Genomic DNA, 144,179 nt, shown 5'->3' with positions numbered 1-144,179 from the left:
TTTAAGTTTTAGACATTTATCAACAAATAGGGTAATTTAGATGGTTAAAATGTCAAAAAACGGTAAAATATTACCTTAAACGATAATGTTATGTCAGGGTTTTGTCATGTTCAGAACTGTGTTGTTAATTCTGCCTCTTGGGGTTTTTCCCCAACAGGAAGTCGATTAAGAATTGTGGGTAAAATTAAATGTTATTTTTAGAGTCAGCAGCAGGCCAACGTAATGGGGGTTTAAAAGCATACAGTCAAACTTCGATGTTTCGAAGTTCAAGGGACTAATAGAAAAACTTTGAAACAACGGGACTTCGAATTATTCATGGTTGACAATAGATCGATGTTTTCTTGATAATTACCATATCTGTTAACGTTACATGTCCTCAGTGTCTTCGTGTTGATCGTCGCCTGTTAGGCTCACATCGAAAAGTTTAGTTAATTTATACCTCAAACACAACAAAATAAAAATTCTTTTCATTAATTATACCTAAGCATTTTATTAATTAAACAAAATATGTATCGGTTACAAAACACTTATATCGCGTTTAACAGATAAAGCAAAAGAAGTACAATGCACACTTACGGTTAGGCTTCAGTGATCACCACGGGCTGTTTTACTATGGAGCAGCGCCATAGTAAAATGTCTACCCGCCACGGTAAAATCATGTAGCGCCATAGTAAAAAAAATCTGCCCCGCCGATCTTCGTATTCAAAACTCTGTTAACCCGTGGTGAGCCCCAGATACCGCCGACTGTGTAGTGTTTTACTGACTGCACAGGTAAGAGCTTGAGGCCAGTTTATTACCTGTTCACACGCCAGGGCGACTTTTGACACTTCATTCAATGACCCTGACGTCCAATACCCCGACGAATTAACCGATGTAATTATATCAATCATGCCAATATTAATTGATCAGGCCACGGACCGCGTGTTTGTGTTTTGACAGCGGTTGATCTGTGTCGAATAAAGGCTTAAATGACTTCGACAATTAAAGTCAAACGCATATATGACCCCGATGACTTTGTAACACACGTGACATGGATGTTGCGTTTGCAAAACGAAAGTAACATGGACTGTAGAACAAAAAGACCGTTGATGATAATTTCATTCTGTAATCATGAAGCGGCAACTAAAGCAGCAGTCTATTGAATCATTTTTCGAGAATTCGCCGAAACGATAGAAGGCTTAGCCCGGTCTGTTCACCGACAAAGTCAAAACACAGATCGTTATTTTTACCGACTGAATGAAGAAAAATATTCATGGCTAAAGTACGACGAAGATGAAGGTAAGTTATTTAGGTGTCAAATGGTTACTAAAATGTATTTTGTATGATATAAATCTCTTACATGTCATAATATAATATAAATTTTTTTAATCATTTTTTTTTAAAATGTTATTGGCTAGTTTGTATGACTGATTTATAGGCGTATATTTAATGTAAAAAAAATTAGATAGATCTAATAGATGTCTACTTGATATTTGATAAAAATGTATTATTTCCAAATTTCACATTAGTGACTAATATATACTGACTTTGTTTAATCACAAAACCAAAAATTAAAATTAATTCTTTTTCAATATTTTCAGTGATTAGGTGAAAGTATTTATCTAGAGTGAAAGTTTCATGTTTAAACATTTTATTAATTTATTTTTATTAACTTTGAATGTTTCATTTGATTTGTAGGCATGTTTTGTAAGCAGTCTGCTTACAAAACTTAGCAGACTTATGGACAGAGATCAGAAAAAGAAATATCACTATCGCCACATTGTTTGATCCTGATGACAATTAAGTGTGAAGTTGTGCTGTAAGAAAAAGGACAATTTGTGTGTGAAAATGACTGACAATTGTGACATTGGAAATCATATTATATTAGTGCTGTGACATTACATATTGCTATTGTGTTTAGTGTGATATCATAGTGCTTATTATTTTAAGAAATTTGAGCTTTGGAAGTGTATCAGTAACATTTAATTAGTAATCTGAAAGAGAGATAGAGAGAGACCATGAGTTTGAGAAAGTCTGAGTTGGTAAAGAGAATGAAGAACGAGCAATGTATTAATTTAAGGATGTACAAATATGGATGAGTCAGAGATTGGTAAATGCTGAATGCTGTATTTATTTTTCTTACATATTGAATAAATAATTTCATATTACCATGATTAAAATAGTTTATCATTATTTCTGAAAACAATTTCTAAGAGGATTTTACTAACGACTGCACAACAAATCATCTCCCTAAAAATGAAAAGGGACATAACTCATGTAAACAAATTATCTCCCTTTAATTAATTAATATTGGTCTTGCGGCGCGCTGGGAAAATGATCCCGCAGCTTCCTCCATAGTAAAATCTGAAGCCATGGTGATCCCTGGGCTTTTCTGCTAAAGACACGTGCGTTTACGTTATGTGCATATAAAATACGGAATGCCGATCGGTTGGAGAATGCATGATTGAATGACAAATAATCGATTTACTTGGATATTTATGTATAAGTTTGAAATGTGACACTTTGAATATGATTGAAGCCATCACTAATTGTTTGTGTTTAAAATTGGTCCGGTTGTTTTACAGTTCCGTAAAATTTACTCACCGACCGCTGATTTCAATGGCGGCGGAGATTATCAGAGGCGACTACCGAAATGTTTTACCGGAGTGATTAAATGTCATGGCTTCTAAATACACCTTTTATCTATCAATTTGGTCTGATTATTAATTAACCCCATGACCGGGAGTGACAACACACGCTATCGTTATCCCTATTGTCAGTCAGGGCATTTGGGGGAGAGGTGTGAAATCTTGCCGCAGGGGTCACGACAAACACCTGTCCAGTGGTCAGTAGGCCTACAGGTAAATTTTTTGTTCGAATCATGAGATGTCAATTACCTATAATATCATAGCGAACGGGTCATGAAAAAAGTTCGATACATCGAAAACTTCGATTTATAAAAATTAGAATCATACATTTCGTTAGTAGTGTTATATAGTGAGAAAATTCGGGACCAAGCAAAAAGTTCGATACAGCGAGAAATTTGAATCAACGAAGTTCGAATCATCGAGGTTTGACTGTAATTACGCTACTAGACAATTAAACTTTTTCTTCTGGGATGTAAAATCTTCGAAGCAGAAACCAAAACAATAGGTTTTGACCTGGGTCTGACATTGCTACAGATCGATTGATATCACCGCTTACTGTATGTGGCGAATCCTAAGTGAAGGGTTCGCCACGGGGAAATGTGACAACACCAGTACAAATGTGAGTTATTAAAAAAAACAGTAGCGAGCAGTAAAAGGACAGACGCCCGACATTAGCTTATAATTCCTTTTCAGGTAAGGATTAGAACTGGTTAATAAAAAACATTACATTGGATTTCGTGTTATTTTATCAGTGACTGCCAGTGTCAAGTTCGTATACATTTATACCACAGGAAATGACCTAAATAAATTCGGTTTCTCCGATCTGTTCTTTGGCAATTGAAAATAATATGGAATATTTTAAACTTCATAGCGAACATAAGAATGTCTCTATGATAAACATAAATTATTTTAGCTGTAATTGTCGGCGAGTCCTTAGATCGTATGTCAAATTAGGAACACGAGGATGAAACAGGGATGTATGACCCCCGATTTGAGGTGCTACGATTGTACTGTGTCGCGAATAAGAAAAATCTTTTTAAGGTTTTATTATTTTAATACATGTATTTTTGTACAATTAGTAATAGTAATCTGACAATTTGACATCAGTAAAAGCACAAACAAAAACACCGTTTATTAACAAAAATAACACAAATATTTTCATCCAAAATCGACCCAAGACTTGACAACCATTACGGACCAAATCTAAGATGGCGATGTGCATTTCGGCTTATTGCATAAGTCGGTTAATCGGGTAAAAAGTCCCCGCAAATAGGCAACCCAATTAAGCGGAATGCACTGTATATAGGGTATGGCCCATATTAATTGATCCTGAGAGATTGAGAAATTGAAAATTAAATCCAAGTCGGGATTAATTATTAGATATTTTCATATTGATGCGAATAATTGATACAAATTTTGTGTTACAGTTGTTTCTTGCTGACCATGCACTCTGATAGTATAGAGGGTATCTATGACACCCTCAAACAGTGTGCCCTCATATCCAAGTCTGCGGGAGGCATTGGGCTCAATGTTCACAATATCCGTGGCACGGGAAGCTACATTGCTGGGGTGAGTATGTAAGCATGTCTTGGGCACAAGAAATGATTAAATCACTACCCGCAAGGTTTGTCAAGCTAATTGAATTGAAGAAAGAACTTTTAAGAAGAAGAAAATTTCAATACAGAGCTGTTTTGAAAAGTGTTTCCAAAAGTCATTGACAGCCCAGAAGAATATTGAACATCAATCAAAAACTCATTCAAATTTTAATCAAATTCCAACCATTGTAATTTAAAAATGTAATATATAGATATATGTATTTAAACTTCGGTCTTTGAGAGTTATAAAAGGCAGTTAATTATTTTTTATGTTAGTCATCAGGATCTGAAATTGAAGGGAGAGTAGACTGAATGTTTTCATTTTACCAAAGATTTACTGATAAAAGTGATGGTTTACAGAAATAAAACTGAGGATTTACGAACACTTTCAGTAATTTCACATTAACTGCTTATTCATAATCCTTGTCATTGATCAATTTATTTATTTTTTCTCGACTAAGTTTTGATTATTTTAGATCATCAGCTCACCATTGCTGATGACTAACATCATTAATTTGTTGGGTTTCTATTTTATAGACAAATGGAATTTCCAATGGCTTGCTTCCTATGTTACGGGTGTACAACAATACTGCCAGATATGTCGACCAGGGCGGCAACAAGGTAGGAAGTGAAAGGGGCTGAGTTGTCCACTTAGTTCAGCATCATCTTATCGGAACAAATAGTTATACAGAGCAACCCGCTTATTTGCATACCCCTTTTTCCACGACAAAATATGCAAATAACCAGAATATTCGTATAGGCGGAGTTGGGTTTTTGCCCCTCTTATACATTTTGTAGATCGTCAGGTCGGTACTCAAAATGGGCGCTTTATGATTGTTTACGTTATTTGCATTAAAAATATATTTAAAAAAAAAACAACATTATTTAAAATATAAGAGTAAATACGAAATACATGGGTTGTTATTCTTTGTAAATGTACAAATATTTGCATACACTTCATCGTTTACTACTTGTCACTCCGAGTCTCTGGGTCCGATACTATTGGTCATACGCGCGTGGGTTGGCACTACGATGTACAATGTCATCGTTTCAATTAACATTCATTATCGTCTCGAGATGCGTTGTGTTCCTGCTATGAGTATATTAGTTGTTTGATCATAGATGATGAACTGCTGAAGCAATAGACTGTCTTAAATGACCGTGACATGTTATTGTCGTTTGGGTTTGTTTTGGAAAATGGCGCACACACAAAGAGTTGTCGTTCATTACACATATGCCCCCACAATGCAACGCGCCTAGTAAACAATAATGGCGATCGCAACCTGCCTCAGCGAGTGTTTAAGTGCACAGAACACAGGTTTGGATCGATGCTATAATAAATAAACAAATCTCATCAAAAGATGAGGCATATAAATATTTTATTCAGTAATTCTTCTGCACATTGCTGCTGATATGGTCTGAATAATAACTTAATGTCGATATCGATGCATCGAACGTAACCTGTAATGACGAAGTGTGAACCAATGATAAGATAACGTTGTACATCGTGTCGAATCAATATGTAAGTTAAAACACATTTCATAAAACTTTTATTACGGGAAAATCACAAAAATACCCTAAAATCAATTGAAATTTTTCGATTTTTTGGAATTTTTATATGCATATAAGCGGGAGTCGGTGTTTTAGTCGATGCAAATACACGGGATTAAAATACAAAGATAAAGAAGGAAAAAATCGGGACCTGAGAATTTTATGCAAATAAGCGGGATATTCAAATAACCGATATGCAAATAAGTGGGCTCCTCTGTATATCTGTTGATGGGACTTCTAATTACAGGCATCCTTATATACCTTGAAAAGAAATGTTTTTGTGTGAAGAGAATTAATTGTAAATTGCATTTGAATTCCAAAAAAAGTTCCTCCTTTATAATTTACAATTTTTGAGAAAAGTTTCAAAGCAGTGATCAGTTTCAAAACTGCGTATGTATGATCCCTCATTTATCCTCTTCCATGCAATTGTCTTAACAGAGAGAAGTTTTCTGAGATACCTACATGTTTGAATATTTAAACAGAGACCTGGAGCTTTTGCTATTTACCTGGAGCCTTGGCATTGTGATATGTTTGACTTTTTGGACTGTAAAAAGAATACAGGGAAGGAAGAAAATCGAGCCCGTGACCTGTTTTACGCACTCTGGATACCAGACTTGTTCATGGAGAGAGTACAGGACAATAAAGATTGGACTCTGATGTGTCCTGCTGAGTGTCCAGGTCTCGCTGATTGTTGGGGGGACGAGTTTGTGGAGCTATACACCAAGTAAGAGCGTTTGCTTCGTAGACAAATGCACGTTGCTACGTTTGCATTATATATTTAGGGCTATTCCAGAATTAAAGTGGGGAGCATTTACACAAAATACCCACCATACATACAATTAAAATGTATCTTTTATATGTATGCAAATTTCGAATGATCTTGCTGGTCGCTGATTTTTTAAAAAAGAAATGGTACATTGGTATGCATTATAGATAATTAATCGATGCAAGTCTCCAGGGATCACCCTAGGCTTTGATATTATGATATTTTCCCGAAATGTCAGGCTTCATTTCTCAAAATAGTATTAAAAATTAAATGCACCTTATATGTAGATTGCATGAAAATTAAGACTCGTATTATATCATTCACAATCAACTTGCACTGGACATCATCATAGCTAAATTCCAGTGACCATCTGTGTCTTAATTGGCATAGTCACTCGGATGCTTGATTGTTAAATGTCTCGGATCTGATTGTCAAATGTCTATCAGATTAAAACACAATGGTGATCTAGATCTCGATATGAGGGACGAGTGCCTCATGAGAACCACTTGTCCCTGAACTAGAATCACTCATCCCTGTCTTAAAATTTTCAATTAAAAAAAAAACGCGCACAAAACCTGTGTAAATGTTTTCAAAAAATGTTTTGATCATTACTAGTTGTATTTATACAATTTGAACTGCAGTTTTGTGAACATTTTATAAAAAAAAAACGAGCCAGTATATTGTTCACTTCGCCATGGCCGAACAGGAACTAACAAGTCCGTTCTAAAAATTGCAAACTTTTTCTCCGGATTTTGTTTTAAATAAAGTTCAATCATGTATTCGCCTGTGATACTTTCTGATATTAGGTATTAGAATATACAAAAACGGGATACAAAAGTGTTCAGCAGTGTGACTTGCTTGTGTTTAAATATTGTCATTCTGAGTGTCATTAAACATTGTCGTAATTGCTATGATATCGGGTCCGGATTTATTTCCGTCATTTACCTGTATTAGTCTCGCCCTTCTTGACCACATAAATGCATCAGTATCACATTGACGCTTCTGCAGAGCAATCGCGGAGAGAGGGTCACTGCTCGATGAAACTTACTTTAAATATGATTTAATTGTAGTTTGTTTAGAAAATTCTATAGAATTCATGGAATAAACGGCAAAGACGATATGTATAGACATGATTTATTTATTATTTTTCTTTTGAAATTTACTTGTCACCAGGGACGAGTGCAGCGAAAGATCCAGGGCGCGGGATCGTTAAAATCCCCCAAAATTTACATTTGCCCATCAATATCAATATGTATCAATGTAACGCTGGTGCAAGATGTGTTTAATAAACTTTTTTAATTTTTTTTTTATTTGTTATTGCCAAGTGTTAGTGTACCAAATAATTTGTATTGAGAAGCTATTAAGAGCAATTATTTAATTTAAAGCTCTGTACTTACCCACTCTAATTAGTAACCTTAAAACTTCATATAACATGGAGAGATACTTAGCAAAAAAATGTGACAAGGAAGCTACTTTTATTGAGGATTTCAGTGCTTACCATTCAGCTTTTAGAAAATAAATATAACCATTACATTAAGGTAGTGTCTTTCATTATGAAATAGATTTCAATTTACCAACGTAATTAATTTTTATATTTTTTCAATTTGCTTGTGTTTTTGTTGGACTCGTTTCTTTTCCATTTAAATGTTTTTATTAGCAATAGTCAGTTATTTTTTTGTCACCCTTTCAGAAATTGCCTTTGCTTTCGTCGGAAATCTCGTTCCCTCTTCTCTTCTTCCTTTTATGTTTCCCTTCTCTCTTATCTTTGTATTTCCTTTTCAAAACCAGCTTCTACTTTTTATCCAAACTATCCCCCAATCCCATTTTTAGGTCACCTGAGACAAAGTCTCAAGTGACCTATTCTAATCCCCTTTTGTCCGTCGTCGTGCGTCCGTAAACAATTTACATTTTCGACTTCTTCTCCAAAACCCACCAACCAATGAAATTTAGCAGGAAGCTTCTATGGCTAAAGGTCAACCAAAATTGTGAATTATATGGTCCCCACCCCCAAGGGGCCTGAGGGGAGGGGCTAAAAAGGTTCAAATTGACTAAAACTTCAAAAAACTTCTTCTCTACTCTCAGATATAGTGGAATCAAACACTCTTCATAGATGGAAAGGTCTTAAGGTGCTTTACCAAAATTGTGAATTTCTTGACCCAGGGGTCTCAGGTTTTCCCCTGGGGAGGGGGTAAACTTTACTATAGTTTATATAGGGAAATCATATTTTTGACTATAATTTGTTGGGAGTTCTATTGGAATTCATTCTAACTTGGTTGACATTATCAGTATGGGATAACAGATTGATGGTATACACATTTTGGCCTTGACTGACCCCCAGGGGCTAATGGGCGGGGCTAAAAAGGGTCAAATTAACAAAAACTTCAAAAATCTTCTTCTTTACTCTCAGATATGATGGAATCAAACACTCTTGATAGATGGAAGGGTCTTAAGGTGCTTTACCAAAATTGTGAATTTCTTGACCCAGGGGTCTCAGGTTATCCCCTGGGGAGGGGGTAAACTTTACTATAGTTTATATAGGGAAATCATATTTTTGACTATTATTTGTTTGATTTGTATTGGAATTCATTCTTATTTGGTTAACATTATCAGCTTTGGATGGCAGTTTGATGGTATGCACATGTTGTCGCTGACTGACCCCAGGGGCTGATGGGCGGGGCAAAAAAAGGTCAAATAGACTGAAATTTCAAAGATCTTCTTCTCAAGACCTAATTAAGACAGAATCAAATACTCTTCATAGGTGGAAGGGTCTTATAGTGATTTACTAGTGTAATGAACTTCATGACCCAGGAGTCACAAGTTTGCCCCTGGGGAGGGTGTAGATTTTACTATAGTTTATATAGGAAAATCACATTTTTGACTATTATTTGTTTGGTTTCTATCGGAATTCATTCTAACTTTGTTAACATTATCAGCATTGGATGACAGCTTAATGGTATACACCTGTTGGCCCTGACTGACCCCTAGGGGCTGATGGGTGGGTTCAAAAAGGGTCAATTAAATTAACTGAAATATTTCAAATCTTAGGTGACAGTTAAGGCCCATGGGCCTCTTGTTCAATTAGCTCCAGGCAATGTATTCATTGGTTGATTGTTTTTTTTTTAATTCTACATACACTATACTGCCCAATAATTAAGAATGTAATAGTAGATTATAGTAGATTTAAAATACACCAAAAATGTAGGAGTATTCATAAAAATTGATTACATGTACATAATTAAGAGAGTATTGATGTATATGTTTGTCTGGAACTAAAAAAAAAAAAAAAAAAAAATTAATGGAAATGATGCAATCAGTCAATTCTTAAAATGTAATAGTACTTTGTGTCATTCATGTAAAGAAGTAATAAACTTGAAAACATCAAATTTCAAAATTTTAACTTTTACCATCAGGCTAATCAAGAGCCACTCTCTTTTTCAATTTGATGGGGGCATGCCCTACGTTACACAATTTTCTGTATCCATCACTGCGAGTGCACGGCGACATTCACTCGTCCCAAGCCAAATTTTACTCGTCCAGGACGAGTGATTTTTTCGCACCCTACATATTAAAGAGAAAAGACTTGCGTAGTTTACTTATCAACATGCTACTCCTATAACATAAGAGGCCGCTGGTCGGCTCTTTTTCTATCGGATATTATTTTGCCGACTGCGACCTCTTATTTCCGAAGCACTAATTCTTTGATGCAGTTTCCGCCCGAAATCCGGGCGGAACGAAATATGCTAAAAAAAAACACTTAAGTGGTTGACAGGTCATTACAACGATGTCTACGTATCATGTATGCAATATATATCCCATATATGTCACAGACACAAATATACAGTATAATACGGTGTAGAACACACAAAATACATGCCCATGTCGTTGTAGCACTTTTCTAGTCGTTTTTAAAAATGGCTGCCTAAAGGTTGATACAAAATAGTTTTGGTTATTTCAAATGGAACGAAATGATATGGACTTTGTTGTATTCCGCTTGTAGGACATAGGTTGTAATCCATTTTTGTATTAACCGGCAAATCACGTGGTATTTCTACTATCACTAACGGCAGTATTGTCTGCTTGCGCTCTGCTCCGCTTCGGAAGAAGAAAACTTCATAATATGTGTTTGTTACGAAATTATTCTCATTTAATCATTGGATTATGGAAAGAAATATATATTGGACACCGTTGATCATTTAAATGTAAGTTGACACGCTATATCTTTTCAGTAAACGAACTTTGAAAATTTCATCGTCAGCATCGGGAAAATCAGCTATGGGCAGTTAGAGGTTACACGGCGCCTGTCAAAAGTATCTCGCCGTGTAAAACCTCTAACATTGTTGGAGTAATCAACATGCATGCATTTGAATAAAAACCTAATGGTGCCTCGTCCTCCGTGCGTAAACTTTTCTCATTTCAAACTTATTCTCAAGTTATACCAGTGGGCCACCGTTCTAACTTACTTGAAATGATCCTGGGTTAGTCGGTCCTCACCAAATGGTGTTATTTTTGGGACAGTCTGAAATCCGAGATGGCTATGTGCACCATGTCGGTCATCTTGAAAAACACGCTTTAAAATCATTTTAGAAATAGAAAGATCTTACTTGTCCCAGGCAAGTGTACATACATTTTTGGCTTGCCCGAACTCAAATTTTGGTTGCCCGGGACGTCGGGCAAATGAATTTTTACACCCCTGATGCGTACATGAAGTATCAGCTGCCATTTCTACCTTGCATTCACTTTGGACTGTTTTTTTTATTTCATGGAAACACAGTCCTACAAATTCACTTTCCATAAATCCTGAAACCTTCTTTTTCTTGAAATTTTTATTTTTTTTTCAGTTCCTCTTTAGAATAATAATCATATGTTCGTCTCTTGTTTTAGCAGTATTTTATCAGACATGCATTGTAACTTGATCAGCGTCAATGCAGTGCTTGATTAACTCAAAAAGCATTGCGACAGTAATTCAAACATATTGGTGATACTGATTGCATCTTTTGGAAAGTTATCTGATGCTTATGGATTGTTTTAATGGGGTTCGGAATTGAGTTACTATTAACCCTTTCGCTGCTAAAGCGGCTGAAACCGCCCGTGTCCGTATTGGACTAAACCGCCCTAAACCGCCAGTGTTACCTGTGTGTGTTTTGCCTGCAGATTACTCACGTCCCCTTTACTTTCACTTTTAAGTCTCGCGAGATCTCGCTAGAGCACTACTTCCTGTTTATGCAGACAACATGGCTGCTGGCTATACGATGCATATCAGGTTAAAATTACGACCGTAAGCAAAATTTTGACAGAAAAAACGTAAGTGTCATAAAATGGCGGATCTAATGAAGTCAATTGATAAGTTTGTTCACTTTAGTAACATATTTTTTTCACGGATTTAATGAGAAATACTTCAGAAAAACTATCAGAAACATCAAAAGGACACGGGATGATATTGATGATGAATCCAGCATAGATTTTTTCAGATAACGATCACGAAACATCGGTAGAGGACGACGATCCATTCTGACAAAATTTTGAATTTTGAATGGGATGTTGACCTATTTGTGAATATTTTATCGGACTTCGCCGAATATACAGTGGCAATTTATCACTTGCAAATGGATGAAAAACACAGATTTCTTTTTCAAAAGTTAATTCCAGCTAAATATTTGGACATTAATGCTACTGAAACGAACAGGTAAGTTGATAGAATTGACCTGATAAAAAATGGCGGCCGTAATATATGACGAGGATTGTGCTTTCAATATCGTTGTGTGAAAACGTGATCTACCATGATTGAGCTGCATACGGGACTTGGAACAAATGGTCTTTGTGTGTAAATGATTCTCAGACTAATTTAAATCGCCAATAATAAAAAAAAAAACATTAATAATATGTTTTTGAACCATATTTTGACATATTTACCTGTTGTTACCTGTGCTCGTTTGCACCTGTGATTTGGTTTACAGAGCAACCCGCTTATTTGCATAGCCCTTTTTCCATGACAAAATATGCAAATAACCGGAGTATTCGTATAGGCGGAGTTGGGTTTTTGCCCCTCTTATACACTATGTAGATCGTCAGGTAGGTACTCAAAACGGGCGCTATATGATTGTTTACGTTATTTGCATTAAAAACATATTTTAAAAAAAACATTATTTAAAATATAAGAGTAAATACGAAATAAATGGGTTGTTATTCTATGTAAATGTACAAATATTTGCATATACATTTGTACTTCATCGTTTACTACTTGTCACTCCGAGTCTGTGGGTCCGAAATCGGTCATACACGCGTGGGTTGGCACTACGATGTACAATGTGATCGTTTCAATTAACATTCATTATCGTCTTGAGATGTGTTTTGTTCCTGCTATGAGTATATTAGTTGTTTGATCATAGATGATGAACTGCTTAAGCAATAGACTGTCTTAAATGACCGTGAGATGTGCATTGTCGTTTGGGTTTGTTTTGGAAAATGGCGCACACACACAAAGAGTTGTCGTTCCTTACACATATGCCCCCACAATGCAACGCGCCTAGTAAACAATCATGGCGATCGCAACCTGCCTCAGCGAGTGTTCAAGTGCACAGAACACAGGTTTGGATCGATGCTATAATAAATAAACAAATCTCATCAAAAGATAAGACATATCAATATTTTATTCAGTAATTCTTCTTCACAATGCTACTGATATGGTCTGGATAATAACTTAATGTCGATATCGATGCATCGAACATAACCTGTTTTGACGAAGTGGGAACCAATGATTAGATAACGTTGTACATCGTGTCGAATCAATATGTAAGTTAAAAACAATTTTCATAAAACTTTTTTTACGGGAAAATCACAAAAATACCCTAAAATCAATTAAAATTTTTCAATTTTTTGGAATTTTTATATGCATATAAGCGGGAGTCGGTGTTTTAGTCGATGCAAATACACGGGATTAAAATACAAAGATAAAGAAGAAGAAAATCGGGACCTCAGAATTTTATGCAAATAAGCGGGATATTCAAATAACCGATATGCAAATAAGTGGGCTCCTCTGTATTACCAATTTTTATGGACTGTTATTTGGAAATAAAGTACTACCTGTAATAATAAGTGTAAGAGTTTTTACCTTAGAAGGACCCAAAACTTAATCAATACCAAATTCATGCTTGAAATTAAAAGCAGTTTTATTCCATAGTTTACCTGTGTGATTTACCTGTATTACCTGGGGTAAGACTTGAATCAAGTTTTGGAATTTTTGCTCTAGTTGGTTGTTGGTTGTTAATAAGTGTCAAAACTATATTTGATGCAGTAAAAACACACACAGGGACATTGTTATTCAATATTTTTATAATTTTCACCTTAATTACCATTTTTACCTGATCATATTACCTATAAATGATAACATAGGACCATAATGAATACATATTCTGAAGGGTAAAGGTACCAACCATTGCCACTCAAACTTTCATCAAAATCTATCAACAAATGACAAAGTTATCCTCAATAGAAAAAAACTTTCCAAAGAAGTCAAATTAGTCTCAATTAATTCAAATTATCCATATGCCTATATGGTAAGTAATGTGGCAACGAGAGGGTTAACTTGATTCAGTTACTTCCGTTTGTTGGGGCACACAATTCACACAAGTTTTTGCTTATTATTACTGTGAATATTGAATAAATATTGATTTCAGAATGGAAACAAACAACACAAAGACAGATTCGTTACTTCTGTTGGACAAGTGATTTATGGCTTTCACTTGAAAGACAGCAATTTAGTCTGGTACCGTAATTGGACAAGCGTTAATGTCAAGTCCTGGAAAGGGATACATCTTTAAAAGCATTCACCTGTTTACAATGTACTTTCATGATTTTATTTTCACAGATACGAAAAAGAGGGAAAGGGACGTAAGACAATAAAAGCTCAGCAGTTGTGGTATGCCATCATCGAGTCTCAGACCGAGACGGGTACACCATACATGTTGTACAAGGACAGTTGTAATCGGAAGTCTAATCAACAGAACCTCGGCACCATCAAGTGTAGTAACCTCTGTACAGAGATCGTAGAGTACAGCAGTCCTGACGAGGTCAGACATCTTTTAGCTACTGTAAATCTTGATGTGTCAAATAAAGAGAATGCATGCATTCAAAATTTTAAGTATCTGGTTATGGCACATAGAAGTTTGCAAACAATTTTATTCAAGTTCAGAGAGCATGTATGCTCACTTTCAAATATTGAATTTGTTTCAGAATCCTTAAGAAAAACAGATTATTTGGCATCTTGTTATTGAGGGCTATTCCAGAATTAATATCTGTGGGATAGGTGGGAGGCATCTGTTTTAGCCAACCATCATCAGACTGTGGGGTATTCCAGTCGCCCTGGAATATTTCTGAAACTTCATGTGTAGGCTACCCTTGGTCACTACTACTAGTTGGACCTATTCAATTTTGATCAGAAAAACAAAATGGTTGACAGGTGGCCATCTTGGATTTTAAAAACTGAAGTTTGTTATTACTATTTGTTGAAAAGTACTGTAAGAAGAAAGAAGTGAAAACTAGAGAGATCAGTCTGACATAGAGCCAATAAAGATAATTCAATGGTGGGTGACAAGATCCCTCTGGGATCTCTTTGTTAGAATTTCATGGGTGATGGGGTAAATACCTATTTTTATTTCTAGTATTTCTTATAATTTATGAATATGATTTATTATTTGATGGTGGTGAGGGTGTCCCACCACCTTCCAAATAGATAATTTTGGAACAGCCATTTATATAGATTAAGACTTTAACTGCCACTGGATCTGTACTTTTGAGATCTTTGCCCCCGATATAGTTTCATGAACAAGGCTGAATTTCAAACCTGTTAACACAGGGCTTTTTGGGGCCATTAATGGACCCCGTTCCAAATTGAAATTCTTTCATATCTAAGCCAAATTCCCAAAATTTGCAGTTTACTACTGAAAAAATCTTTCCCTATTCACCAATTTTATTCAAAAAAATGAGTCAAAAATATCCTTTCCCAAACCAATGAGAAAAAGCCCTGAATTATATATCCAAATAATGATTAATTCTGATCTTGATATTTTTTTCTGTCAGGTTGCTGTGTGTAACTTAGCATCCATTGCTCTCAACATGTACGTACTACCAGACAAGACGTTTGACTTTGCCAAGCTCAAGGAGGTCACAAAGGTTATTGTAAGGAATCTCAACAAAATCATCGACATCAACTTTTATCCTGTGGAGGAGGTAAGATTGGCTGTACTTTATGCTGTGTTGTATTGTACTAATTAACCGATGAATTATTCTCAGTATGTGGTAGGGGTGGGGACAATGCCTTTTGCATTGTGTCAGTCCGGCCTTTCAGCTGTTCTTCATCTAATAATTTTGTCCAGGCTGTCTCCTACACAACCTGTCACTTGAACTTTATACTTTTTGTATGGCTTCACATTGGTGAGGTGTTGAGTCATGTACCAAAAGTAGGTTACTCTGACCTTTGACCTACATCAAGAATTCCTCAATTTATTCACATATAATACCGCCAAATGCCATTTAGAATAATTGTATGCAATAGATCTGTTAACCATACAGTGTGTCCCCGAATTGTCATGTTAAAGTTGTTTTAAAATAATTCAATTTTGTTTGTAACACTTTTTCAGTGTTTATTCTTTCTGTAATCAAATCTTTACCATGTCTATCAAATTTTGATGACATTGTGCACAAATGACTTGCTTCTCAGAAAAATACATTAGTTTTGCAACTTTGTTAGATTTTCAGATGAACGTCCATCGGCCTGCTATCTTATACAACCATTGTTGACCATGAGGTTCTTTGATATTGGAGATCCAAACAGCATGCTTTAAATTGAAATTGCTACTCTGCTGGATATTTCTCTTACTAAAAAAAGTAAAGGCTGAAGTAGTAGTGTTATAAAATAATGATATAATTATTATGTAACCATTTTTGTAGGCGAGACGATCCAACTTTCGTCACCGACCAATTGGTATTGGAGTGCAGGGCCTCGCGGATGCCTTTATCCTGATGAGGTTCCCTTTTGAAAGCCCACAGGCACAAGAACTCAACAAGCAAATCTTTGAGACCATCTACTTCGGTGCTCTGGAAGCAAGCTGTGAGCTGGCAGAAAAGTTAGGAGCGTATGAAACATATGAGGGGTGTCCTGTCAGCAAAGGGGTAAGGCAAAGTACCAAAGAGCTGCTGTTAGACAATAACTGCCATGTTGTTTAAAAAAAATTATCAGTTGAATAATTTCAAATGGCCGATGGGTGCCAGCAGATTTTGCATAATTGTCTTACGACATCAGTCACTTTCCTTAAGATTAAGGAGTATGAATATGACATTTTCACAAGGGGAATGTTGGCTATAGAAGGGAGCTGTAGTATTCTTGACCCAAGAAAATGGAGGAACTTATAGTGAATAATGGTTGATTTTGTTATTTTAGATTTTACAACAGGACATGTGGGGCGTGAAGGCAACTCTACATGACTGGGATGGTCTCCGTGCCAAGATTGCCAAGTAAGTCCTTCACATACGTCTATTGTTGTGTTGTATCGAAAAACCAATGGACATTTGTAATACTGACTGTTCATCCATCCATCTCATTCTGTCTGTCAAAAATTGGTTAAAGTTTTTGAACCAGTTTCTTCTCGGGCCTACATTTCATATAGTATAGTTTAAGTATCTTCTTGTGGGTGCTTATTTCGTTGGTATAAATTCATTTTGTGAAAATATTTTTTAGGCCCCCTTGCATTCTAGATCATTTAGAAATTGTTGGATTTATTTTTCCTTTGAAGACATGGTGTACGGAACAGTCTGTTACTAGCACCCATGCCAACTGCCTCCACAGCCCAGATCCTAGGGAACAATGAGTCCATTGAAGCCTACACCAGTAACATATACACCCGGAGGGTCCTGTCCGGGGAGTTCCAGGTATTTCCAAATTTCATACTTACACAATTATTTTAGTGGCCATGAAGGCGCCTTACAGGTTTATAACTGGTCGCAAATGGTGAATAAGGCGCCATGACCACTAAAATAGGCGCCACTTTGAGCCCGGCTTTATTATGTTTAGAAATCTTCAGCCAGGAAAATTTATGCACTCTTTATCATTTGGTGTGCTGCTGTTTCTGAAAGATTTTTCAAATATGAACAATACTGATTATACTGTTATAAAAGTCCAGCATTTTATTATGATTTTGTTATCCTTAGGTTGTGAACCAACATCTTCTGAGGGATCTGACTGAAAAGGGACTGTGGAATGATGATATGAAGAACAAACTAATTGCAAATGGAGGTTCAATACAGGTACAAAAGTGTAATGAGATAGATCTGTAATAATTTGCAGAGAGCACATGATTTCAACTGATTGTTTGCAAAAAATGGGACATGTGTTTCTGTGAACTTCTAAATCAGGATTTTCCCAACTATTTGTTGCTATTTTCTGCTCAGTTATGTATGTTATATTCCCAGTGTGAACTTTCCTATAATTTTCTTAACAGAGTATCGAGGAAATCCCTGACGACATCAAACAGTTGTACAAGACAGTGTGGGAGATTTCGCAGAAGACTGTACTCAAGATGGCTGCAGACAGAGGGGCATTTATTGACCAGTCACAATCACTTAATGTCCATATCGCAGAACCAAACTACGGAAAACTCACCAGCATGCACTTCTACGCTTGGAAACTAGTGAGTGAAATCCTACACAATGAGTTCAGTTAAGATTTCTACTGAAAATAGGATTTACATTAGATATAATTTATTGTTATTGTTGGGAGGTAGTTAACTACATACCAACAATTATTACCCCATTCCCAATTCATTTACACCTATTTTTTCCCAAAAAGGAATTCCTGTTAACATTTCTTATTTTGTCCATAGATTAAATCTATTGAAAAACACTGAAAAACATGGCAAATATTGCACAAAATAGATCATAAAAAAGAGTCAAGGGTCAAAATTTGTGTGAGCCATCATGTGTACAGCTAGTATTTTCACTGCATTATAAAACTTGTAAGCCTGACATGGAAGAATTATTGGCATGTAAATTTTTCATTTGATTTTCATGCAAAATTTCCCCAATTCTGTTGAATGCATTTCCCCAAAATAATTGAAGTAAAACACTGCAAAATTAATTGAGACTAGGCAACAGACTTTATTGGTCACAAAGAAGAATTGGTAGGTAACCTCGGAAAGTAATGGCAAGATCTTAATTTATCAATGTTGGCTGGATGTAACCTCAGAAAGTAATGGCAATACCTTAATTTATCAATGTTGGCTGGATGTAACCTCAGAAAGTAATGGCAATACCTTAATTTATCAATGTTGGCTGGCCTTTTCAGGGTGTGAAGTTAAATTTATGCCCCGCCATGAAATGGGGGAGGGGGGCATATAGTGTTACCCATGGCTGTCCCGTCCGGATGCAATTAAACTAGCTAATTTCGATAAATGCTGATCCAATCCTTAACAAACTTCGTTTTGTGGTGTGAAGTGGTAGCGGGGCATTATATCTAAGACATTTTCTAATTTACTCTTAACATCACTTGACACCGTGCCTTTGCCATAAAAACCTGTTTTCTTGACAAGTTTTTTTTGTCTATGAATATAATATCTATAATCAGTAGAAATGTCCGATTTTTAGCTCGTCTCTTCGAAGAAGAGTGAGAGCTTATGTCGTCACTCCGGCGTCGGCGTTGGTTTTCCTAATGTTAAATTTTTGGTGCAAGTGTTGAAAGGTATAGTAATTTATGGTAATATGGTCTCTGGGGGTCAAACTATCCCCTGCCGGAGTTAAACAACAAGATTTTTTGGAAAAAAAACAGTTTTTTGAAAATTTTTGGACTTAAAAAATTTTTGCGTTAAGTTTTTGGTGCAAGTGTTGAAAGGTATTAACCCTTTGCCACATGTAAGCGCCTCTGGACGCCTTTACCCCTTGCCACATGTAAGCGCTTCTCGACGCCTCTGCATTATCTCCATGTAAGCGCTTCTCGTCGCCTCTACGTTATCTCAATGTAAGCGCCGCTCGACGCCATGCCGGTTCGGTAAACTTAGACATGGAAAATCCCGTGATTGAGAGCGACACCTATCTGCAAATCCCTGATACTATTTTAAGAAGATATCAATGCATCAACCAATCAGATTTGTACACGTCATTCATACGGAAGTTTTTGAATAAATTAACCTAGAAAGTGTGAGTCATGAGTGTAGAAAAGTGTGACAACAACGAGGCGTGATGGCGGCTGTGGCTACGATTTTGCGCGACATTTTTGACGACGATGATGATAATTTAGAGTTCGATAGCTTTGGACCTGAATACATTGAGTCAGATATTGATCTTAACGGTGTTCTAAATGAACTGTCAACAGATAACGAGTCTGAAAATGAGGACGAACGGCGACTAGTTGTACCGCCGCCATTAGGTAATGTTGACCGAGATTTTTCGCCGATCACAGTAAATGATTTTGTTAGGGAAACGGGGCCAGTACTTCCAGAAACTTTTGATGTTGATACTGCAAGTCCCATTGATTATTTCTACCTTTTCTTCAATGAGAATCAGTTTCCACCATTGCTCGACACACTAATAACTACGCTCGCCGGCATTTGAAAAACGAAGGTAGATTTGACCCAAAATGGTCGGATACACATTCCTTCGTCGCGACATCGGATATAAAATATTCTAGGCTTAAGCCTGAACTGTTGAAATATTCTTGTGAAAACTTTGAAAATTCAGTTTGTTTCATTTGGGAGTTAATGTTGAATCATTTCATGTACAGGAATTCAATGAATTATAAATTACATTGTCAAAATATTTTGAAATTTTTCTGTTCTGTTTGTATACAGCTGATTTCGTGGTTATGTGTTGTTGGTTTTATAAAGAAAATAGCACAGAATTGAAATTTAAGAAATTCTGAACATAATTGTAACTTACTAAAAATGTCTAAAACAACTATTTCACTTTCAAAATTAGATTTAGAAAAATTAATCAAAACAAAGCTTAATTTCTCAAAAGCTGCCATTGAGATGGTGTATGTATATTTCAGTCAGCGCAATAATGTTGCATTGCAACAATGTATCTTTGCACTATTGGCACAGAGTGCTGAAGTGTTATAACCTGCATGTGGCAAAGGGTTAATACATCACTTTATAATTGTACTAGGGTGCTGATAATTGGTAATAGACTCCCTCTTGGGTTAAACTATCCCCTGCCGGTGTTAAACTAAAAAAATAATTTGGGAAAAAACCAGAATTTTCAAATTTTTGGACTTAGAATATTTCTGCGTTAAGTTTTTGGTGCAAGTGTTAAGAGGTTTTAATACATCACTTTATAATTGTACTAGGGTGCTGATATTTGGCAATAGAGTCCCTATGGAGTAAGACAATCCCTTCCTGGAGTAAAACCTGTGGGGGTTAAACTATCCCTTGCCGGAGTTAACTGAAAATTTTTTTGGGGAAAAAACATTTTTAAAAAAAATTTGTGCAAATGTTGAAAGCTATTTAACACATCACTTTATGATTGTACTAGGGTGGTGATATTTGGTAAAAGAGTCCCTATGGAGTTACACTATCCCTTCTTGGGGTGAAACTGAAAATAAAACAATGTGAAAATGCTCACAATAGACAATTTATACCGTTCCACATTTTTCAAGGGAGACAACTCTCATTAGGATAATATTTTGACAAAAAATTGAAGAAATATGTCCAAAAGCAATTACATTTGTATTCAATATATTCTTTTAATCTACAACAGCATAGCTTGTCTCCCGAATGTTTGTCAATAAATAATTTATATATATATATAAATTGGTATGGTTTTGAAAATTGCATGAATTCACAAAACATAATCTGATCAAGTAAACAATATAAATATTATTAATGCAATTTGCAAAACCATTCCAATTAATATATTTTAATTATTTATTGACAAACATTTGTGAGACGAGCTATGCTGTTCTCCAACAGCTCTTGTTTCGGATAGGACTAATATCACTGCCTTTTTCGTTCTATAGGGACTTAAGACAGGCATGTATTACCTGCGTACCAAGGCAGCTGCCTCAGCTATCCAGTTTACTGTGGACAAAACAAAGCTGGCACAAAAATCAGAAGCCGGCGAGGAACAAGTGAATGACAAGATGGCTGCCATGGTGTGTTCCCTCCAGAATAAGGAAGATTGCATGATGTGTGGCTCCTAGATAGGGAATGAGAAGGAACTAAAATAATGTGGATTATGTTCAGTTTAACTGAATGCAAACATCATATGCTTATATACTGGTGTTTACCAAACTGCAATCAACTTATCCACAAGACAGTGCTTTTGAATATTTTTTTTATTTTTTTAGTTATTTAAAAATAGTATGATAAATGTTTTAACATCTTCGTAAACATCAAGTCAAATTATAATCCTCAAAAATTGATCAAATCAAGTGATACAGCTGACTAAATTGTCAACAATTAAGATATATTGAGTTTCTTTTAACTTAATTGATCATGGTAATATATTGAAATTGATAATGCAGAGAGATTTTTAGTGTGTTCCATAACTACCAGTCTGTGTTCTAAAACCTTAAATGATATTATATATCATTTTTGTCAGGTTACCATTCTTGTGTATACATTTCTATGATTTGTTAACATGTTTGTTATTTTTGTATTATTTGTATAATATTTATGTCCAATATAAAATGCAGAAACCTTATTGTTGTCTTTTGTGTGATGTTTTTGCTTTTAATGATAGAATAAAGACAAGCAATTTTGTCTATCTGTATCTATCCATCTCGCTTATCAGCCCTGGAGATGTCCTGTCAAGGTCTTATCAGCCTGGGAGATGTCCTGTCAAGGTCTTATCCAATTTTTCAACTAAGGGGCACTCTCTAAAAACATTTCTGAATTACAATTATTGAAGCACAATGACGGGCATTTATGTTTCCCCGAGATCCAACAAAATAAAATAATTGAAATTTAAAGTAAATTCAATAGATAATAAATGCAGTTAAAACTTAAAAACACAAGTTATTATAGATTTTTTAGGTCATCTGACCCGAAGTGGCATTCAGCTTTGAATTGCCTCAAATGGTCCTGACTAATTGTTGTTATTTTTCGTGTTGGTCCGCAATCCAAGATGGCAGCCATCTTGAAAAACGGATTTTAAACTTCTCCAGTTCCACTGGTGCCATTGAACTGGAAATTTGTGAGGATGTTAAAGAAGGGGAGCCAACAAAGAGTTGTTATTTTTCAACCTCATAAAAACTTTGACAGCAGCCATTTTGGTTTTCGTGAACACCTTTTCAAACTAATTCTAGAGTTCCACCAGTGAGATTCAGCTCAAACTCGGCTTCATTGATCCTAAGATGGTCCCGACCAAATGTGGTTGTTTTTCTGGTCGGTCCAAAATCCACGATGACCGCCATTGCTAACAGTGCCACTATACTTCCTACTGAGTATGTATACTACAACAGTACAAGGGTCTTTAGAGTCGGATGACCGTTAAGGCTCTTGTTAGTCTTGTGTTAAGATTAAACACTTGATCATCAGTGATAGGCTATCATTAGCGGAATGTCAATTTTCATTTTTTGTCTTGCTTGTTATGTAGTCACAAAGCAAAACAAGGATGTTACTTTTATGATGACAGCGTCAACATTTCACTTTTGAGTTGTTTTTTTTTATTAGATCCACATTTCAAAAAGTTAGTCCTACTCTGACCAAACTTTGTATACAGTTAGATCACATAGTGGACATCTCAACACACCTTTCACGGATTATCATGTAGAATTTTGGTCCATTGACTGGAAATTAGGGATGTTGGATATCTTGAAGTTTTGTTTAGCTCAGCTTCCCAAAAGTATCCATGTCATTTAAACCAAAAGCATTTTAGTATTGACATCTCAACATACCCTACAGATCACATGCATTTTTAGGTCACCTGAGACCAAGTCTCAAGTGACCTATTCTAATAGCCTTTTGTCCCTCGTCGTCCGTCCGTAAACAATTAACATTTTCGACTTCTCCAAAACCCCTAAACCAAATTCAATGACATTTGGCAGGAAGCTTCTATGGCTAAAGGTCTACCAAAATTGTGAATTATATGGTCCCCACCCCCCAGGGGCCTGAGGAGCGGAGCTAAAAAGGGTCAAATTGACTAAAACTTCAAAAACCTTCTTTAATCTCAGATATGGTGAAATCAAGCACTCTTTATAGATGGAAGGGTCTTAAGATGCTTTACCAAAATTGTTAATTTCATGACCCTGGGGTCTCGCGTTTGCCCCTTGGGAGGGGGTAAACTTTACTATAGTTTATATAGGGAAATCACATTTTTGACTTTTATTTGTTGGATTTGTAATGGAATTTATTTTAATTTGGTTAACATTATCAGCATGGGATGCCAGTTTGATGGCATGCACATGTTGGCCCTGACTGACCCCTAGGGGCTGATGGGCGGGGCCAAAAAGGGTCAATTAAATTAACTGAAATATTTCAAATCTCTGGTGACCATTAAGGCCCATGGGCCTCATGCTATTCATTGCTGTTTTTGGGTTGTTTTTGAGAAATTGATATCAAATATTAATTGCTTCTCCAATTAGTTTACAAATTGGAATGAATTCTTTCCTATATCAATAATTATCCTCTCACTTTTCAGAAAGCGATTTTTGGGTAAAAAGGACATGTCTGATTTAATTGTTTTTCAGTGCATCATTATTTATAAATGGATACAGAGTGCTTCCATAATTATTGGTTGTTCTTGGAAAAAATACTGAAATTTTAGCGAATTTGGAGTTTTCTTAAAATTTCCTTGCGAAATGCTCTATGCGAAATTTGTAATGCATAATTGAACCAAAAGGGATACGTTGTAAACAAAGCGACCATTGTTTGCTTCAAAGTGGATAATTTCCGTCTTTAAGGTCTAGAAAGCATTTCGCATAAAACAATTAGCATGTATCATTTCACATTTAACATTAAACATTTCACATTTAGCCAAAATCCTTATTGCAAAATGTTGTTTTGTGAAATACCTTACGGTTAGCCTAGTACTTTGAAAAAAGTTGAATACTCTCCCGCTGCTTATTACCAACTGTCTTTTAGCTTTGAAGAAAACAGTGGGTGTAAATTTGTTTCTTGTATTATTATCTTCAATTCATCGTCGGATACCCATGTTTGATTGCACTACAGAATACACTACACTTATCACATTGGTGATATCCGACGATGTCCTCAATTACAAATGAACATTTATCCTCATTAACAACGTTTGATATGTAGTATAAAGGAAAGAAATCAAAAGAATAACTCAAGCTTTTACCATCTCGCGTTAAACAATTGGCATTTAGCAGTGAACATTTCGCATAAAGCATTTCACATTTAGCATGTTTTATCGGCTTTCATTGGTAATCGAGCTTAGATGGGACACCCCTCCCTTGTTACAGTGCTTGTGTATGTTGGGGCGGGGTTTATCGCCTGTTATCAGTATAGGTAATTTTGAAGTTGAGTCTCCTGGTAGTAGAAGATGGTTAATATATCTAATCAATAAAGAACAAGAAGTGTGGTTAAGTGCCAAATGACTCGACAACACGGAAAGGGGCATGTAATAATGTTTCTGGGAAGGAAACTTGTCTGGTATTCTATATATAGAGGTTACACAATGAGTGGTTGTTGGATATGGAATTACTTTATATTTCACACGAGTAAGTTATTTTTTAAAAGTTACAGAAGACACGAGCTTTAGCGAGTGTCTTTTGTATCTTTTACAAAAACAACTTACAAGTTTGGAATGAATTCCATATCCAAAAATCACGAGTCGTGTGACCTTTTTCTGTCACAATATTATTGGCTTGAGGGAAGCGTCGCTAAATCTTATTTCGCGAATGTAAATAAGGTGTACAGGTGACGGCCGGGACCCGGTGATGTGACGTCATTCGATTGTTGATTGCAGCCCGAGTTGGTTCGAATTCGTGACCAATCAAAAGACCGGAAGGTTATAAGCTCACCGGTTACAAATAACCGAGAGCTAATGCTGTACCCCTGGCGCTGGCGTCCGCGTCAGCGTCCCACCCCACTTTAAAGTTTTTGGAAAGCTTATAAGTCCAAAAATATACACCTCACACCTAATTTACTTTATACATTCATTAGAGGTCTGGGAGTGATGCTATAGCAAAATCATGCAGAAAAAACTGTGATTTTTTCCGCATTTTACCATTTTGTGGACTTAACTTTTTTGGCACCAAAACTCACTTCGGTAAAGTTTTGGGAGCAAGTCCAAAAGTATGCACCTCACACCCTTCTAATTCAGTTTATACATTCATTAGCGGTCCAGGAGTGATGTTATAGCAATTTGCGGGGGTTTTTTTTTTTGGGGGGGGGGGGGGCATTTTACCATTTTGTGGACTTAATGTTTTTGGCACCTAAACCTGCTTTAAAGATTTTTGGGTAAGTTTTGAAAAGCGTGGAAGCCCACACCCTTCTTATTTGGTTTTTACATCCATTAGAGGTCTAGGAGCGATATTATGTGACGTACAATTTCAAAATGACATGCTTATACATACATAAAAAATGCATAGTGTGATTGCTGCCGCCGGTGAGATTTCGAAATCATTGATAGCACTTGTATTCCACTAGTGTAACATTTAAGCATTGAATGTTACCAAATGGTAGTATACAGTCGATATGAATACAGTTTGGTTGATGGATAAATAGAATGTCGCCCGTTTCATGCAGATTCTCCGATAACAGCAGAAAACGTCGATTCCCGCACTTTTTATATCAATATCAATTTTTCAATATTTTTCATTATAATTTAGTTTTTAACATAAAAGATGTGATAAAAAGAAAATTGAATGGTTTCCCGTTGACTAAAACATACATTTCACTCGTATGACAGAACATTTCTATATTTTTCACTTGTGATTCGCACTCATGAAAATATCGATAATGTGTTATACTGGTGAAATATGTTTCATTCAACGGGAAAAATCGTATATTTTCACTGCTCATCGCTGCAGTAAAAACATCAGTTTTATTTGTTTGATAAATTTCTTTGTTGCATTTTTGCCAGTGAAATATAGAAATTTATTGCATGTTTTGCCAGTGAAATATAGAAAATCAAACTAATAAATTTTATACTTCCATTGCAGCTATGAGCTGTGAAAATATAAGTTTTCCGTTTTGGACCAATCAGAGCTAACATTTGTATTGACCTCATTGAAACTTCGCACTCGTGAAAATATCGATATTCTGTCAAACTCGTGAAATATGTTATATCAAACGGGAAACCAAATATATAGAGGATATTGAATGGTTTCCTATTTAATATAACATTTTTCAAGAGTATGACAGAATATCGATATTTTCACGAGTGAAAAATATCGAAATAATCTGTCATTCGAGTGAAATATATGTTATATTAAACGGGAAACCATTCAATTTTCTTTATTGCATTTATATACTAAAAAACAAAATTAAAAACATCGTAAAAATTAAAAGTGCGGGAATCTTGGATCTCTTGTTATTGATACATTTCAGAAAGTTCGTAGATCTTTCTTAGAGGCCATATGTTGTTTGCCCATGTTACAAGAAGATTTGGAGGAGGATTTCAAGGTAAAATTACAGAAGAGATAGATCTTTCATAAGACCGATAAAGATCATTTAATTGTTGGCGCAAGAATCCCTCTGAGATCTGTTTTAAAGATAGGTGTATCTAATATGTCGGCGGTACTTGTAACACCTGATGTCCTAACGCGATCATCTTTTTATTGACTTTAAGTAAAGAAAAAACTATAAAAGTTTATCAATTAGAGAAGTATTTATTTAGATTTCAATGTAGTATACACAGTCACATGCGTTATAATTTTCCATAAAAGGACATTTCTCAACTTCCAATTTCCTTCTATTCAATTGCGGTATAAATTCTTAAAACCAACGTTACAAAATGTCACCAAGACGATTCTCCTCAAATATCTAGAAGAATTGTCAAATTGATTTATGTTAACCTATTTCTGCTATAAAAAAAAACACGCTAAGCTGAAAGAAATATTTGAAATCTAAACAACTCTGGCCTTCTGAAATAACGGTCACGGACAATGATTATACATTTTCCTGCATTTCTTTTGTGAAATTGATATCAATAATAGACTTTTTACAATTTCATCCAATACATACATATATATGTGTGTGTATTTGTATTTTGCGTTTGGATGAACCTCGCAAAATTTACTTCATTGTAGTAAAACATTGAAATGTAAAATTAGTCAGGAAATATTTAAAATGTGATGTAACTACCTCGTGTGTTTGTAATTGCGATGTAACTACCTCCTGTGTTTGTAAGTGTGATGTAACTACCTCGTGTGTTTGTAAGTGTGATGTAACTACCTCGTGTGTTTGTAAGTGTGATGTAACTACCTCGTGTGTTTGTAAGTGTGATGTAACTACCTCGTGTGTTTGTAAGTGTGATGTAACTACCTCGTGTGTTTGTAAGTGTGATGTAACTACCTCGTGTGTTTGTAAGTGTGATGTAACTACCTCGTGTGTTTGTAAGTGTGATGTAACTACCTCGTGTGTTTGTAAGTGTGATGTAACTACCTCCTGTGTTTGTAAGTGTGATGTAACTACCTCGTGTGTTTGTAAGTGTGATGTAACTACCTCGTGTGTTTGTAAGTGTGATGTAACTACCTCGTGTGTTTGTAAGTGTGATGTAACTACCTCGTGTGTTTGTAAGTGTGATGTAACTACCTCGTGTGTTTGTAAGTGTGATGTAACTACCTCGTGTGTTTGTAAGTGTGATGTAACTACCTCCTGTGTTTGTAAGTGTGATGTAACTACCTCCTGTGTTTGTAAGTGTGATGTAACTACCTCCTGTGTTTGTAAGTGTGATGTAACTACCTCGTGTGTTTGTAAGTGTGATATAACTACCTCGTGTGTTTGTAAGTGTGATGTAACTATCTCGTGTATTTGTAAGTGTGATGTAACTACCTCCTGTGTTTGTAAGTGTGATATAACTACCTCGTGTGTTTGTAAGTGTGATATAACTACCTCGTGTATTTGTAAGTGTGATGTAACTATCTCGTGTATTTGTAAGTGTGATGTAACTACCTCGTGTGTTTGTAAGTGTGATATAACTACCTCCTGTGTTTGTAAGTGTGATATAACTACCTCCTGTGTTTGTAAGTGTGATGTAACTACCTCCTGTGTTTGTAAGTGTGATGTAACTACCTCGTGTGTTTGTAAGTACGATGTAACTACCTCGTGTGTTTGTAAGTGTGATATAACTACCTCGTGTGTTTGTAAGTGTGATGTAACTACCTCCTGTGTTTGTAAGTGTGATGTAACTACCTCGTGTGTTTGTAAGTGTGATATAACTACCTCCTGTGTTTGTAAGTGTGATGTAACTATCTCGTGTGTTTGTAAGTGTACGATGTAACTACCTCCTGTGTATGTAAGTGTGATGTAACTACCTCGTGTGTTTGTAAGTGTGATGTAACTACCTCCTGTGTTTGTAAGTACGATGTAACTACCTCCTGTGTATGTAAGTATGATGTAACTATCTCCTGTGTTTGTAAGTGTGATGTAACTACCTCCTGTGTTTGTAAGTGTGATGTAACTACCTCGTGGTTTGTAAGTGTGATGTAACTACCTCGTGTGTTTGTAAGTGCGATGTAACTATCTCCTGTGTTTGTAAGTGTGATGTAACTACCTCGTGTGTTTGTAAGTGTGATGTAACTACCTCCTGTGTTTGTAAGTGTGATGTAACTACCTCCTGTGTTTGTAAGTACGATGTAACTACCTCCTGTGTTGTAAGTATGATGTAACTATCTCCTGTGTTTGTAAGTGTGATGTAACTACCTCGTGTGTTTGTAAGTGTGATGTAACTACCTCGTGTGTTTGTAAGTGTGATGTAACTACCTCGTGTGTATGTAAGTGTGATGTAACTACCTCGTGTGTTTGTAAGTGTGATGTAACTATCTCCTGTGTTTGTAAGTGTGATGTAACTACCTCCTGTGTTTGTAAGTGTGATGTAACTATCTCCTGTGTTTGTAAGTGTGATGTAACTACCTCGTGTGTTTGTAAGTGTGATGTAACTACCTCGTGTGTTTGTAAGTGTGATGTAACTATCTCGTGTGTTTGTAAGTGTGATGTAACTACCTCGTGTGTTTGTAAGTGTGATGTAACTACCTCGTGTGTTTGTAAGTGTGATGTAACTACCTCCTGTGTTTGTAAGTGTGATGTAACTATCTCGTGTGTTTGTAAGTGTGATGTAACTATCTCGTGTGTTTGTAAGTGTGATGTAACTACCTCGTGTGTTTGTAAGTGTGATGTAACTACCTCGTGTGTTTGTAAGTGTGATGTAACTACCTCGTGTGTATGTAAGTGTGATGTAACTACCTCGTGTGTTTGTAAGTGTGATGTAACTATCTCCTGTGTTTGTAAGTGTGATGTAACTACCTCCTGTGTTTGTAAGTGTGATGTAACTATCTCCTGTGTTTGTAAGTGTGATGTAACTATCTCCTGTGTTTGTAAGTGTGATGTAACTACCTCCTGTGTATGTAAGTGTGATGTAACTATCTCGTGTATTTGTAAATGTGATATAACTACCTCGTGTGTTTGTAAGTGTGATGTAACTACCTCTTGTGTTTGTAAGTGTGATGTAACTACCTCCTGTATTTGTAAGTGCGATGTAACTATCTCCTGTATATGTAAGTGTGATGTAACTACCTCCTGTGTTTGTAAGTGTGATGTAACTACCTCGTGTGTTTGTAAGTGTGATGTAACTATCTCGTGTGTTTGTAAGTGTGATGTAACTACCTCCTGTGTATGTAAGTGTGATGTAACTATCTCGTGTATTTGTAAGTGTGATGTAACTACCTCGTGTGTTTGTAAGTGTGATGTAACTACCTCGTGTGTTTGTAAGTGTGATGTAACTACCTCGTGTGTTTGTAAGTGTGATGTAACTATCTCGTGTGTTTGTAAGTGTGATGTAACTACCTCGTGTGTATGTAAGTGTGATGTAACTACCTCGTGTGTTTGTAAGTGTGATGTAACTACCTCCTGTGTTTGTAAGTGCGATGTAACTACCTCGTGTGTTTGTAAGTGTGATGTAACTACCTCGTGTGTTTGTAAGTGTGATGTAACTACCTCCTGTGTATGTAAGTGTGATGTAACTACCTCCGTGTGTTTGTAAGTGTGATGTAACTACCTCGTGTGTTTGTAAGTGTGATGTAACTACCTCCTGTGTTTGTAAGTGTGATGTAACTACCTCGTGTGTTTGTAAGTGTGATGTAACTACCTCCTGTGTTTGTAAGTGTGATGTAACTACACTTTGTGTTTGTAAGTGCAATGTAACTATCTCCTGTGTTTGTAAGTGTGATGTAACTACCTCGTGTGTTTGTAAGTGTGATATAACTACCTCCTGTGTATTGTAAGTGTGATGTAACTACCTCCTGTGTTTGTAAGTGTGATGTAACTACCTCGTGTGTTTGTAAGTGTGATGTAACTACCTCCTGTGTTTGTAAGTGTGATGTAACTACCTCGTGTGTTTGTAAGTGTGATGTAACTACCTCGTGTGTTTGTAAGTGTGATGTAACTACCTCGTGTTTGTAGTGTAGTAACTACCTCGTGTGTATGTAAGTGATGTAACTACCTCGTGTGTTTGTAAGTGTGATGTAACTACCTCGTGTGTTTGTAAGTGTGATGTAACTACCTCCTGTGTTTGTAAGTGTGATGTAACTACCTCGTGTGTTTGTAAGTGTGATGTAACTACCTCGTGTGTTTGTAAGTGTGATGTAACTACCTCGTGTGTTTGTAATTGCGATGTAACTATCTCCTGTGTATGTAAGTGTGATGTAACTACCTCGTGTGTTTGTAAGTAGTGATGTAACTACCTCCTGTGTTTGTAAGTGTGATGTAACTATCTCGTGTGTATGTAAGTGTGATGTAACTACCTCGTGTGTTTGTAAGTGCGATGTAACTACATCGTGTGTTTGTAAGTACGATGTAACTACCTCGTGTGTTTGTAAGTACGATGTAACTATACCTCGTGTGTTTGTAAGTGTGATGTAACTATCTCGTGTGTTTGTATTTGCGATGTAACTATCTCCTGTGTATGTAAGTGTGATGTAACTACCTCGTGTGTTTGTAAGTGTGATGTAACTACCTCGTGTGTTTGTAAGTGTGATGTAACTACCTCGTGGTTTGTAAGTGTGATGTAACTACCTCGCGTGTTTGTAAGTGTGATGTAACTACCTCCTGTATTTGTAAGTGTGATGTAACTACCTCCTGTATTTGTAAGTGTGATGTAACTACCTCCTGTATTTGTAAGTGTGATGTAACTACCTCCTGTATTTGTAAGTGTGATGTAACTACCTCCTGTATTTGTAAGTGTGATGTAACTACCTCCTGTGTTTGTAAGTGTGATGTAACTACCTCGTGTGTTTGTAAGTGTGATGTAACTACCTCGCGTGTTTGTAAGTGTGATGTAACTACCTCGTGGTTTGTAAGTGTGATGTAACTACCTCGTGTGTTTGTAAGTACGATGTAACTACCTCGTGTGTTTGTAAGTGTGATGTAACTACCTCATGTGTATGTAAGTGTGGTGTAACTACCTCCTGTGTTTGTAAGTGTGATGTAACTACCTCCTGTGTTTGTAAGTGTGATGTAACTACACTTTGTGGTTGTAAGTGCGATGTAACTACCTCGTAGTGTTTGTAAGTGTGATGTAACTACCTCGTGTGTTTGTAAGTGTGATGTAACTACCTCGTGAGTTTGTAAGAGCGATGTAACTACCTCGTGTGTATGTAAGTGTGATGTAACTACCTCCTGTGTTTGTAAGTGTGATGTAACTACCTCGTGTGTTTGTAAGTGTGATGTAACTACCTCGTGTGTTTGTAAGTGTGATGTAACTATCTCGTGTGTTTGTAAGTGTGATGTAACTATCTCGTGTATTTGTAAGTGTGATATAACTACCTCCTGTGTTTGTAAGTGTGATGTAACTATCTCGTGTATTTGTAAGTGTGATATAACTACCTCGTGTGTTTGTAAGTACGATGTAACTACCTCCTGTGTTTGTAAGTGTGATGTAACTATCTCGTGTGTTTGTAAGTGTGATGTAACTACCTCCTGTGTATGTAAGTGTGATGTAACTACCTCGTGGTTTGTAAGTGTGATGTAACTACCTCGTGTGTTTGTAAGTACGATGTAACTACCTCGTGTGTTTGTAAGTGTGATGTAACTACCTCGTGTGTATGTAAGTGTGATGTAACTACCTCCTGTGTTTGTAAGTGTGATGTAACTACCTCCTGTGTTTGTAAGTACGATGTAACTACACTTTGTGTTTGTAAGTGCGATGTAACTACCTCGTAGTTTGTAAGTGTGATGTAACTACCTCGTGTGTTTGTAAGTGTGATGTAACTACCTCGTGAGTTTGTAAGAGCGATGTAACTACCTCGTGTGTATGTAAGTGTGATGTAACTACCACGTGTGTTTGTAAGTGTGATGTAACTACCTCGTGTGTTTGTAAGTGTGATGTAACTACCTCGTGTGTTTGTAAGTGTGATGTAACTATCTCGTGTGTTTGTAAGTGTGATGTAACTATCTCGTGTATTTGTAAGTGTGATATAACTACCTCCTGTGTTTGTAAGTGTGATGTAACTATCTCGTGTATTTGTAAGTGTGATATAACTACCTCGTGTGTTTGTAAGTACGATGTAACTACCTCCTGTGTTTGTAAGTGTGATGTAACTATCTCGTGTGTTTGTAAGTGTGATGTAACTACCTCCTGTGTATGTAAGTGTGATGTAACTATCTCGTGTGTTTGTAAGTGTGATGTAACTATCTCGTGTATTTGTAAGTGTGATATAACTACCTCCTGTGTTTGTAAGTGTGATGTAACTATCTCGTGTGTTTGTAAGTGTGATGTAACTACCTCCTGTGTATGTAAGTGTGATGTAACTACCTCCTGTGTATGTAAGTGTGATGTAACTACCTCCTGTGTATGTAAGTGCGATGTAACTACCTCCTGTGTATGTAAGTGTGATGTAACTATCTCGTGTGTTTGTAAGTGTGATGTAACTACCTCGTGTGTTTGTAAGTGTGATGTAACTACCTCCTGTGTTTGTAAGTGTGATGTAACTATCTCGTGTGTCTGTAAGTGCGATGTAACTACCTCGTGTGTATGTAAGTATGATGTAACTACCTCCTGTGCTTGTAAGTACGATGTAACTACCTCCTGTGTATGTAAGTGTGATGTAACTACCTCGTGTGTTTGTAAGTGTGATGTAACTACCTCCAGTGTTTGCAAGTGTGATGTAACTACCTCGTGTGTTTGTAAGTACGATGTAACTATCTCCTGTGTTTGTAAGTGTGATGTAACTATCTCGTGTGTTTGTAAGTGTGATGTAACTACCTCGTGTGTTTGTAAGTGTGATGTAACTATCTCCTGTGTTTGTAAGTGTGATGTAACTATCTCCTGTGTTTGTAAGTACGATGTAACTACCTCCTGTGTTTGTAAATGCGATGTAACTACCTCGTGTGTTTGTAAGTGCAAGGTAACTATCTCCTGTGTTTGTAAGTGTGATGTAACTACCTCCTGTGTATGTAAGTGTGATGTAACTACCTCGTGGTTTGTAAGTGTGATGTAACTACCTCCTGTGTTTGTGTGATGTAACTACCTCCTGTGTATGTAAGTGTGATCTAACTACCTCGTGGTTTGTAAGTGTGATGTAACTATTTCCTGTGTTTGTAAGTACGATGTAACTATCTCCTGTGTTTGTAAATGCGATGTAACTACCTCGTGTGTTTGTAAGTGTGATGTAACTACCTCGTGTGTTTGTAAGTACGATGTAACTACCTCCTGTGTATGTAAGTGTGATGTAACTACCTCGTGGTTTGTAAGTGTGATGTAACTATTTCCTGTGTTTGTAAGTACGATGTAATTATCTCCTGTGTTTGTAAAGTGCGATGTAACTACCTCGTGTGTTTGTAAGTGTGATGTAACTACCTCGTGTGTTTGTAAGTACGATGTAACTACCTCGTGTGTATGTAAGTGTGATGTAACTACCTCGTGTGTTTGTAAGTACGATGTAACTACCTCGTGTGTATGTAAGTGTGATGTAACTACCTCGTGTGTATGTAAGTACGATGTAACTACCTCGTGTGTATGTAAGTGTGATGTAACTACCTCGTGTGTATGTAAGTACGATGTAACTACCTCGTGTGTTTGTAAGTGCGATGTAACTACCTCGTGTGTTTGTAAGTGTGATGTAACTACCTCGTGTGTATGTAAGTACGATGTAACTACCTCGTGTGTATGTAAGTGTGATGTAACTACCTCGTGTGTATGTAAGTGTGATGTAACTACCTCGTGTGTTTGTAAGTGCGATGTAACTACCTCGTGTGTTTGTAAGTGTGATGTAACTACCTCGTGTGTTTGTAAGTACGATGTAACTACCTCGTGTGTTTGTAAGTGCGATGTAACTACCTCCTGTGTTTGTAAATGTGATGTAACTACCTCGTGTGTTTGTAAGTACGATGTAACTACCTCGTGTGTTTGTAAGTGCGATGTAACTACCTCGTGTGTTTGTAAGTGTGATGTAACTACCTCGTGTGTTTGTATGTTTGATGTAACTACCTCCCGTGTTTGGGATGACTAGAAACTAGAAAAACTTACCTCTCTTTGTTTTATATTGTGAATGGCTTAACCTGTGCTTTGTAAGATACATTGGTTACGTGATTATAACCCAGACAACCGTTAACTGCCTTTGTTCCTTCTACAATGAGCATATAGGATTATTAGATGACTCAAAAACACCGTAAAATATTAAAACCATCCCGTGTTTAATGTAAGAGTGTTACAAATACCATTAGATTTTAAGTAAATCTTTCGAAATATTTCGATCGTCTCAGCACGAACTAGTCCCCAGTGTTGTGATAATTGTAATTATTTCCTTGTAGTGTCGCTTTAAGGCGATGGTTATAGTGCAGTTATTCACGATTGGATTATTAAATGCTTTTGAGAACAGCAACATTGGTATACAATATTTGGCACGAGTTGTAAGACATAGATGTCATAGCTAATCATTTCTGGTCTCGGTAATTTCCTTTCTAAAGCGACTGTAGATATATATAATGTTAAAAGAAAAATATACAAAACGTGATATTTTCGAATAGTTTGTTACAAAACTAACACTTCAATTTATTATTAAAATTAAAAATGACGGCAACACTTCTTAGTCGATATATCAAAATGTAAACAGAGCGGTCTTGATTATTTGACCGATTCGGGTTTCTTCGTAATAAATCGAGCATTGTCATTTTTACAAGCAACGGTCGAAGTGAGCAATGTCTTGACTCCGAAAATATGTACAAAAACAGCCAAGTTGACGGTAAATGCTCGTGTATTGGTTTATAATGGATATCATTAATCTATAGGCCGAACTCTCCTTTTCCTGAGGGCGAAGTCAAAGGTGATAGTCGCTTTAATTTAAGGAATATCCTGAGTTAAGAAAAAATGATCACGGTTTCATTACGACATAAGATATAAGATTTGCCTCCCTTCTTCCACGAAGTGGGTGTGTAAAATAGTAAGATCGTACAAATAACACGGTTTAAAAAGAATATTTAGAAATAAGTTTAGCAATGGATAAAGTGTACAAGTACTTCAGTAAGTAGTGACTGACACCATACTTATTGCGTCCTCAGAGAACATTTCAATTATGATCGAGACACAGATGTGTGAAAATTAACTAGGGCAGTTGAAAAAAAAAAAAAAAGCTTTGTAAAAAAAACTGTTTTTATTAATTTAGTTAATATAAATATTGAATACTTACACAATTAGATAATGCAAAACATAATTAATGATCTTGATACGAATACAACATAGAAAGTATACGGAAGGAATTTCACCAGGCTTCGACTGGTCACATGCTATATAATTATATTCACTACTGTACTATCCCTAAATCTTCGTGTTGTCAAGCAAATATACACACCATGAAGACAGGATTTGATTTAAGTTACTGATGTTTTTACCTTAGGATTTTAGATGTTTCATCTTATGATACATGTACAACCAAGACGAGAAGGGTTTGAGTGAGTGCATACACAAAAACAGTTTCGGCCGTCAAACAGTTGATACCATTTTCACTGATTAATTCCTTACTAAATAATAATATTCTCATGAGTTCATCTGTATTTACATGTACAACTTTTAATTTAGAGGTTCCGACCGATTTCTTCACTCCCAAGATCACTGGCTTTACAAACTGCGAAAATAAAGTTTTGTTTAGCTGTGGACCGGAAACGTTAAGCTGACACGAAGACGCGGTTGTAGGTAATGCCACGTTCTTATAACTAGTAGCACCGATTGATAATGTACACTGTATACACTTAATTCATGATCTTTTAAAATGACCCGATATCAATTTGCTGAATCGTTTTAATTAGGGATGAAGTGCACCTCTTCGGCAATATGGTAATATACCTGTAAGCCCGTTTTGATTTTGCGGACTTGCCGTCTGGATTTCCACACCTTTGACCTCTAGCCTCACTGACAAACCTCCAACGACAAACGTGATGTAGGTTCACATATCTCACCATACATGTGATTATCACTTATTCCCTGTCCAAGTTACATTTTTCACTTGTGTGTCTTTGTGCAAACCTTTCTACAGTGGGCTGGTATAAATTTGGCTCTTATGAAGAGTCTTTACTTGTACATACACCGTTTCAGTTTCGACAGTGGAACAATTTCAGGAGCGCCTCTCTGATATCGGGATTCCTGATACCATACAAAACGGGGTTGAATATCGAGTTTAATTGTGTGACCACGGCAAGGTAGTAAACAGTCAGGTTCATTGTTACCGTAACCTTATCGAAGGCGACAAGAAACACCAACAGTGGAGACCAGCACAAATAGAACGCGCCAAGGATGACCGTCGTGGTCACTAGCGCGCGCCTGCTGGGTTTATGACGAATACTGGGCCGTCTTTCGGGTACTACAGAGGGATTTGGTAATTCCTGTGACGTCGGGGATGTAGGTTGCAGTGCAGGGTCTTCTATACGTTGATCTGTGGTCTGTTCAGGATTTTCTTCTTTTGACGGGATGATAAACATGGTCTTCTTTAATCCCTGAATCGATATAAGTATGTTCCCTGTTTCGACATCAGTCTCTGATGCTTTTGGGCTTTCAACTTCTTCATCGTTAGTTGTCTTTGGAGCGTGTTGCTCATCAGACAATGATTCTCTTGCTGCCGATGAAGCCATATCATTAACTAACGTACTCGGTCCAGTAACAGAACAAGAGGATATTTGTACGGCTGCAATTTGGCGACTGTGCTTCTGGGAGAGAATGAATATTCTCAAATAGATGTACAACATGAGGATACCACTCATGAAACAAATGGACGTCCACATAACGATATACGAATAGTCCAACACCTCCGTTAGCTGACATTTGTCGGCCCACTTGTTCCAGCCACACAATGGCAAGACGCCAACGATGAGCGACACAGCCCAAACTGCGATGATGACTCTAATCATTCGCCGAGTAGTGATCCATTCTGTGTACTTGAAGGGATAAAACACCCCAATATGTCGCTCTATCGCAATCACGCCCAGTGTCAAAACCGACGACATCAAACAGGTGAAAAGCAACCCTGTCCCGTCCAGGGTTAAACACAGGAAGTAATTAGTGCGCATACGTACGTACGCTATCGTCTTTTGAATGTCGAATGAGTAGCCGGTAGTAAGTAACACCAAATTCCAAATTGAGGAGTATGTAAATGCTACGCCGGTAAGGAAATCCGATATTGCTAGACTCATGATTGGAACGTTTGAGCAAGTTCTTAAACTTCTATAACGCATGAAAACTATTAGAATGGCGGAGTTTGTGCAGATAATTGCCGAACTCAGGACGATGGATATGCAGTAGACGACAAGAGTTCGGGTGTTAAAACAGTCATCATACGAGGCGTTCATAAACATTGCCGGAATATCTCTTGGAGGAGGATTCATTGAGTACAAGTCGCACTTTTCAACGTATACCGTTCGGCAAAAGTTCATCCATCGCGATACTTGAAGCAGAGACGAATTCGTGTCGGCTGGGAGAAACTCTAAATCGGTAGTGTTTATAGAGCACCCGTTAGCCATGATCAGTCCTGTAACAAAAGTAAAGTGGCATAACTGTATTTCTTGCCGGAAAGTTGGATAGAGCCATAGTTTAGTTCCTGCACACTTCTACTTTGTATACGTTAAGTAAACTATGAAAAGCCGTTCATGTCAAAAGCGAGATAGATTTAATGGTAAAACTGCATTTAACGCGTTAAATACAACAATTTAACGCGTTAACCAAATGCTAAGTAAACATTTATCTCGTTTTTGACATGAACGGCCTTCCATACGTAGTAAACAAGCAAAGAAGATATGCATGCATCACGGAAAAAAGTCCGGTCTAAAAAGGCCGATTTCTATTTCGAAACTGCATATATATGCAACAGGAATCATTACACTAGTAGAGGAATTGAACTGAATCAGAGTTCATTCTTCTAGGAACAAGACCTGAAGTATCAACATAGGAGGCGACCAAGGCAACTCCAAAATGGTCGAAAGAAATGTCAAAATCTGGATGGGGAGTCGCAAAAGACCCATACTTTGATCATTTTCCTAATTTTCATTATTTGGTTTCAAAAGATCGTCATGCACGCGTGTATATTCTGAAATGTGCCGCTATTCAGATGAAATAGATCTCGACAAAGGATCCTAAAACATAAGTTTTGAATAAAAAAAATCACCGTGATATTATCATGATTGAGAGACTTACCTAAATGTTTTTGTCAAAGAAAATAGGTACTTCATTCCTTCTCAGTCGCTTTCCAGAAATGAGAACACCGAACATGGTATTATCACTATGTAATCATTATCAAGGTCCAAAGTACAATTATTAGGTTATCGTTATAGTAAACAATGATAATTACCAAACGAGAAAACATCAATATATTAACGATTCCACGTTAGGATGGTTTACAGTTTTATCATACTGTCCTAAGTGGAATCGTGCACTACTTAAGGTTACGTTTGACACTGTCGTTAGTGGCTAAAAGGATGCGTATGTGATCATGTTTATACAATTCATAACAATACATTAAGTCATGGTGCGAATCCTCGCTGTCTTCCTGTTAATCTCACTCCATTACAGCGGTAGGAATTACGCTGTAGTCTGGTAGTGCGAACAGTTGAAAGCCATTGATGGTATTTCGGGATTCAAATCAAAATAATAATTATGCCATTTGTAGTATTTATCACATTGTTCTTACCTGCTCGTTTCAGTATTACATTTAGTTTGATTTTAACTTTTAATTTTTACTTCAATAAAGGAGACAGCGCAGAATTTCTTCAAACAGTAAAGTGTTACGCAGAACAATAGTCAGGGTTTATCTTTGATAGCGGCCATTGTTTGAGTATATGTGATTATGTCTGTCCTGTTGAAGGGATGGTAAAGAGATACTATATACAGTATGATCATGGTTTCTCAGGATGAATTCATCAAAAGTATAAAATCAATCACAATATAACACATATAATTATTCTATGGCGGTGACGTTTTTTAGTTATGTACAAAAAAGTGGTCGTGCATGTGAAAGGTATGGGGTCACCTGTCGAACCACGTGAGTTTTCTCCAGGTTCCCTCGCGCGCTTCCATCCGGGCCAATAAGAGTGAATAATATAAGTTGTTTTAACTTGTTTAGGCAATTGTTGTTAAAATAAGTACATAATTTTGTAAGTTGATATCTACATTATACATAAATATTGCAGTGTGAAATTGGGATGTTTTTTTTTTGTTTTTTTGTTTTTTTGTTTTTTGCTTTTTGTTTTGTTTTTTTAATTTTGGGCAAATTTGGGAGAATCGCTAGAATGTTATCAGTCAAAATCATACAATGTGAAAAGATTCGGTTACAGCGTTAGGTGTTGATAATTTGTTATCTCGCATGGAAAATCTTATTTTCTTTTTACATGTAGGGGCTAGTAGGGGACCTCAGTTGGTTAAATAATACCCTAAAAAGCTTGTAATTCCTGAAAAATTTGTCACATGAAATACATGTCTTAGTTATTTATTTATTTATTTATGGGTTTTACGTCTGCTATTACGGCCTTACGGCCTTTCAGCTGACGAGAACAGATAGGAAATTGAGTAGAGTGGGTACAGTATGGAGTGGAAGGAGAGAGTGGGAAAGAAGAGAAGGGGGTCGGTTGGAGAACTTATGGGTAATTTTGATATTCAGAGTTGTCTTAAAACACAGGTGAATTTATTCAGACACAGAACAGAGTTTATGCTGATATTTGGCTATTTCTCAGTAATACTACTTCAGCTATAAGTATAAAAACATCGAAGTGTTGTACAGAGATTGTAAGAGTGTAGTCATCATTATATATATATAGTAATACAAATTGACTATTCATGATTTCTTTATTCATATGACGTTCTCTCTCGATATTTTAATGATATTAGCTTTATTTTGGGTTCGGCTTTTTTGTATTGTCGTTTGAGATAAATATGAAATTATAAATGACCAATTCTAGAACACATGAGTAGATTCTGTTGAGTATCCCCATGCGATAACTGCGGTATTCTCTCCCGACAAGAAATACAGAAGTTTTCTTTGCGAGGAAAAACTTCCACAGCAGGCTTTGAAAGATACTGATCGGTTATAGACAACCGTCTAGGTTGATTATCGGTCATACGCTTTTCTGAAAGATGATGACTGCTCCTGATCACTGTTTCAATCGCTATTTGTGTTTAAGATAAACATCTTTATAAATATTAAAAAACTAATACAGTAGTTATCATACCTTCGTTTTTACGATATGAGGATGGATGTCTGGGGACACTGAGGAAGAGACACATAACGTAGATAAGGCAGGCTTACAATTCACCAGTGCTAATTGGGAGGGATGTATATACAGGATTGACAATGGTGGATGGAGTGGATGCGTGCCGAGGTATTTTATCCGGTCACATTTTAGTAGAGACAGTATAGTAGCTGATAAGTCTAGTATGACTCTTATCATTGGATATATCACAGTTAATTAATAAAACTAACAAGAATGAGGGCAGAATCAAAATATTTAAAGGTAAACCATGCATGTATATTTCATTGTTACTGACCTTCACTCATATGTCTTGTTTGTATTGTGTATATATTTAATATATTCATTGGAAATAGATGTGATAAGTTTGGAGATGCGAAGTATTTCCAAAAAGAGCACATGTAGGACTACTTCATAAGGAAAGAAATGATACTGTTCTGTCTAATATTGACGTTTTTTTGTTGTTTTTTTTTTCAGTCCAAAACTACATTCGTTAGAGCAATGTTTTATCGATTATTGTAATTCAAAGTTTTATAATTATACGGTTGTCAAACTCCGTCCATACTTCTTAATTTTGATGAAGAAAAAACCAAAACATTAACTACCTAAAGCCACATACTCAAGAAGAAACATATATCAATGTTTACATTTTGAGCTTTTTATAGTTTTCGGACTTGATACATACCTTACAGACTATCGTGAATCAGAAACTGAAAGAAAATGTGTATTTATGAAAGTATACGGGGAATTCCCAAAAATAATAACTGTGGCTGCCGGACCAAGTTTCTCTGAAAGTTAGTCCCACAATGCAACGGCGGGTTTTACAGTCCATACAAAATGGCGGAACGCCAAAAGCGTGGACCTAGGAAAACGCAGAGAGATTCTGCCAAACATAGACGCAAACGTACGTGAGTGGAATCGGCAAAACCCGAGTATTTCCTTAGGAAATGAAATGATTCGTTGGAACTTAGCAAGGAAAGAAAAGGAAATAGACTTGAATTCCGATTTTGCCGGACGTCTATTGGATTGCGGGTTAGCTTTTGAACATTGTCAACTTCACCGATCTAAAATTGTATCGATGTTTTGTTGTATGCATATTGCTACATTTTAAAATTATGTATTTAAATGTAAACTATGTTTATTTTGTTCAGTTATTATGCAAATATTCTGTTAATTGTTTAAATGAAAGCATTATTAGGCAAAGCTCACGTATGCTCGATATGTAAACAACAGCCATGTGTGAAGTTTATATGCATCGCACGTTGTTATAGCCTCGTTCTCGGCTCCGTGACAAATCTCTCGATAAATATAAATGCGGCGAGTTATTTTTATACACTGATGTCTCAAGAACTCCCCAGGTCAAGTGTCCAGGCCAGTGGTCATTTTAATGTTGGGAGAGCATGAATGAGCATCTTGGATTGCCATTAATATACGTGTGCAACTAGAATTTTAGGTTGTTTGGGAGTATGTGGCTTTAAACGTAGTGTTGTACAGATGTTGGAGTTGTCTCTCTTCCGATAGACTCTGACATCTTAATCAAGCCATGGAGGTTTAATGCCTTTTGCTGCTTAATAGATGTCTACGAAACCAGAGATAATTGTATATCAATTTAACATGTGATTTTTTTAGTTATCTATGGTCGTAGAAGTAATTTTCAAATAACATAGAAATACATTTCAACCAGAACTAATAAATATGAATATCACAAATCCTAGGAGTAACCAAATGAATTTTAAAAAAGTCATTCCCATTTAATGTCACAGAAACATGCCTTTAACGTTAATTGTTAGTGCTGCGTAGGTCTGTTATTGACAAAGATATAATGAGTGCTGTCCAAAAATAATTCGATATTAGTTTGACGTTGGGGGGTTTTAACACATATTCCGCCTAACTGACTCATAAGAAGTCATAACCTCGGTTAGACTTGATGTCGTGGCTAAAGTATTATGTAAAGATGTCCCTTTGCGAATATTGTAACCCTAAGGTATTTTTTTTATGAAAACAACATCCTTAACATATACCCACAGAACATCCCAATTTGATCATTGATGTTACGTAAGGTGAACGCATCGGTCGCTAGGTAACGTTCATTGGCTATAGACTCCTACGACCTCCGTAAATGGCTACATGAAAAAAATCGCCCACTTGAATTGCGAAAGTACGGAATAGCGACACATCACTTTGTGAAAATCCAGTGTTATTTTAAAGGGCATGTGACGGTTTGATAGACCTGTCCATTTTTTCTGATAAATAATCTAGATTGTTTCATGAAGAGCACACATGTCCCTTGTTACCAACATCGCCTATTGTCTGGTATTGCATCTATATCATCAGCCAGGGTTATACACTAAGGATTTATAGAAACACGGTAGATAACTCTCTTAATATAAACATATTCTTTCATCTGAATTGTGAAACATTAAATTTAAAATGGTTTACACAAGTTCAACAATGTAAGGTGAATATAGAGAAATGAGATATCAGATACTGAACGTTACACTGTTATTCTTACTTGATATTGATTTTGTAACCAACCTATTAACAGAAGGGGCGACTGACTTTTTGTTTTTAGTGTTGCTTATTTCGTGTACCACATATCATGACACAACCCCGAATGAAGTGTTTATACTGTTCTGTAACACTACGCAGGTCTAGCCTTTTAAATATAATTTCATTGAGCAAGGAATATCGCTGGATACCCATGGTCAGTTCCACGATACTTATCATCCCTTGTAGCGCAATCAGGAAGTGACAAGTGGTATTGTTTGAAGTTTGATATCAGTAAATTCACTATTCTCTATCTGCTGATGTTCTCTGTGGCTGTGCATCGCTATCGACTTTGAAGGCAGAGACAAGGGATGGTATTTTACGGAATTTCACAGAGCGGAGTAATTGAATTCCTGACATTTTGGCATTGCCTTTGTTTATTGAAGACAGGAAAATAATGAACGATCATTTGTTGCAGGATTAAAGACAAATGAAGATGACAATATGTCAAAGGTGGACATTTTGTTTAATATAACCCAGAGACGAACCCCATTTTAACGTGATGACGAAAGCAATAACTATTGTTGTTGAGAAGAGGCGTTCGAAGGTGACCTTCTATATATGTAAACAGTCAGGTCATTCTCTTTCTCTTCACATAAAACAATGAAACGTGCCGTATCCAATAAGCACTCGTACATAATAAAACATAACACGTTGTAGACGCTCACGTAGTTTTCTAATGTAGATTTTTTTGTTCTCAATGGTATTCTAAAGAATATAATGCTATATATATTTATATATCTAACACTTTGTTACTGTTTAAAACACTAAGATTGATGATAAAGATTTGAGTATGACAGCAGCAGTTTCTATCTACTGTTTAAATGTATCATATAAGAAGATCCAGGAATATCTACGTTCAGTAGGCGAGTATTCCCATTAGGCCACTGTACAGATGCATCGCAATGCTTGTTCATAAAACAATAGCACACAGGGTTGCGCGTTTGACGGCTATGCATAACGAAATATCAAAGTTGACTTTCGTATGGGTAACGGAACAATGGAACCTGCCAGTTGGCACCATTGTGGTGTTATTTTACAAGCTTCCACCACGCGTTCGACACCTGCTGTGGAGTGATGTATTATCTACATATTTTCTGTGATAGGTAGGTGCGAGTTTGGTCACCACTGGCGACATCTCACACCACCCTTGATAGGCCCAATCAGGTGGTCATCTCCTCTGAAGTGACACTAATCCGTACGTTTTCTCGTAAAATTTATTGTTCCTTATGTGTGGTCGGAAATGCATGGAATTCTGAATTACGAAACCATTTATTTGTGGATTTTTAAAATACAATATCACACCCAGAACACCTGTTATCAATTTACTACCGAGATAAAGATCGCGAATAAAACAATGCTGTCTTAATAGTTGCCAGATACCATTACCGTCAGCGAGTTCCGTGTTATTCATTGTAAATCTAGATGGTACATCTGAGGTAGGAAGGGCAATGAGTTGACCATGAAACAGAATTCTCGCATCAGATGATTGATTTAAGATTAAAACAACTTCACAAAACATGTTGTTATAACTGAATTTATTACATTTCCTCAGTAAAATATAAACATGAAAAAGAATAGGATGACCGCGTGTATTATCATTATTACACAACATAAACACTCAATATTTCAAAATACCTCTAGTATTGTTCATTAAGTAATTTTACATCTTAAATGTGTTCTATTCCATTGTGTAAGGATTAAACAAAATTAATATCATTCAGTCTTTAAATGAATCACAGAAAATAGTTTATATCGTAACAAAGCAGATAAAATGATAATAATTCTATATAAACAGCCGTGCCACCCGCAGTTCATTATTTTCAAACCATTATCAACAATGCCCTGCAACATGAGTAATTTTTCTGCTAGCCTCGTCAATAGCAAGCGTTGTCGACGAGACAACAAGTTTAAAGCAGAGACAGCAAACACTATATCGAAATGTCATTGTATGCCATTGTGGCATTTAGGACTTTATAGATACAGAACCACCACTCTAACTTCGCACAGTAAAACATAAAAAATGTCTTGAAGTAACTTTATTCCGGGATATTACGTAATAAATTGTCTCGCTCACTACATCGAACCAACTGTTTCCTTTGAGATAAAATAATTGCTTGCCCTATAATAAAACGTTCTTACAAAATTCTTACAAAAACCACTAATTAGCTGACATTGTGTCAGATTGGAAAATTTACATATAGTATGAATGTTACGGATTTCCTTCGAGAGAAATCAGAGTTGTTTGCCGCATACATTCGCCCTGATATACAGAGTGGATTGATCAAAGGTAATGGGAGGAGTGGCATTAAAAACAGAAGAGCACAACAGGAATTAGTTACTGGTGAGTGAGGGCGACGGAAGTTATATAAGGTCTATTTAATAGTCGGAGCAATTACGACAACATAAACACCAACAAGTCTTTAATGGGTCATTCCACTGCATGTATGCAGTGACAATAGGTTATATAATGGAGATATTCAAGCAGTCGGACAGGTAGTTCGATAAGCTGCGGACGAAAACTTCTTTAACAAGGAATGTTTTACCAGATTTGATACTGTGTGTGACATGTGGAGATCAATTTAGGGAATAAGAAAGCAAGTGTTGGCCCATTATTTATTATTATACAAGTTTTACATTGTTAATGTAAATGTACGTCGGGTGACATATCAAATGCCAAAAATATGTACAAATGTTCCTAGTGTTGTGTGATAGAACAGGGAGCTATGTTGCTTGATATTCAGACCCGTTGTAAAAATTAAAACACTTTAATTTCTAGATGATAACACCCATGTTTCCCCTACCTATTGTGTTAACATGTCCTATCGATATTTTATTTCCATGACAGGTCTCGACCACTGACGGAAAAATAACAACGGAAGGCTTCCAAAGATGGAGACTGTCGAAGACCATGGTTTAATGGTCGCCATCATGATCTCATTAGGATATTTTCTATTTCCTTGTGTGATATGATGGCTTGTTGATGTGCCTAATGTTTATGTTGTCATCTCCTAGATTTCATTCTGAGAACGTGACTTACTCAAGATAGGACCTAGATTTTTATGGCGTGTGTCTTCGAAGACTTAACCTTCCGGAACACCTGGTCAGTTATCATGTCTGTGTTGTTTTGTTCCATTTTCGGCAACACCTCGAATCTAACTATTTTGAGTTGTCCAATATATCGAGTTCTTTACATATCAGCTTTCTCCAAACCTGCCAATCTCCTAACTAAGAAAGATTAACACATATTGCCTACTAAATACATCCGTTATATGACTTTCATGGTAAAACATTCAACGTGACGTATTTCTTAGATATATATATATATATATACATGTCCGCCATGTGCACACTAAATTTGTCTATCGTGAAAATCATATGACGGACGACAGATATAAATCGACACTGATGCGGCTCCTCGTTAACTGTGACGTAGGACACATGTTTATGTCACACAGATTGTTTACATTCCCGATCTGCAGCTCGAGGTCACGTGAACACATGTTGGTGTCGCACGTTGTTTAGTTAATGTATTTTGAAGCCATATTGTGGTTCGCACATTATACTGAAATATTTTGCAGTAAGCTGTTTATTCATAGAAATAATCATGTTGACCTTCCGGAAAATATCCATTTCTTTCGCAGTACATTAATTTCATTGCTGGTAAATAAGAGGGCAACGTGCAACGGCTTGACTGCCCGACCAAACATCTTCTGTTAAGTCTTACTGAGTAACAGACAAACAAAAACAATAAAAAACAAAAAAGAAAAGCAACGTTGTTCTTCAGCAGGGACTATTTATCACGGTAATTATGATATCAGGATGATATCAGGAACAAGGAAGCTAAGCAAGCATATGGGGTTGAGATGTTTGCAGATTTATTTTATGTTTGGCGAGAAAACGTTTTGTTCGAATTGTTTATCACCATGACAATCACCATGACAATCACACATAGGGACGGCCTTGATGGAAAGTAGGTATCGTGTATAATTGAAAGCAACCACATCTAGTTATTTGTAATCAAGTGTTGAAGTTTCACAGATTTTGAAAGCTCGCGCTGAGGGAAGATTTAGATAATTGAACCACAGAAGATATTCACTAAATTGGTGTATGTTGTTGTCTGTCATTACGGGGATTGTCTTACTCGTTGTCTAAACTTCAGGGCGATGTACAACAATTTACAATTGTGGCAACATATGGAGAAGGAAGTAACAGTGGTCAGTCTACATATTTATGATTTGGAAAATCAATCAGCCATCTCTTTGGTTTGATCTCCTACCTTTACAATATCATTAACCACTCTTCCTGCGGATTAGTATTCCATCAAGTGACCATCGAAAGAGAGAGGGGAATTTTGAAATCGAAAAATAAAAGTTGACATGTTTTGAAAACAGCTCAAACGCCTTTTTGATTATTTAGGCCAGTAACGGTTTACTCAATGATAGCTGGTGGACATTCAAATATTGTATCTGCTTCAGATTAGTTTGAATTCTTTTCTTTGAATTGTTTCTAACTTTTTTGTCGGACAGAGAAAGTCCGACAGACGGTATTATCTCAAGACATACGAGCTCATATTATATTTCTGTGACTCAGTAATACATAATTGCTCTCTATTATTTGATTTAAAGTTCTTTATAAAAACGCTTATCTCTTCTTTATTTGAATATTTAAGAGGGAATTGTTATTTTGATACATGAAGCACAAACCATCCTTTGGATATTTGAATTCAACTTGAATGAAGCAAATGTAAAGCTATTAAACAATGAAATATCAAATGAAAGCTGAGGAAAAGAAAACTGGAATATGACAAAGGAAATGCATTGTAGCATCAAAGCAAGCTAGCCTTTATACGACGTATCTACTGTATTTGTCTGTCAGAAGTAGCCTAACCCCAGATAGTAAAACAAAGGCTGCCTCGTTTAGCAAAATAACAAGTTATGATTTGATGACAAAGCGCCTGATATTTATTGTTTACTTCCCAAATGGTGAGCTTTGACCTACATATAATCTTCTTATTAGAGAGTGCGTATCATGCGAACGGCATTATAAACCAAGTCGATTGTTTGCTAAAATAGAGCATTCCTTGCAATATACAATATACGATTTGGCTTTGTCAGAGTCATTAATGATGGTATTTGACAGTGTAATAATGATTTAGTGTTTTATTTTCCTCATTAAGGCACTAAATACTAGTCAAATGTATAAGTATTAATTATTTATCAAACCTCACCAGCGTTCCATTGACTGCGATTGACTCCCTTTTTTGTTTTGCCGATGAGGCAGTGTACGTATTTCGACGGGTATCACGGTAAGACATTGTTATACAGCTATTATTGTTTAACGGGGAAATTTTTACAGTTCAAAACAATACAGAATACTGACATTGATACAAAACCGTAATTCCAACTCAAAGTTGGCATAAAAAGGCAAAATACGAATATGTCTTACAAGGAGTAGCTTACGTCATATATACTGATAGGTAGAAAAGCTACAGGTAAACATTTTTCATATGCTTTTTTTTTACTTACCGTCTTATATATCAACTTCACATTCACAGCCATTTACACAGACATCTGCGAATCGTGATACCGCAATGTGTGTTTTACAAACAAATAACTCAATTCAGCAAAGTTAGAGTTATATCTTAAATGAAAGTCTTCTACTATTTAATGGTCATAACAAGGCTAAGCAAAATATATTAAGTTTAAAGGAAAAGGGTTGCTTTTTCACGGTTTAGTATATAAAACAACATATGATTTGGGGAGACGCGCAAACCATTTAAAACATGATGAGCGTTGGAGTTCGTGGTCACTATATAATATCAGAACTTGTTGAACACCAGTCCTATAATCATCTCTCTCGTTCCTAAAAGTCTGTTGTTTCGTCGATTTCATGTTTTATTCAAATTTTTTCCTATAGAAAACCGAGTTATCTCCCATAGCACTCCTACTTATAACTTGTCAATATTCTGTTATTCCACAGTTTATTCCGTACTCGCCAATTATTTGATCCCCACTTTATTATTTATCAATTAACGTTTGTAAGAGTTCGAGTCAGTGTCATTTCCTTGCCAGATCATTTCTGGAATTATTAAGGACATTATACTCCTCAACCATATCTGTTACACCTATCTCCCTTGCCATGTTGTATATAGATGCATGTTTTCCAATTTATAAAAGGAATATTGAATACTTCGGTATAGATGAGATTGCATAAATTGAGATTTATTAAGGGATAAACAACGTTATGGACATACCATGTCAGTTCAAACTTACAATAAGTCTACCACTTAATAGTTTTTCCTTTAAAAATCTTGGACTATTTACCGTCTGTAATAAGAGTGTTAAATTAGCCTATTTCCCGAGTGGATTTGGGTCTGTCGGGGTTAAGAGTGGAGCTTTGTGTGTACACATCCCGTGGTGTGATGTGTTTACTCACGGATCTCACGAGGTTGACAGAAATATTAAAGTTTTGTCGTTTGTTGTGTTATGTAAATAGCTACACACCCTAAAGGGACACTTACTCCGTGGTCGGAATATAAATTACTGTAAACGGAGACATTTTCGAGAGCTGAGGTTATACTAACAGGCATATTTTCGAGGTGTTACATATTTCTATGTAAGATATTTTGTGTACTCTAAATTGTTTCATTTTACAATTTAATTATTTATCGGCCAAGACGTATATAAATGTTAAGATGTTAACCTCGATGTATTACAATCGGCCAAAAGTATGAAAAGCTAAGACGTAAATCTCAATATATATCATGCTGTTCCGATTGGGTTTGGTGTCTCTTAGAGTACCTTTTTGCGTCCTTTATTGGAGAGACAAGGCCCAGCCAAACATCTATCGCAGTTACTGGGTATTTTAGACGGTTAGGTTCAACCTAACAATTAAATGATCTTATCGGTGCTGATTTAAATATAAATCCTTGTCAAAGTCGTTATATCTCATTAAAATTTCTTCTGGTACCAGACCGGGAGTATTTATTTTCCTGTGCACTGTTCAATTAAGCTTTGATAATGAACAGGGATGGGATCTACTTCAATTATATTGTGTGATTACATTTTTAAAATGATTTGTAAATATCAAAACCCATTTAGACCTGCTTATTATCATTTTTACCTCCATTACTGATTAATTTGCCATTTAAAATTTTTATCATTATTTACTTTGAATATGTGAAATAAGGATATCATAATTTGCCAGATACATTCGTTTAATCAAGGATTGGTTCTCGGGAACCTTTTTTTATTACGATTAGATTTTTAGAAATGTGTTCTCGGATTTCATTTTTTGACAGATATACTCTTACAAGTCATACATTGGGGGAAGTGTTTATTGTCAACACACCCCATTGTTCTCATAGTTTGTTTGACACAAGTTTCCCGTCATCATTAATGAAATTTGATATTAAAACGACACTTCAAAAGCATAATAGAGGTCTTAACAATCAGGAAGAAAAAAACTGATGGTGTAAAATTTAAAGTTTCCCTCCCAGGGAGTTCCCATATCTATGGCGAGCTCAGCACATCCTACAACGTCTGGAGAGGACATGTTTAGCCCTGAGGTCACACTCGGGCTCATCCATTTCTTATTAGAGCTGTGTACTCATGGTATGGACACATGTGTTTATAAATTCCGGCTAATGTTCAGAAAATTCATCAGTCGGTAGTATTTCTTTTTTTAACTCTGGACAACTGAAACATTCGAAGTGACAGCATTTCGTTATTGTGTCATTGTGTGTAAAAGAAATGTACATCTGTTATAGTAATGATGTGTATAAGAGAAGTGTACACCTGTTATATTCATTTGATGTGTATAAGAGAAATGTACATCTGTTATAGTAATGTTGTAAGAGAAATGTACACCTGTTATAGTAATGATATGTACAAGAGAAATGTACAACTGTTGTGGTAATGATGTAAGAGAAATGTACACCTGTTATAGTAATGATATGTACAAGAGAAATGTACAACTGTTGTGGTAATGATGTAAGAGAAATGTACACCTGTTATAGTAATGATATGTACAAGAGAAATGTACAACTGTTGTGGTAATGATGTAAGAGAAATGTACACCTGTTATAGTAGAAATGTACACCTGTTATAGTAATGATATGTACAAGAGAAATGTACAACTGTTGTGGTAATGATGTAAGAGAAATGTACACCTGTTATAGTAATGATATGTACAAGAGAAATGTACAACTGTTGTGGTAATGATGTAAGAGAAATGTAAACCTGTTATAGTAATGATATGTACAAGAGAAATGTACAACTGTTGTGGTAATGATGTAAGAGAAATGTACACCTGTTATAGTAATGTTGTAAGAGAAATGTACACGTTAAAGTAATGATGTAAGAGAAATGTAAACCTGTTATAGTAATGATATTTGTAAGAGAAATGAACACCTGTTATAGTAATGATATTTGTAAGAGAAATGTAAACCTGTTATAGTAATGATATTTGTAAGAGAAATATACACCTGTCGTAGTAATGATGTAAGAGAAATGTACACCTGTTACAGTTATTAGTGGTTTAAAAAAACATTTTTTGACGAAATAACGAGTTGAACATTATCATACTGAGTAAATGTATTCAACAAAGCTGACTGTAGTACATAAAACCTTGTTTATGATGGAAACAAGATATACGGTACCCAGAGTAACTTCCCAGGTGGTATACTACCCAGACTAACACCCCAGGTGGTTATCATCCAGAGTAACTCCCCAGGTGGTATATTACCCAGACTAACACCCAAGGTAATATATTACCCAGAATAACACCCAAGGTAATATATTACCCAGACTAACACCCCAGGTAATATATTACCCAGACTAATACCCCAGGTGGTATATTACCCAGACTAACACCCAAGGTAATATATTACCCAGACTAACACCAAAGGTAATATATTACCCAGACTAACTCCCCAGGTAATATATTACCCAGACTAACACCCCAGGTAATATATTACCCAGACTAACACCCCAGGTAATATATTACCCAGACTAACTCCCAAGGTAATATATTACCCAGACTAACACCCAAGGTAATATATTACCCAGACTAACACCCCAGGTAATATATTACCCAGACTAATACCCCAGGTGGTATATTACCCAGACTAACACCCAAGGTAATATATTACCCAGACTAACACCCAAGGTAATATATTACCCAGACTAACGCCCCAGGTGGTATATTACCCAGACTAACACCCAAGGTAATATATTACCCAGACTAACACCCCAGTTAATATATTACCCAGACTAACACCCCAGGTGGTATATTCCCCAGACTAACACCCAAGGTAATATATTACCCAGACTAACACCCCAGGTAATATATTACCCAGACTAACACCCCAGGTAATATATTACCCAGACTAACACCCCAGGTGGTATATTACCCAGACTAACACCCCAGGTAGTTATCATCCAGAGTAACACCCAAGGTAATATATTACCCAGACTAACACCCAAGGTAATATATTACGCAGACTAACACCCAAGGTAATATATTACCCAGACTAACACCCCAGGTGGTTATCATCCAGAGTAACACCCCAGGTAATATATTACCCAGACTAACACCCCAGGTGGTATATTACCCAGACTAACACCCAAGGTAATATATTACCCAGACTAACACCCCAGGTAATATATTACCCAGACTAACACCCCAGGTGGTATATTACCCAGACTAACACCCCAGGTGGTATATTACCCAGACTAACACCCCAGGTGGTTATCATCCAGAGTAACACCCAAGGTAATATATTACCCAGACTAACACCCCAGGTAATATATTACGCAGACTAACACCCAAGGTAATATATTACCCAGACTAACACCCCAGGTGGTTATCATCCAGAGTAACACCCAAGGTAATATATTACCCAGACTAACACCCCAGGTGGTATATTACCCAAACTAACACCCCAGGTAATATATTACGCAGACTAACACCCCGGGCGGTATATTACCCAAGGTGACAACTCTGGTGGCATATTACCCAGACTAACACCCAAGGTAATATATTACCCAGACTAACAACCAAGGTAATATATTACCCAGACTAACACCCCAGGTGGTATATTACCCAGACTAACACCCCAGGTGGTTATCATCCAGAGTAACACCCAAGGTAATATATTACCCAGACTAACACCCCAGGTAATATATTACGCAGACTAACACCCAAGGTAATATATTACCCAGACTAACACCCCAGGTGGTTATCATCCAGAGTAACACCCAAGGTAATATATTACCCAGACTAACACCCCAGGTGGTATATTACCCAGACTAACACCCCAGGTGGTATATTACCCAGACTAACACCCCAGGTAATATATTACGCAGACTAACACCCCGGGCGGTATATTACCCAAGGTGACAACTCTGGTGGCATATTACCCAGACTAACACCCCAGGTAATATATTACCCAGACTAACACCCCAGGTAATATATTACCCAGACTAACACCCCAGGTAATATATTACCCAGACTAACACCCCAGGTTGTATACTACCCAGACTAACACCTTAGGTAATATATTACCCAGACTAACACCCAAGGTAATATATTACCCAGACTAACACCCCAGGTAATATATTACCCAGACTAACACCCCAGTTGGTTATCATCCAGAGTAACACCCAAGGTAATATATTACCCAGACTAACACCCCAGGTAATATATTACCCAGACTAACACCCCAGGGGGTATATTACCCAGACTGACACCCAATGTGGTATATTACCCAGACTAACACCCAAGGTAATATATTACCCAGACTAACACCCCAGGTAATATATTACCCAGACTAACACCCCAGGTGGTATATTACCCAGACTAACACCCAAGGTAATATATTACCCAGACTAACACCCAAGGTAATATATAACGCAGACTAACACCCCGGGCGGTATATTACCCAAGGTGACAATCCTGGTGGCATATTACCCAGACTAACTCCCAAGGTAATATATTACCCAGACTAACACCCCAGGTAATATATTACGCAGACTAACACCCCGGGCGGTATATTACCCAAGGTGACAACCCTGGTGGCATATTACCCAGACTAACACCCAAGGTAATATATTACAGGAAACACATGGGAACATATATCAACTTATTCAAAGTAAAAGGGTTCGCCCACGCACTTTACTCGGATTTCAGATTGGTACTTGTCGTTTTCTGTTGGGTAGAACAGTAGGTACAAACATCTGCTATCATCACTTGTGTTTTCGTCATGCGATTGTCCCACCACCAAACTCCAGACATTTAATTTAATTAGTGTTTGTGTTTTTTAAAAGGTAAGTGAGTACTATCGACATTTGACATAGTACGTATAATTGATTTATGATAATAACACCAGGTGCAAATTGAACATCAATAGGCCCACTAGCGGCTGCATCGCCGACAGTGTATCGATACGTTCCATCCTGCCTTTAGATGTTTTCTGCCAGTCCAACACGAGCCAAGATATATATATTATTACAGAGTGAACCTTTAGTTAAAATAAATATTTTGAAGAATGAGATATTTCGTGATGGCTAGAATCACTCCTTACTTTCAATATTTATTGTATATGTTTACTACTGGACACCACACATCCCGATTGGTGTTTAAATCGTCCATAAGTCGCTCGCATTAGGTCAGCGATAAACCCGACTAGAAATCCAATAACTTTGGGAATTATTGCTTTTAGATCTCAAGTGCTACTTTCCTGTCTCTACTTTAAATTGAACCGGTGGTATATTTAAAAAGGCATTATTGGAGCTCTAGTTTACATTAGCGGAGTTACGGTGCTCGTTGTTTACCTATGTCATCAGGTTCCCAGAGAATATCGCTCAGCAAAGCATGCTCACTTAATATACATATAGTAGTAGACGTACTTAAAACTAGCTCGACCCTTGTCTTCATATCAACAAGGTACTTGTAGCCGGTTGACAAAGTGAACTCGTGTCTGTACTCTATACAGATAACCCGGTGCTATACTTATACGATAGAATGTATATTGAATATGTAAACGCCCCTTATAATCGTCAATTTACATAGAGGCAGTACTGTAAATCTGGTGAAATAGACCCACGGAATGTCCATTGTGAGGACAATTTCTTGTATAAATAACCAGAGGTTTGCCCCGCTCATAGTCATTCATGTCGAATACAAATTCCGTGTACTGTTATTCAAAAGCGATGTAAATACATATAATTATTTTTCACCTGTTGACTGTAAATCTATGTAACCTCATATGGTGTTAATTAAGTTAAATCGGACGGTGTATGGTAAGTTTAAAGCTGTACTTTGCTATCGGCCAAGCTACCTACTGGTATCATTCTATAACTATCAACTCGTCATCTGTCTAAAAAAGATATATATATAGAGATTGCTGATTTACGTGAGCAAAAAAACCCCAACTGAATAGGTATACTAATATAAGCTGGGCAAAGACGTTCACATTATCGTTTAAAAATATTAATACATTAGAAATAACAATTATTAAAAGGGTCATTTAACATTTTCAAAATGTCAGAATCCAATTTCATTTTGAAAGATCAATATTAAAACAATGACTCAAATTTTACATAAATAAACTATTTAGCTGAAAAATCTTTATAAAGCGAAGTTCAGTAAGGATATTGCTTTCAATATGATTACTACAATACAAAATATTGCGCATAGCTAACTTATAACAATCACCATATAAAACTCTCCTCCAAATAACCGTCATAACTGGTGACAAGGAAGGATGTCCGAGTTACTGTCCTCGAATCAAAACAACTGGGACATTTAGATATTGAAATGCCACTAGGATAGAATTAGACTTTGAATATACAGACATAGATACATTAGTATTTCTATATTTCGTTTAGAGGGATAATATTGTGTGTGTGTGTGTGTGTGTGTGTGTGTGTGTAGTTAGATAACAAGAATCACTGAATACTTTAATATGACATTTACGAAACTATTTCATTATAAGATATCAAACCATTTTCAAGAATTATTTCAAACAGGAATATCATTAAAACGATAACAGCATTTTTTGGACGAATCACACATAATAAACATACCCATGGCAAGCCTAACCCAGCTGACCTAATTAGTCTGAAGGTAATTATAAAGCCTCTTGTTAACTGAAAGTAATAGCTTGAAGGCATAACTAGAGAGTGCTCTAATCCCGACAAATAATGGGATCTGAAAGAACAGAAATCGTGTACAGGGGATTATCATCTCTCACAGGATAACAATTGTAAAATGTCCAGTTAACCCTGTAAATGTGGAATTCTATGACATGACCTACCAGTTAGAAAAAAAGGGGAACAAAAATCTTTCTCTACCGAATGATTTGAGTATGGGATAGCCTCACGAAAGTCTCTTTTCATATCCAAATGGTCTTGTCTGTTTCTTTCGTTGGTGTTTCAAAATTAAACCCATACATATCAAATGTTTTCTTCGAACTTTGTCAACCAGGGTCTCACTCCACCCCACTGACTGGTTGTTGCACTGGCTGTATAAACACGTGTGTGTTTATATATAGTAGGTAAGTAAACAAACCGTCGAGATCCAATGTATCGGGATCTAATTGAAAAGCCTTCATTTCGAACAAAGAAAAAGCAGATAAAGCAGTAGTCAAACTATCTTCTTTATATTATTCTCTATCTAATATATTTTTTTCAATAATAATAAACTTACCTGTCAAATGAACCGACTTGAATGACTTCATTGTGTCGAAGGGACCTAACAAGAATAATGTTAATATATTACGGCTATCAGTCCCAAAGAGATGCTGTGAACCGTGAACCAGTTCTCGTTCTGAAAGAAAATTTTCTTGTTTGATTTCCAATGGCCAGAATTATGAGGTAATATTAAGAAAGTTTGGGAACGAAATTGGTTATTTTGGGGATAACATTTGTGTATAATACCACCTCTCATGATTTATCTCCCTTTGTTGAGGTAGACATAATCCACATACGATACTCCGGAGCATTAGTGATGTTATACATTGATGTTTTGAGGAGGACACTTGATACACGACATTAGCATACGCAAATACACACGTAAACGTAGCTTTGGGAAAGTATTGTATGTTTGAATAATCGACGCACTACATCGAGAATTATTTTTAGATAATCGAAATTTAAGGTGTTTAGTGTCTCGGTTATGGGCACCATATTGACATTCCCTGTAGAGCCAGACTAAACATTTGTGTTTGTGTAGCTAACTTGTTCCGCAAAGGTCAGTAGTTTAATTAAACAAGATTCAGCTGACATTGTTATCGATGTTTTACAATTCTTGTATTATGAATCAAACTGGGAGGAACATGTAACACAGACATAAGATAGACCAGGACAATGTCTGCCCGGAAACATGTAACACAGACATAAGATAGACCAGGACAATGTCTGCCCGGAAACATGTAACACAGACATAAGATAGACCAGGACAATGTCTGCCCGGAAACATGTAACACAGACATAAGATAGACCAGGACAATGTCTGTCCGGAAACATGTAACACAGACATAAGATAGACCAGGACAATGTCTGTCCGGGAACATGTAACACAGACATAAGATAGACCAGGACAATGTCTGCCCGGAAACATGTAACACAAACATAAGATAGACCAGGGCAATGTCTGTCCGGAAACATGTAACACAGACATAAGATAGACCAGGGCAATGTCTGCCCGGAAACATGTAACACAGACATAAGATAGACCAGGACAATGTCTGCCCGGAAACATGTAACACAGACATAAGATAGACCAGGACAATGTCTGTCCGGAAACATGTAACACAGACATAAGATAGACCAGGACAATGTCTGCCCGGAAACATGTAACACAGACATAAGATAGACCAGGACAATGTCTGCCCGGAAACATGTAACACAGACACAAGATAGACTAGGACAATGTCTGCCCGGAAACATGTAACACAGACATAAGATAGTCCAGGACAATGTCTACCCGGAAATATGTAACACAGACATAAGATATACCAGGACAATGTCCGCCCGGAAACATGTAACACAGACATAAGATAGACCAGGGTAATGTCTACCCGGAAACATGTAACACAGACATAAGATAGACCTGGACAATGTCTGTCCGGAAACATGTAACACAGACATAAGATATACCAGGACAATGTCTGTCCGGAAACATGTAACACAGACATAAGATAGACCAGGACAATGTCTGCCCAGGAAACATGTAACACAGACATAAGATAGTCCTGGATAATGTCTGTCCGGGAACATGTAACAGAGACATAAGATAGACAAGGACAATGTCTGCCCGGAAACATGTAACACAGACATAAGATAGAGCAGGACAATGTCTACCCGGAAATATGTAACACAGACATAAGATAGACCAGGACAATGTCTGTCCGGAAACATGTAACACAGACATAAGATATACCAGGACAATGTCCGCCCGGAAACATGTAACACAGACATAAGATAGACCAGGGTAATGTCTGCCCGGAAACATGTAACACAGACATAAGAAAGACCTGGACAATGTCTGTCCGGAAACATGTAACACAGACATAAGACAGACCAGGACAATGTCTGCCCGGAAACATGTAACACAGACATAAGATAGTCCTGGACAATGTCTGTCCGGGAACATGTAACAGAGACATAAGATAGACAAGGACAATGTCTGCCCGGAAACATGTAACACAGACATAAGATAGACCAGGACAATGTCTACCCGGAAACATGTAACACAGACATAAGATATACCAGGACAATGTCTGCCCGGAAACAGGTAACACAGATATAAGATAGACCAGGACAATGTCTGTCCGGAAACATGTAACACAGACATAAGATAGACCAGGACAATGTCTGTCCGGAAACATGTAACACAGACATAAGATATACAATGACAATGTCTGCCCGGAAACATGTAACACAGACATAAGAAAGACCAGGGACAATGTCTGTCCGGAAACATGTAACACAGACATAAGATAGACCAGGACAATGTCTGTCCGGAAACATGTAACACAGACATAAGATAGACCAGGACAATGTCTGTCCGGAAACATGTAACAGAGACATAAGATAAACCAGGACAATGTCTGTCCGGAAATATGTAACACAGACATAAGATAGACCAGGACAATGTTTGCCCGGAAACATGTAACACAGACATAAGATATACCAGGACAATGTCTGTCCGGGAACATGTAACACAGACATAAGATAGACGAGGACAATGTCTGTCCGGGAACATGTAACACAGACATAAAATAGACCAGGACAATGTCTGTCCGGAAACATGTAACACAAACATAAGATAGTCCTGGACAATGTCTGTCCGGGAACATGTAACACAGACATAATATAGACCAGGACAATGTCTGCCCGGAAACATGTAACACAGACATAAGATTGACCAGGACAATGTCTGCCCGGAAATATGTAACACAGATATAAGATAAACCAGGACAATGTCTGCCCGGAAACATGTAACACAGACATAAGATAGACCAGGACAATGTCTGCCCGGAAACATGTAACACAGACATAAGAGATACCAGGACAATGTCTGTCCGGAAACATGTAACACAGACATAAGATAGACCAGGACAATGTCTGTCCGGGAACATGTAACACAGACATAAGATAGACCAGGACAATGTCTGTCCGGAAGGAATTCCGTTTTCATCATCACTAACAATATTGTTAATATTCTCAAAAAATATAATTGATGAAGGAATAAAACCATATAAAAATTTGTAGGAAAACATAATGCTGCGTTTCATGTAGGTTTGGAAGTCTTATACATGTATACCATCCAGCATTAACAAACATAGAGGAGACCTCGATCGGTTTCAAATGCCAGATACGGAGTTATTCCCCTTGGAACATTCCGTGCATATTTTGAAAACTGCAAACCTGTTAGATATCTTATTTTTTATCAACTGAGAGCAACCTTGTACGAATCGGAATTGGTCATTCTGTAAAAGTTAGGTTTTAGTATATATATATTAGAAGAAGAAGTAAATTACAACCAGGTCCAAACGAGTACTCTAACGACATGGTGGAAATGTTAAAAGCTTACATTATCTAAAACTAAGACCACACACAAATATAAGAATACTTCAACGACATTATCGACCAATACAGGATCCTGATCAAAGAGTTGGACAACTCAAAACGGCATGAGTGAAATACTCAATGATTATGACTGGAACAGAAATAAGGATACTCCAAATGATTGTAGTTATAGTGTCTTAGCTGTATTCCCATTTCACTCAGAGTTTAATATTTAAAGTCAGGTGATTTTAGATATTGAACTGAACACTGCGTAAGATTCTGTATATTATATATTGCATTAATTGATTCCAATTTGTGTATCCAAGCACTAATTCTGATAACTTTGATACGGGATTAATCTAAACTGAAGATGGTATTTCAAATATCGCTTTTGCGCAAATCATTATTGTGTCCGCAATCGGTCAAGGACACATAATCAACATCAGCGATCGGTAATCAAAACATGATCCCTAGTCTATCATCCGGTAGGCTATTCTTTAATAATACAATTAGTTTTATCTGAATACTTGAGTTCGATCTCGATTTTCTAGGACATCTGCTCAAACAAACGGACAATGGAGTCCTCAGTATTATTTAATTAGCTAAACAATGTCCGGAGATTCGATTTGGCGGTGAATCGTTTTATCTACACGTCTGTTTGATAACGATAAAACACAGCTGATACGAAGGAAATCCTTTGTATTGTTCAAAATAACACACGACCTTTTGGTAACTCTATATTAATCATAATTATGCGTTTCTATTATATAGGAAACCCTATTCAATCCAATCGCGAATTATAAATAAATACTACCTACAAAAGGATTGACTATAAAACCTTCATATCTCCGATATAATCTGAGCCTATTGATATTTACAAACGACTACAGGATTTTTTTAATGACTGTCGAAACAATCGCCATCGAGGAGACACAACTTGAATCAAGAATAATATGTGATTCGTGGATAATTCCTTGTCGTTTGTTATATACTGTCTATCACTAGTTGTCAATAGTTCGCGAAAGCTGCTCTAGATAGATACATTAAAAGGATACCGTCATGTGAATAAAATTCAAACTAAAGTCAATAGAATAAAAGCAAAGTATTGTAAAGAACAACAAAAAACAAACAACAAACTTAATTTACATTGAAATCGGCCGACAAAATAATAGGAACAGGTGTATCGAAAGGCTGAACGTCTTCTCCGTCATCGACGTTAAATCGGTTCAATCGACGTCAACCGCCCTGTTAAGCTAGGTTAAATCGACGTGAACCGCCATGTAAATCTAGGTTAAATCGACGTAACCCGCCATGTACATCTACAGTAGGTTAAATTAACGATACCCGCCATGTTAATCTATGTAGGTTAAATCGACGATACCCGCCATGTTCATCTAGGTTAAATCGACGATACCCGCCATGTTAAGCTAGGTCAAATTAACGTCACCCGCCATGTTAAGCTAGGTTAAATTAACGTCACCCGCCATGTTAATATAGGTTAAATCGACGTCAACAGCATTGTTAATCTAGGTTAATTTGACGACACCAGCCAAGTTAATATAGGTCAAATTGACGACACCCGCCATGTAAATCTAGGTTAAATCGACGACACCCGCCATGTTAATATAGGTCAAATTGACGACACCCGCCATGTTAATATAGGTCAAATTGACGACACCCGCCATGTTAAGCTAGGTTAAATTAACGTCACCCGCCATGTTAATCTAGGTTAAATCGACGTCAACAGCATTGTTAATCTAGGTTAATTTGACGACACCAGCCAAGTTAATATAGGTCAAATTGACGACACCCGCCATGTAAATCTAGGTTAAATCGACGACACCCGCCATGTTAATATAGGTCAAATCGACGACTCCCGCCATGTTAAAATGACACCCGCCATGTTAATTTAGGTTAGATTGACGACACCCGCCATGTTAATCCAAGTTAAATCATCAAAATGAGAACTAGGTTGGTGGCAAACGGAACTACAATTCTGATAAAGAAACATCTAGAATGTTCAACAACGTACAACGTATATCACAATGAAATAAAATATTTCCCAATGGACGCCTTCTTTTAGAACGACATACTGGAGACATGTAAGCCATTGAAAATGAATAACGATCGTGGGGTATGACCAGAATAACAGTTTACATTAATTAAATTATAACAGATGCATATTGTGTCATGATTAATTATTTGTAAATGATGATTCATGTTGCCATCGTATTTATATATCTATATACATATGATTTCTTTTACTTCCTCTCTCTATTTAATAGTCATATAAAATGTCGTTATAAGGAGGAAAATCAATAATCATCTTACAAAAAGACAACTGACATTGAAAAAGTAAAAAGGTCACCTCGTATAATTGTCTGTATTTGTTATCCTTAATCAGAGCGTATCTAGATATCATTCTATATAATATTGTTCATATTTAACTACCTGGGCCAAGTTGTTCAAAAGGTGATTAGGCTTATCACAATTTAACAACAATTTCAAAATCCTGATAAAAAAATAAGTACATTGTATGTGGTAAAAGTTAAAAAAAAAAAAAAGAAAACAAAAGGAAACTACAGCACACATCATTCTATTCGTACCTTCCGATTTTAAAGAATACTAAGGTTTTGAAGTAAATACGAAATGATCAAAAACTTGGCCCCGGTGTCATCTAATAATGTACGCGCCCTATATAGGTAGAGAAATAAGACCAATACTGGTATATAAGCTACATGTATATAGCTATGCCAGTAAACTAGATATAGAAAATATCTGGTATGTCAAAAATTTAAAAAAAAATTTAAAAACAAAAACAAAAACAAACAAACCAAAAAACACAAAAACAAAAACAGAAATAGAAAATACCGACAAGTAAGTGAATTTGAACTCTAACCGTTAAAACGAGGACAAGGTATGAACATAATATCACAAGTGTAGGAAGGGTAGCAAGTGACTTCTATGACAACATCCGCCATGTAAATGTAGGTTCAATTAAGTTGATGCCATGTTCTCAAAAACAGAACTGATGCAGTGACAATAGAACCACGAGTATCGAACACATCTGATTGAATATCACACAAGAAAAAATATAAATATATACAGTACTACAATAAAGTATCGTAAACATGTGGAAACAAACTTTTCATTTCTTCAATAAGACACGTGTTATGCTGTCTCTGTTCCTGGGGGATTTTGTTGCTGTTATTTCCAATTACTAATTCAAGATTACATCTACATAATCTAACTTTATTTTATAAAAACCAGACTGTAGCATGACTATAATTTGGGTTCCGTCGTCTACGTGTCAAAACAATTCTACCGCCGATCTGACAAATGCATATATCTGCTAACACCGTTTTGTTTTTAGATGGGGGAGAATCCGCGTCGTAATAACTAAGATGCCGTTAAGACTATTACAGTGACACTTGTCTGGATTCCATACGATAAATTTAATGGATTTGAAAAAAACCATTTGTAGAAGCCTTATTATTGAAATAAAACAATGAGTATATTTGTGAATATCACAAGTAGACTTCAAACGCAGGTAAACAACCCAGCTGACTTGAATTCTATGAAATTGTATATGTATCATGTCGATGAGATGTATATTTTCAAGAGTAATAAAAGAGAAAGTGTGAAAACTGTTTTACCAATGAAACAATTCCTGTGAGGATGATGTTCTAAAACCATTCCTGTGAAGAGATGTTCTACAACCATTCCTGTGAGGACGATGTTCTAAAACCATTCCTGTGAGGACGATGTTCTAAAACCATTCCTGTGAGGACGATGTTTTAAAACCATTCCTATGAGGACGACGATGTTTTAAAACCATTCCTGTGAAGAGATGTTCTAAAACCATTCCTGTGAGGCTGCTGTTGATGACAAACTTCAGGGACATACGTTAAGTCACAAATATCTGTGTTAAGGACCAGACACAATACGACTTCAACGGTAGATGCGGAGATTGGCGGACAGACAGGAAGAGTTCCTCGAGGAATACAAAAACGACAAACTGATCACAATTCATTGTAACAATCCCTTTATCAAAAAAAACTATCCTACCTTATCAAGTACCTACCTTATCAGTTATATCGTTGTTATGTTACATCTCGTCAGTTATAACGTAGTTATGTTACATCTCGTCAGTTATATCGATGCTACATCTCGTCAGTTATATGGTAGTTATGTTACATCTCGTCAGTTATATCGTAGTTATGTTATATCTCGTCAGTTATATCGTAGTTATGCAACATAGTCAGTTATATCGTAGTTATGTTACATCTCGTCAGTTATATCGTAGTTATGTTACATCTCGTCAGTTATATCGTAGTTATGTTACATCTCGTCAGTTATATCGTAGTTATGTTATATCTCGTCAGTTATATCGTAGTTATGCAACATAGTCAGTTATATCGTAGTTATGTTACATCTCGTCAGTTATATCGTAGTTATGTTACATCTCGTCAGTTATATGGTAGTTATGTTACATCTCGTCAGTTATATCGTAGTTATGTTACATCTCGTCAGTTATATCGTAGTTATGTTACATCTCGTCAGTTATATCGTAGTTATGTTACATCTCGTCAGTTATATGGTAGTTATGTTACATCTCGTCAGTTATATCGATGTTACATCTCGTCAGTTATATCGTAGTTATGTTACATCTCGTCAGTTATAACGTAGTTATGTTACATCTCGTCAGTTATAACGTAGTTATGTTACATCTCGTCAGTTATAACGTAGTTATGTTACATCTCGTCAGTTATATCGTAGTTATGTTATATCTCGAAAGGTTTATCATAGTTATGTTACATCTCGTCAGTTATATCGTAGTTATGTTACATCTCGTCAGTTATATGGTAGGTATGTTACATCCCGTCAGTTATATCGTAGTTATGTTACATCTCGTCTGTTATATCGTAGTTATGTTACATCTCGTCGGTGTTATATGGTAGTTATGTTACATCTCGTCAGTTATATTGTAGTTATGTTACATCTCGTCAGTTATAACGTAGTTATGTTACATCTCGTCTGTTATATCGTAGTTATGTTACATCTCGTCAGTCATATCGTTGTTATGTTACATCTCGTCAGTTATATCGTAGTTATGTTACATCTCGTCAGTTATAACGTAGTTATGTTACACCTCGTCAATTATAACGTAGTTATGTTACATCTCGTCAGTTATAACGTAGTTATGTTACATCTCGTCAGTTATATCGTAGTTATGTTACATCTCGTCAGTTATATCGTAGTTATGTTACATCTCGTCAGTTATATCGTAGTTATGTTACATCTCGTCAGTTATATCGTTGTTATGTTACATCTCGTCAGTTATATCGTAGTTATGTTACATCTCGTCAGTTATAACGTAGTTATGTTACATCTCGTCAGTTATATCATAGTTATGTTACATCTCGTCAGTTATATCGTAGTTATGTTACATCTCGTCAGTTATATCGTTGTTATGTTACATCTCGTCAGTTATATCGTAGTTATGTTACATCTCGTCTGTTATATCGTAGTTATGTTACATCTCGTCTGTTATATCGTAGTTATGTTACATCTCGTCAGTTATATCGTAGTTATGTTACATCTCGTCAGTTATATCGTAGTTATGTTACATCTCGTCAGTTATATCGTAGTTATGTTACATCTCGTCAGTTATATCGTAGTTATGTTACATCTCGTCTGTTATATCGTAGTTATGTTACATCTCGTCAGTTATATCGTAGTTATGTTACATCTCGTCAGTTATAACGTAGTTATGTTACATCTCGTCAGTTATATCGCAGTTATGTTACACCTCGTCAGTTATATCATAGTTATGTTACATCTCGTCAGTTATATCGTAGTTATGTTACATCTTGTCAGTTATAGCGTAGTTATGTTACATCTTGTCAGTTATATCGTAGTTATGTTACATCTCGTCAGTTATATCGTAGTTATGTTACACCTCGTCAGTTATATGGTAGTTATGTTACATCTCGTCAGTTATATGGTAGTTATGTTACATCTCGTCAGTTATATGGTAGTTATGTTACATCTCGTCAGTTATATGGTAGTTATGTTACATCTCGTCAGTTATAACGTAGTTATGTTACATCTCGTCAGTTATATCGCAGTTATGTTACACCTCGTCAGTTATATCGTAGTTATGTTACATCTTGTCAGTTATATCGTAGTTATGTTACATCTCGTCAGTTATATCGTAGTTATGTTACATCTCGTCAGTTATATCGTAGTTATGTTACATCTCGTCAGTTATAACGTAGTTATGTTACATTTCGTCAGTTATATCGTTGTTATGTTACATCTCGTCAGTTATATCGTAGTTATGTTACATCTCGTCAGTTATATCGTAGTTATGTTACACCTCGTCAGTTATATCGTAGTTATGTTACATCTCGTCAGTTATATGGTAGTTATGTTACATCTTGTCAGTTATATCGTAGCTATGTTACATCTCGTCAGTTATATGGTAGTTATGTTACATCTCGTCAGTTATATCGTAGTTATGTTATATCTCGTCAGTTATATCGTAGTTATGTTACACCTCGTCAGTTATATCGATGTTACATCTCGTCAGTTATATCATAGTTATGTTATATCTCGTCAGTTATATCGTAGTTATGTTACATCTCGTCAGTTATAACGTAGTTATGTTACATCTCGTCAGTTATATCGTAGTTATGTTATATCTCGTCAGTTATATCGTAGTTATGTTATATCTCGTCAGTTATATGGTAGTTATGTTACATCTCGTCAGTTATATGGTAGTTATGTTACATCTTGTCAGTTATATGGTAGTTATGTTACATCTTGTCAGTTATATCGTAGTTATGTTACATCTTGTCAGTTATAACGTAGTTATGTTACATCTTGTCAGTTATTACGTAGTTATGTTACATCTCGTCAGTTATAACGTAGTTAAGTTATATCTCGTCAGTTATATCATAGTTATGCTATATCTCGTCAGTTATAACGTAGTTATGTTACATCTCGTCAGTTATAACGTAGTTATGTTACATCTCGTCAGTTATAACGTAGTTATGTTACATCTCGTCAGTTATATCGTAGTTATGTTACATCTCGTCAGTTATATCGTAGTTATGTTACATCTCGTCAGTTATATCGTAGTTATGTTACATCTCGTCAGTTATATCGTAGTTATGTTATATCTCGTCAGTTATATCGTAGTTATGTTACATCTCGTCAGTTATAACGTAGTTATGTTACATCTCGTCAGTTATAACGTAGTTATGTTACATCTCGTCAGTTATATGGTAGTTATGTTACATCTCGTCAGTTATATCGTAGTTATGTTACATCTCGTCAGTTATATCGTTGTTATGTTACACCTCGTCAGTTATATCGTAGTTATGTTACATCTCGTCAGTTATATCGTAGTTATGTTACATTTCGTCAGTTATATCGTAGTTATGTTACATCTCGTCAGTTATAACGTAGTTATGTTACACCTCGTCAGTTATATGGTAGTTATGTTACATCTTGTCAGTTATATAGGTAGTTATGTTACATCTTGTCAGTTATAACGTAGTTATGTTACATCTTGTCAGTTATTACGTAGTTATGTTACATCTCGTCAGTTATAACGTAGTTATGTTATATCTCGTCAGTTATATCGTAGTTATGTTATATCTCGTCAGTTATATCGTAGTTATGTTACATCTCGTCAGTTATATCGTAGTTATGTTACATCTCGTCAGTTATATGGTAGTTATGTTACATCTCGTCAGTTATATCGTAGTTATGTTACATCTTGTCAGTTATAACGTAGTTATGTTACATCTCGTCAGTTATATGGTAGTTATGTTACATCTCGTCAGTTATATCGTTGTTATGTTACATCTCGTCAGTTATATCGTTGTTATGTTACATCTCGTCAGTTATATCGTAGTTATGTTACATCTCGTCAGTTATAACGTAGTTATGTTACATCTCGTCAGTTATATCATAGTTATGTTACATCTCGTCAGTTATATCGTAGTTATGTTACATCTCGTCAGTTATATCGTTGTTATGTTACATCTCGTCAGTTATATCGTAGTTATGTTACATCTCGTCTGTTATATCGTAGTTATGTTACATCTCGTCTGTTATATCGTAGTTATGTTACATCTCGTCAGTTATATCGTAGTTATGTTACATCTCGTCAGTTATATCGTAGTTATGTTACATCTCGTCAGTTATATCGTAGTTATGTTACATCTCGTCAGTTATATCGTAGTTATGTTACATCTCGTCTGTTATATCGTAGTTATGTTACATCTCGTCAGTTATATCGTAGTTATGTTACATCTCGTCAGTTATAACGTAGTTATGTTACATCTCGTCAGTTATATCGCAGTTATGTTACACCTCGTCAGTTATATCATAGTTATGTTACATCTCGTCAGTTATATCGTAGTTATGTTACATCTTGTCAGTTATAGCGTAGTTATGTTACATCTCGTCAGTTATATCGTAGTTATGTTATATCTCGTCAGTTATATCGTAGTTATGTTACACCTCGTCAGTTATATGGTAGTTATGTTACATCTCGTCAGTTATATGGTAGTTATGTTACATCTCGTCAGTTATATGGTAGTTATGTTACATCTCGTCAGTTATATGGTAGTTATGTTACATCTCGTCAGTTATAACGTAGTTATGTTACATCTCGTCAGTTATATCGCAGTTATGTTACACCTCGTCAGTTATATCGTAGTTATGTTACATCTTGTCAGTTATATCGTAGTTATGTTACATCTCGTCAGTTATATCGTAGTTATGTTACATCTCGTCAGTTATATCGTAGTTATGTTACATCTCGTCAGTTATAACGTAGTTATGTTACATCTCGTCAGTTATATCGTTGTTATGTTACATCTCGTCAGTTATATCGTAGTTATGTTACATCTCGTCAGTTATATCGTAGTTATGTTACACCTCGTCAGTTATATCGTAGTTATGTTACATCTCGTCAGTTATATGGTAGTTATGTTACATCTTGTCAGTTATATCGTAGCTATGTTACATCTCGTCAGTTATATCGTAGTTATGTTACATCTCGTCAGTTATATCGTAGTTATGTTATATCTCGTCAGTTATATCGTAGTTATGTTACACCTCGTCAGTTATATCGATGTTACATCTCGTCAGTTATATCATAGTTATGTTACATCTCGTCAGTTATATCGTAGTTATGTTACATCTCGTCAGTTATAACGTAGTTATGTTACATCTCGTCAGTTATATGGTAGTTATGTTATATCTCGTCAGTTATATCGTAGTTATGTTATATCTCGTCAGTTATATGGTAGTTATGTTACATCTCGTCAGTTATATGGTAGTTATGTTACATCTTGTCAGTTATATCGTAGTAATGTTACATCTTGTCAGTTATAACGTAGTTATGTTACATCTTGTCAGTTATTACGTAGTTATGTTACATCTCGTCAGTTATAACGTAGTTATGTTAAATCTCGTCAGTTATATCATAGTTATGCTATATCTCGTCAGTTATAACGTAGTTATGTTACATCTCGTCAGTTATAACGTAGTTATGTTACATCTCGTCAGTTATAACGTAGTTATGTTACATCTCGTCAGTTATATCGTAGTTATGTTACATCTCGTCAGTTATATCATAGTTATGTTACATCTCGTCAGTTATATCGTAGTTATGTTACATCTCGTCAGTTATATCGTTGTTATGTTACATCTCGTCAGTTATATCGTAGTTATGTTACATCTCGTCTGTTATATCGTAGTTAGTTATGTTACATCTCGTCTGTTATATCGTAGTTATGTTACATCTCGTCAGTTATATCGTAGTTATGTTACATCTCGTCAGTTATATCGTAGTTATGTTACATCTCGTCAGTTATATCGTAGTTATGTTACATCTCGTCAGTTATATCGTAGTTATGTTACATCTCGTCTGTTATATCGTAGTTATGTTACATCTCGTCAGTTATATCGTAGTTATGTTACATCTCGTCAGTTATAACGTAGTTATGTTACATCTCGTCAGTTATATCGCAGTTATGTTACACCTCGTCAGTTATATCATAGTTATGTTACATCTCGTCAGTTATATCGTAGTTATGTTACATCTTGTCAGTTATAGCGTAGTTATGTTACATCTTGTCAGTTATATCGTAGTTATGTTATATCTCGTCAGTTATATCGTAGTTATGTTACACCTCGTCAGTTATATGGTAGTTATGTTACATCTCGTCAGTTATATGGTAGTTATGTTACATCTCGTCAGTTATATCGTTGTTATGTTACATCTCGTCAGTTATATCGTAGTTATGTTACATCTCGTCAGTTATATCGTAGTTATGTTACATCTCGTCAGTTATATGGTAGTTATGTTACATCTCGTCAGTTATATCGTAGTTATGTTACATCTTGTCAGTTATAACGTAGTTATGTTACATCTCGTCAGTTATATGGTAGTTATGTTACATCTCGTCAGTTATATCGTTGTTATGTTACATCTCGTCAGTTATATCGTAGTTATGTTACATCTCGTCAGTTATATCGTTGTTATGTTACATCTCGTCAGTTATATCGTAGTTATGTTACATCTCGAAACATAAATACAAAAATGTACATTATATATGTCACATTAGGTTAAACTGAAAAAGTCTTTTCTTCATCCTATTTACATGTTACAAATGTAATATTCGAATAGATTATATTAGTATCATATATATGAGACTAGCATTTAATTATTTTCAAAATAGCATTTGGCTGCCTTGAAGCCATTTTCGCACTATCTAGGTAAAATTATTTTGTGTCTTTATATTATGTCTCGTGTGTCGTTAGGTCTCCTTAACTTTATAATCAATTATTTTTTCAAAAAAACGTTGAATCCGTTGATGTCGGGGAATACATATTTCACTAGTAATACTAAATCAGAAATTATGTTAATATACCTGGCCTCGCCAGAACTTACAAATCGTAAAGAAATCGATAAGGAAATCAAAAGCAGAAATTAGCGGCTATCGTATCCTCGTTTGATGCCTTTGAAGTTGAGCGCAACCTTTTTTCAATCCCACACCGCTTAAGTTATTGCCGGGCCGGACAGAATAAAATCTCAATGAGATTCAATATTACTTTGGCTCGTCCGCTGTACGCGTTTTGTGTTTACATTAGCTATATAGCAATGTTGCCGTCTTTCATCGCCTGCTTTTAAACAAGCTGAACATACACGGCCCCTGCGGTAGTAGAACTAGCCTGATGTCTGTGTAAGACCGTTCGCACATGTACTGATCGCGTTTGTGTCGAAGGGCGATCGGCACACTGACGGTCGTGGAACCCTCTACAGATATAATACGATATACAACGCGGATTTACATATAGTTAGTAGGATATGTCTACGCGCACGAGAACGTAAAGTTTATATAAATACTGTGAAGGAGGGTGTAGCCCACCCTAGCCGTGAGATAAGACACACGGTATATGTGTTACACATGTAAAACTAATCAGCAGGTACAGCGAGATTCAGGTGAGATTTCAGGTGTAAACAGTGTAAGCGGGACGGAATGATACTGTACACACGCTCTAGGAACGATGGGAACTATTGTGTCAGATCTATAATGAAGACAAGGAATTAAACACCGCAGTGCTGTTGCTGTTTCTGTCGATTAACAAGCCAGCCAGTCAATCAGATATATTGTTTGTGATGTTCGTCTGGAAAATAGTTTAAATCAATGAAAATTGCATTAGGAATTCGATCTAACATTTCGTGCATTGTTGACTTTTAACTAATGTACCGGTATCTTATGACAAGTGAATTCGTGTGATTAAATATTAATTTACACGTGTTTGTGTTGATGTGACACTCGTAGTGCCAAGATGAGCGGTTGCCCATTCAGAAACGCTATAGAAAATGCCAAAGTGGCACAACAGTCGAAAAATAATAACAACAACATCGAACCCTCTTCATTGCCGAATGGTAGTGCAAATGGATCTACGGACACTATCAGAACGACGACAGCCAGTACTCAAACTGGTCAGGGCAAAATTGGACATGCGATGTCCGACAACTACCTCGTACCGGGGAAAGGGACAACGTCAAGTGCGTCCCTTGGGAGTGAAATGACCAGCTCGAGTAGAAAAACTAGTAACATGTCAACTTGCTCAATGGGATCGGATGAGACGGATGGAGAGAAAAAGCTGGATCTTTTGGGGTTGATTGAGTCGGTGGGGACCCTCCTTCTACCTTCGGTAAGTGCCCTTTCGATGACCTTTTGAGGTCGACATATTAGTCAATATAGATATTTTTGTCTATACCGAAAATGTGTATACAATTGTAACACATTGTTCATAAACACAAATTCTAAGTTAAGTATGATATTTTGGCGTTTAACACTGTACAGAATACATGCTCAAATAAAAATAAAATAAAAAAAAAACAACAAAAAAACAACAAAAACCAAATAACCCCCCAAAACAATAATAATAAAAACAAAAACAAAAAACCAAAAAAAAAAAAAAAAAAAAATCCTCGTGTAATTGTCATTACCCAAAATGTTCATTGTATAGGCTAACAAAACCTAAATATTCCTAAAAAGTATTTTTAATAATGATAATGATAATTCTAAAAAACGAATCTGTAGATGCTACATTAATGCAGCACGTTTATCAAAACTATGTCAGGACAGGAAATATATCGTTAATCAACTTTCGAGCCGGAAACTATGTCCTCTACAACATCATTTCTCTAACAAACACCAGGATACTACCAAAGTTAATCCGGGATGTCCCTACAATGTCAATACATACCATAGGACAATGTCACTACAATGTCAAAACAAGAAAACCACAGGGCAATGTCACTACAATGTCAAAACAAGAAAACCACAGGACAATGTCAAAACAATGTCAAAACAAGAAAACCAATCGATAATGTCACTACAATGTCAATGCAGGTAAATCATAGGACAATGTCACTACAATGTCAATACAGGGTAATCATAGGACAATGTCACTACAATGTCAATGCAGGTAAATCATAGGACAATGTCACTTCCGTGTAAATACAAGTCAACCATAGGACAATGTCACTTCCGTGTAAATACAAGTCAACCATAGGACAATGTCACTTCCGTGTAAATACAAGTCAACCATAGGACAATGTCACTACAAAGTCAACGAAAGTAAAACATAGGACAATGTCACTACAATATCAATGAAAGTAAACCACAGGACAATGTCAATACAATGTCAATGATAGTAAACCATAGGATAATGTCACTTCCGTGTAAATACAAGTCAACCATAGGACAATGTCACTTCCGTGTAAATACAAGTCAACCATAGGACAATGTCACTACAAAGTCAACGAAAGTAAAACATAGGACAATGTCACTACAATATCAATGAAAGTACCCATAGGAAAAGGTCATCAATATGCAAATGAAAGTCAACCATAGGACAATGTCACTACAATAACAATGATCCATAGTCTTAATCCCCAAGCTCAATAATCCATAATACTATACCAAAGCACGATAATCTATAGTACTATACCACAGCACGATAATCTATAGTTCTATAACCCCAGTACGATGATCTATAGTACTATAACTCCAGCACGATAATCTATAGTACTATACCACAGCACGATAATCTATAGTACTATACCACAGCACGATAATCTATAGCTCTATAACCCCAGTACGATAATCTATAGTACTATAACTCCAGCACGATAATCTATAGTACTATACCACAGTACGATAATCTATAGTACTATAACCCCAGTACGATAATCTATACTACTATACTCCAGCACGATAATCTATAGTACTATAACTCCAGCACGATAATCTATAGTACTATAACTCCAGCACGATAATCTATAGTACTATAACTCCAGCACGATAATCTATAGTACTATAACCCCAGCACGATAATCTATAGTACTATAACCCCAGCACGATAATCTATAGTACTATAACCCCAGCACGATAATCTATAGTACTATACCACAGCACGATAATCTATAGTTCTATAACCCCAGTACGATAATCTATAGTACTATAACTCCAGCACGATAATCTATAGTACTATACCACAGTACGATAATCTATAGTACTATAACCCCAGTACGATAATCTATACTACTATACTCCAGCACGATAATCTATAGTACTATAACTCCAGCACGATAATCTATAGTACTATACCACAGCACGATAATCTATAGTACTATAACTCCAGCACGATAATCTATAGTACTATACCACAGCACGATAATCTATAGTACTATACCACAGCTCGATAATCTATAGTACTATAACCCCAGTACGATAATCTATAGTACTATAACCCCAGTACGATAATCTATAGTACTATAACCCCAGCACGATAATCTATAGTACTATAACTCCAGCTCGATAATCTATAGTACTATACCACAGCACGATAATCTATAGTACTATAACCCCAGCACGATAATCTATAGTACTATACCACAGCACGATAATCTATAGTACTATACCACAGCACGATAATCTATAGTACTATAACCCCAGTACGATAATCTATAGTATGTTATCGTATATGTACTGACAGGTTAAGCTGACAGGGTTAAGCTTAACCTGTCAGTACATATACGATAACATCCCCCGCTACAGTACTATACACTCAGGACGATAATCCATAGTGCTATGCCCTCAGGACGACAATCCATAGCGCTATGCCCTCGGGACGATAATCCATAGTGCTATGCCCTCAGGACGATGATCTATAGTACTATAACCCCAGCACGATAGTTCATAGCATTATACCCTACCCCCTCCCCAACACACAAGTCAAACTAATCCTCTCCTTTACCGTGCCTTTTCATAGGGTTGTGTCCCTTACAACAACAATACATAACGCTATTAAAACAATTAATAATACAACAATGCTGTGATGTAATATGTATTGTAATATAGGCAGGGACGGTAAACGTCGGTCCCGTGTTCAGTTTAACCATTCCACTACAACAATTACAATTTGACTGCTAAACCAATACGTTTTTAATACAAATTATGTTACCGATGATTAAAGTAACAAAACGGTAATGATACAATAAATGTTGGTTTATATTAAATAAAGGCATGCAACAATGTAAAGGCATGATGTATGGAACCTTTGTTACTAAGCTCGTGTTACCGGGAACATGATTTAGCCCAGGCCTTGACTTACAAATTACCTGTGGTAATATTTCAAATCGGCGATCGATGGGAGCGCCCACAGTGACACTCCGATATGTTGACACATGTTTATGAATGAAACTTATACAATCTAATTTTGATAGTGACAGATGATGTTTAAATATCTATATTGTGATCGTATTATAATATAACTGATTTCCCAAATAATCTTCGTCGGCAACTTCTACAAGGCATCGCTAAAAACGAGGATTGGCATTTATATAGTACAAATAGACAGGGTGGTGCCATTTTTACTGCTTTATTTTATATACACAAGTTATAATGTCGCAACATCCTAGGATTTTAGATATAGTGATATTCTGTTTATTTTAGGGCACTTGCTTTTTACTTTAATTTGTCCAAACACGATGTTTAAAAGAACTGTAATCCTTGAGATATTCTTCATAGCAGTCTAAATTTTTCCCGATAGTATCTGCTCTGCATTTATTTTCGGTGAGATTTTCGGATAGCTGGTAGAACTCTTGTATCGGAATAGATAAACACGTGCAAACGCACGTCCCTCAGTAATAAGGACATGCATACACCTGTGTAATCATGATCAGTCCATCTATCGGACCCACGCCCTTCACACTGTTGCACTGTTACTATCTTTTGTCATACCTTGCATCATGTGACCATACCCATTCCATCATGTGACCATACCCATTCCATCATGTGACCATACCCATTCCATCATGTGACCATACCCATTCCATATGTGACCATACTCATTCCATATGTGACCATACTCATTCCATCATGTGACCATACCCATTCCATCATGTGACCATACCCATTCCATATGTGACCATACTCATTCCATCATGTTACCATACCCATTCCATCATGTGACCATACCCATTCCATATGTGACCATACTCATTCCATATGTGACCATACCCATTCCATCATGTTACCATACCCATTCCATCATGTGACCATACCCATTCCATATGTGACCATACTCATTCCATATGTGACCATACCCATTCCATCATGTGACCATACCCATTCCATATGTGACCAATCCCCGATCCGAGTAATCACCTTTAACCGTGATGACCCTCGATTTCCCGCCATAACTTTTCATCGCACCGTCTTCATGCGACACGTGATTACGTCATGCCACCGGAAGACGTTGCCACTTTCATCGATCTGTCAATATCGTCCGTTTTAACTTCACTCGTCCAATGACAGCGCCCCTTATATAATTACCGCCGATGACAATGTCGATAACCATTCATCTAAAACAGCCCCCCCCCCCCCCCCCCCCCCCCCTCCCCCTACTTACCTCTGTTCGTACAGACAGTCAAACCTCAGAAGATAGTATTTTGTTATTTCTTGAGAAGGATTTATTTGCCTACGTCTCATTATCTTGGAATTCCGACAATATGAGTCCCCACTGATGATTTATGAATATTTTGACGATCATTAGCTTCAAAATACCCTTCTAATGGAAGACAGCTGTGTTTGTTTGTATTCTTAATATTTGAACATTTTCTCATTTTTTCTTTAATTATAGAACATATAATGATATTTCCAAGATGTCATAGTTATGTATGGTAACATACATTGACACATGATTGACTGAAATTATTCATTTAGTTTTAATCATCATAAAGATTTTAAAATTCAAAATGAACTATTAAATGTTCACCGTGATACAGAGGCCCTATTTTGTCAGTCGGTTCCTCTCGCGACTAATTACACACTTTACTGGCCTAGCAAATCCGCCATCGTAAATGAGTGCAATATAAATCTATGTTCACACCCCGTTATCAGACAGTCTGTATCAATGCGACACTTTCCATCCGACCACACAGCTTTGACCAGCTTTATACAACGTATAATTGAAAAGTTTGCACGCCATTACAATAGCCGGCGTAACGAGATATGGGAATATATTCGGTCACCAACGGTTTCCTCTTACGACCAAATAGAATGTCTGTCACCGGCTAGGTGTGAGTACACCAGGACTAGCTCAGTGTGAACACAGACCAACGCCTTTTATGGCGGTCATTATTGTAATGGATGAAAGATTAACAGATAGCCATTCAGCGTTGATTTTTAGGGGCTATGTTATTGATGTTGTTTACCATAGTTGGTACCTTTGTGGACCATCTGTAGATATCACTTATCTATCAGTACAGGAATCGTTGCGGTAATAACGTTTAGACTTCGCCATTGTTTGGTAGAGTGTACATTTGATGTTTTTTGTAGTTATTTACCATTATATAACACACAGTTAAGGGCACTTTAAGCCAGGACTCCGTTTACAAGACAAAAAGGTCAATCATATCTCGGGTCGTTTCCTCTCTTTCCTGATAATTTACGTAATCACATATCAATATATACCGCTGGTCATCAGATGTATCATTGTTTGTATAGGTCCTTACGAGAAACGCTCACTTAAAGTACGGCCGTTCTCGTACATCACACACACCGAGAATCCTCAATACTCGTCATCGCTTCTGATTCTCGGTTGCTACTTTGAACCTCTGTAGCATCCCCAGACTAGCTTAGGGCACTCGACATCAGTTAGCACTTACGATAAAATAAGCGATTTGATGTGATATATATTTGTAATGTAGGAAATTTGGAAATGCAACTGTATCCGCTTTGATGTTTTTAAAGTGTGTGACACAGTTCGTCATGTTACGATAATTTACATCATTTTTATCTTGTAGGAGTAAATATACACACACATATATAGAAAACATCTGTCAATTCTGTTATATGAGAAATTAACTAGTGAGAATATGAGAGATTCGACAGAGCGTTTTACACTCGCTCCTAAATCAGTGTTAAAACATTCATATCTCCCCTCGTGGGGGACGCACGGTAAACGTCACAACGACATAAACAGTATTAAGAGAGGAGTGGTTTAAAGATCAAAACATTACACATCAGTCTCCGACAAAAATGTCTATGTTACGATGTCTGTTATAACTGGAACATTTGTTCCATCATATAAACGTATATCACGGTATTGTTTCAATAAATCACCTGGATATTTAATCACTGAATGCATTATTGTAGATAAATGTTTTATAGCTCGGTGCCAAACGCATTAAAGCCATAAGCCTCGTCTCTTTCGAGATGAAACCTTAAACTTTATGAGTAATAGTAGAATGAAACACATCAACATTAAAAATTCAAATAAAGATATTGTTTTAAATTGTAAAGGATATCGCGTATCAAATATGAAAATGTAATTTTCCGTAACGGTATGATGCTTTTCACGTGTTAATTAAATTTTGCTTATACGCCCGACTTCAATTTCGCTGAAGATTAAATCAGAAAATTTGGGGAAGAATCCGTCCACAACAGAATTTTCATGACGATCTATCGCATCATCTGTCCCATAGTCAACACACTGTCCTGGTATCAGACCGACAGCGGTAACGACGGAGCATTGAGGACTTGGATGGTTTGGGCAGGTGTTCCGGATGGTTAGCAAATCATATCTAAGGCAGCACTCCGATTGATCGCCTCAAAGATGGAACGTCTAAGAAAGACTTGTATCTGATTGTCACAACAGCTTAACATCATGTGGTGTCGACAGAAGTTTATAGGACAGACTAAATCGGACAATAGTGTGGCCCCAAATTATACTTTATTTGAATTTTATCTAAAAGCTAAACGATTTTCTACCAGATAAGATTGCATTACTCCAAACTATTGTTTAATATGGCATTTAGGTGTTTTTCATTATTCTCATACTATTGTGAAACTATTTTGGTATGTATTTAGCCACGTTATGGCCATACGTCATAGGAAACACAGGTCTTAGTACCGTATTTACATGGCGCTGAAATAACGTCGATGACCTTGATAATACAAGGAGTATGGTGGCTGACCTTGATAATACACGGAGCATGGTCGCTGACCTTGATAATACACAGAGCATGGTCGCTGGCCTTGATAATACACGGAGCATGGTCGCTGACCGTCGCTGACCTTGATAATACACGGAGCATGATCGCCGACCTTGATAATACACGGAGCATGGTCGCTGACCTTGATAATACACGGAGCATGGTCGCTGACCTTGATAATACACGGAGCATGGTCGCTGACCTTGATAATACACGGAGCATGATCGCTGACCTTGATAATACACGGAGCATGGTCGCTGACCTTGATAATACACGGAGCATGATCGCTGACCGTCGCTGACCTTGATAATACACGGAGCATGGTCGCTGACCTTGATAATACAAGGAGCATGGTCGCTGACCTTGATAATACACGGAGCATGGTCGCTGACCTTGATAATACACGGAGTATGGTCGCTGACCTTGATAATACACGGAGCATGGTCGCTGACCTTGATAATACACGGAGCATGGTCGCTGACCTTGATAATACACGGAGCATGGTCGCTGACCTTGATAATACACGGAGTATGGTCGCTGACCTTGATAATACACGCAGTATGGTCGCTGACCTTGATAATACACGGAGCATGGTCGCTGACCTTGATAATACACGGAGCATGGACGCGACAGCGAATTACGTATTCAAAGAAAATGATCAGCGTTAAACGGTTCCTTGTCCTGTTTCTACACGACTTAAACTTTCTCATTACGAAAGAACCATTCCTAGATTTCAAGATTCACCGCACGGAATTGTATAATTAACATGGATGGTATTGACAATATTTACTCTGGCTAACAAACATAAAGCACTTTCTCGACATTATGACACCAATGTTTGCACGGCATCAGGTCTCGGGGTAATATATTCGAGTGTTCACTATATAGGGTCATAAGTTAGGATAGACTATCAAATATTGATATTGAAAATTAAACCTTTATATACACTGCCAAGTACAGTGTGGGGGATAGGGACGGACCTGTGGGGTATGTTTATACATTAATGATATGGAGTAGAGGAAAGCCTGACGTGCCAAAAGTCACGGAGGTCACAATTCTTAAAGAGGGTCAGCCATATCATGTCTACCACTGGTAAACACTTAGGGTTGGACTATACGATCCACTTTTATGTATTTGCAAAAACCTTGAAAATTTGCAGTAGGAACATGTTTGAAGGATTTCAGCACTTATGATGAGCACGTTTATTTTATTTAGAACTGGAATATATTAAAACAGACTTCTTCAGAAATCGTACTTGTGTATTCAACAGTAAAACTATATGAGTCTATATGATTTTAATGTACATACTTCACTATACACAATAGAGGTAAGAACATACAATGACTTCAGAACTGAAAACATATATTGACAGGTTCGGTACTTAAAAAGCCAGACGTTGCGTAATTTCCAAACATACGATTCTAACTTGGTTTTCTTAACTAAAATGAATTGATGTGCGTGACAACGATGAACTATGTGAATAATTCATAGGAATCTGATGGGTTATACTGTTCGAATTGTTGACAGCTGAAACATTGGTTTAGTCATTTATAGTAGAGATTCCAGGGAAGAGTCATTTTCAATTTGCTTTGGAAAGAAGTTGATGAACCTCTGGGGAAAACAAACTTGTCATCATAGAACATCTAGATTTTTATATTAAAGGAAACTTTATTTATTAAACCTCCATGTCTCAGACAGACTTCGGTCGGATGAATAGATAAGTTCGTATATATAACATTTACAAACCATTCATAAAGAGATTCTTTCAAATATGTTATTAAATATTTATTCCTTGGAACATTTGAAGATTATTTTCAGAAACTCTTAAATAAACAATGACGGGTTAGGTGTTCTAAGCACCAAATATCTATAGGAATGATATAAGATACAAAAATAACGAAACGCATTATTTGGAAACTTCCCGAACGTTTTAAACAAGTCTGAAGCATGGATTCGATTACCCTGTGGGTCAATCACGAGTCAAAAAGTGAGTGGAGGCATATGGTCTCTGAATAAGCCTTAAACTAATCAGTCTTCAGTGGAAACTCGTGTTCATCAATTCATGACTGAATTCCCTGAATTCTGAATGCAGACTTTTTGACGAGAGTACAGATGTAGAGATTGTCGCGCCGGAACCCTATTTTCGGGAAACACGATGATATCTTATTCAGAGCAATAGAAAGCATGTCTCGTCGGTAGATCTATAAGGGGATTCTGATTGGTAAACACGTTATATATTAAGACGGGTTATAATTAAACTGTCTTAAAATAAAGAAAAACTACCTGTCTATTTTGGAACGTTTGTTCACTATAGACTAAAATATTGAGAGTGGTTAAATCGTCATTTTACATTGTCATATAAACTTGCATGCTGTTTAGAGAAATAACACAGATAACTGGATTCCGTTTGATATATATACCACCTGGAAAAATACATGTATTTGAGTAGAATTAAGCCAAGCCCCCCCCCCCCCCCCCCCCCCCCCCCTAAAAAAAATAAAACAAAAACAAAAACAACAACACCACCAACAACAAAAACAAAAACAAAACAAAGAAAAAAGTACCGTTTATTCTCTTATATTTAGAGGATGGCCATACATACCTTCTGTGAACATAAATATTCCTCTGTATCACATGACCGACTTAGTGAATAACTTCATTATCTCTATTAAACTGAAGGAGACAGTTATCTGGTGGACACCTGTCACACTCGGTCAGCAGGTCATCGACCAATTGTTCTCCGCGAATACAGCTAATCATTGAAAACACATCGATAAGGTTAGATGTGGCCATTTCCAGTGGCTGTAATGACCTACTTTCTAATTTTATATAACGTTCATTACGAAGAATTTGTAGGGAACAAGTGGTTGCTATTACTGTTGTGCATTTGGATTTTGACCTGGTGGGTATAGCTACCTGGAGGCAGAATCGCGCTCACTGAATACCGTTTACGTCCAACGATAAGTAATCACCAAAGACTATTGTCGTATTGTCTTTATACAAAGTGAAATGTATGCACAGTGTATTACTAAATCAACAATGAACAGAAAGTAGAGAAAAAATACAGCGCAGTACTTTCACATGTTTCTAAACATTTTTTTTGGCGTAAGCTATTTTTTTACCCGATTAACATGACAAGCAAGTTACACACAGAAATGTATCTGTATATGTATGTCGTAGACACTAGGTATTTGAACTCGATCGATACCGTTCATTCAAGTTGATTTACAACTTTTGTTTAATTCCTGGCATACTTTCAAAGTCGTTTGTCTCAATAATGTTTACATATTATACATTGTATGTAAGAGTAAAATTTTACGATGGTCCATACATTCTAGTACACACTATGGAATATAGTGCTGTGGACAAGATATCGTTAATTTAAGTTTGAGACTTCAGGACACATGTAAAACGTCAACCATTTAACTGTGACGGAGGCAACTTCTTAAAAACGTAATTAATATGTAAACAACATCGTAAGGGAAACTGATGTTACTGTCAAGATAAAACTTGTTTTCAATCTAGTATGTTAGGTCTTATTGTTAGTTAAGCTGGCGGGGAATCGGTAATTGAGTTGGGATATGTCATCTGTGCAGACAAACTGTTTGCTGCCGGCGTTGACATTTCGGGTGACAGGGATTCATGTAAAAATCCGTTTTCAATTTTATTTCTTGCCAAGCACGGTCTTAAATATACTGTATGTTTCTACAGACGGTTATGCTTACGAAGTATCGTGGTATGTATTCTAATTCCCTGCCGTGTTTGTGGATCGATCCTTCCCTGTTGTACGTGTCTGCTCTCTGTTATACTGACAGTACCCCCGCGCGCTTGGACGTCCGCCATTCTGGTAGTCTCGTGTTGGAACTCTCCTCTATATGAAGGTTAATTGATTGGTTCGCCGGTGATATCACTCTGTAATCCCAAAGACTACCGATCTAACAACGTCAGTTATACCATTGCTATATTGTGCTTGGGTGTGTGATCTGTGTGCGTTCGTATAGACTTGCTAATTATCATGAAGCTGCTTCTAGAAGTATCATTGCGTATCCTGGAAGGGAAGGGTCAGTGTGACACAACATGGTGAATTTGTTTGTCTGTTTTATACGTTCTGATCTGGTGAAACCAGACATTGTACACGTACTTGCAGATGAAAATGTCAAACTAAAATTCATAACAAATAATTAGAATAATGAAATTCATACCATAATAAGTTAGGTCCCCAATCTGTTTGTGTCACCTAACTAAAGTCAAAGAAGCATACAACACTTACCCTCCCGAACCACATGGTCTTATTAATCAAGGACATTATTTTATCATTATGATCATTATATACACTCTTCCATACATGCATATATACATACATTCACATACATTCTGCTAGTTTTGAACTATAACAAGAAAAGAAGAAAGTTAAACACGAGCTGTGGACATAATGATGTTTCTGGTCATTTATTCATTCTTTAGTATTCTATGTTTTTCCTTACAATCTTATGAACTATACAGAAAGGTACCAGTTCATATCGTACCTTATTCACAAAGGTCATTATCAATTATTTACCATATAAGTATGACCACATTATATATAGTCAATGTTGTAATCGTTATACACCCAGATCTGTGATATTGCATGCTCTACTATCATGCGGTAGATCACTAATCCTAGTAGACTAATAGAATGTATCAAACTACGAAACTATGAACGAGGATTGTATTGGTCCTCTGTCCATCGTTAGTCGTAAGTCCTTACCGGAGTACTATTTAGACATTAGCCTAAGTAATAGCTCTCTGGGCAATCCCAGACAAGAAATGTTTAATTATACATAGTATTGTGCATCGGCAATTTGACCAACCGTGTATCAGGAGTCATCTTTCTGAAGTATGCTCCCCAGTAAATCAAATAACACAGACAACGCAATTACTGTGAAGCATCCTTTGTCGAATGGTTTTCCTTCTCCGTTCAAATTTTTTATGAGACTTGTACCAGCCAAGCCTGTAATAACGGCAGTTAACTTTCCGTACTTTAAATGAGTTAATTGTGTAAGGCTACTCTTCTATGCAACGCCGAAACGATAATACTATTACCTACCTGAAGAAATGACCATATACTGGATAATTATTTTTTTATGGATTCAGATCTCTGTGGTTCAATTCATGGAATCTGTGGACTTTTTTTTTAATTTTTCATTTATTACACAATAGATTAATGCAATTTTATCAGAATTCATGGGATGTTTTTTTTGTATTTAGCGTTCAGGCAGCAGTCATAGTCATACGAAAACGGGTGTCAAGAGTTTATCAACAGAGAAAAACTAGGAAATTAGGAAATATTAGACGTGGAAGGGAATAAGATAAACATATTCGTGGTGTGTATACTATTTTCGTATATATTTGGTTACATGCTGAAAATATATCGTAACACATTTGCCATGTGAGAAAGGCAACAAACCCGGAAGGAGTATCGTATCAAGATGTTCATGCCTTCCAGTACATAAAAAAACGGTCTTAATATATTAGTAATTAATAAATGTCAGGAATGTATTGAGATTTAGTTTTTTTCATGTTTCCATAGTTGCATTTTGTTAAATTGAGACCGACACTTAATGTTATAATTTTGGAAGCAAGAATAATTTTCCAGTGACATTTTCAACGGAAACAATTTTCATTTTGTTGCCTTTTGTTTTTATTCGACGACTGCCTTGTTTTGTATTTGCTGTTTTGTAGTCTATTTGTTCCGTTTGGTAACGTTGAATATTTTAAAAGGGAAGTATTTATCATTCGAAAAGCGATTACTTAAAAATGGTACAAAATAATCAATTTCGAAAACTTTTGCCAACATAATATTTGTGTTGCATTTGGCTGCACTAACGCGTAATATGCAGATAGTATCCATGAGAGAACTCCTATAATACCCCAAATTTCTCAACATAAAAGTTTGAATAATAACGTTATACTGGTACTGTTTGTCACGTTTCGGAGGAACCTGTACATTGACAAACATTAAGTGATACTGGTGTGTGTCTTAATGGAACCTTAGATACTGTCTATATGTTTACCTAAGAATATTTCTCCAAAACTACCAGCCCTCTATTAAACGTTATAAAAATCTGCCTGTAAAGTGTTATGTTTTGACATGTATAATGGTCTGAATCAAATGTGAGGTATACTGAAAATTAGGATTCGTTTGAGAAAATAGGACTTTGACCAATTCTTAATAAGATATACCTACATGTACTCGTATACTTGTACTTTTATTAAAATTTACATATTTTAGAATTTCATGAATGTCAACTTAATTGGTTTTCAAATGAAATGACTTTCGGTCTACTAACGTCCACATCTGTGGCGCTTATATTAACATTAATTTCCTTTGAATAGGAATAGATGACATGTTGACTCTTAATGGTTAACTCAATGAATTATATAAAAGATGCACATTTCAGTTTCCCAATGCAAACGCCATTACGACCAACCTTAGGATTGCTAGGAGGACTTATCTGTAACACGGTCTGTTCCGATTATTGCGATTCTTGAATTGTTGGAGGCCAAAATATTCTTGCTGGATCCTATTACAGAATCAAATCAAGTTACATTGCCTTCTCCGCGTCCCTGATATACCCACATGCAAACAGAAGTTTCTGACTAGGGAAAAGTTGAAATGGTCTGAAAAGTTTCCAACTTGGTCTGTTTTCGGATGATAAGTCTGCCTTAAGGAAGCTGACTAAAATATTGTTTAATGAGCATACAATGGTAAAATATATATTATATATGATATATTGAACAGCAATATTTCCGGGTAAAAATCACCCGGCTAGTCAATGCAATGGAACATTGATATAATGTATATAAATGTACCTGTCGGTGTGGCATTATGGGATCCCCATGGCTTTCTATTTGTTTTTAATCTTACACTTTTGTTAGTTGTCGTTCAGAGCGTCGTACATTGTGTTTCTTAACTGATATCACGGTCCATACCTCTTCTTGATAGGTAGACATTAGACACGATATCCTTGGGAACACCATTGCTCATTCACAACCCCAATATAGATAAATAAACCTGATACATCGATATAAACGTTTTGAAGATTAATATTTTGACTATCACAAATAGCTCCACGTGTATGGAGGAAGAGTTCTCAAAAAAACGTGTAAATTTTGCTTATTTTTTATTCTAAAGGACGGTTGAAATACATTTTATCCATATAAGTATACAAATGCTGTTTGTAGAACATATATTGTTTGTATTCAGTAAAATAGATTCATTATTTGATGTTGATTTTGGATAGCTAATGTATATATACAATATACTGAGATTTTTTAACCACCGGACAGTGACTTTAAGTTGTCATGACACTTAAGGTATGATAGAATGATGTGATCTATTAGTGGTAATGTATGTAAAATGTTGAAAAAGTAGTGTTTTATTACGAAATATCGAAATGGATTTGTGTCCCTTCAAAGAGTGTACTAAATATGATACCAAACGTATGCCAGCAGAAATATATACGGTGATAAAATGAATGAGTCGTGTATGGGATATTTGTGTGTTCTAACATAATTGTTGTTTTCTTTTTGTTCTTTGCTTTTTAATTTTTTGTTGATTTTTTTCCTGTTTTCTTTAGTTCTTTACCTTTTTTATTTCCCAACTCATCTCAAGACCCTTTTACTTCAAGTAAATCCCGGTATGTTTCTTATATATATTTACGTTGTCTTGTCACATATTTAACAACAACCTGAATTCCATAATTATATTATATCATGTGCATCCCTAATTAAATACAAAAAAAAAAAAAAATTGTCGAAGCGTGAACATAACTATCAAGTTTAATGATATCAATTTTATCTGGCAATAAATATACCCAAGTGTCATGAGAGGGGTTGAATGTTAATGTCTACAACTTGTACTTGATGTCTTCAGCTTAAAAGCATGCTGGAAGCTATGGAGAGAGCTCATATAGGCCACGCCTGCTGCTCAATCCTTCAGTTATATAAATAAACTATATTTAAAATAAAGAAATATGTGTTGACGATATTGATTCCTCATATGTATTCTTTTAATGCAGTCGTGACCAAGTAAATAAACAAACAGCCTATCTGCGCCCAGGGAGTCACAAAATTAGCCGTGCGGGCGTGCAAGACTTCCTCAAAAGATATATCATTATTCCTTACATGTCTGTGAATAAACATTTTAGCGTTGATAGAAAACATGGTTACACCCAATGAATGTGCGTATTGAATGAATTTAAGGGTCACTAATATCTACGATTATTGCTTAGTTAGGAAAACTATTGCCTCTACTTTGTTACAGTAGTGGTCAGCAGGGAATTCAACTCCATACGAATGGGCATGTTTCACGGTACAGCCACTCTACGTTATATCATAATGTAAACGACTCACGTGAAGAATTTATCACTAATGACATCTTTATTTGTTTCAAATTTATTGTTTTGTTCATAACGCGCTTTTCCATGGCAATATCCGTTTGTTTACAAAGCAGCGAACTAGTCCCATAGTAAATGTGATTCCGTTCGTATCCGTTTGTTTCTTGCTTGGAAACATGATTGTTTTAAGGATTGAATCTTGATTTGGTCGATTTCATGGGGTCATGAATTGAGTTGCTCTTAAGACAAATTTAATGAACTGCGAAGCAGTTCATGTTGATTTGTCTCAAGAGCAACTCAATTCATGATCCCATGAAATCGACCAAATCAAGATTCAATCCTTATATTTCAAGTTTTTTTTTTTTTCGAATAAAAAAGTCGGTCTAGATATTAATGTCTGGAAGCTTGTGCAAGTCCAATCGCGGAAAAGCCCGAGGAGTTCCGGATTGTGCATGTCTAGTCGGTCGAGTAAAATAGTCCGCAATATTAGGATTAAAAACAGCATTAATTTGTCAAAATAGAAGTATTTAGCATATCTGGTCTTTCATAAAATACAAGAATGCATTATAAATTTGATAATTTTAATAATTATTCCATGTTTATAACAACAATGTAGAAAACTGAAAACGTTTCGCGGAAGGATTTTAACCATGTATTCATACGCACTGATCAGTGTTAATCTGGTCAAATTCATGAGCAAATGAAACAGATTAAGTTTGGTAGTTTCATTGAGTCCAACTTGAGTAGAAATTGAAATATTTACTAATATTTCTCGTTTAATATTGTTTTATATATAAAGTAACTGTGTTTAACCTCCTTCATTAATTAAATATGTATGTTTGTATTTGGGATTAAGTCCTCGCAACAACAAGGGCAATATTCCAAGTTTTGCAATAAGGGAACGAGGGTCAATTTACCCCAATGTCCAATAATGCAAAGCACGGAAAAAGCCAATTATCCAAGGAATCTTGATCGTGTCATCATACAGTGGGATAGAGGAGGCATATTCACTCCGCTCATGCACGGGATATATCAAATAGAAAACGATTAAAAAGCAAGGACAATGGGGAAATTATTATTAATAATGGCTAATAGCTATAACTAGATAAGAAACTTTGACTATCAGCCGGATGTGTGAGACACTCTTACACTCAAATGGAATCGATAAAGAAAGGGGGGACACTCCGGGAAGTATAGAACCCTTCTCCCAGAACACTCATAACAATAGTTATGAATAATATTCATTGCAGCTTTGGTGAATTTACTTTTCACTTCGGTTAGTATATAGGGGTATATCTTTCACTTGATATGATAGATATCTTACGGAATTCAGAGTTGTTGAGAATTAAACATTTTTAATTATATACTTCCGTACTGTCTACATATAGCAGTGACATTGAAATGTTACATTCACGTCATCCCAAGGTTGACGATTTCTGTAACATCGTAAAAATATTGAACCGTGTATCAATTCATTTGATACACTACATTCTGGATGTGAGTCCGACGAATGCTTCCCTTAGATGTAAAGACATGTACAATTCCTTCATCAGCCGAGGTAATTTCATTTCCTCTAGACTCTCCATGTAATTCCAAACCAGACAATAGTTCGTTAAAAACGTGCAGTCAGTCGCAGTTTTCCGTCACAGAACCGTAGAGAACGTGACATGCTGGCTATCAGATGCATTCTAGCTCATTAGGACGAATTAATGACACCCGCTGTGGTCAGACATATCTAGACCTGTGAAGGGAAGGAAGCAGTGTCATACAGAACGATCGAGCAAAGTACACATAACACGGATAATCTTAAAATAGTCACGTAAGCTGAGCTTGAACACGAATTTAGATAATCCGGAAAAGTCACCTCACGGAAGCGGAAGTAATATTATTATAATGTATTTTATATAAAATATCCATAATTATGATGTAAGTGAAAATGCAATATCCCGGATGTAACGAAATTGATTTTTATCAATAAATCAATGAATTTTGTATAAACTACCTAGGACATATACATGTGTGGTACCTGTCTGCAGTAATACGTCATACTTGTACACGTGTGTTACCTGCCTGCAGGAGTAAACATACATCTGTGTACCATTTTCCCTCCAAAATCTATTCTGCATGTTATTGACCAAACACGAATCGAAAAGCCATTTTTGTTTCTTTTCTTTCCTATCAATGTGTCACGGATTTTGAGACTTGGCTATGTGAATTGCTTTATGTCTAGGATTTAGCCAGTCATTGCCAGAGATTGCAGGAATCTTGCATGTCAATCGATCACTTTTTTCGTCTAATTGGAGATTATATATATAGTGCTGTTTTGTAATCTATTCTGTGTTACAATAACATTGTTATACCGGTGCAAATGTGTATCCGTCTCGACAGAAACACCCCGAGATAGAATAGATACAATACTACATCATAAAATCAGTCGTGGTTGCCAGCTAGTCTGCGCATCGTCTTGCATTTAATTTCAATTTGTTCATAACATTGTATGTAGCAACATGTCACGTGTCAGACGGCCTCAACCGACACAACGATTCGTATAGCTATTGCATATCACACTGCATCTGGTCGTAAAATAGTAAGCATATATCTAACACAGTGTAGAAATTATAGAAAAAAAGACTAACTGCAGACATTGTTTATACTAGAAGAAAAATTGTAGAGATATCGGAGCCAACAACAGCAAAACAGCAGGAGTCGGATTCAGATTTTAGATTTATGAAATAGGTACTGATGGATGTTCTTCCCGACTATCACGGAAAACAAATATAAGCGTTTAGTGTTTAAGAAGCAATGATTCAAAAGAAGGTACACTGATAAAGATGATTGACACAACATTTTACCACAAAGAAAAAATTGAAAAGGGGACTTTGAAGAAACACTTGATGGTCAGCATGTCCAGAAAGCCCCACTCTCATGAATAAATATATACTCATCAATTTTAAGACAAGTCTAGAGAGTTACGTGTATACTTCAACGAAAGCACAACTCTATCAACGAAACTTTCACTGTTTTTATCATCCAATATAATTGTAAAAACTGATTTAGGAGAGAGTAAGAAACCCGGATGACGTTCAGTAATTTCCAATATGATGACGAGGTGAATGATACTATAACAACTTAACATGACTTTCTATGAGTACCGTTACTTAGAATATCTTGAAATTTGGTTTGGTTTGGTTTATTTTGTTTAACGTCCTATCAACAGCTAAGGTCATTTAAGGACGGCCTCCCGTGTGTGCGACATGCATGCGTGTGGTGAGTGCGTATGTGTGTTTTGAGAGGCTGCGGTATGTTCATGTTAAGTCTCCTTGTGATAGGCCGGAACTTTTGCCGAATTATAGTGCTACCTCACGCAAGCATACTGCCGAAGACACCCAGCAGGACACCCCATCCGGTCACATTATACTGACAACGGGCGATCCAGTCGTCCCACTCCTAATATGCTGAGCGCTAAGCAGGAGTAGCAACTACCATTTCTAATGGCTTTGGTATGTCTCGGCTAGGGGACAGAACCCAAAGCCTTCCTCACAGGGGCGAACGCTCAACTGAAGACCAAAAGTGAGGCATTGTCAGGGGAGACATTAGGAAGAAAGTTGTTCAGAAAGAAGAGAAAAGATAAGATCCCAAATTTAGTCGCCTCTTACGATCATGCAATGGGGACAGCAGGTACCATTCTTACGCCCTACCTGCAGGGCAGATATCATGAAAAATACACCCATTGATTTTCAATAACATTCTTATGAAATCCTTCAAAGCCGTGTAGTTGTCACTAGTACATTGTACGTCAGCGTAACGGACGTATTTTAACAATAAAAAACTAAACGATGCCTTGTCGTTATGTTGTTTGTGTTAATTGTTTTCGCGTTTCTTGCTGCTATTATCATGATTTCCATGACAGATGTTGACCACTGAAGGAAAAAAAAACATCACAAGATTCCGAGATATGCAGGTTGATGAAGACCACGCGAAAGAGATGTGGTCGACATTATGATTATTCAATTTCTTTAAGTAATTTGAAGTGTTTGATGGTTGCTGTGTTACCTAGTGGTTCCGTTGTGGTGTCTAGTGGTTCCGTTGTGGTGTCTAGTGGTTCCGTTGTGGTGTCTAGCGGTTCCGTTGTGGTGTTTAGTGGTTCCGTTGTGGTGTTTAGTGGTTCCGTTGTGGTGTCTAGTGGTTCCGTTGTGGTGTCTAGTAGTTCCTTTATGGTGTCTAGTGGTTCCATTGTGGTGTCTAGTGGTTCCGTTGTGGTGTCTAGTGGTTCCTTTGTGGTGTCTAGTGGTTCCGTTGTGGTGTCTAGTAGTTCCTTTGTGGTGTTTAGTGGTTCCGTTGTGGTGTCTAGTAGTGCCTTTGTGGTGTCTAGTGGTTCCGTTGTGGTGTCTAGTGGTTCCGTTGTGGTGTTTAGTGGTTCCGTTGTGGTGTCTAGTGGTTCCGTTGTGGTGTCTAGTAGTTCCTTTATGGTGTCTAGTGGTTCCATTGTGGTGTCTAGTGGTTCCGTTGTGGTGTCTAGTGGTTCCTTTGTGGTGTCTAGTGGTTCCGTTGATGTGTCTAGTGGTTCCGTTATTGTGTCTAGTGGTTCCGTTGTGGTGTCTAGTGGTTCCTTTGTGGTGTTTAGTGGTTCCTTTGTGGTGCCTAGTGGTTCATTTCTCACCACCCTAACTCTAACGTGGGATTGAGACTTAACCTGGATTTGACCTAGATTGGTATGGCGAGTGTCGTTGATGAAGACCCTTACTTTCTTCCGGAGCACCTTCTCTTAATCTCCTGGTTCCTTGTATCTCCATGCAAAACTATATTTCCGTTTATGATTTACCCTCGTTTACTTGATTTTAGTTTGAATTATGGTTTTGTTATTATGTCGGTATTCGTTGCTTTTTTATATATATATATATTTTGTATGGCGGGTTTCGTCGATAAAGCAGCAGACGCTTTCTTCCCGGAACACTTGGTCTTTATCCCCATCTATTTTTTACAAAGGTCTCCATGCAATCTTTATTCTATTTTGCACTCGTTTTTTATTTTGAGCTAGAGTCATCACATCGTTGTCATGTTGATATCCCCTGTTGTTTTTGTTGTTAATGTTCCAACTCACCACCAGATTATGTACTTATCTAAAAAGCAGTTTTTTTTATGATTCAAATTTTTCCATTCACATTTTTATAGTCCTGAATGTCAGTAAACGTACTGCTTGGTTTTGTTTTTGGCACCAATTGACTCCAATCACCCCCCTGGTAATAAGGTTACGCCTTCTCCAATCCTACTCCTAGACTATTACATGTAGCAGATATTGCACGGTTCTAATCCCAGGTGGTATCTGATGCTATCATGTTCTCGAGAACTCTTTATGGATCTGTTACATAATGCAATCCTGAAACCAAAAATGTTTGCTGTCACCTTCTTATTCGTACACCACACGTTTCCATCCCAAACCTCATCTTTACACTGTTATAGACTCTATCTGTTAATTTCATATCCTCTAAAACTGGATTTGGTGCTGTTAATATCATATTCCTAAAGTATCGGTCTCGCACTCGCTATTATTTGATACAAGGTCTCAAATAAGCATTATAATGTATTTTCAAAGCTATATTTTCGTATTTTTTTATTCGGAGAGCCCTAGTCTGATATTTTTAGTTTCCCCAAGCCTTGGTATAGTGCTTCTCCCGCGTATTGCGATACTATTACATTTTTTGAGCCTCAGTATGATAGCATATATTTCCCCTAAACCTCGGTTTGGTACTATTGTATCCCTCGAGCCTCGCTTTGGTATTGTTACACTCAAACCTATGGCTGGTACTCATCTCGAGTCTCAGTCTGGTCTTTTTATGCTCTTTACCCATTGTACTTTTCTCACTCTGGTAATGCCGTTCTCTAGGCTTCGATCTAATGCATTTGCCTCAGAATATGTTAAATGACTTGTACATTGTATCAAACTAGATAAGTGTACTTTTGTCGCCAAGTGAAGATGAACCGGTTAAAGTCACCACATGATCGTTCCCAGGCTATTTGCGACAAAATGAAACAATCCTTTGAGCGCCACACAAATAAGTAAATCAAATAATATAACTCCAGAACTCGGGGTAATCGATTCAATTATGGCCGAAAAATAGGCAGTGCCTTCAACACGTTTTATCAGTACAGTAACATGACAAACCATGGCCGTAATGGCATAATGCGAGGTTATACTTTGCCCCCGGCTAGCGGCAATTCATACATTATTGTACTTCACACGTTTGATTTTCTACACCAATCAGAGTTCAACCTTCTATACTTGGCATTGCATAGATGCCTTCCGGATTTTTTTACCATTCGGAACACTTTTTTCCCCAGGTCTTGATCATCGATATAATACGAAAGAGTAAAAGTGCACATTTTACAGATTCTACACCTGGTTCTGATGTTCGTGTTACCGCTTGGCAGCCGACAATTCGACTTCAGTTTGACAGCCGACAATTCTACTTAAATTTGAGAGACATGCGGCAAACTATAAAGTAAAGGAAACTACCAAAACACAAATGAAACAAATATTTGATATGTTTTACGCTATCTTTCGCTATGGGTGGATACATTCGAATATATATATATTTTAAAAGCAAACAATTCTTTGTATGTAACCCGACTACTGGATAAAGACACAGGGATTCATTTGTTTTGTGGTTCTAATGAATATATGTTACATGTCATTTTTATAATAGTTTTGGTGGTCATAATTTATCACAGATAAAGACATGTCGTTTTGGAATAGCCTTGGTAAAGAAAATTTCACAACTTGATGGCTTTGTTATCACAATCAAAGGCGATGAGAAACACTCCGTCGAGAATGAGGATGTACAATGTACATATAACATACATTTGTGTATATATGCGTTTGGGAAGGCAGGTTTTGATTCCAGTGAATAAGATTTGTTTTTAGTTTTATAAAGAATATACCAACATCAACATTATGAATTTGATATGACTACTTAACTTTAACTAATATGTCTGCCACTTCCTTGGAAAACGAAAGATATATATTATTTATCAAAGGGAACATCTCCAATCCATTTTATTTTTTTAAATTTCAGTACGAAAACTTTTTAACTTGCGCTGTCAAACTTAAACAAAATCACCCAAACCCTCCCTTGATATCAAAAGAAGTATAGCTATAGAAGAATCATCTACCTTTAAGCTCTCTTCACTGATGAAAGACAACTAACTACATTCAGTACAAGGTTACTAGTAATATAAGTAATGATCAGAGGGAACCCTTCTAAATCTACCAAGGTTGATTAATCTAATTCGCAAGAAAGTTACAGCATTTTGTGACGAAGAGAAAGATAAAGAAATTTTTTAAATAGATATGATTGTTATATCATGCATATTAAAAAAATACCTTCCAACATCACGATGCTACTAAATATATCCATGGGGGATCAAACCAAGATGAACTTATATTTAGCGACGACGTGTTATCGCTGAATTATATTGACAAAATCATGTATGTGTTGTAGTTTAACAAAATTGAATTATTACTGAAATGAAAATAGAAATAACGTGCTAGTTTTAAAATTAGGATGCAAGGACCACTTAGAGTAACATGTTGTTAAGTGATTCAGCTGTGGATGGAATGGATCAGTTTTTAATTGTAGAAACACACAATAATAAATGTAACACTTTATATTGCATTATGGGAAAGCTATTTCGAAATGGAGTCGTATTCTACTAGAGGATGACGGGATACCACGATCCTCGAGTGATATTTTACAGACCATAAACTATCCCAGTGAAATTACCTCACTTTCGCCGTTTCCATTAACAATGATGGACAACAAAATGTCAGGAAACCTATTAGCTTACATGTTTACAGGGAATCCGTAAATTGTACCGGAAACAAACTCGCGGACCTTCTTTGGATAAAATACATACGATGTACGTATGCTAATTCTCATAGTAAATTCTTTTTTTTATTGCTCGTCCTTGGTATCAAAATGCTTCAATAAGAATATACCTGTTTCTGAAGAAACACGATAAAGCCATTTGTTTCCATGGAAACATTATTTTTCATGAACAATGTGCAGTGTCAATGTGTAGACTGGTGACATTTATGTTCCAGACCCATTCTGTCATTTCCAACGGAGAGGGTAAATATCGAGAACATGTTGTTTTAACTTCCGCTTCTCACACATCTCAGCTCAATCCAGAATTCACAATATCAAGTTGGAGGTTTTTCAGTGCATCTTCAATGTGATTGTAAACAAACACGAAGATGATACCGACATGTTAGCCGTAATTCTAACTCGAAATCTATAAAACGAGGACAAACTATTAACAATACATATACTTACACAGCTGTAATTACACATACACAAGGGTAGTAGGAGAAACTATTAACAATACATATAATTACACAGCTGTAATTACACATACACAAGGATAGTAGGACAAGCTATTAACAATACATATATTTACACAGCTATTATTACACATACACAAGGATAGTAGGAGAAACTATTAACAATACATATATTTACACAGCTATTATTACACATACACAAGGATAGTAGGACAAGACAATGCGCTTCGGAAGGGTAAGCGTCTTTTGCTTCTATGTCAACTCCAGTCAATGTCGCGTTCTAAAAATATCAATGTGATACAAATATCTGGTTATATGTAACCTGTACAGTTGGATTGTGTGTCTTATCTTGGTAGGTATACCACATTCCGGCTTTCTTTCTAATTCGTTAACTCATCATCAATTTCACCACAATAGCGTAATTGGATCCGAAGCCCATAATTACGTCTTTTAATTTATCAAAACGAAACAATATTTTGAAAACCTACAGATCGATCGCGGCATATGAATATGATCACCTTCTAATCTGACTGAGACTGTTTCATTTCGTAGGCAGATAGATATTGTTCATTTTAATGTTTTACCAGTATACTTTGAGCAACATAATGGCGAAATTAATATGAAAATGATAATATGATACATCATTCTCTGTTATGCATGATGATGCATTACTTGTCTTAGGCAATATGTTACATTTCTTTACATAGTTAATATGTTTGTACGCGTGACGTCGCAGAGGTACGTGATCGACCCCCTGGCTTTGATTGGTGCTTGTATATGTACATTTACCGACTCGTAGATATCATTAGCAGAAACATAAAAAACATTCAAATATATTCTGAATGTTTGTTTACAAAGCTGGCCTAACTTGATCATTTAATTTAGGTTTGTTTACCGCTACAATCCCCACCAACAACGTTAGAACCACTATCGATTTATGGTAGTTTTTATTGGATGTTAAACTCTTTCATCTCGTGTTTAGAACTTGTTCACGAGAGATTGATAACTGTTTGTAGATACATGAGTTTAATGTACAATATAAACAGGGAAACGTATTATGTGGATATGAGGATTTTGAACTGGTTTTACCCCAATTTTATGCTTTAACTGGAGACTCCATGTATAAGATAAACAATGTTATGTGAATAAGTGGAGTACTCACCATTTGTTGTTCACATCAATAAAATGATATATTAACGTATACTATACAAACAGAGACGGAAATAAAACTGAAAATATGGGGGTTCAGTCATGTCGCTTTCAATATTCAAACTTTACAGCTTTGTTGTTGTCTGGTTTGCTGTCCTGACTGTATTATATTGTACGTGCGCTCTTGCACAATGAGGAATTGAGAACCGATACGTTTTATGACATGATACATCTAAAATAAATTGTTATATGATAGTTTTCATCAACATAACTGTAATATAAGACATGTATTATGAGTCTCCAGTATATCCGCCGGACTTTGTTTTTACATGCTAATGCTAATTCTCAGTGTTACTTTTTGCTTATACTTTAATGTTGATCCTTAACTGAACATTAGAATTGGAAACATTGAAAGTGCTGTGAAGGCAACTTAACTTGGTCGGTTTACCTAAATAACATTCAAGGTAACTGCATGACACAAACTAACTTTGAAATTTATTCGCAGCTTTCTCTTTCTCACGTGACTAATACACTTCATACACTGGGTTTGACATAAATATTCATCTTTCTATCGACCAATCAAAACGCTTCTTATATGAAGCTCGTCGTCTGGAAAATTGATACCAAGATGGCTGCGTCCATATGTCTGCATAGTTTGTTACCTGACTTCTCCAAACAAACCAAAGAACATATAAAACGACGTTTCTAATTGGTCAGGTTTTCCGTAGCCAATGGGTACGGAACCAGTCAGATTACTGGATTTGGTTCAAGAATAATTGCTAAATATGATACTTTTTGTGGCAGTGCCGATACGCGATCGATTGGAGCTATGAGAAGACCGAACACGTGGGTACCAACGATGGTACCCTTTGGAATGTGTCCATACAAAAATATTTTCTACCTAAAATAAACGCTACAAACTAGATACGCTAAAAAATGTATTTTGCAAACTGCAACACAATAAATAACATCAGGGCAGATATAACATGACAATGCATGTATCTAGTTTAGCTTTGAACAATCGCATCTACCGAGCGGTGTACTAATATATCATAGTTGTATCTGGAAATCTTAGGTTATTAAGACATCATGTGGTCATTATCATGATTTACAACAATAAACTTTCATCTACTGTAAATTTGATTTTCTTTATGTTTTAACTTCCTTCTTTCACACCTTATGCCAAACATACACATGTTTGGCTTACATGGGAGCAACGAGTACACTATCTTACTCGTATATTAACATCATACTGTAATACGGTATCCTCAATAAGAACCTTTCTTGTTCATCAAGTTACCACTGCAGTGAAAACAGACCATTGTAATTACAAAAAACACATGTGAGATATTTCGATCAGTGGCCAATCTTCCAAAGCCTCATTTCCATCATTACTAAATTACTATTTGTCAAATCACCAGAATACACTGACAGTTGAGAGAGTATTTGTTGGTGATAGCCAACAAGGTGATATCAATATAATGTTATTAGCTCTAAGAATGCCTTGAGTTATGTAGGCCACACACTCTATTCTAATGTTACAAATCACTGATCGGACACTGTTGCATTGCAAGCCTATGTTGTATGTATTTCAATCAAACAAACTATGATGAAACTGCACTGTGTAACTTGTATAGAGAAAGAGACTTACCTGATGTCGCTGTTGTGTGACCAAATCTCGTGTTCGTATTTATATTATCAATTTGTTGATTTATCTGACAAATTGAGGACGAATGTACTCTTATAAAAGTGCATTTACATCACGGAAAGGTAAAGATATCATTCTCTATGTAATTACCCACTTAGAATATTTATTTGAATCAATTGGCTTTCGATATAAATAAGTTGTAGTTGAATATGTTTCGGGCATGATCAATAAAATCTACGTCTCAATCTGATTTAATGTCATAATTTGCTTATCTCGACATAATAACAGTGTCAAAGACGTCATACAGCTCCAGACCCGTATGTTTGAGTACCCAAATGCGCCTCTGTGTACTATGGTAAAGACACTTTTATAACACAAGTATCACTATGATTTACCAGATTTGGATCTCGAACCCAACACCTACAAGGAATATTAAATGAAGTAATATATTTCTCGGCGACAAAAGATTTCATGCGGGATGTTTTATTATCTTAAAGTTGTCTCCTCTGAGATTCTGACTTGCAGAATAAACTTACTGATTATGTAAAGTTTAAAACAGCCGAACTGAGGTACTTTTTCTCGTCTCTACACCATATAGAATGAGTTATATGTATATCGTCATTGCTATAAAGTGCCTCGTCTCTACACCATATAGAATGAGTTACATGTGTATCGTCATTGCTATAAAGTGCCTCGTCTCCACACCATCTACAATGAGTTATATCGTCACTGCTATAAATTATCTCGTCTCCACACCTTCTAGAATTCGTTATATCGTCATTGCTATAAATTGTCTCGTCTCCACACCATCTATAATGAGTTATATCGTCACTGCTATAAATTGTCTCGTCTCCACACCTTCTAGGATGAGTTTATATCGTCATTGTTATAAATTGTCTCGTCTCCACACCTTCTAGAATGAGTTATATCGTCATTGCTATAAATTATCTCGTCTCCACACCTTCTAGAATTCGTTATATCGTCATTGCTATAAATTGTCTCGTCTCCACACTTTCTAGAATTCGTTATATCGTCATTGCTATAAATTATCTCGTCTCCACACCTTCTAGAATTTGTTATATCGTCATTGCTATAAATTGTCTCGTCTCCACACCTTCTAGAATTTGTTATATCGTCATTGCTATAAATTGTCTCGTCTCCACACCTTCTAGAATTCGTTATATCGTCATTGCTATAAATTGTCTCGTCTCCACACCATCTAGAATACGTTATATCGTCACTGCTATCAATTGTCTCGTCTCCAAACTTTCTAGAATGAGCTATATCGTCATTGCTATAAGTGTCTTGTCTCCACACCTTCTAGAATGAATCATATCGTCACTGTTTTAAATTTTCCAGGCTCCACACCTTCTAGAATGCGTTGTATTGTCATTACTATAACTTGTCTTTGATTTTGCCATGTTTAACCCCAGAATGAATAATTAAAACGTCTCCTCTTCTTTGATAAATAAGGCTTGGAGATTCTATTTATTCTTCTATCGGGATAATGTTATCATACCATGTTTCAAGTTTTGCTTGATCTTTTATTTAATTACTTTCTTTTATTAAAACACCTAGACCCAATCCCCACCCTTTTTATCCATTTCAATGTCTCGGTGATAAAAATGGACTCTGACCATCTTATCACCAAGGGACGTAATGAAATCGATAGCAATATTCGGTTTTACGAAGATTAAAGCCCAACCAATAAACGAAAGAGTAACAATTGAGAACAATTTCAATAAACGTTTTTTGTTTGTTTTTATATATATATATATGATGTCGGTCACTGATTTGAGAAAAAAGTCAGACTTGATTTCTGTGTGTGATTCTCTAATGAGGTTTGTCTGTATATGTCCCTGTGGTGCCCTTAGACCACAACTCGTCCAGTATACGTTTGGTTCGGCCCGATTAGACCGGGATATATTAGACAGACAGGTAGTATATGGTAGTAATATCGGGTAATTGCTCTCTACAATACATTTTACTGTTACACGGGGTGAAGATTTATATTCCAGATTGGAGCTGCTGTGTTATAGGGACCAACCAACCAATTGTTTTCCCATAGCCTTTAGTATTAACGTTTTGGAGTATATCATTTAAATTCTTGAATTCAATATGGCAATTATGGTTTATAACGAAAGTTTAGGGTCTCATATAACACGTAATAAAAAAAAATAAGTTGGGTCCTTCAGCTCAAAATTTTGTCCAGGGTAGCCATTTTGAAAATGGGTGAATTTCGCAGTAAAAATTCTGAAATGTTTACCTGTTAATTATTATGACCTGAACTTTTGGGGGAAAATCCAATCATACTTACGAACATTTCTCATGGACAGTAACCTATCAGGCTACATATCTATTTTGTCACTTTATAACATACTGGACAATCAGTGGCTGCCAGACATTTTATCCCAGCTCAACTTTCTATACACAGGGGATGTTTCAAAAATCTATTTTTTTCAATTGGTTGGTTGTTCCCTATACATGTGTTTCACAGAGTTATCCACGCCGGATATGAATCAAGAGTTATTCCGCACGGCGTAGGTAGATAAACGGCTACAAAGTTTTATTAGTATGCACCAATGAAGCCGAGTAGTTCCGAATAATTCAAACGTTGACAAACTATTCAAAGAAAACTTTGCCTTTGTTCCCATAAAACAGCGATTACACATACCCGGTTAAATTAATCATTGTAAGAATCAGCGAAACAATTAATGCGACCACTCGAAGTGTAAGCCAATGAAAGGACGTCATTCCAATATTTATATTAATATAACAGACAGGACAAACCTTACATAAACAACCAACGTTAATGGTTCGATCTTGTCCAAAGTAAATTCTGTCATTAGGGGAACGTGGGCTGAAGAAGCCATTATACAATATAAAAACTCGGATGGTGTGCAACGCTGTGTGTGGACGTGTCTTACTATCGATATACAAAACAACACACCGCGATAATAGTGTTCATTTAAAAATTTCGTTTACATTCCTGTCTTATCTTTCAAGACATACAGCAGTTTACTTACATAAAGATAATTTTTCTGTCGGAGCCTCTCCCTTTCTGATTCATACCTACCGACTTACCTCCATAACAACATGGCTTTTCATGTAGCCGTCCCGGTAATACCTCCCTAGGGAGATGACGGATAGTATAGATACAAACTTTAAAACATTTATTTCTATTACATAACACTAATTATATAAAAACGTCCTGGCGATAGTATTATCTCTTCGTCGTTTTCGCCTCCAAGGTAAATCACCCTCTATAGTTTACTTAATCACACCGTTTTCTGATGGTTTTGAAAGTCACGCTCCTCTGGATGTTGATAAGCCAGTATTTAATAGCTTTTACTTTCCTGACCACCGTCAATGTCGGTAATGCTATTTTGGTTCCCCCAATCTATACATCAAAAATAATATTTAAAATCGCTGTTTTCTAAAACGATAAATCCCGGCCGCATCCAATTTCACTATCTTCCTAAATTATGCTTCAAACGAACTGATTTTGATAGAAAGCACATTCGTTTAAGACATTTGTGATAATATTCTGAAATCGCTTTCGGTGGTTTTTGCCCCAACATGAAGTACAGGCATAAGATGGCCGATTTTCTCGACTATATTTCTTTATTCGTCGGTGTCAATTTTCCCCGGGGTTGTTTACACGTGAAAGCCATGTGGATAGAGTAAAACCTATTTTTATCCTACATCTCCTTCTTTTAGAGAAACACAGCAGCTCGGAAAGCCAGTGGTTTTGTACAGTGATAATAAATACACGATGCTTGTTTATAGAAGATATTCCTGTTAATGTTTAAGGTATCAGAGCTTTGATCTTTCATACAGAAATTCTAGTGTATTAAGGAAATGTGTAGATACCGACACTTCATATGGCTGTATGGTGTCAAGGGCACCACATGGTAACATTAGATCTGTATGTATATAATTTGTCGAGTTTCGTACCGATTTACACCGATTTAATACTGCCGGTATAATTTTATTTCCCCTAAAACATTTGGGATAATTCCTTGATATTCATTTATTGATGGGAGGTACTTTCACTTGCCTTAATCTTGAACTAAAACACCGCTTATGTTTATATAAATAATATCAATATTGCCTACAGCCAAAACCTATTATTCCAATCTCAATCACGGGTCTAGTGCATGTTATTTTCAGATGAAAATACGAGCAATAGCAGTAAGTAGCTAGTTCATTAATTAACACACATGTCAATCACAACACATATATCGGTATTCAAACCATGGTCCCCTGTACTAAGTCCACTCTATCACTCGAATGTGTTCTTCAATCTGTTTCTGTATTTGTTTTAATACATTTGAGATCCTTCATTTTCAGAAGCTACACAACAAGATTTGTTCAATGATTTTTCTAATTTCTGAAATATTATCAATCAGATTTATTATTCAGATAACTGATACACTTTAGCTAATGACATATAACATTTTATTCCAAAACAATCCGTGAGCCTTCACCTTTTCCGTGTTAGGTTATGCATGCATGTTCACACACTCGTTGGAATATAAGTTATCCCTCTCAGGGTTTCCTGGTTTTACTGTCATCCATATCTTTAATTCCAGCTACATTCCGGCTTACATCGCTTTATTCGAATGTAGATAGTTGGTAATTTATAACTTCACGGAAATAAATATTATTTTAAAATTGTTTTTATGTAACAAAATTACGAAAACAAAATATAGAGTTACGAATAGTCATGTTTTCATTTTTTGAAATGGAACGATGTTAATTAGAACTTCTTCATAATCAAAGCACTTCGATATTATCAACACTATCACAACTAGGGCGAACCGTCATATGAATTTGTTTTGATCTGTGTGACTATATCTTGGCATCAATTTCCGGATTAAACTTTGCTCGGTTTAGGCAAATCATATAACTGCGACACATGTATTGAATTGCATATTGTGACGTCATTAATTGTACATCTCAACACCAATAAATAATTACTGAAAGTTCTTCCAGGCTAAATACTCTGGGCTGGCTAAAACAACACGCAACGTAATTTGTAAACAAGACGGCGATAGTAAAAACAAGAATCACTTCTGATCAAGATAGCTGATTGGAATGAATATTTCAAATGGTTGAATTACAGGGAAATGTTATAGATCTATGTTGGCATTTTAAGGAGTTGGTAGTGCTATCATCGAGACATCTCGCCAGTGTCCTCGGGAGACAAACACGTGTTTTTCTTGCTTTGATTCTACCTGAAGATTTTAGAGTGCATAAACAGTAGGCAGCATATCATAGCATCATCATCATGTTGATCAAACGCAGAATTCATAGCTAGCGGTCATGTAACGATCAGACCATGTATTTGTAAGTTGGAAGTCTCGCGAGATCACATTTAGAATGGTTGCATACACGGACTGGCACAATCTCTATGATCTAACTTAGGATCGATCTGCTTAATCTCAAACAAAGTATTCTTTATGTTATAAAACAATCACATGTGCCTTAATATTGTACATGACACATTTATTATTACTTGCAAAATGTTTTGTATTTAGTTCAATAGAACATTTTATTAAAATAAAACTGGAACATTTCGAATGTTGTTTAACACCAAATCCTTTAAAAGACAAGGCCAAACTAAGTGTGTTTGTGCTAAAGGTCTTTCTATGGTGTTTTTTTTATGAAGATTACGTACCCTAGATTACAAAGGCATATTGTATGATTATTTTTTATATAAAAATGTCTCTGAATTGTTACAGAAGATTAAATCTCCCGTAAAATGCTGAAAAAGTAAAAACTATTTTTTAAAGTGAATGAATGAAATAACTTTGCCATTGATGATAAGTGAGGAAAAAACGAACGCCCTATTTAATGTGTTTCCACGAATTTTGAAATCGGTTTTTGTCACTCTGATTTTTTGTATTTTTTTCTTTTTGCTTTAAAAATGAAATAATAAAAATAGAATTGTGTATTTGACGTTTTTCAGTATCTTGCTGGGTGTAGTTTATCCAGCTGGATCAAATGTTTGTGACATATCTTTCCTCTCTAACTTCTCGTTTTGAAAAGCATTTTGAAATTGTGGTTTCAACTTCCGCATTGTTGATAATATGTATACATAAGGTACGTTCCACTTGTATAACGAAAGTAATCGAGTTATGACATATGTCTACGTCATTAAACACGGGGCTTTCTGCAGTCACATCGAATAGACATGAACGTTAAATAAAACTGCCCAGACCATTGTCAGAGTGCTGTGTTTATTGTAAGGCAATGCGAATGGTAATTGCTTGTCGTTTGTGACTTATTTATGACGACATTCACTAGATATATTGATAGACGCTGTGTTACATGGGATCCATTACTTGTGCCAAGGTTCGGTCGTGCATCCGGGGGATCTTTGTTCAACACTTCCGGTGTTACAGACTGCTACATCCGGTCTACACCGGATGTCAGACATTGTGTTATGCATACCATTCACATTCTGTTTATTATCTGACTTTAGGTTACCAGAAGTGAAAGATATACAATAACACTTGTTATCGACATTACCCTAGTGTTATTTCCAATCTATTGATGAACATCAAACATAATTACAGAAAGGCAACGCTATCAATATCGGTAGTGAAAAATACAACAGTTGCCAGTTTTGCAACTGCGGATGATATAAATCATGCAGGGATATATATTATAAGTATGCTGAATCTAAAAACAAAACTGATATCCAGCATTTTATAATACTTCTGTTTCTCAATGCTTTTAGATAAATTAAGGGTATTGAATTGTTTCCCGTTGAATGTAACATATTTCACGAGTATGACAGAATATTGGTATTTTCACGAGTGCGAAACAGGAGTGAAAATATCTATACATTATGTATATTCTGTCATACGAGTGAAATATATGTTATATTCAACGGAAAACTATTCAATTTTCGTTTTATTTTATTTTTATGCTAAAAAACAAATCAAAAGCACAAACAAATTGATAGTGTCAAAACGAGAGGGAATCAGTAACATAATCCAGGACGTCGTCTTATTGTGACGTTACTCCACGTCAATTTGACGGCGCCATTTTTAAAGGAATGATCAGCGCAATGTTGGCGTTTTCTGCTGTTATCGGAGAATCTTTGCACGGAAAGCTAAGGTCAAGTGACAAGGTTTTGTCAAACACCAGTCTGAATATTTCAGAAATACAGCTTCGATTGGAAAATCGTTTCAATGAGGTGAATACAAAGTTTCGCTCTGATTCGTTAAAAACGAAAAACTTATATATTCAATAAACAACGTATATTTTCACTGCAAAATACAAGTTTTATCAGTTGATAAATTTCCATATTTCACTAGCAAAAATGCAATAAAATACATATTTTAATGTCTAAGACGATATGCCAAGGATATTGGTTATTGATGACAACAAAATGGGAAAAGTAGTATACAGAAAGAAAGACTTAAAATACAAAATGAACCATGGAAGCTCACATAAAACCATCATGCTACGAATAGTCATTGAGGATAAGGCTTGACTCTAAATAGCGATGTAGACTACCGTTGAAATTCCATTCAATTAAGAAATGCTAACAGTGCTCAGGGAACCAATGATTAATCAGAATCTGTGATGTACACAATGAACCGTTCCGTAATAGGGAATCGTTGAACACAACAGAAACATTGAAACATGATGAACATTTTAGATCACAATGCGGAAAACAGCCAACTATTGAAGAAAACATTGAACCACTGAAGAACACGATGAACCATTAAACATCACAGTTATTTATTGAAGCATACAGTGAACGCTGAAGACATAAACTACACTTAAGAACACGGTGAACCATTAAAGATCACGGTGAACTTCTGAAGATCAAAGTGAATTACACTTAAGTACATGATGAACCATTCAGGAACAGAGTGAACCACATAGGACCACGGTGAACCACTGAAGAATACTGTGAGTCATTGAAAACCATTGCGAATCATTGAACAACACGATGACCAGTGAACAACACAGTGAACCATTAAAGAACACATGGAAAAATTGAAAAAACACAGTGAACAATGAAAGAACACAGTGAACCATTGAAGAACACGGTGAACCATTGAAGAACACGGTGAACCATTGAAAAAACACAGTGAACAATGAAAGAACACAGTGAACCGTTGAAGAACATGGTGAACCATTGAAGAACACATAAACCATTGAAAACACACAATGAACAATGAAAGAACAGAGTGAATTATTGAAGAAAATATTGGACCATTGAAGACCACGATAAACCATTGAATGTACAGAGCTACTTGTGAGCGATGTTAATTGAAGATATTGATATTATTCCTCTGAGTCGTAATTATTCGATTAGACATGGTTGCTGCCTTCAGTTGCTTGCTATAAATTGACACTATTTAAATTTCTTCATCAAACGAAGCTTGAGCTCCGTTCCTTTTTACGTGATGTGAATTAAGCATGGTTGAATATCCTTCACTTAGGGGAAGCTTTCTGTTGTTGTTTTATCAAACCCTCGTCTGTTTTGACAGTCCCTTAAGTATCCTGGAGATGGCATGGCGTGTTTCTAACGAAACATCTTTAAAATCACACTTGTTTGAAAAAAATACAAGTGACTCGTTTTTTTGGTAAAAAAGAAATCGGTATAATACTAATCTTGTTTGTTATGTATTTTCTTTGTATGAACAATGGTTTTACAAGTGTAGATTGACAGGAAAAAGAATCTTCGACAAGATTGTGATTACAGAAACAATGCCCCAAACCTAATATGATATAATCCCTGCGTTTCAAAACGTGCATTGTGGGCACATAGTTGATGGAATGAACAAACACAGGCATCACGTCAGAATTAAAACACAAAACAAAAAAGATGACTGTATAGTGTTATGACAATCTAATTGAAATCTAGATGATCATTCTCACTACGTTACACGAACATCTAACAACATCCCATAAGGGGCCACGTTCTGGTGACCTCCGATATGTGTGTATTTCACTTTCAGGGCGAATTGTCAATTTGGCAGATTATACAAGCTATGCACTCTAGTCATGCTAATTCGGACATGTAAAATTCACTTCCAAGATTCTGGAAGTAGTCATTTGATTGGCTCATCCAAAAAGGTCATCCTGACGTGACCCCTTATGGGATGTTGTTAGATATTTATGTAACTTAGTGAGAATGACCATCTAGATTTTAATTTGATTGAGTGTTATGATCAACTGGTACCTTTTGCCTTAAAATCGATATACATACTGATAAAATGGTGATACCCCGATGTACTGTCCTGGTCTTGTCTTAGAGAAATATTTTGATTTAAATATACAACTACTAATTAAGCGTCATTTTAAATGTGTTCATTGCGGTAGGATATATAGAAATGACAATGTATCATTTGAATTAAGTTACAACATTTATCATAAAAAATGTTTTTTTCATCTAGGGTGATCTTGATATATCAGTGCCATATTATATCATGTATGTGCAGTGTTTTTTTCTGGAAATAAAACTTCAATGTTTTTTTTCTATTTACAGACCGGGTTTATCAATAGATCCTTCCAGAATGTGATCCGGACCAAGGAAGAAACTATCATGGAAATTGTCAGGTAAGAGTTATTCCCGATACCTGATGTACTGTTCTCTATAATCCTCAGTCGTAGGACTGTTGTCAGAGTACTGTAATCCCCTATATTCCAGGGTTTGTGTGCTCCCGATTTGGCAGACGCAGTGAATTATACCACTAAGTAATGGCGAATTCTTAATACGACATTTCAAAATTATCTGTAACGTAGGATATTATGTGTTAAAACTCGTCATACAGTTATTACCTCATATGTTGTGAAATCAAATAAATAAGGAAATGAATGAATCAATCGATCAACCAAACAATGAACAAAACACTTGTTTCGTTTTGAAAGTTGTGTATTTCTGTTGAAATGAATACTATGTTGCACTGAGATCCATCAGTTTGTACTTCATCACTATATTCGAAACACGACATAATTCTCGAATGATAATTTGAACATAGCTGTCCTTTACCAAATATTTGATAGGCTCTGTTGATTTCGTTGCCGATAATCAACTGGAAAACGTTCCATATCATATGATTGTATTTCTAAATGAATCTAAGTTTATGTATCTACACCGTCTTTTGTTATAGGAAGTTGCTGAACTTTGACGAAATGACTTTTGTGACGTCATACCTGGATCCGGATGTGCGTCATGCAGCTATTAATGAAACTCTTCTTCTTAGTATGTCTGATGCAGCGGCAGCGGTTTTAGGTAAGTCGGTTTAACAATAATTGTATTGTCTACTGATAAATCATATGAAATGAAAATAAAGAAAAGGGAAGAAAATGGTGTTGTCGATTGGTACATCTTGCAGATTAATTTGTATTAGTAAGATTACAAAAAAAGGCTTTTCCATTTCATAGTTAAACCAAATTCTTAAATAATTCTGTCGGCTTTCCTATCTGCCCTTTGTTGGGAAATATGCCTTTTGAAAAGACGCGGTTTTCGCCAGAGCGATCCAGTATAGTTTTTACCAGGTTTACCTTTGTACAAGAGCAGGAACGCAGTATACGGGTGCTAATGTTTCTAGTTGCCTGGTCTTAAAACAATAGTTCAATGACTCTTAAACCAAGCGAATTCGTCGGAAATGGGCAGACGGCGACAGTAAGATGATTTTCTACAGAATACTTACTCTTCATTTGGGTTGAACCTTGCTAATTAGTTTTGCACAAAAATGGGTATTTTTCTTATTATTGCCCACCTTGGTCCGTTGTTTGGTTCTTCTCTCTTTATACCGTTGTTAATGTGTGCTAATCCTAAGTACATCTCGTCCTTTATGAGTCCTTGTTGTCACACGATATAACTCCCCGCACATGAATTTTTATTTTATTGTGATTGACCGGAAACGGAATTGCCGTTATGACGCGGGTAATTGAGAAATGAGTGCGCCACCAGGCGGACATTCCAAAGTCTAAATGTAGTAAGGTGATTGCCAACGATATGTCATAATTGTTGGTTATGTCCCTAGTGGTCATCGTAATTTATATATTATTCATGTCCCGAATGTCAAAACACACGAGAACCAATAGAATTAACATTACCGGTACACTTCAGAATCTTTAATAATTCAAACCAAAATGTATTTCAAAATCTTCTTCCAGTTAAAAGTATAATAATTCATCCATTCAAAGTTCATTCTATAAGTTAGTTTATTTCCGACGAGTCTTACAACGCTTCACCACTCTTTTTGCCCCTGAATTTCCTTTCTCTCCTTCCCAATGCTCCTTTTCACCCTCACCATGTATAATTTCCCTCCCTGTTGTTACCACAGTCACCCTTTCCACCGCTATTCTGGTACGACAAGACTTGTATGACATAAGACGGATTGGAATATATTTAATGTTATTTCGGTCTTCTTAAGGGTTTTATTTGATTTATAAATTACACCTGTTACTGTCAGGGATGTGAACGCTAGTGATAATTCAAATTTGATAAAAATGTATATTTGACTTTGAAACATAGATGTTTGGCTACATGTTTTGAGGCAGGACAAGGAGGCGTCCGATTATCAATTAAAATGCATTACATGTCTTTTATGTGTATACTTATTAAGAATCAAATACCAACTTTGCATGTCTAATTTAGAATTTTTGAAATCGCTAATACTTTCTAAAGTACATCCAATATTGAAATAGGAGTGGTTTGTGTGTGACCTGAGTGTGAAATACAGCTCCCCAGTGTCATAATAGGCGTCGATTAGACCAACAGTCTAGTGTAATAGTTAAGTATTCTCAGTACAATCTTAAACCTATGGGAGGAACAGGCAAGTAATATCATGGGAAATAAACATACACTTGAGTTCGATAACTTTGAGCTACGGAGATATCTTATCATGGTATAATGTCGAATTACATTTCATTTTTTACATGACTACACTAATGATGTTCGTATTATTTCTGGTTTACCCATCTAAGTTGAAAAAATGAAATACTTATGAGAAAGGAATATGCCATTAAAATAAAAATAATGTTATAATGGGGGAGGGAGAGGGGGAGGGGGTGGGGCTAGAGCGAACAACACCTCATTACTTAATAGAAACAGGTAAATGATATAATAGTCTTAAAAATAACTGTACTTTTTATCAATTTTGTTCTGATTTCCACTTTAATTTGGCAAGGCTTTTCAGTAATGACAGTCCAGGCTAATCTTATTTCAGTAGGTCAATGTCCTGAGGGCGACATGCCGTTAATGGAATTCTGAACAGTACTTTTTGCATAGCACAGAGCTTTGTGCCCGTAATACCTGTTATATCGGGGAAAACATGTAACTCTCATCAGATGATTAAAGATATGTTAAAATCAGCAAATTAACAGTGTTACATTGGGGACAAGTGCTGCTACAGTGGCTGAACAATGCACCAGCGTACGGTCCCGCAGAATCGGCATTTCTTCGCTAATTCTCTGTCGGAATTCGTCTTTTATACTTCCAATCCACTTTACGTTAAATGCCCTGAGAATATTGTCTACTTCGTGAAGTGTCACTGAGTGTGTTGCCAGCTCTCCGTTTCGTATTTTTGTTGTACCGGATATGCACCCTACGATAACACTGAGAAACCATAATTGGATTATATCCTCTATAAGTATATATACATACTTTTTCATATATTTTTTTTCATATATTTATTCAATATATCAAGTTAAAATTTTCGATAACATTTACACGACTAAGATGGTTTCTTTGTTCGATTCAGTTGTACTGTTGGCTTTCGATGCTAAAAGCGTGTAACACTGTTACCATCTAGTATTTATTGTATTATACATTAATGCAAGGTCAGTCTCTAAAACCAAGCTTTTATTGGGCAGGGTTGAAAGGCAGATATAGGGAGCATTTTACGAGCAGCTGTGATCTTTCGGCATGCGCTTAAATACATTTTTTTTCATCAAGGACGGAAATAGTAATATAATTATGTGTATATATATGGCAATCGTATTCTGAAAGTAGAATTGCTATCTAAGGCTTTTTCGTCGACCACAACCGCCATATGAATTCAAATGTTCTTAAATGATAATAATCTGAGTAGTGGCAACTAAGACTCTCAAATCTATATTTGACAGTAAGATAACCTTATCACATGTCAGCGTATAGCCATATTGTTGTTGACCTATCATCACAGCCATGTTTGTGGTGTTAAATGCTACCCTAACCTTTACCTTATCTTACTTTGTTTCCCTGAAGAGTGTTTTCGAGTGCAGTGTGGCTATGTATACGTAAGCTTTATTTACCAGATCAGAGGTTTACGTCACCAAACACTCTCGGGTAACATCCAATGGCTAAACAACTCAATTAAGATGTTAAATAAGGCTATTGTTGTCAGGAATACAATGTTTAATTCCCATCATGACGCGAACGATAATAATATTGGAAACAATGTTCGGTTTTGGAATTTCTAAAAATGTAATGATTTTAAATTATATTTCAAATAATTCAAAACGTTTCTAATATGCCTACTTTTGCATTAACATCGTAAAAACAGGTACACTCGATATTCTTAGGGATCATCAGAAACCTCCTTATTGTGGACCGTCAATCATCGTTTTATAACTGTATATTATAGATATTTTAACACAATAAGGAACTGGATTTATCAAATAATACTTTGATTCCTCGTTACCTACAATGAATATTGTAGCGATTCCAACACAAAACAAATCAGCTAAACGAATCATTATCAAATACGATATCTCGGACAATGAGAACAAAAGCTCGAATATGACCCATCCAACAAAAGTTCAGTCAAGCTATTCGGTAAAAACTACGTAATTATAATTGCCGACATTTTCGATGGTTTCCAAAATAAAATAAGCAGTGATCCACTGAGTCTGGAGTAATACACCAGCCTTATCTCTGACAATTTATTGAACAACAGTTTTACTATCAGCCTATATATCCACCCCTGACACTATATGTCACATACCAGCTTTCTAACCATGACAATATGTCACATACCAGCTTTCTAACCATGATACTATGTCACATACCAGCTTTCTAACCATGATACTATGTCACATAGCAGTTTCTTACCATGACACAATGTCATATACCAGCTTTACCATGATACTATGTCATAAACCAGCTTTCTTGCAATGATACTATGTCACATACCAGCATTCTAACTATGGCACTATGTCACATACCAGCTTTCTTACCATAACACTATGTCATACACCAGCTTTCTTACCATGGCACTATGTCACATACTAGCTTTCTTACCATAACACTATCTCACATACCAGTTTACCATGATACTATGTCACATACCAGCTTTTAAATTTAAAGGAGGGATCCATGATGTATTCATATCTCCTTCTTTGTTTGACCACTACAAACCTGGATATCACTGCTCTACTGCTGCCCTTTCCTCGACCTCATATCTTGATATCTGATTCAATGCGACACATACTGTTTGGGCATGAACTCCACACACAGAGGTTAAAGACATGACGTCTATACAACAAGTCGTAGTGCTCATGGTGCGGGTTTTCAGACAGTTTTTAGTGGGGGATTATTTTGTACAAAAGACGACATTCCATTAACAAGCGGATATTAGAATAAGAGTCATCATAAATATTTGTCGTAATGCTATTGATACTTAGATTTCTTCCGGTATATTTGGTGAAAAAGTGACTAGCAATACCTTCACCGATTGTCATACCATTTCTGTAGGACATACTAGTAGAATCAAATTTTATTCCACCGCGTGTTTATTTTAGGAGGAAATTACAGGAGGCTTCCTGCTGAATTGAGTTTATTTTTTTTCCTATCCTTCCTATTACGTTCTTTTTCAAATCCAGTGTGTTAAAAGGGGGCTGTGTTTCAATTTTGGTGTCTTTTTTTTCATCCAAGTATTTTCATCCAAGAAGAATAGAATACGTCATCATATCATGTGTATATTTTGTTACCGTGTGCAGTCAATCATCTGTTTTCTCCACCACGATGCGTCTTTTATAATACAAGGATGAGTGATAGTCTCGTCGGATACTTCTCCTGTGGGATATAGACATACAGACTGTGTGTAAGAAGCCTCTTATATATTTTTTTCTATATGTTCTTCTTTGATGATGTTAAAGACACCAACATTGATATAAGCCTTCTTGCAACACTTTGGATGTGAAAATATTCCTACTGCGATTTTGTACTATGCTTTCTACACTTGATGCCCATCCTTATAATTATGACCCTGTCTGTTTCGAGGACAATACGACGTTAACTCTTAAACTAACTAGATCATCACAAACTTACTGTACCAATTATACCATTAGGACCTGCTATTATTAGGGACCCGGGGAAATATAACTTTAAATTAGAGAATAAATTTATTGCACTCATTAAAAGCCGTAATATCCATTTCAGACTCTCAGACTTACTTTATGCACCCACTGCAGCCCGCCAGGAACAATCCTTGATTAGGTTCCTTTTGTAAGACTTGCTAATGTCAATAAAAGTAGTAACGAGCGACTATACTATCAGATGCGTATAATTCCTTCCGCTACAGGACTATTACAAAACTCGCATGTGTTTCCTACTTAACCTTGAACTGCTACATTGACGTTCAAACATGAATGATATCTTTTTATCAATATGTGCTCCATTACAGATGAATACAATGCGAGTGTTTTCATACAGAAATTTAAAAACAAAAACAAAAACAAAACACGAAACAACGGACCATAATGATTAACTCATCGGTGCGTTGTTCTATCCCTAAATTTGTCAATGGTGGTTTTGGCCAAATCTTGATGTTAAAGCCAAATGAAAAACCATTACTCACTGCGCTCCGTAACATCTTCTTTGAGCAATTTCTCGACTTGAATTCTTCCCTTTGAGAAGTTTTCCTGAAGTAAGAAACTTCATCGTATTCATTAAGCGTAATAAAAACAATTACTGAAATAAAAAAGAAAGACTGCCTTGACTTCAGCCATCCAGTTCAAAAACAAAGAATAGAATGTTAATTGAACTTGATTTTGTTGATGCATATAGAAAAAAAATGATTTTTTTTTTGTAGAATAATAGAAAATCTATTTATATGTACAATTACTATTCCATTTTCTTGCAGACGTAAAACAGGATACAGTTTTGCGGATGCTTGGAGACGAATATGTTCAGCTCTGCCTCTCGGAATACGGCCGTTCTCTTGGAATGATGGGAAGTAATATGGTAGAATTTTTCAGCAACCTTGACGGACTTCACGACCATATAAGAACATCTCCAAAGTTTGGTTCTCAAGTGCCTCCATCTTTCCGATGTTCGCATACGTCAAAAGGAACCGTAGAACTCCATTTTTACTCTGAACGCCCAAACCTCTTGGAGTTTTATGCTGGGATTGTACAATCTGTTGCCCGACTCATGTTCTCTGTCAATGCTGATGTTACTTTACAAGTTAGTGAGAAAGCTTCCAAGACACATCATGTGTTCCATATAAAACCAAGAGATTACTCGAATAAAAAGGAATGTACATTCAGTAACTTTCGGGCTTCCACATCTGATAATCCGTCCGATCTCAAGATTGGCGTTGACACATTTTGTAGTTCATTTCCATTCCATGTCATCTTTGACAGGGATCTGAAAATTACACAGCTCGGATCGGCTCTCCTGAAAATGATAGCACCAGGGTTTGCAACAAAGGGACAGAGGTTTGATACCTACTTCGTGGTTAAAAGCCCAAAGCTTGAGGAGTTGACATTCTCAAAATTGTTGTCAAGAGTGAATTTTTCTTTTGCTTTAGAAACAAAATCTCAGCAAAGAGGAGGACACCAACTATCCCAGGTAAGGCTTCTCTACTTCCAACTGAATAATTTCTTTTTGCTATGAAGTATTCAAATTTTGGTAAATGTTTACCTATGCTGTTATAAATTATATTAACCAGACAATTAGTTCTTGTTAAATTCGTTGAATACTTCTATTATAAAACCATGGATCACTTCTAGCTTCCAATTCGGTGAACTACTGTACTGCTAGCATAAAAAATGTAAATGTAAAATTGTCTTCACTGGTTTAACCAATCTGATATTGACTTACTCATCTCCATTGCTATAACACAGTGGGGACACCGATAATTTAAATGTGCAATTCTTTTGTCACACGTAAGGTTTCTATTTGATCTATCGTATCGGTCTTTCTGTCAGTTCCGAATGGTGGATGTTATCTTGTAATTAAAGTGAAACAGCAAATGCAAAATTTTAACTTTACCAGTGTTTGCTCTGATATAAATAGAAGATGTCTTACTGAAATAAGTTTGATTTCGTGTTCTTATTTTGAAGAAATATGTACCCATCCATGGACATCAAAAAATCCTCGAGCACCTACTGTGGTTCTATTGGAGTTTCCCTCTCACTTGTTTTCAAACCTCATTTGATAATGAACAGTTTTTTGTTTAATGTAATTTCTTTTAATTCCTACTTGTTTTATCAACATAATTCAATCAATCTTGTTGAAAAGGATAGTAATACATGTCTTACTTACTAAAAAAACAAATTTTATTTCTTTATTTTTCTTGTCGATTTTTTTTTTATACTATGAGGAGTTCAGTATAACTTGCACGAAGCAAAGGCGAAAAACATTTTGATATTCACTGTTGCTATTACGTATGTTGCGTAGAGAAATGTGACAATTCTAAGTGTATGATTTTATTGGACGAATGGGAACGGGTACTGAGCTGTTATTTCTGTTTTTGCTGTGGGTGTTAGATTGTGATTCACGTTACTGTATCTAATACAATTTTGATTCTCATCCAGTCGATGTTTGGGAGACAAGGACATTATTGTAACCGATGAAATTGAAATATTTACTGACCATTTTTTTTTTTTAATATTTCGACAGGCTCTTAAATCCTTACAAATTGCATTTGTTGAATTAAAAAAGGTGGCGATTTTTTTTGTAGCCTTTCGCATAATTGTTCTGGGATTTCAGTTGTTATTCTGTTGCCCACCACACTGTCAAACTGAGTGGGTGTTGGAACTGATTAAATAATAATAAAAAAAGATCTCGGTTATTTTCTTGTGTGATAATTCACAATGAAAATATACTGCATTGGCCTCAAGGGCAACGTCAAAATATATTAAGGAGAATCTGAGCAATTGGATAGATTGTCAATACCTCGTATATATTTGAAGATATCGAGTTGAGGCCAATAACACCCCGGTGGCTATTGTGTGAGTTCGTTAAACCAGTCAACACTTATGCAGAGCAACTGGTTGAATAGATCTATTGTGACATGTCAACGACGACGGTAACAGGAAATTGCTAATGTCAGCTAGATCAAAAACTGATTTTTTAATTTTGAAATATTGGATTTTTCCCTCTGCATTTTACTTTTGGATATTTCAATTTTTCAAGTTTAATTTAAACTGATGTTTTATTACAATTTATATGAACTTCGAGGTGATAGCGGCTTTGAATCTGAATTTCAGGACACCGTTCTTAAAGGTCAGATGATATACCTGCAGGAGTCGGACGCAATCCTTTTTCTAGGCTCCCCAAGTATTGAGAAACTTGATGAGATGATAGCGAAGGGGTTATACATATCTGATGTCCCTATCCATGACGCTACTCGTGACGTCATTCTTGTCGGAGAGCAGACGAAAGCACAGGTATTATTTATTTTTATTTTTTATTTTTATTACATGTATTATAATGGGTTTTTTTTATCAGATGCCTACAGGTTTTAAAGAGGAAACCTATCACCAAAACATTGATATATTCATATAGATGTATTTCACCAAATAACATAATAAAACTAACAGTGCATATCAGTACCGATATTGTCTAACAATCGTTCCTACACCACATGTGGAATCGCAAATCACGTTAGGTATTTTTTCCTGCATTATTTTATCTGGACGACACCAACTGTCTAAGCGTGGTGCGCCAGTCTGTAATACTTCTATATAACTACACTTCACAGTCTGGATTACTAAGGCCAGGTAAGGCGTATGTCACAAGAGAGATAATTGTAATGTGTCTATTCGTTAATCTTGATATAATGTAAGCCCTTTACTTCCTCTCAGACAATAACATGGTTCATATATATAGACAATGTGCTTATAAATCGTCAAAATAAAACTTTTTTTTTCATTTATAATAATAAAAACTACTTGAATTACGTTACATTTGCAGTGATTTGTCACTTGACAGAGTCAGATGTCATTGCTATCGTTTTTATGACACTTTGTGACGTCATTGCGTCACTAAGTGACGATAGTTAAACAATGTAATTCTCTCTTTTGTCGCCCCGAACTGTAACACTCTTATTGCACAGACCGTCCTACTACAGTAGATATAGGTGTAACTATAGTATATAGGTGTATTCATGTGACAACGATGATTTGTCGCATACTGTATTCATGTGACAACGATGATTTGTCGCATACTGTATTCATGTGACAACGATGATTTGTCGCATACTCATTTGATTTTGTAAGTTGATAATGTACTAGGATCCACATTGGACGATCATTGTAAATGAGGCGTTTGTATCGAGGCGTAGGTCCTAATGTGCTGCATTATTTCCGAATGGTACAGTATGTACATAATTGGATATGCATTTATGGAAGAAAGAACTGTGAAAACATACCGAGGGTTCAGATTGTTTTATACTTATGTTCTAATTCACCAGTTCAAACGAACATAAATTATTTATCAAATAAAACTCAACACACTGTGTTCAGAATACCGCTTACTGCAGCTGACGCTATTTACTCGGCACTCATTTTCACAAACAAAAACCACAACAATGTCCGTAATGCACACACGATACCGCAATAAAAGTTCTCGTCAATCCCGACCTCACTACCACATCCTTTTCCGGCTTACAGACCTGTTTGTTTGTTTTTGTTTAACGTCCTATTAACAGCCAAGGTCATTTAAGGACGTGCCAGGTTTTGGAGGTGGAGGAAAGCCGGAGTACCCGGAGAAAAAACCACCGGCCTACGGTCAGTACCTGGCAACTGCCCCACATAGGTTTCGAACTCGCAACCCAGAGGTGGAGGGCTAGTGTTAAAGTGTCGGGACACCTTAACCACTCGGCCACCGCGGCCCCTTTACAGACATGTAACACAGAAAACAAAACAAGAACAACTTCTCTTTTCAACATAAATTTAGTGGGCGGGGAGGGGGCGGGGTATCACTATAGCGTCTGTCGAGGTGCGCTGCAAAAGCTCGAATGACCCATGTACCTAGTACACCTGTAGAACTCACCTGTATCACAGGTAAAGCACGTGCACCTCACGCCACGTTACCCGAAACACTCAATACCCTATAGTCACCCCGCGGGTGCACCTCACCGTAAACACAGTGAAGTAAGTAACATGGATCAATTCAAATATACTCTGATGCTAATGTTTTGGAATATCACACAGGAAACCATGTGTTGGATTGTACCCTTAAATTCTACTGAATGTTCAAAAGGTCGGCGAGACACATCCATGAAGAAAACTAAACTAGACGCAGGTCTAAATGTTGTATATTGAAGTGGTTGACGAGATACAGCTGTACATATGTTAAGTTGACTATGCTTTGTGTAAGGTCCTAATGTTATTCTAGAGTGTATTGAATAAACTAGAATGATGCATACGGTGCTTTTATTCCATACACAATAATACCTTGCTTTGCTTCATATTAGACAATCGTCACCGCAATGTGTCATTTTGATGTCTTTTCTGTACTTAAAGCAATTCTCTGGAATATGTATGAATAACTCTGCCAAGGAAACGGGCGTCCGATCCAAACCAAATATCAGATATACGTGTCTAGTGGCCAAACTTCAAAATTATATACATTAAATGCCAAACGTATCTACATTATGTTTCAATGAAATATTAGTAAATGCTTATAACAATTTATTGAGATCGACAGTATTACCGTGTAGAATGTTTATAAATCAGGGGATTGCAGTCAAAGTCAGAATATGTTTGATAATGCGACAGATCACCAAGGAGGAGATATCCAGGTCATTTACCTTTAGTTCCTTTACGGATCTGGTTATCCATATACGACTACTAAAGTACATTATTTCTGCTGTGCTGATTGAACGCCATACGAACTCTCGTTAAGCAATATTAATTCCCTTCAATCTGATCTCGCTAAGAGAGATATTACGAGGAACAGATTTCTATTTAGAGTAACAACAACAATGACGTTTGACCTTTGGATGTGAAACAGCCCTCCGCATGCACTTCTGGTAAGGAGCCCCTATGCAGTATTCGAGATTTATGGGCCCTGACAACAAAAGTTATTACACGAACGATTATTTTCTATTCATAATAATAACGACCTTGACCTTTGAACTACCTAACAAGAAATCCTGGAGCTTATTGTTAGAAATGAAGGTGGGGATGAAGGATGAATGTAATCTTCGATCGAAGATAATATCTGAAACAAGGGCCAAGCTTGGCTCAACAATAAGTAATCCAATGGTGTAACAACAGAAATATTCACAGCAAAACCGAAGCAAATTTCTCCATCATTTTGTTCGTTGAAAAAGCTCCTACACACTGATTGTTTATCATTAATCGTTTTGTCTAAGACTATATAACCTATTGAAAAGAAGATATTTAAAGAAATGGATATGAAACAGAAGCCATCTATACCAGGTTACATTGTGACAGACGTATATTCCAGGTGAGGAAGGTGACAGACGTATATACCAGGTGTGGGTTGTGACAGACGTATATACCAGGTGTGGGTTGTGACAGACGTACACGTATATACCAGGTGTGGGTTGTGACAGACGTACACGTATATACCAGGTGTGGGTTGTGACAGACGTATATACCAGGTGTGGGTTGTGACAGGAGTATATACCTGGTGTGGGTTGTGACAGACGTATATACCAGGTGTGGGTTATGACAGACGTATATACCAGGTGTGGGTTGTGACAGGCGTATATACCAGGTGTACATTGTGACAGACGTATATACCAGGTGTGGGTTGTGACAGGAGTATATACCTGGTGTGGGTTGTGACAGACGTATATACCAGGTGTGGGTTATGACAGACGTATATACCAGGTGTAGGTTGTGACAGGCGTATTTACCAGGTGTACATTGTGACAGACGTATATACCAGGTGTGGGTTGTGACAGACGTATATACCAGGTGTGGGTTGTGACAAGCGTATATACAAGGTGTACATTGTCACAGACGTATATACCAGGTGTGGGTTGTGATAGACGTATATACCAGGTGTGGGTTGTGACAGGCGTATATACCAGGTGTGGGTTGTGACAGAGTATACAGTGTGACAGACGTATATACCAGGTGTGGGTTGTGACAGACGTATATACCAGGTGTGGGTTGTGACAATGCGTATATACCAGGTGTGGGTTGTGATAGACGTATATACCAGGTGTGGGTTGTGACAGACGTATATACCAGGTGTGGGTTGTGACAGACATATATACCAGGTGTGGGTTGTGACAGACGTATATACCAGGTGTGGGTTGTGACATGTGTATATACCAGGTGTGGGTCGTGACAGACGTATATACCAGGTGTGGGTTGTGACAGTAGTATATACCAGGTGTGGGTTGTGATAGACGTATATACCAGGTGTGGGTTGTGACAGACGTATATACCAGGTGTGGGTTGTGACAGACGTATATACCAGGTGTGGGTTGTGACATGTGTATATACCAGGTGTGGGTTGTGATAGACGTATATACCAGGTGTGGGTTGTGACAGACGTATATACCAGGTGTGGGTTGTGACAGACATATATACCAGGTGTGGGTTGTGACAGACGTATATACCAGGTGTGGGTTGTGACATGTGTATATACCAGGTGTGGGTCGTGACAGACGTATATACCAGGTGTGGGTTGTGACAGTAGTATATACCAGGTGTGGGTTGTGACAGACGTATATACCAGGTGAGGGTTGTGACAGGTGTATATACCAGGTGTACATTGTGACAGACGTATATACCAGGTGAGGGTTGTGACAGGTGTATATACCAGGTGTACATTGTGACAGACGTATATACCAGGTGTAGGTTGTGACAGACGTATATACCAGGTGTAGATTGTGACAGACGTATATACCAGGTGTACATTGTCACAGACGTATATACCAGGTGTGGGTTGTGACAGACGTATACACCAGGTGTGGGTTGTGACAGGCGTATATACCAGGTGTGGGTTGTGACAGACGTATATACCAGGTGTGGGTTGTGACAGGTGTATATACCAGGTGTGGGTTGTGACAGACGTATATACCAGGTGTGGGTTGTGACAGACGTATATACCAGGTGTGGGTTGTGACAGACGTATATACCAGGTGTGGGTTGTGACAGACGTATATACCAGGTGTGGGTTGTGACAGACGTATATACCAGGTGTGGGTTGTGACAGACGTATATACCAGGTGTGGGTTGTGACAGACGTATATACCAGGTGTGGGTTGTGACAGACGTATATACCAGGTGTGGGTTGTGACAGACGTATATACCAGGTGTGGGTTGTGACAGACGTATATACCAGGTGTGGGTTGTGACAGACGTATATACCAGGTGTGGGTTGTGACAGACGTATATACCAGGTGTGGGTTGTGACAGACGTATATACCAGGTGTGGGTTGTGACAGACGTATATACCAGGTGTGGGTTGTGACAGACGTATATACCAGGTGTGGGTTGTGACAGACGTATATACCAGGTGTGGGTTGTGACAGACGTATATACCAGGTGTGGGTTGTGACAGACGTATATACCAGGTGTGGGTTGTGACAGACGTATATACCAGGTGTGGGTTGTGACAGACGTATATACCAGGTGTGGGTTGTGACAGACGTATATACCAGGTGTGGGTTGTGACAGACGTATATACCAGGTGTGGGTTGTGACAGACGTATATACCAGGTGTGGGTTGTGACAGACGTATATACCAGGTGTGGGTTGTGACAGACGTATATACCAGGTGTGGGTTGTGACAGACGTATATACCAGGTGTGGGTTGTGACAGACGTATATACCAGGTGTGGGTTGTGACAGACGTATATACCAGGTGTGGGTTGTGACAGACGTATATACCAGGTGTGGGTTGTGACAGACGTATATACCAGGTGTGGGTTGTGATAGACGTATATACCAGGTGTGGGTTGTGACAGACGTATATACCAGGTGTGGGTTGTGACAGACGTATATACCAGGTGTGGGTTGTGATAGACGTATATACCAGGTGTGGGTTGTGACAGACGTATATACCAGGTGTGGGTTGTGACAGACGTATATACCAGGTGTGGGTTGTGACAGACGTATATACCAGGTGTGGGTTGTGACAGACGTATATACCAGGTGTGGGTTGTGACAGACGTATATACCAGGTGTGGGTTGTGACAGACGTATATACCAGGTGTGGGTTGTGACAGACGTATATACCAGGTGTGGGTTGTTACAGACGTATATACCAGGTGTGGGTTGTGACAGACGTATATCCCAGGTGTACATTGTGACAGACGTATATACCAGGTGTGGGTTGTGACAGACGTATGTACCAGGTGTGGGTCGTGACAGACGTATATATCAGGTGTGGGTTGTGACAGACGTATATACCAGGTGTGGGTTGTGACAGACGTATATACCAGGTGTGGGTTGTGACAGACGTATATACCAGGTGTGGGTTGTGATAGACGTATATACCAGGTGTGGGTCGTGACAGACGTATATACCAGGTATGGGTTATGACAGACGTTTGCTCTTACAGGTTCATGAGTAATAATCTAGCATCCATATTAAACAACTCTTTGAACACGCCAACATCGGTGTTACAGTACATTGTAATGTTTCTCCGCTTGACCATATACTATTTTATCGCTCTGTTACACTAGCCAAAAGGCATACAACCAAGGTCTGATATAAAATTATTGATAGAGATGCCAGTTTGTTATCCTCAAGACATTTGTAAGAGACTTCGATGAAGCTGTCTGACCGTATTCAGTGTTTTATTGTGAACACATTCTAAATATACTGATGTTTCTAATGCCAGAATATTTGAATTGCCACGGAAAACATTAATTCAGTTACTCTCTGGTCAAAACTGAGAGACTATGGCAATGCTTAACATGTCTATCAATTGGATATTGGTCAGGGAATTCGTCCGAATTCTTACAGTAGTGTGACGTACCATTCACATGACAATGTCATACATGAACCATTTTTATACGGAGATAAATTCAGTAAGAATTAAATGAATTATGATTGATAAAATTAATGGAAATTTCGTCATATACTCAATTAGCTGCCATACGCGGAATGTACATATTTCAAATAATGTGTCTAGGGCCATAGACAGACTGGCATCATCTCAAGGGTTTTGTCCGTCTGGCGAGCTGCCTAAGTACCGAGACTGGTTCTAGGGACAACAAGAACAGCATTTAACGCCCAACTAGACATATTGATCCCGATACGCTGACCACCTTTTGAGGGGGTGTGCACCGCATGTGGAGGACATGTAATAACGGCGATATCCGACAAGTGGCCCAGCAATTGGATTGTTGTAAAAAAAAAGTTCAATAATTTGACACTAGATGGCGTTGAAGGGTCTCTCTTACGTCATATGATTCCATTGTCAGTCCCCTGGATTACGCTGTCTGTTAGATTGTAGTGCCGACAATGATTGGTAGGTTATGCCATACTGAATAGAGATATGATACAATCAAAAGGGTGTTTCTGAAGCATACATGATTCTAGTTCGGACTTCGATAATGGTGTTTCATCCGTAATTCCAACAAAATGCAAAGAATACTAAACTGTCATTTTCTGTTTTCCTTTTCTCGTTGATCGATCACCACATAGTGCTAACAGGCTTTAATACAGCAGTGAGCGTGTACATTTGTTTAAAACACAATATTGGTTTGAAAAGTTTTGCTTTTGAAATGGCTTTAAATATTTTAATCCGTTTTTATTTTAACTCATATGATGAATATACTTTATTTCAATTTTCTGTGCTTCACCAGTCGGCATTCGCTTGTTGTTCCCATAAAAATTATAATGCATTTAATTGCTAATGGCATTATCTTACACACATCATTTTAATGTTCGTTAACTAACTTATGTACTTTTGATGATTTTCATTTATGGCAAAACTGCTTTCATTAACGCCATAAATAAGTTAATCTATCATTATTCTGTGGCACTGCATTAAACGTTAATTAAACCAATCACATGGAATAAATCGTGACAGGGAATGGGTTTCCTGTCACTAACAGTAACGCCACTAGGTTACCGATGAACCACGATCGTCTTGAATATTGCATTTAATGCTATTGCTATGAAACGGTTAAAAGATTTTCAAATATCACGTGATTTTGTAAAAGAACCGTGTGACAAAGTCGATCAGAGACAAGGAATTGTTCATTTTGTTTGGACAACACAGAGTTATTAACGACTAGGAGCCTTCAAAGTAGTATTTGTCTTCAATTATGTTTTTCATTCTTTCAAAACTTCTTTGAAACTACCCCATATTTTAAAGACCCATTTAAAATTGCATTAGGCATATTCCTTTTGACATTTTCGTCGTTTCACCAGTAATTGCACGAGTTTTTGACTGTACATATTTAGTATAACTAATTTTCTACACATTTTCTTCGGTTTATGGCATTTTGGATTATCAATGATTTACCGCAAAGTTGTAGATGTATTAAATGTGTATACTAAACAACCGTTAGGGGAATGTATTAATTCTAGTAGTATCTTAATTCTGTCCTATAAATAAGTGTCTGTTATTCCATAATAGAAATAACATTGCATCATTTCACATAATGTTGCATAACTCAATGAGTATTAAAAGGAGATTTACCATACTCGACAAACACAAAGATGGCCGTTGATCTGGGATTTCGGATAAAGTGGGTAGATGGCCTGAATAACACAACAATGCACTCTAGGTCTGAGTTATCACATAAGGGAATGAGAGGGACCCGTGTCAGTTTTAAATGGTAGACGAAAGGCCAGCAATTGAGTTGTTTTCCACTAATGGGCTTAGCCAGTCCTGTGTAAAACTTTTGATAACCTATTATACTAAAAGTAAAGAACGGGAAGAGGGATTCGCCCTGGCGTATACGGTGACTCGAGGGGCTTTTCAAAGGCAATCATAGTTTACAAAGATGATTTAATCATATTACTTAATATTGTGAATACCCTTTCTAAACTGATAGTTCGGCTTATTTCATGAGATACGTTGACCTTTTGAAACTCTGAACAGTAAACACTGTAACCAATATGGACGTCCGTGCTATAACATTTGTTGGTCTATTTCCTTTCCTATCGTACGCGTTCTTGGCCAAGTACAATTTACAAAACCTATTACCCTTAGTATGTTAGACATGCGGTCTATGAACGAGAAAATGATCTCGGATAAAGACACTGTGGATCTGATAAACGTTATATCTATGCCAGGAATAGACTTATGTTGTATTTGCAACATGACTAGCCTACACGATGTCCTACAAACAAATGTTTCTATAACCAGAATCAAATAATTGTTCGAGTTGCAGACGCTTTAGAAAATTTTGACCAACAGGAATAATGCCAACCACCGCTTGACTAGCGGGTTTGCCTATGTGTTGTTTGGGGAACTTTTGTCGGTAGTTTTTTTATAATACTTGGTATGAACAAGTGTTTTATGTATGACAAATATCTGGGTAAGTGTCTCTCGTAAAACTTTTCTTATCAGAGTATTTTTAGGAATACTTATAGTTAACATAAGAATGTTTTGGTAATACGGATAACATAATGAAAAATTTAGGTATCAATAACCTGATCTGATTCTGGTATAACTGATCATATTTAACTGATCATATCTGATCTAGATACGTGGTTCTGGTATAACTGATCACATCTGATCTGGATACGTGGTTCTGGTATAACTGATCATATTTAGCTGATCATATCTGATCAGGACACGTGGTTCTGGTATAACTGATCACATCTGATCTGGATACGTGGTTCTGGTATAACTGATCATATCTGATCTGGATACGTGGTTCTGGTATAACTGATCATATTTAACTGATCATATCTGATCAGGACTCGTGGTTCTGGTATAACGGATCATAATTAACTGATCATATCTGGTCTGAATATGTGGTTCTGGTATAACTGATCATATTTAACTGATCATATCTGATCTAGATACGTGGTTCTGGTATAACTGATCATATCTGATCTAGATACGTGGTTCTGGTATAACTGATCATATTTAAGTGATCATATCTGATCTAGATACGTGGTTCTGGTATAACTGATCATATCTGATCTGGATACGTGGTTCTGGTATAACTGATCATATCTGATCTAGATACGTGGTTCTGGTATAACTGATCATATATGATCTGGATAATTGCTTGATATTGTTTGGTTGTGTAATGTTAATCATATCTACTCTAGATATCTATTTTGGAATACTGACCAGTCTTGCCTGGTTTGGATAACTCAATTTAACTAGTAATCGTTTCGGGTATGGATAAGAGCATTTCGTAGTACTGCTTATCTATGGGAAAGACAACAAAGGGATACGGAATACTGAGACGTCTGCTACCAGCTGAATTGGGAATAATAAATAGACTAGGGAGTATATTTTGATGTGAGATATGAACTATATCGAACCAAATATACCTTGGGGAAAACGATTGGCTGTGCAGACATAAATTGTACGAGACCCAACACCATGCCCATACACTATTAACTTTCTATACGTTAACCTCCCAAAGCATTAATTAGTGGTGGGGGACCGCTACCGAAGCCATTGCGTATCCTTAAACGTCAATAGAGGCATCATAGTGGTCGTGAGCTACTGTAGTGATCATTGGTGTTCCTCGGGATCATCGATATACCTTGACCTGTTGTGGTTCAGGGTGCCATGCTGGTGTATAATTGTGTTAAATGTTTATCTGAGTCAAATAAATATTATTGAAATTGTGTTATGTCATATAATTATAATCCTGAGGTTTTGAAGTCTGAAGTCACACTGCATGGCATTTTGAATAATTGTTAGTTATGTGCTTTTATGATTGATCATATATTAGTGATATGAAATTAATCAACTTTACAATTGGTAAATTATCCTTGGATATTATTACCTTAACTATGTGACATAACTAATTACATGTTTGTACCTTTAAAGATATTTCAGGTGACGGGAAAATGTGGGGGTTTCTTTAATTTAAAGGTGCTAGTTTTACTTGATTCGTCTGATTTTGGCGCCTTCATCCATGTTTCAAATTAAGTGTAAAATTTGCTTCAAATTCTTTTTTTATTGACCAGAATCCAAAGTTTTATCTATTATCTTTTTGTGATGATCTAGCATACTGTATATCATGAAATGTTCGTGAGTACTTCTTTCGTGGTTTGGAGCTTTCAAATTATTTCGCGAGTACAATTTTTTTTGGTAAGCTCATGTAATAAAAATATAGTTATTATACATAAAGCAGCAATCGTCGAGATTCCATATCAACCATGAAAACAACGACAGTTTATACACAACGAACGTTTGATGTTATACAGTGGGAGCTTTATCACATTTAGTACTAATTTGCCTTCAGTCAAACCAATCAACTATGGAATACACCAACGCCTAAGAGCTGTTATTGTCCCACATAGTTAAGCCATTACAGGTTTGCTTCATGCCAAATATGAACTTATTGTACGAGATATGTGTCCATATGTCCAAGTTGAACTCTAGCCATGCCATTGCCCCTTTAGTGACCGGTAGTCATTGATATTAGTCAATGTTTGTTAGGGGAATAATAAATCAAAATATAACACGTTATACGCTGCTCATCTCGGGAACAAAATTAGACACGTTCAGAGAGTAATTAAGGCTGAGATGAAGCTTATCCTTTGGGTGATAAATAACAGCCGGAAACAGTTCTAGTCCATGGATGAGTATTAGACCTGTGACAAACAGGTCGATACAAATACGCCTTGCTCTCTGAGTGATACCATTTCCCTCCATGTATTATTTTAATGACTACCACGATGAGAGGCATATTTTCAATTGGAAACAATAACGAGAGCACATACGGCGGAGTAGGGCACCTTACACTACGGAATACATGATTTAGTAATATTTCTACAAATGTCCTCGTTACATGAAGACCCCTCATTCCCATTCGTAGTTTTCGTTGAAACTTTGGCACTTTTCTATCTTACTGTATTCCGAATATGATATTTTAAAACAAAAATAAATATCTTCTCTAGTGGCTTTGTTTGTGCGGGTTGTATTTTTTAGGTGTCATTTATCTGTTTTTGGAATATAATAGCTGTAGCAAGAGGTATACGGGCAGCCGTCAGTTATTCAAAATCGTTTCTTTTTTGTTACAGGCAAGTTTGAAAAAACGGATGGAAGAACTGAAGAATGGTATCATCGAAGGTACTCAAGCTGTAGAGCATGAGAAAGCCAAGAACATAGAACTACTTGAGATGATATTCCCCTCTAATATCGCAGAACGTCTCTGGAGAGGTACGCTCTCACCGGATTTGTTTTCTTGATATGGTATTTACGGTATAAAACGTACCTGTTTACTGTTTGGACAGCAATCAAAGTCAAACATTACGAATTGTTTACTATGGTTTTAATGATATATCTTGTACTGGGCACGATATGGCGATCAGCCACAATTCAGATATACTCCAATAGAACGTAGTTGTTCTGGAGTGATGCTTTTAACCTAACATACCTGATCTTATGACAAATTTGACGTAGAAAAATTACAAAATACGTTGATCAATTAATTATTTAATGTCTCAAAACTGTAGAAAACACACATTAAAAAAACTCTGTAAGTCAGTTGGAAACTATTTGTTTAATAAAAAATGCATAACCTGGGAATGTAATTTTTTTACAATAGTGAAGTTTGTTCTGTGAACTAAGCTACGGTGCGATATATTTTTTTCACTGCCCTGTTATCATTATTGTAATTCCTTTCATGTCAGGGGAGACAATCGATCCAATGAAGATTGATGACGTCACGATGTTGTTCAGTGACATCGTCGGGTTTACGGCGATCTGTTCGTCCTGTACTCCTTTGGAAGTGATCAACATGCTGAACTCGCTATACACACAGTTCGACCATTTCTGTGGTGTAGTTGACGTTTACAAGGTATGGTGACTTAGTCTATATATAAATGTCACTGATATTTGTGTACAATTCATCAGTCATTGTTATTGAAATCCACGATAAAATATCCAAGGTTTATATTAAAAATGTAAAGCATAGCCAGTATGATGTATACCTGATAAAATAGCACGAGAAATACGTCTACACTGAATGATGTACGAGTCCATTTTTGTTCAGTTTATTGTATGGAGTCCCACCGTGTACTTAACATGTTTACTCTTCTTAATGTGTTATGGTTTCGTACCTTCATGACGAGTAAGATACTTTTGAGACAGAAACACCTTTGTCACAAGTTCGTAAAATGTATCAAGGGAATTATTAAGTAGCAAGCAAAAAAATGTTATACATGTTGGCATCTCCAATGGTGTTACCTTGATTTATAGTGATACAGTATTTCAACCTTCTTATTTCATCGTGAAGAGTTCATAGACAACTAGTCCTCATTGATGTTTTTATTGTGAAACCATATTAATGATGTTATAACACCTTTCAAAGCAAACTACAGTGTGGTTTTCATATTTCAATTCAATCCTGACTTAATTGGATTTAATAAATCATCAATACTCAAACTGTTCGGATATTACGTTCGTCCTTGGTTCCATATGATTTAAAATTAGGATAAAACGCCAACTGTGCCGTGTACCTTATACCATATCACACAGGGAGGCAGCACACTTATTTATATGTTGGTTGTAGTGACGAAATGGAATTCTTCATTTATTATCTGTATTGTTTACATGTCTTTCTTAAGATATACTGCTTCCATTTAGGTTTATACATTTGTATTTCAGTATTGATATTAAAAAGTAGGTTTTTTTTGCAAAGTGACGTCGTTGTTGCCAAACTCTTTTTCAATGTGGGCTTTTATCTAAGGCGTTGTGTTGGAACAAAAATATCCACGGAATATTGTCGGAAAATGTCAAACGCACCCTTAGTGTAGTAGAATAATATTTTGTATTGAGTGATTATAATACTCATCTTTCGTTGTTAATATTTATCAGGATAACATTTGCGTGGTTATGGTCACCTCCAAGCAGGCTGTAATGAATTGAACTTACGTTGAGTTTAGGTATAATGACTATGTGCATATAGACTGTGCACACATAATGAAAAGACAAAATAAGAAGATTCATTTGAAACAAACCAATAAACTATTGAAAACATCGGTATACTCTTAATATTGCAGAGTGTCCTGAGAGTTAATGTAATTAAATAAAGGGCGATATGCGTTTTTCTTTATACCCTCGTCTTATAGCCAATCTTGGTAACGAGAAACCGACAGATATTAGCCCAATGATTGTCATGCCAACACCCTGGCACTCCTCCAGATGCCTCGAGAACAAGACACTATAATGTCACAAAAACCTGAAAGATATTGAATTCCGGGATGGGCATGAGAAAACCGGTGTTTTTATTGGTAGATAAATAATTGTTTTTATGCCTAGAATACAATACAATGTTTCCTAGTTTTAATCATGATGCATTGAAAATCTGAGATAGGCTGTTAAGGTTATGCGGTACTTCATTTGCATTATATATTAGCGATAAACTTTGCTATACATTCATATATCTTTTGAAAGATACAATTTCTTGATTAAATTCAATTTGGCTTATTGTCAATCGCGTGGTTGAGTTGAATATCAAGAACCTTAAAGTACATCATTGAACTGATTCGGGAGGGAATAAATTGTTGAAAACTGATATTTTTGTTGACTGCTGGGAATTATTACATTTTGATCAAGGAGCAAAACATTGTCAGGAAAATGCTTGTTCTAACTAATTCTTTCTTATTAACTTGAGTGCATGTTGTCAATACATTACTTCGGTAATCTATGTTCTCAGCATCAAAGCGCGACCTCAAGTGAATTGTATCACCAAGATAATGGGGGAAAGTTGTTAAAGCCCAAGTAAATCATGAGATTAGGTGATTCTAGGTGATATGTGACATAACATATGACAACAATTTAAAAAAGGAAATCACTTTGAAATAAATGGATTGGGCTTCCGGTGGAGATTCATGCGACATTTGTCATCGGATTTGTCGAGTCAATTTGACAAGATAGATAAAAAAAGATTTGGAAATTTCTTCAAAGTTACAGATGCAAACAAAACCAATCAATGGAATCACACACCCTATGCAAAAACTGTAAGTCATTAAATTCTCTCACGAACAGTACTGGTGTGTAATCATTAACACTGCCTGTTTATCAGTTGTTTGTCAGACTGACCTTTCATTTCTGTTCTTCATCTAAGTAGGAAGGGATTATGTTGGTATTATAAGCTAAAAGACCCGATAATATGGAAAGTTGAATGGAATCCTTATTCTTATTCGAAATCTTTAAAACGAGGTCAAACTACGAATAAAGCATATGTTTATGCTGACAATATTGATAAACGTTCCAGGTGTTCCGAAAGAATAAACATCGTCTGCGTTATCTACGACTATCGCTATGCAAATGTCGGTCAACTTCGAGTCCCATCCTCCAAGTAAGAAATAATGGGGTGTGATCCGAACTAATAGGCGTGATATCGGGTATCGATAATCCCTGTCTGAGAACAATTCATATTATTATATGTCCCTAAAGCATACCGAACACCAGTCTTGTGGCATGCATATAGTGTTATGTTTATGAATAAGATGTCCAGAAAGACAAAACAAAAAAAACTGTCCTCTGTTACTCAGATTTCTTTTTCTTTGTGACCATCATATTTCGGCGTCGTTTGTGCGAGGAGGATTCTTTATAGCATCCGCATTAATTACAAGGTATTAGCCTTCTCGAAACTAATAATGTTATAACGCCTAATCCATTTGGGCGAGTTACTCTAACCACTAGCACGCTCCATTTCTCTTGGTAATCAAACCGTTCACAAAGCCTAATGACTTTCTGTAACATTGAGTTATAAAACTCCGATTTTAACCGGCATTTCTCCAAGACTTATTTTTCCGTTTTTTTATCTTCAAAAATAAGATTTAGAAAGTCATCTCATTCAGTTTAATATGGACTTCGGTGTAAATAAGAACTCCGATCTGCCCGCAAGGCAGTGAAATGGCTCTTCTTATCAGGATAAGGAGCAATCAGGGGCGTGTGCGTGCAGATTTGGTCTTTCATCATGTGCATATTTGAAACAATTATTGTTAAATGATATCTTCATATGTATACACATTTCAATTATGAAAAAATGCAGTACATGTCGTGTGCTCGTGGATAAGATTAGAAGGAAAAACGTCGATAATTCGTCAATATGTATTATCTTATTCGATTAGGGGACTACATTTGTAATAGCACCTAGAATATCATTTGGATAGCTCGTATCGCGAGGTTTACATGCAGGGAGTGGAGTTAATTTGACAAAATATCATCATATTTATTCAAGCGTTAATAATTTGGGGAGAAATCGATTACCGAACGTATACATTTTACGCGAATACATTGGGTGAAAGTAGCACTGCCCTGTCCGTTTATGTAACATGCGAATGTTCGGGTTAAATATCTTTCTTTTCCCATTGATGGATCTCGATATCAACGCCATGCACATATACTTGGTTTGTGTTTCTGGTAAGACCATACAAGTTTTTCATTTTTCGGTTCTAACCCTGTCAGTATTAAAGGACAAGGTGATGATTCGTCTCGGTGATACACGTAACTGTATATTAGTGTGTGCTGTCAGCCTATTCAGTTCCCATATTTCTTGATAATTCATTTTGATTTATAAAAGTCATTCTTTACAACGGCGTGTACAAATGAAGGAATTTCTGGTAGTGTTGTAGGTTTTTGTTTTACGATGTGGTGCTCCGTTGTTGTTAATTGTATGTTATGTTCATTATCATATAACATAATGTGATGTATCCCCGCTAGGCGAAGGGCATGAATTTTACAATGTGCTGTTTTTATGACAATGAAGAGAGAGAGTAAGCTTTTACAATGTGGCGCTGTGTCACTTTAGGTGGAGACGATTGGAGATGCATATTGTGTGGCTGGAGGACTACATAAAAGATCAAGGAGACATGCCGAGCAGATCTCCTTTATGGCATTAAGAATGATGGAAATAGCCGGCAAGGAAAGGTCCAAGGACGGAAACGCAATCAGGGTATGTATAGGAAGTGGTCACGTGGTAATGTTTTCACTCTTAATTGGGTGATTTCGGAGGGCTAGACATGTTGTAATTACTTTCTAGATGTACATTGATAATAAATATTTTATAGTATTACCGGAGAAAATATGCTGTTTTATATTACATATGGTCCAGCATGAATTTAACAGTTGGTTAGAAACAAGTCATATTCTAGAAAGGTATAAGAATTGCCATTTCTTCAGTAATGTTAAAGTCTATAACGGCATGTCATTTACCCTGTAGATGAGGATAGGACTCCATACTGGTTCTGTTTTGGCCGGAGTTGTTGGAGTGCGCATGCCCAGATACTGTCTTTTCGGAAATAACGTCACCCTGGCAAACAAGTTTGAGAGCGGAAGTGAAGCTGAACACATCAACATTAGTCCGACTACTTACACGTAAGGATAACTGTTATATTTTACATTTAGATATGTTTTTTTATTAATGTGAATTTCTACTTTTGAATTTATCAACTGTGAATGCATTAATTGACAAATATTGTTGATTTTACTATAATTGACACAATTTCTAAACTAATTACAATTTATATTTAGATGCATCTCAGAAACTGCAGGATTTTCTTACACCCCACGAACTCGGAAGGAGCTACCAGATGGTTTTCCTGAAGATATCGACGGCGTTTGTTACTTTTTGGACGATTTTAAATTCCCAGGGGCAAATAAAGATGACACGAGTGTCGATCATATTGCCTTACAAATGGAAGAGTTTCGGAGAGGGGATGTTGTCTTTACCTAATAGGTCTATGTGTTTTTTTGATTTTACCGTTCAGGAAAAATCAAATCTGGTTGTTGCGGAGTATTTATTTATATTTTCATACCGTCCAGTTATGTTACCCTTAAAACACTTCAATGTAGACATAGACATACACTGACAAATGTTATTTAAAGTAAATTCCTAATCCTTTATTTCTTTCTGAAGTATGTGAAATATTTTATTTTGATAATGAATGCTATTAAACCACGGAGGGGACATGTTCCATACGGATATTCCGTCACATGATGATTTCCACGTGATTTCTCTTCCCATACATGTTATAGTAATAAAGTACATGTATATGTCAGTATTTTTTGTTGTAAGTATATATATATATATCTTAATTGTGTTGCACTACATGTACAGCTATATATATAAGAATTATAATTATGAAGGGAATGCGACAATCGAACAGCTTCCTTTGGGGAAATGTTTTAGCAACGAAACAAACAAAGTGCGATTTCAATCTTTACCATTTGGAAGACCGGGGATGATGTTTACTTATGACGTAATGTTGGTAGTAATATGTAATGGCGTAAAATAATATAGTTTCCAATGCCTGACCCAGCTTTGTCATTACGTAATGCAAGACTGTGCACTTCTTCTGGGTATCAGGATGTTCATGTATAATTAATTTGAAAATGGATAGCCATATTAAGTAAATCAAATTGGCTTCATTACCAAAAAAGTTATTTTTAAAACGATAATTTATAATGGTAAAACATTCTTAAAAAAAACAAAGTTTACTGAGTACACTGCTATCGCTTCACGAGTTGTATAATTAAGAAATGCTTGGAGGCATTTCAAAATAATTAAGGTTCAATATTGCCAAATACAGATTCTAGTGCTGAACATAACTTTTAAGCCTAGGTTTGAATATTTATCTCCATAGATTATTCAACTGTAGAGATATATCTTACATTGATGTACTGGCGTGATGTTATGTGGAATGTTTCGTAAACAATGACAGCAGACATTTTATCTCTTGTTAGCGGTCTAGTGGTATTAATGATTCTAATAAATATAATCTAGCTGCTCGATATTCTCATTGTTTTCGAAACATTTTCGTAATACTATCAGGAGAAAAAATGGGATATGTATTAGTCTGGGGACCAAAATAAGCTTACTTCGAGAATACAGTGTATTCGAGATATCAGCTTCGTATTAGCAAGTTAGAGTTATTGGATACTCCGATATACTTTCTGTACCGAAAGTGTCAATAAGTCGAAATATTGTGATATTTGTGTTTAAAATGATAAATTATTGTTATATTTGACTTAACAATGTTATGTACCCCACCCGTATTTATATAGTAAAATGTTTCATTATCATGCCATTGTAGTTTCCCACATAAATAACATCACATTAATTGTATAGTATTGGATATTATAAACCCGTACGATTGCTTCAAAGTGTCTATCTACAAATACATACAATAGGTCTCGACTGTTCGAAATTAGGTACACTTGTGCTTAGATTGTGACTGTCCTCGATGACAATGCTTTGGCACTAACATTTCTTTCACATTCAAGTCATATACATATCGGTTTCGCATTTCTTTCTGTTGTTTAATCGGAAAAAAACATTTATATGTATATTCTTATCTTTTTCAATTACTAATATCAGAAAACATGTATCACGAAATCTCATTCTAGTGCAAAATAGATCCATGTATATTCTTATTTTTTTCCAATTAAAGACTGAGACATTTACAAATGGCTATCAGCTACGTAATTATAAAAGCGATATGTCGTTGCTAAGGAAGGATTATATAATCTTAAATACAAATGCAATATTCTTTGTGCATGCTAATCACGTAATAGTCCCATAGGTTTTAAGTGTAACAAGTGAAGAAATCGGATCATAAACATTTGTTCACGCACCTTTTTTCTTCTAATGTAATACCTTTACATTGTAAAAACTTTTATTGGTGACAACAGTACTGGAATACGGAATAATATTGGCGGAAGTTGCTATTTTTGTCTCTTTTTTCAACACAAAGATAATATGTTAATACACAATTAGTTTGTTACCATAGTCATATAGCATATCAGCTTCGAAATCCGAGAGTATCATTATCGATATGATATATTGTGTATGTGTAGAGAGAGCGTTCATGAGCTCAAGTATAATTTCGAGGATGTCCGTATTTTTATCTACCTTGATAGAGGTATCGCGATGGATACACTGAACCTTGAATTATATTATTTTCCCTGACATTTTAATAGTATTGTGTTGATTATTCACGTTTTACAAAAATAATTTGAACAAAAAGCAAAAATATTAAAGATGAAATATTCTGCAACATTTTTTGGCAAATTACACCTTTTTACCAGAAGTCGTTAACTGTATCATTATGACTGGGGTCATTAGGTATAAAAGATGCCGATCTTCGAACATTTAATCCTCTCCTGATCTCACCAGATACACCAGGTAATTCACGTGATGCTATTTAAAGGATCTGATAAGAAACCAATATGAAGAAGGTGGATATTTATTTTATCAATTAAATCCCTAAGCCAATCCTACAGGTAGAAAGGTTAAGAGATTACTAGTTTCATTGCAGAATATTTCTGACATATTAAGAAATGTATTTTAGCGTAACGTCATTATCAGGTGAAGTATGAAATCAATATTCCATGTCTTTCATCCACTGCTGTGACCCTAATGGAATAAAATAAATCTTTGGTTTATATCACAGTCTCAGATCTTTTTAATGAAATGTGTTATTTACTTTACCTGTCCACGTGCTGCGTGCATATCTGATTCAACGTCTTCCGATCATCAAAGATAGCCAATTTGTTCGCAAAAGAGTTCCTGAAATAGCGAGTTCCCGAAGATTTCCTCGGGATAATATTTATGTTTGATCCACATTGGGTGAATTGTGTGTAATTTTACGGATGCGGTTTTATGTTTAGAAGGAAGAAAATATAGCACATAGACAAAAAACGGGTAAAAAGTCTTCCTGGTAAGATACTTGCCCATCTGTCAGACTTATTATGATAACGCATATCACAGTAAAGACCTTCGGCAATTCGCGTTCAAGGCTGAGTAAGAAACGCACACTGACAGTTGCTGCCATTGATAACATCAACATTGCTTGGTCTGTCGATATTTTAAAGGAGATGATTTTATTGGAGGCTTATGTTCTACATATGAAAATCAATCACCTGTCATAAGCTAGTAGTCATATATCTGAAATGACTTTCTTTTCAGTCTTATAAATAACATCAAACCAAATCATGAAATGTGAATTTATTTTATTTTTTCGTCATATAACAACAAAGTTTGTTTGAGACCGACGTTCAGCCAGTATTTGAATACCAATAGACCAACTATATCAACGAGCTTCGAAGATTTCATATCAAACAATTGAAAAGAATATTTTCGAATGAGATAATTGGATTTTGTAGTAGTTCTATCCACTTCCATCGGTTAGTACTTACATCACCAATCGATATACATGGATATACTGTATCATTACAGTGGGAACAAATGCCCAAAGAAGAACTCGACTTCCGTATAAGAAAGCATCATTGATAAAATATGAATGGAAAACTCATGATCGAGAAATCATGATTTTCATACTACTTTGCAAGTTAAGAAGCAGCTGACGAAGAATCGGCCGTGTCCTTGATTCAAAGTTAATAACAGCATATCTTTTCCAACACCCTCAGTTTAGAATCTAGTCCTTCCAGCAGCATACCAATAGGCACACATGTCTTCATTCCATTCAACTGTGACACAAGCTAGATTAGTTCGGCCGCTTGTGACATTCTGTGATTGAGAAAACGTCTCCAGTGCAACTGTGGACTAAATTGTCTCAAAATGTCTAACACTATGACGTTAGCATCAGAGTTTTAACGTCCTTTTACAACCTTCAGTGTTTCGGCAGTCACACAAAGGAGTTCCGTACCTTCAGCAGTCGTGATCTAGACCCGGGTTCCTTAACTCGTCCCTATGTCCAAAATCATGCTTTTATTATCATCATTTAAACTACAACAGCCACACAAAAAACTTTTGTTATATAAAAATATCGAACTATACTTCAGTTACATCAGTATTGTGTACCTTTCAGTTTGCATTCTCGCATTATCAGGCAATTTCAGTTTTCCGTATGTTCTTTCTTTTCTGAAGAACGAAACCATTGCATTATTCATTGATTATATTTTACATATAATATTTACACTAAATGTAAAGTAGCTATCCATTTACATAACGTACATTAGTTTCGTTTCAAAAAATGAATACTTTACTAGTATATTTTTATAGTATATATATTTTATATATTAGTCCCACTCCCATAATGCTGAACGCTGAGCAGGAGTAGGAACTACCATTTTTATACACACTTGTATGCCTCGGCCGTGGAACAGAACCCTAAGTCTTCCTCATATGGGCAAACGCTCAGCTAAAGGCCAAATGTGAGACAGAGTCAAGAAAGACATTAGAAAGAATAAACTTGCTAGAAAGAAGAGAAAATATAATTAATATTCCAAATTTAATCGCCTTTAACGATCATGCAAAAGGTGCAGCGAATAAAATTCTTACATACTGCACCAATTGAATGATCGTAAGTGGCGACTAAACTTGGGATCTTATATTTTCTCTTCTTTCTAGAAACTTTATTGTTATTTATCTATTAAGTCATATAGTGCCATCGAAATGATATAGTATTAATATCAAACACTATATTTTAACCAGCTTTATTATTCGGCGACTTCCTTCTTAGCAGTGTTGCTGAATAGTAAGTAGTGGAATAGAGATAAGCAAATTTATATTATGCAGTTATCATTTTATGGTGTTGGAATTAAAAAGTGAATTACGAGTTTTAATATCATTTTCATTATATCCCAGGTACATAATAGTTTGATTCGTTCTTCTAGGACTCGTCAGTGACAGTAGGGACATCATACAGCTGTTTCGTTCCCCAAGGACTCGTCAGTGACGCTGGGGACATCATATATTGTATAGTTGTTTCGTCCTTCTAGGACTCGTAAGTGACCATAGGGACACCATACAGCTGTTGCGTTCCCCCAAGGACTCGTCAGTGACGCTGGGGACATCATCTATTGTGTAGTTGCTTAGTCCTTCTTGGACTCGTTAGTGACGCTAGGAACATCATACATTGTACGGCTGTTTTGCCTTTCTAGGACTCGTCAGGGACGCTAGGGACATCATACATGAACATTGTAGAGTTGTTATGTCCTTCTAGGACTCGTCAGTGGTGTTGTGAGTAAAAATTGTAGAAATTCCGACGGTTGGAAAATCAATAAAGGCCTAGATATGTGAATAAAAAAATAAAAGAAACACTAGCTCCATAATTTATATATTTGATGAATTAAGAATAGTTCAAAAGAAAATGAAATATGTAGATCTTGAACCAGTGTGACTTTTTACAAGGATAAAGACGTTTTGAAGCTTCAGGGCGTATTTTTTTCAATTCAAATTGGTATTATTAAAACAGTAACAATTTATCTTTAAACAAACATATTACAGCTGTTTTGAAAATTGTGCATTTCTCGATTGTATCTCGGGCAAAGCCCTTATTTTTTATCAATCATGCCAACATTTAGATGATAGAGTTTTTTTCCTTATGGAACAGATAGTTAGTGTTTCCATATACTTTCTTTGTGTTCAGCAGCTCTATTCCGCAGAGTAACTACACACACGGTAGTTAAACAATTAAAGTACGGACAAACGACTAACAGTGAGTATAATGGGTTTTATCAACATAACACCATAGAAACAAATTAGGGTTTAATATGTAGTGCATAGCCCATAAAGCAGTTTAGAAACATCAACTCATGATCTTTATAAACATGACCTTGGCACGAGTTACAGTATGGCTTGCTCGTATTTCAGTTGCTGTATAGCCTTCGGCTTTCAGCTCTAAATGTTGGTTCAGCCCCAACATACTCGACAGATGCGTGCTGATGACGAAATAGGGCAAAGATGTAAATGGAAAGTGCTCCCTAAATCAGGTTATCTAATGTTATCGAAGCTTTCTAATTTCATCATAACAGAAACAGTTCATAACATGTTTTCCCTCTGACGGCTTTGCTAGTTTGATCCTTCCATCAAAAATATATCGAGTTTTGTGCTTAGAAGTAAACATTCAATAAACGATTACTAAAAGTGTGTATACATCGTGGGATATTCCCTTCAGTTTTATTAATTATTTTGAACTTTTTGTTCTATTGTATGTGATACATATTTGAGGATATGTCCGTTTGTATGAAATTTAATTGTACTATTTAAGTCTAAGACAAAGAAAATTTCATCTAGGAAATATATAATTTCACAAAAGTATGCTTTGTAGGATTTAAAGCAACGTGATTAAAATATACCAGCATTTCTTGAACCAGTTATGTATACGAGACATGACGAGTAAAAGGGAACGAACTGGCAGCAATATTACACCAGGTATTTTTATATGTCGGTGTTCAATATCTCCTGAATTAGATAATGTAATATATATGGAGTTACACCAAATCTATCCATTGGGGTCTTCCTTAGCTGTAGTGTGTACTGTTTCAGTATTTTATCCTAATGTAGTATTAAAATTACCGTGAACAGTAAATATTTTTACAATGTTACCATTCATACCGCAACATGTGCAGGTACATATGATATACCTGTGCATATGATATGATCGAGGAAACTGCAAAACACCTGTCCGTGTTTCATATGGATGATTAATTATTGCCATATGACACCTAGTATAAACAAACATTTGAGTAGTTTGAAAGTGACACCACATATTAATGAATGCTGAATAATATAAAGTTGTCATCAAGTATCAATGATTATGGAATATATAAAGTTGACCTAGTATGAGTGAATACTGGAATATATAAAGTTGACACCTAGTAAGAATGAATACTGGAATATATGAAGTTGAAACCTTGTATTGATAAATGCAGGGATAATATAAAGTTGACATCTAGTATAAATTAATACTGGAATATATAAATTTGACACCTAGTATGCATGAATACTGGAATATATGAAGTTTACACCTAGTAAGAATGAATACTGGAATATATGAAGTTGAAATCTAGTATTAATTAATAAAGGAATAATATAAAGTTGACACCTAGTATAAAGTAATAATGGAAAATATAAAGTTGACACATAGTATGAATGCATACTGGAATATATGAAGTTGAAGTCTAGTTTTAATTAATACAAGAATTATATAAAGTTGAAACCTAGTATTAATGATACTGGAATATATGAAGTACATCCACGTTTAAACGCGTAAACATATACACTGTATTTGATAATAATGTTTAATCTATATGTTTGCTTTCTTCAATAGATAACGAAAAAAATATAACTATAAATCGTTCGTATGTCATTATGAAAGGTCGGTATTGTAATTTGTGTAAAACGTCATTGATATGATTTCGAGGGAATTGCTTGGTAATCTTTTGAACGATTGAATAAATTTGATTCACTCTGCTAAATGAAGTCGCCTTCCGAGAGTCATGACCAAGACGAAGACAGTAACAACTTGTAACAAAACCACGTCTTACTCTTTTCTTTCTGTTCACAATATGGACAAGCAACGAAATTTCGATTGATATTTCTAAACAGTGTATGATGGCTCCTCAAATTGATATCAAAATAATGAAATAATGACCAGGTCGGTTATGGACAATGTCCAGAACATGGCGTCGGTCAGCAGTGTTTGACCACTATTTACAGAATGATTGATAGTATGAAGGATTCTACCGTGGGGGTGTATTTATCAGGATGGCGCAGGTTATATGTGACGTTTTCCAGAATGAGAATGCCTGTGCGTGACACCAGCTAAATGAGTTTGGTCGCTTGTGACACCTTGTGATTGAGAAAACGTCGCTTGTGTCACTGTTGACTAATGGTACTGTCGGAATATATTTAAACTAAAGCTCAAATGAAACAAATATAAAGAAACACTATATAGATAATAAATTGATTATGGAGACTGTTCTTTGTCTCTAAAATGTCAAAATGACAAATAAAATTAGCTTTATAGCTTGATTATTTTGGTTTCTATGTTATTTCTGATTCTAGATTCATTCTAAGGGGAGATAATCTGGTATCATAATCCAGCTCGGCTAATCTTTTCTAAAAAGTATGCGATGGTTGTAACCTATACAATATATATATGGCTTTATGCAAATGACACATCATAATCTTTACTTCACTTAACAAAGATGTTCAAATGATCAGTTCAGAAACGTTCATGACATCTGACTTAATTGTCAACAGACTATATTGATACCTGACTTTGATGACACCTGACTTTATTGACATTTGTCTTTATTGACACATTTCTTCAATGACACCTGACTGTATTGACACCTGACTTGTACCCAAAGTAAATCACACCTGACTTTATTGGCACCCGACTTCATAAACACCCTTTAATCACACTTGATTTTGATGACAACTGTTTTCATTAACACCCGACTTTAATGACTCCTGACTTTATTGTCACCTGGCCTGACTTTAAAGACACCTGACT

General features: G+C 36.2%; 3 protein-coding genes across 3 annotated transcripts in view; 2 read left to right on the top strand and 1 right to left on the bottom strand.

Annotated features, from left to right (window-relative positions):
• The window catches only part of LOC117329071 (ribonucleoside-diphosphate reductase large subunit-like), a 25,740-nt gene extending 3,517 nt beyond the window's left edge, over positions 1–22,223 (top strand). Inside the window, exons 8-18 of the mRNA XM_033886782.1 lie at positions 4,055–4,196; positions 4,760–4,843; positions 6,256–6,497; positions 14,404–14,605; positions 15,615–15,764; positions 16,485–16,706; positions 16,975–17,048; positions 17,327–17,462; positions 17,742–17,837; positions 18,032–18,220; positions 21,538–22,223. Of these exons, the coding sequence (XP_033742673.1) occupies positions 4,055–4,196; positions 4,760–4,843; positions 6,256–6,497; positions 14,404–14,605; positions 15,615–15,764; positions 16,485–16,706; positions 16,975–17,048; positions 17,327–17,462; positions 17,742–17,837; positions 18,032–18,220; positions 21,538–21,720 (1,720 nt within the window). The 3' untranslated portion in view covers positions 21,721–22,223. The remainder of the gene's footprint in view (positions 1–4,054; positions 4,197–4,759; positions 4,844–6,255; positions 6,498–14,403; positions 14,606–15,614; positions 15,765–16,484; positions 16,707–16,974; positions 17,049–17,326; positions 17,463–17,741; positions 17,838–18,031; positions 18,221–21,537) is intronic.
• Positions 22,224–36,395: 14,172 nt separating this feature from the next.
• Positions 36,396–38,650, bottom strand: LOC117330054 (probable G-protein coupled receptor No18). The gene has a single exon (XM_033888273.1). It carries the CDS (start codon positions 38,648–38,650, stop codon positions 37,229–37,231), a length of 1,422 nt encoding a protein of 473 aa, XP_033744164.1. The 3' UTR covers positions 36,396–37,228.
• Positions 38,651–72,231: 33,581 nt separating this feature from the next.
• Positions 72,232–138,359, top strand: LOC117329070 (guanylate cyclase soluble subunit alpha-2-like). The gene is made up of 10 exons (XM_033886781.1): positions 72,232–73,242; positions 109,135–109,205; positions 109,760–109,881; positions 115,724–116,433; positions 118,077–118,256; positions 129,981–130,119; positions 130,593–130,759; positions 134,723–134,866; positions 135,134–135,288; positions 135,445–138,359. The coding sequence occupies exons 1-10, from the start codon at positions 72,871–72,873 to the stop codon at positions 135,644–135,646; spliced, it is 2,262 nt and encodes a 753-aa protein (XP_033742672.1). The 5' UTR covers positions 72,232–72,870; the 3' UTR covers positions 135,647–138,359.
• The last annotated feature ends 5,820 nt before the right edge of the window (positions 138,360–144,179 follow it).

This window comes from Pecten maximus, chromosome 6, assembly GCF_902652985.1.
Source record: "Pecten maximus chromosome 6, xPecMax1.1, whole genome shotgun sequence".
Taxonomy (NCBI): domain Eukaryota; kingdom Metazoa; phylum Mollusca; class Bivalvia; order Pectinida; family Pectinidae; genus Pecten; species Pecten maximus.
Note: the sequence above shows the minus strand (reverse complement) of the source record. Positions and strands in the feature narration are given on the sequence as shown.

Coding starts and splice junctions, on each gene's coding strand:
- LOC117330054 (XM_033888273.1), bottom strand. CDS start 38,650: ATGGCTAACGGGTGCTCTATAAACACTACCGATTTAGAGTTTCTCCCA.
- LOC117329070 (XM_033886781.1), top strand. CDS start 72,871: ATGAGCGGTTGCCCATTCAGAAACGCTATAGAAAATGCCAAAGTGGCA. Junction 109,206..109,759: donor ACTATCATGGAAATTGTCAG/GTAAGAGTTATT, acceptor CTTTTGTTATAG/GAAGTTGCTGAACTTTGACG. Junction 130,120..130,592: donor CGCAGAACGTCTCTGGAGAG/GTACGCTCTCAC, acceptor CTTTCATGTCAG/GGGAGACAATCGATCCAATG.